The 144,179-nt window shown below is 39.1% G+C and overlaps 8 protein-coding genes across 26 annotated transcripts; 6 read left to right on the forward strand and 2 right to left on the reverse strand.

The window, feature by feature from the left end:
• The first annotated feature begins 1,169 nt into the window (after window positions 1–1,169).
• LOC131671455 (DNA/RNA-binding protein KIN17) lies at window positions 1,170–2,902 on the forward strand. Of its 2 annotated transcripts, none has more exons than XM_058947877.1 (2): window positions 1,170–1,306; window positions 1,401–2,902. In XM_058947877.1, exon 2 carries the CDS (start codon window positions 1,411–1,413, stop codon window positions 2,620–2,622), a length of 1,212 nt encoding a protein of 403 aa, XP_058803860.1. In that variant the 5' UTR covers window positions 1,170–1,306; window positions 1,401–1,410; the 3' UTR covers window positions 2,623–2,902. The 2 variants fall into 2 exon arrangements, with proteins under 2 accessions (XP_058803860.1, XP_058803861.1); XM_058947878.1 differs by having other exon boundaries at window positions 1,173–1,306; window positions 1,391–2,902.
• A 1,911-nt stretch (window positions 2,903–4,813) lies between these two features.
• On the forward strand, window positions 4,814–7,537 carry LOC131671453 (U3 small nucleolar RNA-associated protein 4 homolog). 2 transcript variants are annotated; one of them, XM_058947874.1, is made up of 5 exons: window positions 4,814–5,048; window positions 5,227–6,213; window positions 6,307–6,772; window positions 6,868–7,170; window positions 7,244–7,537. In XM_058947874.1, exons 1-5 carry the CDS (start codon window positions 4,948–4,950, stop codon window positions 7,358–7,360), a joined length of 1,974 nt encoding a protein of 657 aa, XP_058803857.1. In that variant the 5' UTR covers window positions 4,814–4,947; the 3' UTR covers window positions 7,361–7,537. The 2 variants fall into 2 exon arrangements, with proteins under 2 accessions (XP_058803857.1, XP_058803855.1); XM_058947872.1 differs by having other exon boundaries at window positions 5,227–6,772.
• An 830-nt stretch (window positions 7,538–8,367) lies between these two features.
• LOC131671463 (zinc finger protein 121-like) lies at window positions 8,368–14,748 on the forward strand. Of its 8 annotated transcripts, none has more exons than XM_058947897.1 (5): window positions 8,368–8,424; window positions 9,439–9,650; window positions 10,130–10,393; window positions 11,820–12,344; window positions 12,479–14,745. In XM_058947897.1, the coding sequence occupies exons 2-5, from the start codon at window positions 9,480–9,482 to the stop codon at window positions 13,025–13,027; spliced, it is 1,509 nt and encodes a 502-aa protein (XP_058803880.1). In that variant the 5' UTR covers window positions 8,368–8,424; window positions 9,439–9,479; the 3' UTR covers window positions 13,028–14,745. The 8 variants fall into 8 exon arrangements, with proteins under 8 accessions (XP_058803880.1, XP_058803881.1, XP_058803879.1 ...); XM_058947898.1 differs by lacking the exon at window positions 8,368–8,424 and adding an exon at window positions 8,443–8,655; XM_058947896.1 differs by lacking the exon at window positions 8,368–8,424 and adding an exon at window positions 8,674–8,800.
• Window positions 14,749–14,931: 183 nt separating this feature from the next.
• On the reverse strand, window positions 14,932–19,497 carry LOC131671462 (SCY1-like protein 2). The gene is made up of 7 exons (XM_058947892.1): window positions 18,891–19,497; window positions 17,904–18,590; window positions 17,496–17,825; window positions 17,102–17,404; window positions 16,641–17,025; window positions 16,185–16,572; window positions 14,932–16,111 (listed from the first exon to the last, which is right to left on the reverse strand). The coding sequence occupies exons 2-7, from the start codon at window positions 18,561–18,563 to the stop codon at window positions 15,640–15,642; spliced, it is 2,538 nt and encodes an 845-aa protein (XP_058803875.1). The 5' UTR covers window positions 18,564–18,590; window positions 18,891–19,497; the 3' UTR covers window positions 14,932–15,639.
• Window positions 19,498–20,991: 1,494 nt separating this feature from the next.
• LOC131671446 (uncharacterized) lies at window positions 20,992–23,325 on the forward strand. 8 transcript variants are annotated; one of them, XM_058947856.1, is made up of 9 exons: window positions 21,011–21,244; window positions 21,574–21,638; window positions 21,714–21,814; window positions 21,904–21,987; window positions 22,052–22,132; window positions 22,206–22,346; window positions 22,420–22,506; window positions 22,589–22,747; window positions 22,821–23,318. In XM_058947856.1, the coding sequence occupies exons 1-9, from the start codon at window positions 21,234–21,236 to the stop codon at window positions 22,851–22,853; spliced, it is 762 nt and encodes a 253-aa protein (XP_058803839.1). In that variant the 5' UTR covers window positions 21,011–21,233; the 3' UTR covers window positions 22,854–23,318. The 8 variants fall into 8 exon arrangements, with proteins under 8 accessions (XP_058803837.1, XP_058803842.1, XP_058803836.1 ...); XM_058947854.1 differs by having other exon boundaries at window positions 20,992–21,244; window positions 21,574–21,814; window positions 22,206–22,340; window positions 22,420–22,500; window positions 22,821–23,325; XM_058947853.1 differs by having other exon boundaries at window positions 20,997–21,244; window positions 21,574–21,814; window positions 22,420–22,500; window positions 22,821–23,324.
• Window positions 23,326–23,334: 9 nt separating this feature from the next.
• LOC131671444 (brefeldin A-inhibited guanine nucleotide-exchange protein 3) lies at window positions 23,335–47,965 on the forward strand. The gene is made up of 25 exons (XM_058947850.1): window positions 23,335–23,467; window positions 24,791–24,924; window positions 25,633–25,767; window positions 25,991–26,156; window positions 26,225–26,354; window positions 26,420–26,686; window positions 26,761–26,994; window positions 27,067–27,294; window positions 27,362–27,753; window positions 27,822–27,994; window positions 28,074–28,545; window positions 28,621–28,843; window positions 28,914–29,093; window positions 29,203–29,560; window positions 29,638–29,901; window positions 29,993–30,265; window positions 30,348–30,670; window positions 30,739–31,028; window positions 31,106–31,238; window positions 32,420–32,648; window positions 35,726–35,952; window positions 43,144–43,664; window positions 44,114–44,573; window positions 45,341–45,785; window positions 46,361–47,965. Exons 1-25 carry the CDS (start codon window positions 23,383–23,385, stop codon window positions 46,508–46,510), a joined length of 6,492 nt encoding a protein of 2,163 aa, XP_058803833.1. The 5' UTR covers window positions 23,335–23,382; the 3' UTR covers window positions 46,511–47,965.
• A 2,532-nt stretch (window positions 47,966–50,497) lies between these two features.
• Window positions 50,498–100,096, reverse strand: LOC131671442 (protein lozenge-like). 3 transcript variants are annotated; one of them, XM_058947846.1, is made up of 8 exons: window positions 99,130–100,096; window positions 94,737–94,967; window positions 83,536–83,649; window positions 78,796–79,122; window positions 53,516–53,596; window positions 52,939–53,157; window positions 51,099–51,626; window positions 50,498–50,857 (listed from the first exon to the last, which is right to left on the reverse strand). In XM_058947846.1, exons 1-7 carry the CDS (start codon window positions 99,464–99,466, stop codon window positions 51,130–51,132), a joined length of 1,806 nt encoding a protein of 601 aa, XP_058803829.1. In that variant the 5' UTR covers window positions 99,467–100,096; the 3' UTR covers window positions 50,498–50,857; window positions 51,099–51,129. The 3 variants fall into 3 exon arrangements, with proteins under 3 accessions (XP_058803829.1, XP_058803831.1, XP_058803830.1); XM_058947848.1 differs by lacking the exon at window positions 78,796–79,122; XM_058947847.1 differs by lacking the exon at window positions 53,516–53,596.
• Window positions 57,290–58,879, forward strand: LOC131671443 (uncharacterized). The gene is made up of 2 exons (XM_058947849.1): window positions 57,290–58,141; window positions 58,211–58,879. The coding sequence occupies exons 1-2, from the start codon at window positions 57,400–57,402 to the stop codon at window positions 58,708–58,710; spliced, it is 1,242 nt and encodes a 413-aa protein (XP_058803832.1). The 5' UTR covers window positions 57,290–57,399; the 3' UTR covers window positions 58,711–58,879.
• Window positions 100,097–144,179: the final 44,083 nt, after the last annotated feature.

A 144,179-nucleotide genomic window follows, 5' to 3' on the forward strand; every position in this document is an offset into this window, starting at 1 on the left:
AAAGAATATCTCGTAAGATTATATCGTACAGTCTCGCAAGGGATGTCAAGAGTTACATATAAATAGAATCGCGCAGCAAAATCATGTCGCTTGTTCATTTATGCAAACACAAGCATGTGTGTAGGTACATGTATCTCCACTGTCGAAAATACACATAGCAAGCATCACGGGTTTTTTTTCGCTCTGTACCGGCTATAACAAAACCTGGGCTGACCTCGAACTGCCAATGCGCGGCCTGAAGCAACTGCTTGGCTTGTTCCCTGGCGCAACCGGCAGCCAGCACGAACTGATTAATCATCACTTGTTCTCGCAATGTATCCATTTTGTCTTTTCTTTATAGTTTTGTATTAGGCGAGAAGAGCTTATAGAACAGAGAGAGAGAGAGAGCACTCACTCGCAGCACAATTACATATCGCGAGCCGGCCAGACAAGCATAAATATACCGCGCCACGACGAGACACACAACACTACTGAACACTGAACTGCGAGTGCCTCACATGAGAGTATGTAGCGCGACGGAAGAAAGAGAGAGAAAGAGAGAAACAGGCAGACACGCGGAGAAAGAGAAAGATAGCAGCTGCTGTGGAGCGTGCGCATTCCACCTTGTTTGGGACCCTTACCAGCTGCGGACAGCTGCCCCCGCCTTTACTTCCTCAAGCCTGCGTTTGTTGTTTGTTTATCACTAGCCAAGTCTTCTCCTCTACCACACATATACACTTGCTTGTGATACACGAGTCGCGACGCGACGTAATCAAACGATCGATAAGGAAGAACTTTTTTTCTCCATTGTCAATGGAGACTAATGATCAATTTCTTAATATATTACGTTCACATGATTTCCATATATGTTTTTAAGTCTTGAATTGAGTTGGGTGTTTTGTCAAACTTTATTCTGATTTTTAGTTTTGAATTCAGTAGTAGTTGGTTTGGATATTAGTACGTTATGAGTTTTATTCAATGGCCAAGTTTTTGACAATTGATGCTTTGGTTTTCAAATGAGACTTTACAGAGATATAACGCTTGCTAGCTTGGTCTGATGAGATCTTGCCGCTCAAAATAAAGTCTGTTTACCAAATTTAAATACCAGCATTGTGCGATTTATCTGTCAGAGGGCAGCACTTCTATGTCAACAATTACGGGGTTATGTTCAGTCAGTTCAGTGTTTACTTCATATTGCCTCAATGAATGCTGACATAAGCAATTAACATTTTATTTTTTCTTGGTTTATTGATTGATGGTTTTTCTTGCAAATTACTAAAACTGGAGGAAGGAATTTCCATATTTTAAAATAATAATTTTTAGAAAGGTAAGAGATACACAAGAAACACCTTAAATAAGAAAAAGTAGATTTAATTGAATTATAATAGAACTGTAAATAAAGTCAAGCAAGTTTGTTCTAGGTTATTGAAAATGGGCAAGCACGAAGTCGGAACACCAAAATACATAGCAAATAAGATCAAATCGAAGGGTTTACAAAAATTGAGATGGTATTGCCAGATGTGTCAGAAACAATGCAGGGATGAAAATGGTTTCAAGTGTCACACCATGTCTGAATCACATCACAGACAATTATTGCTATTTGCAGACAATGCACATAAATATATGGACCAATTTTCTAGAGACTTTGCTGATGGATATTTGAGTATTTTGAAGAGACAATTTGGTACCAAAAGAGTTCCTGCCAATCGAGTTTATCAAGAGTATATTACTGACCGCAACCATATTCACATGAATGCAACAATTTGGTTGACTCTTACTGCTTTTGTTAAATGGTTAGGTAAAGGTGGTAAATGTATTGTTGATGAGACAGAGAAAGGTTGGTTTGTTACATACATAGATAGAGATCCAGAAACACTTGCTGCACAAGAGAAAAAAGAGAAGAAAGAAAAGATGGATAAGGATGATCAAGAACGAATGATGCATTTTATTAAAAAGCAAGTCAAGAAAGGAAAATCTAATAATGAGCCTGCAGAAGAATTCAAACAACCTCTAGAAAGAACAGATGGTGCACCTTTAGTACTGGATATAAAATTGAAACCTAAAAAGATATTACCAATCCAACCAATTCTACCTGTTAAAAAAGCTCCAGAAACAAGTAAAATAAAAATCAAAGAAGAACCTTTAAGTGAAGATGAAGAGACGGTTAGTAACTCTACAGAAAGTAAAATTAACTTAAAACGTAAAGAATCAGAAGATGATCCAGAATCATGCAAGAAAGCCAAAAAAGAGTATAATAGTAAAGAAGAATATGACAAGAGGAAAGGTTGGTTGAGGATAGGTTTATCAGTTAAAATTGTGACTAAATCATTGGGAGAAAAATATTACAAAGCCAAAGGTACTGTAGTAGAATTGGTTGATAAGGATCATTTTGTTGGAAAAGTGAAACTAAAATCACCAGAAAATGTTGAAAATCATATTATAAAAATAGATCAAGAGCATCTTGAAACTGTTATTCCTTCAATTGGAAGAGATATAATGATTTTATGGGGAAAATATGATGGTGAAATTGGTGTGATAGAAAAGGTGAGAATAGATGATTTTTGTGTTGATGTTGAGTTGAAAGACAAAAAGAAACTTTTAAAAAGAATTCCTTATGAACAAATTTCTAAATATGTTGGATGAAAAAAATGATAAATAATGCAATGGTTTATTATATTATATCAACTGTAAATATTTTTAGATTATTTATAAAATATTATGTCATATAGAAATAATTCCGTAATTCATTTCTGATACATAATTCTACAATGGTGAAAAATGTTGGAAAACAAGCATTTAATTTTACCAGCATTGCTTAGCAGGCTTTCCTTTTGTTATTGTGATATTCATTGCATTAATTAAACCTTTATTTTACATACCAATGTTAAGATTCTATTAAAATGGATGTATAAATAAATAATGAAATTTATAAGGTACTACTACTATTAACATTCATTGGTAAATAAAACTTTCACTGGCATCCCACAAGCACTATTTGACAAAAATCAATGAAAAAAATCATTCCAATATGTATTGGAAAATATTCCCAAAATTTCAGTAAGTGTATGTTTATAAAATATCTTAACCTTAATCAGAATTAAAAGTTTTAGGTAGCCCCATGTTAGAATATTATTAGTAATTAATTTGAAACTTATCTGTGTTAATTTATAATATGTTTAAAAATGCTTTTTTGACAGATTCGATATCCTGATGAGATTTCCTAAGCATACATCTCTTAAGATCAAATATACAAAAATAAGATATATATTTTTTCATACGTTTTATTTTATCTTATTTTCAATAAAAATTGCAAGGCAATAATATTCATTTAAATTTTATAGATAATTGTGAAACGATTTACTCACTGTATATTTCTATTATTAACAGTCATAGAAACTATTAAATACAAAAAATGGTTTATAAATTAAATTTACTACTAGCTACAATATAAAGCGTGAAAGATTCAAAGTAGAATAAAATTCAAATTTTCACTACTGTGCTATCTGTGTCGTCTAGCAGTGTGGCTGTAGTAGTTTTGAGGACTGTGAAGATGGCCCTCGGGTTTTTATGGGAAATTGCTAGCGAAAATGGGAAAACGGCATTAATTCCGCTAATTGTCCCTGATACTCGTAGTAATTTCCCATTTTCGATTAGTCAACGGGAAATGGGTGAAAATTGGCATTTTCTCCTGGCACCGGAAGTGGCCTCTTTCTCTAATAATTGTTGTTGAATAATTACGATTGATGGCTTAAAATTAAGATTTCAATATCCCCCATCATCCCCCGTATTCGCATTTATGCTAAATGCTACTCATTTTAAATAAAAATTGTTCATAACTTCGACGCTTTGAATGGCGGGAAGTCGGTGTCAGTCCGTATTTCTGCGTTCCGTGGTCCAGATAACACAGCTGGGGGCCTATTCTGAAAAAAAATTTTAGCACGGGGCCTATTCTGAAAAAAAATTTTAGCACATGTCATAAGCATTTATCACATCTAAAGTGATTAATTCTGTGGTAAACTGAAGTGACAAACTGATTTACCACAAAATTTTTTTTCAGAATAGGCCCCCTGGTGGCGCATACATACTTGTGAATCCAAAAAAATTTTTTTTGGGCGTCAGATTCACAAGTCTAAATTAAACACAGATGTAGTAAAGCGCGCGAATATTAAAATTATTAAAAATGTACTGTACACTAAATCAACTGCGTATAGTTTTTTTACTTCTCACATTCAAATAAGTATTTTAATGATCCGACAGCCTGCAACTTTCCTTTCTCTAAACTTCAATTATACAACTTTTTCCAACAAACTTTTTTAGGGTCTGTCTCCATAGGGCCTGCCTGAGTCCGTCCGAGCCGGCCGAGATTTTTTATGGGCACGCCATCTCTATAATTTCGTGTTCATGCGTTTCTCGTATTGGCTGCGTCCGATCAGGCTCGTTTATGTAAACGCAGCCATTCACTATGAAACTCGCCATTGGATACGAAATTATAGAGATGGCGTGCCCATAAAAAATCTCGGCCGGCTCGGACGGACTCAGGCAGGCCCTATGGAGACAGACCCTTACAGGGACTTATACGGACTATCTGAGTTCCCTTTTAAACTGAAATTAGTAGAGTTTTTCTTTACATTTGTTGTTCTTCAAGTTTGACGACTAAAATGTTGTAAAATAGTAACAATAAACATCAAAATTAAAAACAGCTTGAATATCCCGGCTTTCCTCCATTTGTTTAAAAATCTCGAAAGTCAAAAATCGAAACTTAGAAAAGCAAACTTACAAAAGAAATAAAGCTATAGCAAATGCAATTCTGTTATATGTACTGTTATTGCTGCTATCAGGCAGCTACAACTATACTATAGTATACTATATGCCGCTGCGTTCTTCGAATCCACGTGCGTTGAACATGCGAATGTATGTTTTAAAACTCGTGAATCAAAAATTAATTTTTAAATAAAATCATTGGCAAAAATGTCTTGTAAAATACACAACGTACGCTTTTACAATTTAGAACCAAAATCTATAACGTGCTTTTCTTACGAACCTAGAAGTAAAAAATTGGCTGTTACAAGGTTAGTTCTGTGCAGTTTAAAGATTCAATTAACAATATTGTTTTCTATTTATTATTATTTGTTTTCGTTTTGATATTCATTATTAATTTTTCATTTTATTGTTTTAAAAAATTAAACTAGTAGTAAATTCTTTTTTTATAATATCTAAGTCACATATTTTTGTTTGCCCTTTGTTTAGAAATGACAATTCATTAGAAATTTGGAACATTGGTAATGCTCCTTTTATTGAGTCTACGATTACTGGTCAAAGTGATACTTCAATAGAAGCTGTTTTATGGATTGACTCAAGATTATTTACTTGTGGTTTACGTGGTATGATAACAGAATATGATTTGACAACTTTAAGCATAAAATATGAAGTGGCAGTCACAGGAGGAGCAGCTTGGTGTATGGATATAGATAATAATCAAACTCATTTAGCTGTTGGCACAGAAGATGGTTACATTAACACTTTTCTCGTGACTGAAGAATCTCTTATTTATGAAAAAATCTTTGACAAACAAAAAGGAAGAATATTGTGCTTAAAATGGGATAATGCTGGAGAAATGATCTTCAGTGGTTCTACTGATACAGTAAGGGTTTGGAATGCAACATCTGGTCATGCAATACATAAGATGCAAGTAGCTAGAAAAGAGGTCAAAAAGGAAACTATTGTGTGGTGTTTGGCAGTAACTATGGACAATATGATTGTATCTGGAGATTCTAGAGGTGTATTATCAATTTGGGATTCAAATATGGGTACACTGATTGAAGCTCACGAAAGTCATGCTGCTGATATACTTTCCATTACCATGTCACATGATAAAAATGTAATTTACTGTGCTGGTGTTGACCCTGTAATTAGAACATTTTCAAAAGTAGTTGCTAAATCTACAGGAAGAATACAATGGGTTAGAGGAATTGAAAGAAGACTACATGTTCACGATGTTCGAGCTCTTGTTGAAGCAGGTGGTAAATTATACTCTGCTGGAGTAGACGGTTACTTGGCTCAGTCTAGTTATCCACCTAGGGTTCTAGTCAAATATCCACCACTACTTCAACCACCTTGCATTTATGTATGCTCAAAATCACGATGTATATTGTTGAGATATCATAATTTTCTTGAATTATGGAGACTAGGTGATATTGCTAAAAGTAATACCACTTTTGAGCGACCTGGACATTTGTATCCTTTGGAAGATGAGCCTGTAAAACTTTTACAATTGAAATCTAAATTGGATGAAAATATTATTTCTTGTGCCATAACTAGAGATTCTAGTATTATTGTGTACTCCACAGAAAGTCATATTAGAGTGTTTAACTTTAATGTGATACAAGGTCATGCTCAGCTTAATAAACAAGATAGTGATATACCTCTCAAGAAAAAAGTATACAAAATGCTTTTCAGTGCAAATAGTAAAATTCTTGCAACAGTAAGCAACGAAGAAGGCAAAACTGTTATAACTTTATATACTTTAAATAAAGAGCATTATTTAAGTTTTCATGGATGCTTTACTACAGATAAAGAAGATATTAAAACAGTTGGACTACTTTGTTTTTCACCTGATAATAAGTATTTGATTTGTTCTGATTATCAAAGTCATATAATAGCCTATAATATAGAAGGTGACCTCAGTCCAGAATCATTACAAGCTTGGCTTCTACCAAAGTATACTTGTCCACCAACTGCTATGGCAATACAGAAGGACACCAATAATTTAGTTATTGTATATTCTGACCATAAGGTAATTAAATTAAATTGTTACTATATATTTATGAAATTTTTAAAATTGCCAAAGAAATAATTTATCTGATGAAAAAACCGTTAACTCTGTTACAGATTGTGGAATATAGTATTCCAAAGAGGAAATATACAGAATTTTCAAACAATTTGCAAGGTCGACTGCCAAATCAATGGTTGGCAAGACCTTTTCCTATAACTAATATTGCCTTTGATCAAAACAATGAAAACATTATAATTATGCATGATGATACAACAGTTTTTGTCATTAACAAGTCTAGTGATCTTCCATGTTCAACAACAAAAATAGCAAAACTCGAAAATGGCTATTGTAAAGAAGAAAGTAGTACAAGCTCCAGCACAAGTTCTCAACACACCATACAAGTTGTAAAAAAGTATAAGGTATGTTACATTATAGTTGTAATAATTTTTGTTCATAAATAGTTGAAGATTTACTACTAACATTTTTGTTCAGCATCTGGTACATTTAGGATGGATGAGCAGTTCTGAACTGATAGCTGTCGAAGTCAATCCAACATCACTATGCGAAAAATTACCTCCAACATTAAAGCAAAAGTGGTTTGGCATGTAAATGTTATAATAGAATTTTTTTTTAGCAAATTGTTGACTGTAAAAAACTAAGACAAAATTGGCAGTTAAATATTTTCATTGTAGTCAGTTTTATATGACAAATTGTAATTTATAAACAGTTTTAAGTGACTACAATCATTGTTATAAAAAATTGATGTATCAAAGAATTATTAAAACTGATTCATTATTTTATAAATAGTATTATATTAATACTACTAATTAAATATAAAACTACATCAGATTTAACATATTACATTTTGTAAAAATAAGAAATGTATATGGATAATAGCTCAAAAGATTTTTGATAAAAAATGCATTTTTGTGAAAGTTATAAAACATTGTATGTATGTAAAAAAAGTTATATTAAATTTTTAACGATTACTCATAAATAAATAATGTTTATCAAATTTCATTATAAAAATATTGATTGTCATTTGTTTAATTCTTTTCTAATTTTTACACCGATGATTTTAACGTCGAACTATGCAATAATGTTGATATCTGCATTCGAGCGTAGCATTTTGAACATACCTATCCCTTGAACATGGACTTGGATCCTTGAAATCTTTAAAATGAGCGCGACTACTTGCGGCTTTTAGCGCTCGCATTGCGGGGACAAGATGAAAATCAGCGCTGGGCTGAGCTAAGGGTCTGTCTCCATAGGGCCTGCCTGAGTCCGTCCGAGCCGGCCGAGATTTTTTATGGGCACGCCATCTCTATAATTTCGTGTTCATGCGTTTCTCGTATTGGCTGCGTCCGATCGGGCTCGTTTATGTAAACGCAGCCATTCACTATGAAACTCGCCATTGGATACGAAATTATAGAGATGGCGTGCCCATAAAAAATCTCGGCCGGCTCGGACGGACTCAGGCAGGCCCTATGGAGACAGACCCTTAGACAAAATGGCCAGTAGCGTACTTCAGTCAATACCTTCGTGGCCAATTTATAATCGTCGTGGAAGTCAGCCATGAATGTATAGATTGAAGTTGGTCACTTTTCCGTAGCTCGACGCAGCAGTAGATAACTACGTCCGGGGTTCTTTTTAGGGTGTATTTACAATCTAAGGTCCCTTGTGCTTTGCGCCTTGTGCCAATCGTATTTACTTTTCGATATTATTAATTGCTTTTAACCGTTATATTAATAGGTTTTTGAATCCAATAATAAATTGTATAGGTTGATAATTTTTGTTATGAATTTTTAACTATAAAGCTTTGTAGATAACAATAGCAATGTGTTGACGAAACAAGTACGAAAGGCATAATGCGCAAAAAACATTTTACATAGATATACCCTAAGGTTTGTGTGCTTTAGTCTCCATGGTGCTCTGTATGGCGTGTATTCTCCTTCTCCTTCTCCATGTTTCCTGTACATATATACACGCCGAATGCCCTGGCGGACGCCTATAAACAACCCGCGCGGTGTGTGTTAGATCAGAGACCGCGTATGTATTTATTCGAGTCGTTCATATATGTGGCTTTCTTATTTTCGGTCTCACCTCTTCGTCCGGTTCGCTACTATAATTTAAATACAATAGTTTATTGCTGGCTTTCAACATTCGTGTGAGTTGAAAACTCGGTGCTCGCCACGCTGGAGCCGGCGTCCAGGAGATAACATTTGGCCCTTTGGACGGCGGCTAACGGCGACTCAATGGCGTTATTTACACGGTGACAACATTTGTTTAAGGTTACTTTTTCTCACTGTATAGCTATTTTTGTATGAGTATTCGTGATTTTTGAAAAGGTACCGAAAATTTTACACGTTATATTAATTATTTAGTCAGTATATTTGTGGAAAATGTGACGTTTAAAATACTTTTTGTGTGGTGTTGAATTCTGCAAATGAGAGTTTTCATTTTTTACTTAGAATCACGTGTATAATAAACCTTTAAGATTTATTGTTTTTGAGTTATTTTTGTAAATATTGTTTGCTAAAGTTGCACTTGGGTTATTAAAATCATTAATTGTTGGATGTAGGTTTTGATTTATTGCAGATTTAACTTAATTTTTTCATAATTAAATGAACATCATTTCCTCTGTGTCGTATGATATTAATTTTCTTGAACTTTTTCCATCCTTACAGATTAGGTTAATATAGAAGCCTCCATTTGGTCATTTAATAAAATGAATTATTCAGAACATAATACACCAAACACTTTACCACAATTTTCCGAGTTAACAACTCGAACAAATGTAACCACTGTAAGTTATGCATCAAACGAGAGTGATGAACTACAAAATTCACAAAACATCATTTATACTACAGCTGCTGATTCTACTAATTGCAAACAAGTTGTAAGTGTTTGTTATTGTTACATCTCATTAAAATGTTCTAGGTGTTCATACATACATGTTTTTCGTTTTTTTGTTACGAAAATTTCACTTTCACTAACAATTTCCATTGCTTAATGTTTGCACACAAGCACTTTAAATTTTAGTTGGCTTCTTATTGTCAAGCTCATTGCGATTATTGTATATAATTTGCACTGTAACTAATGCTTGTACATATAAAATATTTGTAAAAGTTAACAAATAGTTTATATTACATAAGATTCAATTTTTATATGAATAAAAAAGTCAAATTTCAGCAAAAACTAAAAATCTAATCAAAACTGTATATTTTATGCCCTTATCTGATAAATGTGAAAGAAAAATATTAATGAAAAGAGAATAACTTTAAAACGTATGTTTCTTACAGTTTTTTAAAAAATTGTTATGTTAAAAAATATAAACTTTGATTTAACTCTAAAATTGTCATACAAACAATTTTTCAGATCAACTCTCCTAACAAATATTCTAACACAATTTTAAATTGGCCTGAAACAAATATATTGATGCAGTTTTGTGAAAAACAGAGCTTGCAAGCAATTAACATTCCGGCTTACAATCAAAACAATGCATCTGTGAATGTTTCATCTCATAATACATCGATGAGAATCATTCAAAATTCTGATATTCCACAAACTGATGAAAATACTGATAATAAAAATGATGCTAGCCATATAAAATTTGAAATTGAGGATATAAATTTTGGCACAGTAAGTTTATATTTATTCACCCTATTTAGTTTACACAGTAAATCATGTGGATTAAGGGGACCAGCCAAGGTTACACAGTGAAAATTGCAAGTTTTCTTTGTTGGCTTGTAAAAATCATTCTAATAAAGGTTTCATTAAAAATATTTTCATTTTAAAATACTTGAAATAAACTTTGATGTTCTTAATTGCAACAACAAAAATCTTAAATTTGCATCCCCGGAAGTTATTATCAACATAATACTATTTATTGAAAAAATTTATCATTGTGCATCCTGAACACTAGATTGAATATGAAGTGAATGAACATTGAACAAAATCATTTTTAGGAGGCTCATTTCATTTGCTATAATCTGTACTTTGAGATTAGTGTAACACTTTTAATAATATCATTTTTCCATGTCTAATTTTTTTATAATTTCATTGAAAAATATTTTATTTTATTTATCGAAAAATTACTCTTTGAACATGAAAAAAGATTTTATTAAAGATGTGCTTTACATATTTTAAAATCTAGATCTCAAAAAAATAAGTCCTCTAAAAAAGATTTTTGTTTACTCTGACACTTGGGACCATACATGATACTAATCATTTTAATATATAAGCTATTATGTTAACAGTAACTTTTTTAAATATATATTTGAGATTTGCAATCAAGAAAATTAATCTTTATTCCAAGAGCTTGAAAAATAAAAATGTTTCATACCAACTAAGAAAACTTTCAATATTCTGTTTAATATTGGCTGATATCCTTAAATGATTAATTTATACATGGATTAATTGCATGTATACATGATTCATTTAAGTTATATGTAATAATTTATAGAATGAATTTTCAAATTTACATTCATACTTTTCATGATTAACATTCTATCATTAATTTAGTCATTTATTGTTTACTGTTTTCCATAATTGATTCTAAATATTTGTATATGTAACACAGTGACTGTAAATTTGAAAATGATGAGCTTTTTCATGCATCATACACCTCAAAATTATTTCATAAGTTATAAATATTTCTGACAGATAAAAGTTATTGACTGTTTATAATTAATTATTAGCTTACACATAAATATGATTTATTTGCATATCTTACTTGAACATGAAAATGGTTTATAACACACTTTATATAAAAATATATTTTGTTGATTTATCCCTTATATGCCCACTAGGGATAATTTCAGCTCTATCACTGTCAATAAGCATTAGTACATCTTAATGGTTCCTACTTTTACAAAATCATTAATAACTTTTTTAATTATGAATCCTTTGAGTTCACATTTTTTTTCTAATATATTTCAAAATTCCAATAATCTAAACTGATAGTTATTATGAATAAATATTTATTGTACATATCGAAAAACTAATTATTTTTAAGATGTGGCCTTTAACAGATAATGTTAGTCACAATTTAATATAAATGTTTCAGTTGAATTCTCAAAGTCTTCAGCCGCAAAGTATAAGTATGACAGAATATATACAAAAATTGCAATCTACGACCCTTCCTTTGACGTTGCACCAATTGATTAAAATGCAAGCAGAGCAATCAAAGAAGGATAAAGATAGTGAACAAAGAAATGATCAAGCTCAAAATAATATTCTAAACATTCCTAATGTGCCAATAATTTATAAGACTTCACAAATGCAGTCTGATAGTCAATATGTGAACAACGATCATTCCATGATCTTAAATCCTAGTGATGTAAATGTTCACATGGAAGAACAACCTGAAAATCACAATAATACTCAAAATCCAATTCAACCTCAAAAAATAGAGCAATCAGTACAACCAGACACAGTAAAGCCAGAAAAAAGAATAAAATTTAGAGCCAAGACTGGTGAAATAAAAATCACAGTGGCACTTGATGGATCGCATTTGTACTGTTGCCCAGAATGTAACCTTGCATTTCCTCATATGACTGAAATAGATCGTCATTTGCAAGTTCATGTACAGGTAAATCTGCTATTTACTAATTTATTTAATATTTTTTAAGCTATTGAACTGCGTTAAAATTTTACAAATCGTTTTCTTTAAAATTTTGCAGTAAAATTGTTTTAATATTTATTGAATTTGCATTATCTTTTCAGGAACGAAAATATCAATGCAAAGAATGTGGAGCAATGCTAAAGCGTAAAGAGCATCTGGATCAGCATATGCGAGGTCATTCAGACGAGCGTCCGTTCAAGTGTCCAATGTGCCAAAAAGCTTTCAAACGTAATGAACATTTGACCAGACACTTTGTTATTCACTCAGGCGACAAAAACTTCACTTGTCAGGTCTGTCAGAAAGCCTTTTCGCGCAAAGATCATCTAAATAAGCATACTCAGACGCATTTGGGTATTAAAAAAGTTAAGCCAAAAAAGGAAATCGTCGAGCTGCCGTCATGCAACGATTCAACGGCTACCTCGATGTTACTCAGATCTGATATCAACAATCTGCTAAAAGAAAGTAGTTTAAAGCAAGATACTACGCAATTTCTGCAGCATATACAAAACTTGCAAAGAGATTCGAGTCTTATGCAAACCTTTTCAGCGTTCAAGGAACACGTGCTCAAGGATGGTTCTGTATTACAACAACAAGCTGTTAATATGAATGAGATTTTGCCGCAGAATACTAGATATTTGATGCCATCCTAAGGTTTTTTGTTTATATTTATTTTAGATTTTTTTTACTATTATTAGATGTAAGAACATTTGGTCCGTGGCCGCAATCGTGCGGTCAGTAACAGCAATAAATTCGTCAAGAGACACGAAAGTGATCTGGCTGGATAATGTTTATTGGAATGAATAAGAGAATTGATTGTTTTTTGTGAGAATGTATTGATACTTTTGATTGTCATGTTAGCTTGAATTGCAAGGAAATGATTTTGGAGCAGTTTTTTTATGAATGCAAAAAATGAATGAAATACGACAGCAATAGAACATTATACAATGAGATTGTTTTATTTAAACTTTATTGGCTACGTTGAATACGAACTTTTGTTAGTCAATGTTTTTGTAATTTAAACTTAAGTTTTATTGTTATAGTTATTTTTTCTATTTTTATATACAGATAATATTTGTATATTAAAAATGCACAGTGTGTGATTGAAATTCTTTTTGTGCATTTGAAATACTGTGATTAAGCTTTTTATTCATCTAGAATTAATCATTTGTATTTCGATTTGATGTTTTAACCGACAAAAATTACATTATTATACGTTATGTTTAAGTAAATACATTTTTCGATCAATTCTTTGTATTACTTATCATATCATAATGAGTAGTGAGATATTTCATTCCAATCTATATTTCTAGCCAGGAATAGTGATAATAAAAAATGTAAATTCATTAAGCAGCGCGAAATGCTAGTTTAGATAAATTGATAAATAAAACAAACGAAGCATTTCATTACACATGTACACGCGCGTGCGCGCGCATATGCACACATTTAAAAAGATGGTTGTATATTTTGCAATCTTAACGATACATGAAATAAGTAGTTTCTGAGTAAAGAGAGAACGAGAGAGAGAGAGAGAGAGAGAGAGAGAGAGAGAGAGAGAGAGAGAGAGAGACAGAGAGAGAGAGACGGAGAAAACGAAAAAGTTTATAGAATAATGTTGCAATCAAAAGCATCTAAGAAAACGTAAGTTCAAAAGCTAGAGATATTTAAGAAAATGAATTATTTTCATTCGAAATTTTAAGACCATACCTATATACAGATATGAAGATCCATAAATTCAAAACCAGGTTTTGAATTCATAAATCTTCTCAATTAATAAAACAAAGTGCAAGCAAAGATAATATATTTTAAATAATAGTAATATCAAAAATTTCACAAAACTTTTTTTAAGTGTTTGATATTAATATGATGTTTTTCAAAGTGAGCAAATTGACAGAAGAGCTATTTTTGAACTATTGTTAGTTTCGATTGTTGTAACGAAAACTGAATAAACAGTAAATTTAAATATTATATTTGAATATGTAAGTTTTTGAAGATGATGATTTTGTTCAACGTAACATGTTTCTCTTAAAAGAAACAAAATAAAGGTGACCATATTGAAATCCAGCCATGACCGTTTATAACTGTACATATATAGTTTTTAAATTATTTTGCGTCTGTGTGATGTAACGTGTAATTATCCTTCCTAAAATGAATTGTAATAATGATAGGATTTATGGAAAGTCGAATTAGAATAATTAGAAGAGGAATATAATGGCAAATGATCCGTGTATCAAATAGAATATTTTTACATTTTTATGCCTCGATCATGTGCATAATGTTGCATTTTATTTTTGTTATAAGTCATTTATCTATACTTAATCTTTTATTTTGATCTCGTTTAGAACACCACTAGCTTCATTCATCATATTGTATTTGATTTTGCTAGTGTATACTAGATTTATCATGATGTGAAACTGTATTTTGATTTAAATTTCTTATTAAAATTGTATTTTTAATTCGAAATAACCTGCTTACTTTTTATTTCTTCAATACTAATAAGTGGCCAAATTTGAAGAATTACAAAAAAATTTTGCGTTACTACTTTATTATTTTTATTTATCAACAATAAAAATTTGTCTTGACATAAAAGTTTATGAATAATCCAAATAAATATAACATCATGTACAGTACAGTTACATTAATTAATATGTAATTTATAAATCAATTTACAAATCAGCAAATTTTGTCAAAATTTGATTGCAATATTAAAACTAATTTGAAAAAAACGGACTAGAAATTTCATTAATAGTTCATAATGATACAAGTGCGGGAAAGTAGATTCTTGTTTTGTGTGGCGTTTACGCCTGAGCGAAGCGAGGGTGGAAAGGTACGCGAGACGAGAAACTTTCCCGAACATGTGCCGCATCGTATTTTTTTATACAACGTGTGGAAAGTGCGACTTTCAACGCACGTTTTCTGCCGTGCATGCGGGAAAAACGCACCTTGCGCACGGAGTGTGGCAAAAATATTTATATAAATAAAAAGAAAATAAATATTGCAATATTTTTCTTTCATTTCGTTTTCTGGTAAAAAAATTGATCTATAACTTACAAATTAATATATATTCAAAATAATCTAGAATAAATTTCATTATTAATACACTTTTAATGATAACTTATCGATAACGAGATCTCACAAGATTCAATTAATAATTTTTAACTCGCGTTTTTAAGAACGATCAACTAAACAAAATGTTATTCAGAATATTTTTCGCCAGGATTATATGTTTACAACAAACAAATGAATAGATTGAATACGAGTATAATCATTTTAAAAAGTCCATAATTTCTTCCGTCGATAACTTCGGCGCATTCTGATTTTGTGAAGAATTGGAATTCAACATTGGAGTACTGGGTAACATCATAGCAGGAGTCGTCCATCCTGCATTTGAATTGCCTAATTGCATCATATTCACACTTGTATTAAAGTTCTGAGGCACTGCTTGGTTCCAGCTCATCGTGGACGGTTGCTGTATGCGGTTCCCAAACGATTGCTGTGTGTTGTTACTTGGTGAAAAGTTGTTCGCAGACATAGAATTCGTTGAAGTCATGTAATTTAAAGATTGTGTGCTTGACAAATTTGTTTTGTTGGTCGACCAGTTAAGTTGATTCAAATTATTAGCTAATAAAGTATCTGTAAGATCCTTTGGTTTGGCTTTCACAGCAGTTGGGTTTACATTAAGCTTCACCGGGGTTTGATTTTTTATTTGCTGACTCATTTCTTCTTGCTTAGCTAATCTATAATTCGTATAAAGTAAATTAAGTTTCCACAAATTTATACGTAATTATAAAGGATATAAATCAAAATTACCTATGCTTCTCGTCTAAACTAAGAGGACGAGACTGAGGATTTTGCGGTTTACTTTGTAGAGGTGACGAGAAAGCGCTTGATTCAAACATTTCAAGAGGATTTATAGGCGACGAAAGGTCTCCCAAGGGATTCGAAGAGGTCGTTAAATTTAAGGCATCAGACATATTTTCTTGAAATTGCCTATTCTTTTGAAGCTGTTGTAATACCTCGCGATGTTCCATAGTAACTTGAGTAATCATATCATTTACTAGAGAAACAAGTAGTTCGTATTGTTTAGGACTAAAACTCTGATCAACACAAAGTGGTAACAGAAACGGTAAGACTTTTGTTGCTAATATATCTTTACTTATCCCTAATTTGCTATTTGTCAAAATTAATTTAAAAATACCTGCAAATAGATTTAATAAAATAACGCACTTTATAAAATTAACAAAAAATAGTAGACTACAGGCATACCTATAATTGCCATTAAAATTGCTGGTTCTCCAGAACAAGGTATTTGTTGGAGAAATGGTAAAATTTCTTCCCTCACAATCCAGGAGTCAAGATTTTCAACTATTTTCGAGAAACATAGTAAGCAATTAACACGTATGCCCAAACTATAGTTCCCAGTTCTGCCAGCCAAACATATTTTTTTCATTCTTGGTATGACAGAATTTTTCATACACGCACTATCTACGATAGATACAATTGATGGTAGTGTCACTAAACAGTGTTCTTGAAGTAGCTCTAATTTCGAATCTAGAGCTCTTGTCATCATTGGAACTATAAAATTTTTTACAGTATCTGGAGAACACCATTTTAATAATAGTTCAATTTTTTGTAATAAAAGTAAGCTTATCTGGAAAAAATACACAACGTAGCAAAATGACTTGTACAGAAATAATTTAGGAATGATAATCTGTAATAAACAGTACCTGTGGGGGTTCTTCAATAACAAATACTTGCTTCAACATAGGAAGAATTCGTTCATTGAATTCTTGATTTGTACAGTCTTCCATGACTTGAAGGATGCTTGGGAGAAGAAATGGAATCATAGGTGCATTTACGAATTCTTTTTGAAGAGCTGGCAGTACTTTCTGCAAAACAGCTCGTCGTGGAAATTGCTTTAAAATTTGCGGTAATCCTTTATAAAATTTAGACTTTTGAAAATTATCCCATTGAAAAAGTTTATCTAAGTATATCAATGTTTTCACTTCTATATCATTGAAATATTCAATCTGAAAAAGTTGGAAAAATGTAATATTTGTTTTATTGCTATGTGAATTATTGTGCATAAACTACAATAAATATTTTAAATAAGACATTTACCTTTATAAATTGATATGCATCAGGTCGCAATTCTGGATCATTATGTAGCATTAGTTTGACAGTATCTTTCAATATGTTTGGCAAATTAAAACTGGAAGAAGAAACTGCACTTTTTAACTCTTCTAAATATAGCTTGTAATTTGCTAAATCATTTTGAGAATTCCATAGACCATGATTATGAGCATGAAGATAACAAATTAGTACACCAAGAGAAAATATATCACTAGGTGGGCCTATGGTAGATGCTTTAATACATTCTGGAGCTTGATAGTAAATAGGAGTTCTAACAGTACTAGGGATTGAATTGTTATCTATGCAAGCCCAGCTTGGCTGAAATCAGATCATGAATAATAAGATTACAATATTTATAAGATCTCTTAGTTAGTTAAAGTTTTTAAGCTTATTTACCTTATCTTCAGGAGTTTGATTGATGCTACAATAGTCAAAGCCAAAAATTTTCCAATCTCCATGATCATTAACTACAATAGATTCAGGGCAGAGGTTCCGATGTAACATTTTAACATCATTATGTAGAAAGGCTAAACTTTCACCCAATTGATATAGTCCAAATTTTATTTCAAGATCTAATATTTTGTAATCTCTAAAAGTAGCTTGAGCTGATTGCGGTAAATTATCTACAAATCCTAAAATGTTTGCTAAACTTGCAAAAACTGGTTCAGTAGCAAAAGCTAAACTGTCTCTTGATTCTTCCAGAGGATGTTGCACTGTTAATATTTGTGGATGTCTGAGTTTTGTCAACTGAACAACACCTTTTCTCAATGTATCTAAAATAATATCCCTTGTTGTTTTGTCAGTCCACTGATCTAATAAACGTTTTTCAAATACAAATATCGCAGCTTTCTGTTTTGTTGATTTTTTAAAGCCACTGTATACTTTCCATAGTAATCCAGGGCCAGCACTACATATATGGGCGGTAGCTTCAAATTCTCTTGTCACTGGATTTCCAGGTAAAACACTAGATAACTGTGACAAACTATGAGCGGTACTACTAACAGTATTACTCAAGGTATTGGTGACAGTATTACGTAGTTTATTTAGTACTTCCATGTCTGATACTTTCTTTTAGTATAATTTCTATAAACAAATAAATTGAGTTTAAGGAATTTTTGATAATACTATGCCAAAAATAAATTCACATCAATTGTTTACAATCTTAAGATCACTAAAACAATGATGAAAAATTTTAGGTTAGACGCTGAGACATTTTTATAAAGATTTGTAATAATAAAACAACGATAAAAAGCGAATATTTAAGGCTCAACCAAATTGTTTATTTGAAAAATGATGAAAAATGAACTTATATAGAGACTGGAATGGAGATATAGGAAAGTCGTGTTGTTATCACACTCAAACTTTATTTAATGTTTCACTTACCTATTAACAAATCCTCGTAAAAAATATTTTAATAATATTCATCTTTCTATACAGTCATTTTATACAGGTTTGATCATCGTATTATACAAAAAAGCAATTTTTTTTGCACAAGAGTTTAAAAGTGACATACGAAATGTCTCACACTCGGCAAGCAACCACCTTGCTTAAGCTATCTGCGTCTACACCTCGAATTGCCGTGCTGCGTGCATCGTCTTGCGGAATACACTCGTTTTCTGTTCAAATGAATGGTCGAATAATGACGATCTTATGTTAATGTAATATAGATATAAGCGTTTGGCTTTGAAACTTTGTAAACATCGATGCTATGATAGATGGTTGTAAGCGCTCATATAAATCAAAAGATCAACGTTGTTTATTTCATTAACGATCTGCCAATATATATTTTGATGATTCGTCGATGCGGTTTTTTTACAGATTTTTACGCATTTTATCTTATTTTACTAAATAATTCAAATTTCGATCAGCGATCAATTATTTATGTTAAATAATTGGTTTTACTGTTCTTGGGCTTTCCGAAAAAAAGATAAAAATTCACTGGTAAAAGATATTCTGAAATATTTCTACAAACATCTGTAACGGTCCTATTTATGAGCTGTTTATTAAATGACTGCTACTAGTCTAACGTATTTATCTGTTAGTCAAAACAATACATTAAGCGGCGCTACCTCACTGTTTACGCGACTGTATACAAATAAGAGTTTAGTCAAAACAAATAGCGTGACGTCACAAATAATAGACATAGATATACTGAACCATAATATTGAGAAAAATATGTTAATCATAGATAATTTGAATATAACAAAGTATCAATTATATAGATTTTAACATACAGATTCACAATATCTCATTTAATTATAAATTTATAATGAATATCGATATGTAAAGTTAATTTATTTATTAACATATGAAATATTAGAAAAATATAAATAATTTATATGTAAAATGAATAAGCATAGAACATGAGTAAGAATTGGTTTCATTAATAACAGCTAAATAACAACTGTTATTAATAAATAAACAAATAATAATTTATTTAAACAATAAGCTATATATAGAACGAAAATATTAAGTTAATACTTGATAATGACAATTTTATGATTTAGAAATCTTAGATAATTAATCTAATAATCGCATATTAAGATTAGAAGAAAACCGTTACAAATATGAAAAATTAGTCATAATTCAAATGTTATTAATTAATTTAAATAATTAATTTTGGAAAATACTTCCAAAATTAATCAACTTTAAGGTTATATGAAATTTTAACAATTTTCTATTGTAAATAATGTAATATCACGTTAATTAACTTTATTAGTTAATAACTTTTGACAACACTATTGGCGATAATTGTATATTGTATAAAATCAACAAATAACTAATTCTGTAAAATTTACACGTGTTAAAAACTTAATATTAATGGCTATTTACTTGTAAATTAAGAAAAACCATTTCTCAAAATTCGCGAATGTATCTCGAATTTTCGATGAAATCTCTCTTGCAATAATAAGCGGGAAAATCTGTGTATAAATAGGCCCACCTTTGCACAGGCTAAGGGATTCACTTCTAGCCTTGCAAAGTGAGCGCATGAGTTTGAATAAACTTGGATTAACACCTAAGTTCTTTCTCTCATTGTGATTTACTAAGCAAGACTAACCTTTCCTTATAATTTGAGCTCGACTTATAGAACATCTCGCACTATAAGAAACTTGGGCCGAATTATATCCTATCCAAGAAAGACTTTAGCTCTGCTTATGGGACAACTCGCACCATAAGAAACTAGGGCATTGTCTGACTTTCCTCAATATTTTGCAATTACTTATATATATTTGATTTACTTAATGATTATATTTGTTTCATTTATTTATTATCTTGAAATTAGAGTAAAATCATCGGAAACAAATTCTTACTCATTAGCTACATTACAAGAGTTCGAATTATTTTTATTTATAAGTGATACGAACATCACACATCCCTGAAATAGATTTATTTGCATCGGCCTATCGTCGATTGAAAAGCACCATTTTATGCGTAACTGACAAAAGTTTACGTAATTGGCAATTCCTAACTTGAATTTAAATCAAGGTTGCCTATTTTTTATGCAACACATACGCAATAGGTGTCGCTCCATTTCGATCAAATCAATTATAAATCACTTCAAATCGGATCAGACCGTCTGCCCAGACACAAACGGCACTGTAAACAGTGTGTCAACGATTTTGAAAGCAATTCCGTTGCGGCTAACAGTCTTTCAGATACGCTTTCTTTTGCAATTATTTCAATTTCCAGTACATTTCAATTTCATTTTCAATTTGTAATTTCAGAATGGAAAATATGTAAGTGTACTTTTGCGTAAAGTTTAATAGTGCTTATACAGTCAATCGTATTCCTGACGCTTATTGTTCAAAGATAAGAAAGTAGCGTAAACGATCGATTGGCGTACAATCAGTAGCGGTTTTAATTACATTTATTTATTTATTTTTGATTGTTTTATTGGTTTTTTATCTTCTCTTTGATTTTCGCAAAAATAAAAAAAATAAATAAATAAACGAGCAGAGCACAATTTCAATAATTATAAAGGAATATATTTATAGCGAATGTTCTGGCGTACCGCGAAAAGTTGTATTTACGTTATTGTATATTCTTTGTTTTACATGTACTGAAGAATCCAACGCCTTGCGGTACCTCCTCTTACCAAGGCCCAACAATTCCTCATCAACCTGTTGTGCGGTATAATTTTTTCTGTAAAAATATTGATAATGTTGGTCTTGAGTGATAAAAACAACGTGATAATTACTGTTAAAGAATATTACGAACGGAGATCGGACAAAAATTGCAAAGCTGTTGAAAAATTGAAAAATGAAAATATAACTTTGCTGGAAGAAACAATAGCACTTCGAGCACAAGTAATTTTTTTAAAAAATCGCTATTGATATGACACTTTATTTTTTATTAATTTTTTCATACAACAATAACGAGACTAAAAACTTTCAAGGTCTCACAGTTGGTCCAAGAAAAGAGTCTTTTACTTGAAAAACTAAGAGCAACGACAAACATGCTCAGAATTTTGACCAAATCGGTAAGTAGCCGTTTATCATATAGATTGGAATTTTACGAATTTAATCAAAATCTTGTATTGCTAGAAAGAAGAGGCGACAAGCTACAAAACTCCAACCAAAATCAACATATATGATGTAGATTATTTACTCCAAAAAAAGTTAAATGTAATTTGCTTTTTTTTTATTTTGTAAAAAATATTGACACTGATTTTTCATTGATTTTTATCGATTATCCTAGAAATCTACTTGTGGTGCTGATTATAAGAAGAAGGTCCAAATCAAATCTCGGCCAGCACAAGTTGTGCACAAAAAGGAGGCAAAAAAATGTGTAGGGCGCAATGGCAATGAGACTGTGCCTTACGTAAAAAACACAGTAAGGGTAACGATCGAAATATTCTTCACGTTTAAATTAATTGAAAAAAACTTGTTTTTATATATTTACAATTTCGTAGGACACAGATAAGAAAATCATAGCGTCTTTGCCATTGAGAACGCAATCAAAAATGTTACAAAGTCCATTATCAAAGAAATCTGTAACCGTCAGTTAAAAGAAAAGTTAATCTATTTATCTTCAAAAGTGTAATGATTGAATCATGTGACATTTTGAAAAAATATTTACAGTTTCAAGGTAAAGGCAGAGAAAATCACGCGATAGAAACCGGTAGCTTGAGAATCTCCAGAACCAAAGTTACAGGGATATTCGAACCGAAAACCGTAGGTAACACTCGAGCAGCGAAAAAGCGTACGGAACTAAAGACTGGTGAATTAAAAATACATAAGGTTGGTAACTGCAAATCATTGATGCCAGAGTCGTAATTGAATTCCATTTCCAACGATTGTTTTTATTTTGCAGAAGCTCGGTCAAACATTTATTGTTCATTACTAAGCAGGCTTGTAACTTCGATCGTTTGTTCTTGTTTTTATACTTAGTTCGTCATACATCTGTTTTTAATTCATCGTAACTGATGTAGAGTAACTCGATGATTTTATTTTTAAATTGTCCAATGTTTCGTTTTGATCATTTTGTAGAATAAAGTTTATGTGATTTGATAATTACGGTACCTCATTCGTTTCGCTAAAAAAGAAAAAATATCGTTCGTCCTGCTTGCATAGTGTTTGTCGAAGGTAAGATATATCGCTGCCTTTTTTGTATTCTCCGACACTCCGAGTGCGCAGTCGGGAAAAATTGCAAAGTACGCAGTAAGGTAGGACTCGTCGAAGGTGCTGAAAAGCCCAACAGAGCACGGAAAAGAGCGAGCGGTTGCGAAGCTGTGAAACGCGGGGGCGGCCACATGCTTGGTCGTAGCTGCGCGTGCCCGTGGCTATTGATTAGCGCGCTCGATGAGTGTTCGCGAGCGACGTCGTCGACGTTTCAACGACTGTGACTACGGCCGCCGCTGCGCGCCAGTCGTGTCATGGAGGATCTCCTGCTGCAGCTCGTTAAGGAAGCGCACAATGCCAAACTACACGGCCTCAGAAAGGCTGCCCAGGATGCCTCCGGTAAGACTTGTATTCCTCGTTATATTCGCTAGTCCATGCGTGCTTTCAATGGTGACTGATAAATTAGGTGTGTCGGATTAAACGTGGGATTTGTTGGTTCGGTCGCGTGGTTTCATTCAATTCAGATGGCAAATGATTTTTCTTCATTTATTTATTTATTTATTTTTTACGACACATTCAGTGTTCGCTAGATATCGTCAATAAACTGTGGATGAGCTTGTTTCATGATAATATAATTTTGTTTTTCACCATTAATTCAGTTGATAATTATGCTGCACGATAACACACGTTTGAACAATCAGATATACAAGCTCGCACCATTTGTTCGTTGAAAAAGAAAAGGAAATACGCGTGAATTATTCAGCGGATTCGAGGCAAAACGCTGTAGATACGATAACAGCACAGTTCCCGTCGTAACGAGCCGAACTCGCCGATAACATATGGATCTTGGCGATTTTGCTTCCGTTGCCAATGCGAACCAACTTTGTGCTATTTACCAAAAATATAGAATGAAATGTCAACGCAGTCCATCAACTCCGTTTCAGCGTGTTTTTTTTCTCTTCGGCATTTATTGATCGGTATTTGTTATCATTGCGCGCGCCGGCTCGCAAGGCGATAGAAAAAAAAAGAAAAAAAGCCCACGAGCACACCTGCGTACGTGCTAGGCGTAATAAAACGTCGCAAATCGTATGAAAGTAAAAGATGCTCCTTGTTTTATTGACGATCGATTGCCTTTATTACTTGTGACGTCGGTAATTCATTACGTCTATTTTTACATTGTTTATTGTATATGTATTTTTTTAGGTGCTCGTGTAGCTTAAGTTATATTTGAAAACGCAGTCACGGTGCAGCGAATTGTTTATTTTCAATAGAAGCTACTATAAATTATTGAAATGTTTTTGTACATTTTCTCATCCTACGTATTGTTGTTTGTTGAGAATCTTGTTATTTATGGAAAAGCTTTACATCGTAACTGCGTCAGAGCCGATAATTGAAAATTTCATCCAATTTTAGAAGTTCTCTTAGCAGTCGACTTAGCCTCTCTTTAAAGTTGCCCGCTTCACAACGGGGCTTCGTCTACTGATATAAAATCATTTGAACTTTGATCTCGTTTAGCTTTTGTGAAGGAATTCGGTGTGATTGGCTTTTTCATCGACTAAAACGTACAGAAAAAAACGCACAAAAAAAAAGAAAATAAAGCCGAGATCATTCACCTGTCAAAAATCTCGCACGAGTTCGCCGCCCTGTATGCGAGATCAGCTGTTTTTCTTTTCTCGCGTTCACTTTAACTCGCAGCTGTTCACGTTTCGCACGTACTTGCAGACTTCCTGGAGAAGCAGCAGGGCCTGCTGCGCGATCCACCACACGAGCTACGCGCCAAGTGCCTCCGAGCGATTCAGCTCGCCCTCGAGACCAAACGCAGCAAGTTCGTTGCCTTTGGCTTATCCGGCCTACACGTGAGTATCGCCAGCCCCTTTTCTCGGTCGCTCGCACGACTTTTCCTATCACGCGTCAACGCAGTCTTTTGTTGGCGCTCGTCAGTTTGCAGCTCTTGCGCGACAAAGTTGTTACAATGTACACCACGGCGAACGAGGAGGATAGGCGAGGTAGCGTGCATTTTATAGTCGGAGTTGTTTTTCGCAATGAAGCTCGTACGAACGTTAGTTGGTAATAAATGCACGACACTGTACGCAGGATTGCCTTTGCGGTAAATTATCTCAAAGCCTTTGCGAGCTATAAAGGCGAACGTCCGTAATAAACTCGAGCTTTTTATAGTTCAAAGGTTGGCAATGTCAGTGTACCTCCGTTGGACATTTCAGTGTCACCGTCGTAAAAATCCAAACTGTTGTCGTCGGCATTGAGAAAAAAAAAAAGAATAAGAGACGGCGCGAGCGGCAGTGTCGAGCTCATTCCAAGTTCAACGCTGGTCGACAAACTGTTCGCGAGCGAGCTCCGAGGGCAAAATTCCTGAAAAGGCCGACGCGCTCATCTGCCGATCGCGGGGGAATCGAACGACCGATAGCCTCGATGAAGGGAGAGAAAACGCTTATTAGTATAACGAAGCGGCGAGAGGAAGGGCAGAAAGAAGCGTGCTGAGCAAGCTGCAAAATGGTTATTTGCGGCTTCGAGTTTAATGGGGGCGCGTGTGCGCTGTGTATGTGCAGAGAATGCTGCGGGACGACAGATTTCAGTCGCCGTACGAGCCGGAAGACGATTCCCTGTGGCTTCCGGCTCAGATGCTGCACGCAATGGGTTCCATTCTGTCGCAGTCCGACGACACCCAGACCGACATGCTCAAAGTGAGTGTTGGACGCACGCCATCCTTTTCTTTTTTTTTTATTGTCATTCGATTTTTTCGATAACTACTCGCCCTAATCTCGTGGCCACTTACGCTTGTTCACGTCGATTTTGAATTGATCGACGATCGATGCGTCTATCCGTCGCCACGGCCGCGAAAATATATTTCCTGCTTTTTTTCGACGTCGACCTATGATTTGAGCTATGATTACGTCGGTCGTACAGGTACTGCTGCAAGTGGCGTGCTGTCCCTACTGGACAATGAACGGCCGCTTAATAATCGCAATCCTAACGACTTGCTGCGAAGCCTTTGAGCACGGCAACCAAGCGGTCAGAACTGCGGCTCAGGCGGCCACTAGTCAAACCTTGCGGTCGTTCTGCTTATTTTTGGGTGAATATCAGCTATAGACGGCGCATAGCCTTCGCGCGCCTCATTGCTTTGGTGTGTTTTTGGCGCAGACGAGGAGTGCCAGGAGATGGACGAAAGTGCCAAGCGCAACAAGAGCATTCGCGAGCGCGGGGTGTGCTGCTTCAACGAAGCGCTGCCCATACTGCAGTACATCTGCTGCAAGCTCGACGAGGCGCAGAAGTGAGTTTGACGCGCGGACGCGCACTCGGACGCACGTTCGAGTCTATTCTCTGTCTCGATCTCAGCGCAAGGAACGGCAGCACGGTCGTCTTCCTCCTGGAATCGCTGCACACGCTGATCTCGTCGCTGCCGCAGAAGATCCACACCAACGCTCACTTCACCACTTTTCTCTGGCAAAAGTTCTGCCCGGCTTTGATCGGGTTCCTGGGCACGCCGCGCGTCGACAAGGCCTTCAGCTCGCGCGAGGGCAAAGACTCGGAAATCGGACGTGGCTCTGGCTACCTCGTCAGCCCCCTCGGCTTCGACAGCCACCAAGCGAAGACCGTTTATTGGTGAGTGCCAATCCGACCGGCAATCGCGACGTTGAGTCTCGAACGTCGTCAATGATCCACTGGGCCGCTCGCAGCATCGGAACGGAACTAGTGCGACTAGTAGGCTGCGCTGGGCCGCTTCGTCCAGTACTCGAGTCGGTCTTCCATCGGATGCTGCTGTATCCACCCCCTCAGCAACGTCTGGAGCCTCTGAAAGCTCTCAAGGAATTGCTGCGCAGTCCAAGTCGTATCGTTGATTTCTCCGGGCCGCTGCTCGTCGAGGAGGAGAAATCCTGCCAGTTGCAGAGCGACATGGCGCTCATGAGGCTGTAAGCGCGAATCGATAGCCTCGTGCGACCACTACGCGCGAAGCCCTACGTTTGTCTTTTGCTGTCCAACAGGGCGATGGACTCGATAGAGGAGTCGACGAGCGCCAATCTGTCGGTACTGCACGCCTCGGTCTCCTGCGTCGTTGCCATGCTGTCGGCGCTCCAGGAGCTCTGCGACGGCAAGGCCATCAGTCACGATTACACTTGCACCATCAACAGCCTTTACGACGACCTCGAGTCGTGCGACTATCGCGGACCGCTCACTTATCAGAGCATGGCCCGTCTTCCCAAGACCTATAGGTACGTTGTTCGGCTGTCCGTGGGTACTTTCGACGAGCTCTTGTCGTGCGTATTTTTCAATTGACAGAGAACAGCTGGAATTGATGAAGAAGAACAACGTCTCCGACTCGGACTCTTCGGGGCACGGACCGTCGGAAGACGGGGACTCGACCGACACGGAAGGTCCAGCCAACAACGAGTCCGCCGACGATGTCGTTGAAGACGGCAATAACAGTTGCCTCGAAGACAGCGACTACGTGCTGGCGAACGAGCGCGAAAGACTGAGATTGGAGAAGCTTCCCAAGTGCTTGCACGTGGGCAGGCAGTTCGCCGAGGAGTGTAACGTCGACGTCGAGAGGCACAACGCGAGGAAATTCGTCAAGACCCTAAAGCTGGATCTCATACCGACGGTTTTGGGACTGAGGACTAACATCGAGGTCGACGAGGCCTTGCAGACTTTCGCCTCGGGCTATTGCCAAGGTGAGTCGAAGCCGAAAATCGAAGCGAAGGTGGTGGTGGATCGAGCGTTGCTGCTTCTTTTCTCGCAGCGCAACAAAAGCTACGAGAGCAGAAAGACCCGGCCAGCGATAACTGCACGCTGGTGACAATTATGAACGCCGACGGGATATATTTGGCCACGTACGCGGCACTCTTGCTGAATTTGAAACTGATCCGGATGAATTATTACGAGGACGATAGCCGGCAGATTCCAGCTACCGAGGTACGACGTTACCGCGCACATCTTATCCGACTGGGCGCGCCGTGTGATGCCCGATGAAAGATCTGACGTCCATTTCCAGGAACAGTTCGTCGAGGAAGTGCACGGTTCGGGCGTACTGGTCTACCTGTCGGCGACCTGGCTGTCCGAGCTCTACCAGCAGGTTCTCGCGTGCAACCTTCTCCAAAAATGCGGCTACGACCGGTCGTCCAACGAAAACAACGCTCTCGTGAACGTTCTCATTGACGTCGACGGCATCACGGGCAGTCATCCCGGGGGACAATTGCTGTCGGATTATCTGCGCCTGGAGAAAGCCCAGCCGTCGCGCAGTGAGCGAACACCCGAGGCCGAAGCCGGTGCCAAGCTGTCGAGACGCGTGCTCACTTGCTGCTGGGATAGTATGGTGGCTGTCCTGGCGACTGGATTGAATCCTTGCAAAGACGAGAACGGAAAGGGCATTTTGGGTAAAGACGACGGTAGAAGTGCGGTCAAGGATACGATTGTTCTTTCACTGGAGGGACTGCACAAGGCGGCTATGCTCAGTAATATTCTGGGTAAGTGAATCGCACTGTTATCTCAGCCATTGCCTTCATTGGCAGTTTTATAAGATCATTATTCCCCGTGAACAGGCTTACAAAGTCGTTGCGGTGCGATCTTTGCATTACTGGCCAAAGCTGCGTGCTCCGAACAGTCGATTTCCAAGCTGAGACGCACAAAGGACGTGCTCAGATTGAAGTTACAGAATAAAGCCACCAATTTGCACACCTCGCACGCGCTGAGTATGGAGGTTCTCTTGGCCAAAGGATTGGAACTCGGAAGCCATGGAAGCGATTGTTGGCCTCACGTTTTCACGTAAGAAAAGTGGTCTTTAAATGAAAAATCTTCAAAGTAGTGGAAAGTTTACGTCGCTTTATTTCTTCAGGTGCTGTTTGTACGTTAGTAAGTTAGAACACGATTTCTTTGGAAAGAATCAAAACCTAGCTTTCCCGAAGGTCGCAAAGAAAGAGAAGAAAGAACCGAAGGAGCCAGCTAATGATTGTAAATCGAATCAAGATAGATTGCGTCTTAGTTTTAATATCGTTGACGATGACGATGATACTTGGTGAGTATCTTTCAAATAATTCTCAAAGTGAATTCATTTTTAATTTATCAGTAGTAATATGCTCGAATAGTCAGGCATAGTCAGGTTAAAAAAATGCAATTTGTTTCAGTGTGGACGTCTACAGCTTCCTGTCAACGCCCTACACGCAAAGCACAGCCTTAGAAACGATTCCCGAGATCATTCACGAATCTAATGCGGACAATCAGTTCAATGGAATTCTACCGGCCGATTATGCCGCAAAAATCGTTTGCGTTCTCTCGCAGCAAGTCGACAGATTATTCGAGGATGCGGCGCTCAAGTTGAATTTACGAGCTTTGTGCTCATTTCTGCAAGCGCTGTGCAGTGCAAGCAAGGACCAGCTGTTCAAGAGCGTCGATGATAGTCAAGAGAATAGGAAAATCTGGTGGCGCAGAAGTAAGCCACGCGAGGAAGAGCTCAATGTTTTGCTACTGTCGAGGCTCGGCGAAGTAGGCTCCCGTTGCAATTTCGTTTTATACCACTTCGTTCTCGGTTTTAGCCTCTTAATCTTTGCCCGACTGTCCAGGTAATGCTCAAATGCGTAAAAAGTGGACGTCCATTGATCCACATAATGAGGGTATGGAGTATCTTGGGTCCGCACTTCATGGAGGCTGCTTGTCATAAAGACCGTGGCATCTCGAAGAAAGCGGTCGAGTGCATCCACGACTCGATGGCTGCGTTACTGAACGATCAACTCGAGCTACCCCATTTCCACTTCAACGAGGCGCTTTTCAAGCCCTTTGAAAACCTCTTGTGTCTTGAACTCTGCGACAGCGACGTGCAAGATCAAGTGAGCAATGAAATACAATAGCTTTACAAATCTCCCGGATAATACCTTTTGAGTGATAGGTTAAACAAACGAAAATCAATTGCAATTCCAGATTGTCAGCTGCATCTGCGAGTTCGTAGAGACGAATCGCACGGAGATCCGTTCGGGTTGGCGACCGTTGTTCGGCGCTCTGAAGGTCGCTTCGGTGGGTAATGCCGAATGCGTCGAGTCCGCGCCTCTCCTCGAGGTCTTCCGCATCTTTCTCAGCACCGACAATCCTCTTGTTTTCGCCAACGCTGCTCTCGATTGCATACTCTGCTTGCTGAGGCATGTGCGCGGAATCGGCGAGCCCGATGCGCCGCTGGCTGAAGCTGGTGCTCGTAACGTGCGTTATTTTTACGAAGTTACAATTTTTTACTCGGTAACGTTGAAGTTTGTTGAAATTTTATGCACGGTTCGCTGCACAGGACTCTTCCACTGAGACGGACGGTCGAAAAACCGGGCTATGCTTGGAGAGTCTCAAATATCTGCTAAACTGTAGTGAAATTTTGGCCTCCATGTACCGAATGCCTGCCTGTCCGATCTTCCACGCCGCTCAAAAAATCCAGATGTCTAGTATACCGCAGTATGTCGATCCTATTATACCGAATCTAGAAATAGCACGTTTCGACAGGAAAAGCGATTCATTGCACGATGTCATACCAGAAGTGTCTTACGAATTGCTATCGACTTCTTCGGACACCAAGACGGTCAATCTGCAGGCTATGGATAAACCGAGCGGTATACTTAGGTGAGCATGTGACCTTTAGTTCGACGATACTTTCAGTCTATAAGAGAAATGTCATAATTTCTTTTCAGAGTTTGGTACTTACTCATCGAAGGTTTAGCGAGCGCAACAATGATCAGTCCAAAAAAGTATCAACCCCATACACTGGAGACGTTGTTCCATTTATTGAGAAACACGTTGAACACGCCTGGACCGCTGTTCGGCTTGTACTGCGTCAATCATTTGCTACTGCCGATGGTACAGAACTGGCTTCGCAAGACTTCGAAAATCTATCGTGGATGGGACAATTTCGCTCCGAACTTCAAGCAGTGCTGCGGGCTCACCACAGACCTGATCGTCGATTTCATAGCTCATTTACAAGGTTCGCGTTTATACTCTCCACTGGGATCTCGCAACGCGATGCACCGAGAAAATATATGAACGTTGTCGATTCGACAGGGCCCGACGCGAAAAGGGAAGAAGCCTTCTTAGCCGCAACGACGTTGATGCTGAAGCAGCTGTTCTTAGTCATGGCAGAGTGCGTCGTTCAACCGACCGAGAGCATCGCTAGGCTTGGCTGTGCCTGCATAAGGTATAATCTACGGTAGTGCGCCAATCGTCACACGTCAGACTCGGATCGAGCCCTTATCGGTGTCTCCACCAAAGCCACGCGAGAAAGTCAATACGCGTGCCCAACGAGCGAGAAAGCTTCTCGCGAGCAACGTGCCTACTCGCTAGTTGTCTCCCATTCAGAGCGAGCAATACAGTCGCGAGCTCTCGCTACAGAGACACCCTATATCTCATTCGGTGTATGAATTACACGGCGGATTCTTTCGCGTCGGCGTCTCGTAGGTATATATCGATGACTAATACCGCTACGAGGATCGAGGGAACACATAGCTTCTTTCGCGAGCCTTTACTGGCTCGCAAGATTGCGCAAGCGGTGGAATGCGTGCGCGTATATACTTGTTGGTAGGCAGAACCAACAAAGAGACATAATGAAGCTTGACAGGTCTGCGTGCTCATGCCACCGACACTCGACACCCTATATCGGCACTTATATAGCCCTCCATACGTTGACTCCACTTCATTCACTGTGCGCTTCTTTCTTCTCCTTTCGAGCCGCCTCGCTCTGCTTCTTTATTTTCCTTTGTCATTCTCGCGCTTTTCGTTGGCTTTGCCTTTTGGCTTCGGATGCGCCTTCACCAAGTCAATTGACGGAAAGTTCGGCGCAATTGTCAGCAAAGTTTTTCGCAGGTAGCCAAAATTCTTTTGGTCAGAGCGACGAGTCAGCTTCGCGTCCAACTGGTCCGCAGCCAACGTAGACTCGCTCCGTTTAATCGCTCTTAGCTACGCAGATTTTCCGATCGTCTCGGTTGCCTCGGTCGCCTCTCTCGTCGGCGTCGCATACTTTCTCATACTCGCACAAGTATGGCGTCTTGACTGGTACGTAATTCTAGCCGCGCGGGATATCAGTGCACGGCGATGCAGTTATTATTTCTTCTCGATGATCCTTAAAAACTGTAGCGACGGTACCGCGAGCCGGAGCCCCCCCCCCTCTCTCTCTATCGCGGATCGCGTTATAGCCGGTCGTCGACGGGAAAAGCGCCGATGATACGCACCGAGAGAAAGGTATCACTGAAATTCTATATCGGGACACGCGTGCGCTCGAGGACGTCCTGCACGGCGCTGCCTATTGCCGCTGGCAGAATGCGAAAAAAACGCGAATCGTAGAGGCGACGATCGCTTGACCCCCGTGAAAATTGCCGACAGGCACGTACTCGTGAGCAGCGGCCCGAACCTGACTGCCGACCAATGGCAAGTGTGCGGGGTGGCGTGTCACCGCGCCTGCTCCAACTCGCTGCAGGAGCTGCACCAGCTGACGATGGCCTTCTCGCCGCGGTCCGAGTCGTTTTACGGTGACGCCGCGCAGGTGAAGGTCGCCGCGAGACGCGACAGCACGCCCGAGGAAGCCGAGAGACTCCGTCAACTTGCCGCCCAGGTAAGCACACGCTGCGTCGCTCCCTCGTCTGTGTGGGCTCATCCCTCGAAGCTATACGAACGACGTAGCACCGAGGCTTGTAGCTGCTCGTAGTAACGTTCGAACATTGACAGTAGGCATTCATGCGACTCGCGCGCTGTTTATTTCTCCGCTTTGACTTTGTATGAGCTCTTTCTGGTCGTACACGATCAGATACGAGTACCTTGATTTCACAAATGTACGGCAGTTAACTTTGTAAATTATCCGACTGTACACGCTAATGTCAGTTTGAAAATAAACAAGTTTTTCCAATTTTTTCATTGTAACAAAGTGACAGTTTCATTTAGATTGATACTAGTGTCCGAAAGAAAATGAAGCCGACGCAAGACAACGAATAAAAGCAATAAAATTCTTTCGAAAAGACACGGCTGATTTCATGGCTGGTGTCGATTTGCATATATGCGTGTAGAGAGCTAAAGGTGAGAGCGTGTGCGTCCGACGCACGGCACACGCAGAGAAAAAAGAAATCATCGCCGGCAAATCGATTGTAGCGAGTGCAGCCGAGGCAAGCACGAGGCGAGCCGACAAAAAGCGCGCTCACTCGAAATGGCCAATATCGCGTGTGTGTGGGTGTGTGTGTATGATAAATCCGCCAGGTGAGCCAGCTTCGCGAGGTATTGACGGCTATCAAGAGGCAGTCGGTCACGGCTCTGCGTACGATGCCTCACCAGGACACTCTGAGCATCGAGACGACAATGATGCGCTCCGCTGCCGCCAAGGCAACAACCGCTACGACAACAACTGCCGCTACTTCGTGTTCTAGGCAGCACACGACTACAACACCCCCCGTTTACACTAACACTACGCCTAACAAGGCCAAGCCCCATTGGCTCTAGTCCACGGTAACTCTCGTCATGGATTTTACACACATGCCAATATTATTATTCTATATATTTCAACCAGTTGGCGCCCCTTATTCGACAATTTTCTTTTATCTTTCTTTCCTTTCTGTCGACATTACTGTGCTGTTATTCACTTTTTTCTCTTTCTCTCCTTTCGTGCTCTTTTCAATATTCACTTTTTTTATTTCGTATTGATTGCTCGGCAGAGTTTGGTTGAGGGCCTCGTTACATCACATTTATCAAGCTTTCGTTTTGGTTTTTTATTTACTTCTTTATTTTTTGAGAGAGCTGTGAGCTTCGCGAATGGTCATGAAGCGCTTTCGATATCCAAGACACAGTAACTTCAATTTGTTCATTGCCAGGCTGTTGCCTAAGTGCTTGAAATGGGACATTACCTGAACTAAAGTTTCATTGATTGTTATAATGACCGAAAATTTTTGTTTACGTAATGTTCGAGCTTACTGGCATAGCTTGATTAATTATGAGTAAGATGACGTGTCAGTATGACTTTTATAAATATTCGCTTTTGCTGCCTAATAGCGAGAGTGACGGCAATTGGAGCAGCGTGTTTTTACAAAATGTTACCGTTTATAAATCATGTTTAACCATGTTTAAATAATTCAATGTAATTGGCAAAGTTTAAAGCATTTTAGCTCTATGACTGAACTGAATTGAAGCTTTGTTTCTCATGCAGCTAAATATTGGGGAAAAATCCGAAGAAAGCATAATATGACATTTTTTTTCTCATTTTCTTTCATTGCTTTGTTTTATTTTTGTCGTTTGAAATCAATTGAAATCAATTGAAATCAATCACTAATGCACCCGCTATACTAGTCAGCTCACTAGTCAATCAAAGTCCTTTTCATTTGATTCTTTTATTATGGCTACTAATAATATCAGTTAGTAATAAAAAATTATCGAAAGTATTTGTCAATACAGCAGTCACGCTTAAGACCTTCTGTACTCATTGTAAATAGTCAATATGTTATTTTTAATTCTTTCTGAAAACCATCTGACTTGTATGTCGAAGTAGTCAATTGAATGTTATAAAGGCATCATTTTTTTACGTTATCGGTAATAAAAATGTAAATTATCTATCGAGTGTACCCATCACACTACTACATAGTTTGTTACATGAAGTAGCTAACGATGGAACCTTGTCAATAAATAAAAATACAGAATATAACTAATAATTTTTCGCGAACGCTCGTCAAAGAAAATCCATGGCTTGGGTCCATGGCTACAGAGTATATTATGTTTTCCTCCTCTCACTTTCAAAACACGATGCTGTAACACACGCGCGTACTTGATTGTGCGCGTTCAACACCTACGATACCCGTATATAGCTGAATAATTATTATATGGAAGAACTGTATACGAGACGCAGCTTCAGTAGAATGCACACATTAAATCCGACATACTCAAAGCTATATGCGACACATTTTTATATATTTACATATATTAATTACACGCCAGAATCACATTTATCCTCATATTTTCTAGCTTGCGTATACAACATTTTTATGGCCACCGACTTAGTCAATATAGTCGTTATTTATAATCACATTTGTGACACGTTTGATGTTATAGATTAGAACATATCCAAAAACCGATTGTGAATTATTAACAAATACCATATTGCCGACCTAATTCATAGAAAACAAAGACAGATTTACTATAGGATTATGATTATTCATTTGTGCGAAAACGACAATCTATTGTACTGTAACTTTTATGTAGTGGTCTGTCCTTGTAACCAATAGTCTAGTAAATTTTTCATTAGTGAGCTTTCAATCATGTAACGCCATAGTATAGAAGCTAATTAACCTTTGTTAAGCACTAAACAAGCCTTTTGTAACCAATTCACTAACGTGTAATTATGATTGAAATAGTGTGTTTTGTATAAAAAGATAATCACGTGTGCTCGGCGAATTAACCAAAAATTTATTTGAGCTGTAAGTTTGAGCTTTCGTTTGAGAAAAACAGTTAATTTTTTTATTTGAGTGAACGTTTTTCAATCGAAGCACATTCGATCAATAAAATTATTTTCTTCAAAGATTTTCGAAAGATGACACATTTTTCAATGAAGCAATACGCATCATGCGTATTTCGAAAATTATGTCGTCTTCTCTCGAAAAACAACGAGAGATAAGCCTACGGTTAGAATAATCTGAATAATGAAATTCATGTTCTCAGGTATTTCTAATGGAAGAGCAACGGCTAGAAGAGTTACTCGATTCTCCCGACGATAAATCCTACGTCTTCCTTCTCTACCCACCTTCGATCGCTTCGACTCTTAATCCTGAGCTCTATATCGTACGAGTACAAATGAGAGCTCTTGTAGTGGGTCTATTAGTGCATCAGATGCTATTGCATTCTATCGCAAGTGTTTTGCTGGAGGGCACAGACATTTCTGTTCCAAGGTTTGTTGGAAAATTGTTTATTTTTATCTTATAAAGAGGATTCTGGAGTTACTTATACAAGTACGCAAAGTGTGCAACTAAGATGATGTTAATCTTTTGACGTCTTGGCATGCAATTTCTCTTGGCGCCTCATTAAACTGATTACTTTGTCGTACAGCAGAGTCTTGACGTTTTTACCCCACAAAAAGTCGAGGTGATTGAATTGGTCATGTGGAACACGGATTCTGCCAAGAGCGTTCGGCAGTTTCTCGTATAATTTTTGTACATCCTTTTTTTTTAAAAAAAGTTAAACTTTCAGTAGTACTTGAAATCATGGATATTCTATTTTCGCCTACCTTAGGATTTGAAAGCCAGTCGTTGGAACTGTAGTGCAAAAATATCGGAACTTTGATGTTATCAAAGTTGTATTCTGGTGGCTTCGTAGTATTATATTTATCAAAATTCGTCCACCAACCGTAATCGTATTGTCGAAATTGACCTACACTCGGTAAAAATATGCTTAGGGCATTGTCGATAAGATAAACAATGATAAATAATACGAAAGTTGATTGAAGTGATTATTTATCTTACCACTTTTAAATAATTGAGAATAATGAATAAATTGTTTGGTACTCGATCCAGCAGGAAGATGAGCCAAGATTGCTGGTAGTAAATCCTATAAAAAACCAAAAAATCACATTTAGAAAAAAGTCGTTAATTAAAAAGTTAGGATAAGGAAGTTTTCTCATTAACCTTATCCATCAACTCATTGCTGTATCCACAAATCATAAAAATGATGTTTGTGCATATGGGTTGGGCTAGGCTAGTTTTGTTGCAGAAATGCGACGTAAATTTTTGGAAAAATTCTCCAGTTGGTTGGAACTCGTATTTACCGAAGTATCGTCTGAACACCTACATGATCATTAAAATGAACAAATGGAATTAAATGCTATCTCGTAATATAAATTTGATGTCTTACGTCGAGTAAGGGGTTGGCAGCCGCGAGTATTCGGAATATTGGACTTTTTGTGTTCGAACAATAGGCGATAGGTGCAAGCGAAAACATCGTCATGATTTTATCATTGTACTCTGGACGTTCGCTTAACATCGCGAAAAATGACGTACTACCCTGGTTGTGACCTATGTAAATAAGTTTCTCGTATTCGGTCTTTTTCAAAATATAGTCGATCATTGTTGGCAAATCGTACAGTCCCATCTCATGGAAGCTATATCAAGTCAAATACTATTTAAAGATAGCCTTCAACAAATATTTTTATTTTCATTGAAACATAAATACCTGAAGTCCCATAAGTCAGATTCCGAAATTGAATCATTCAAATGACGGCGAGAGTATTTATTACCTCTAACGTTTCCCATCCAGACGTCGTAACCACGATCCGCAAGTATGAAAGCTAATCGATAAAGTAATTAATAAACAATTATAAAGTTTATAAATTTTATTCACCGGATCTCTAAACGATACCTAATCCCCTCTTTGGGCCAGCAATGACCCAATCCATCGAGCTACTCAAAATGCCATGAACAAGGAGAATGGGTTGCTTTCCTTTTGGACTTAAATTCTTTTGGTTTTCGGTAAATCTGTGCATTTCTAAAATATGTCCATCTTTTGTATATATGGTGTGAGCTTCAGATCCATAGCTGTATAATTCGCCCAACTGTACCTACAATCGATCAAGTAGAGTAAAATTACGTACGTATACAGTTGGCTAATCTAATGTTAATAACAAATGAACGATTAGGAGGAAGGAAATATATTTATGACAAAAACATTATCTTGGGTTACTTACGACATTGAGATGAGCATGTGGATGATCATTACGTAGTAATTGAAAATTCGTTACATTAAAAAAATTCGAGAAATCTTGGTCTAATATTTCTAAACTTTCATCGGCTAGTTCTAATTCTAACTCGGCGATGACACTAGATACTAATACAATTAATAAACCCACGAAAAGTTTCATTTTGAACGTTGCACTGTATGCAACGATTCAAGAATTAAATCGCTGGAAATTATGGTAAAGCTTATTTATACTAAATGAAACATCTAATGTGACGTAGAATGTTGATTGAAAATATTATCTTCTGATACCAAATCGTGCAAATCTGTCGCGAGTAGCTAAACTCTTTTCATAAAAAATTTATCATTTTATTTTACACGATCTCTATCAATTTTATTGAACTTTGGTCATATCTTTTATTCATGTTTTCTGCTTTCTTACGTAACCGTTACATGATAACTTCCAAGTTTTGTCCTTTTGTTCTTATTATACAAATAAAGTCGTCAAGACCAAGCGATAGAAATGCAAGATAAGCAGCACATCTGTCGCTCGAAGGTCTACTTTGGCACTTGGAGGAAGTAGAAAATAAAACATATTTTTCATACTCCATGCGCAAAGTGCAACTTTTCAATACCCTCGACGAAAAAAAAAATCGAACTTTGCATACGTATAGAAAACACGAATGTTCAAGAAAGAAATCACTGTCTCGTGGGACTTTTCACCCTCGCTTCGCTCGTATTGCGTAAACGCCACACGAGACAAGAATCTACTTTCCCGTACTTTGAAATGGAGTAAGCAAAAAACCAAGTTTTCAAGGATAGATTTACACAACTGGCTCCCATTTCCCCTTCATTTCGTTAGAGTTTAATCAAATCCATTGTTGTATTACGATGTACCTTCACGGTATAAGCTGATTCAGTATATAAAATCCTAAAAAATTTTAAATGCAATAAGCTTAGAAAACATATTCTATACTATTTTAATTAAGTCTGTACCGTGACATCGTCGATTTTTATCGTACATAGTACATTTGTTGGGTATACGCTAATTTTTTTCAAAAGTTCTTAACATTAAAAAATGCCTTTTCTTAAACGTCTATATCTCAGTAACCATTGAACCTATCGGGATGAATATATTTTCAAAATACTCATAATAACATTTACTTCAGGAGTATAATTAGTAAATATAATATTAATGAATTAATATTGACGCTTTTTATTAATATTCATTAAAGTCATAGAAGTGATTTATTTAGTAAATACATGAAAAATGTCAATTTAAAGCAAACAAATAAGAAGCTTTTAAAAGTGACATCTTTCTCCGACAGATATGCTCAGCTACATCTGATTCGTGCATTAAAAAGTTGCCAGTATACACGTTTATAACAATGAAGCGGCTGCGGTATACACATAAATATTTTTTAAATCTCTAATATGAATTTGATGAATATTAATTAAAATCGGCAATATTAATTCATAAGATTAAATACAGATTGACGCCGACGAGCCGCTACGTCTTGACTTCATTTGTTATTTACGACGTGTCCCCTCCAGTGAATCACACGTTTTTTATTGTTGTTTTCAATAGGAAAATTGTCAATGAATATATTGGAACAAAATTTTTTTAGATAAAATTTGATGTTTTTGAGTTATAAGCCCATGTTTTATATAAATATCGGTAAAATTAATCTCAACAACAAAATTGGTTTTCACTAATTAAATTCTTGGTATCTGGCGCAAAAACGTATATTTATCAATTTTCATTGAAAGAGTTTGAGTGGAGATATTATAAAGTATCGTGACAGTTGATATTTCATATCTGATAAATAATATGACTGATAATCTTTACATCTTACTAAAAGTAAGAGGAAAAATGTGTTGGAACTTATACTTTTATGAATGTATAAAAAATTTCGGAATTTCAAATTTTATGTTTGACTAATCAAGACTTATATATTTATTTTCTTTTGTTAAGAAATTCAAATTCATCGGTGTAAAGATTTATTTGCTGCTTCATGATATCAATTACTTTGTCGTAAAGCAAAGTTTTTACGTTTAAGCCCCATACAAAGTCAAGATGATTGAATTTTTTATGAGGAACAAGGAATTTCCCAACAACATTAGGTAGCTTGGAGTATAATTTGTTGACGTCCTTAAAAATAATATTATTTTGTTTCATACACTGGAAAGTTCGAAATTAAAAAAATTATTCAACTTGGTTACTTACTATTGGAGTTACAAGCCAATCGTTAGTGCTGTAATACAAAGATACCGGTACTTTAATATTGTTTAGTTTGTATTCTGGAGGTGAAAAGCTCTTGTACTTTTTATAATTTGCCAACCAGCCGTAATCAAATTGTCTAAAGTATCCTGAAGTAGTAACAAAATTTTGACTCGTTAAAATCGATTGAAGAAATTAACAATATTAATAACTATGCGGATATAAAGTGTCTTTTTTACCGGATTTAACCAATTGTGACAAATGGATAAATTGTTTGGTACTCGATCCAGCAGGAACATGGGCCAAAATTGCTGGTAATAATTTCTAAAGTTAAAGTGACGCAAAAATTAAAAAATAAACTCATTAGGATGTATCTTAAGAATAAGAGAATCAAGGTCTCACTTCGTCAAGCAGCTCTTCGCTGTAGCCGCAAATCAAAAATATAATGTTGGTACATATGGGTTGCGTAATATGGGTTTCATCGCATAAAAATTTCGCAAATTTGTTGAAAAACTTTCCAGTTGGCTTGAACTCATATTTACCGAACAACCGAAAAATAACCTGAAAATAAACATAATTAAATAAATGACTATAAATTAATTATGAAACAGCACTGGCACAAAATATAGTTACAAAGGTCTTACGTCAATCGTGGGATGCAGTATTGATAGAGCACGAAAGACTGGGCTAGTTAGATGCGATAAAAAGGCAACAGGTGCAAGAGCAGTCATCCCAATGATTTTATCATTGTATTCCGGACGTTCACTCAGCATTGCCCAAAAATGTGCAGTTCCTTGACTGTGTCCTATGTAGTAGATTTTCTTATATTTTGTCAATTTTAGAATGTGATCGATCATCGCTGGTAAGTCGTATTTCCCAATTTCGTGAAAACTGAAGAGTAATAATTGATTTTATTATTTGGAAAAGAAGAGTAATGTGGTTACGTGTAAAATGTAGATCAAGAACCTAACGTCATAGTATTCAAATTTTGAAATAGCGGTGTTGTTGTGCATGTGCGAATATTTATTGCCTCTGACATTTCCCATCCAAACGTCATAACCAAGATCCGCAAGTATGAAAGCTATTTGATAAATTGATTAGCAATGCAGTATCCATTTAACTTCCTTATAATCAACTGATTTTAATTAATTACCTAAGCCCCTTCCTGGTCCAGCAATTACCCAATCCATCGAACTGCACAAAAGTCCATGTACAAGGAGGACTGGCTGTTTTCCTATAGAACTTAAGTTGGTTTGGTTCCCAGTAAATCTGTGCATTTCCAATATGTAACCGTCGTCTGTTATAATCGTGTGAATTTCCGCTCCATAATTGTAATATTCACCCAATTCAGTCTGTGACAAAGTTATAGGTAATTTTTTCATTCACAAAAATTATATACTGCAAATTATATTCTAATAATAGTTTATTTATTTCTGTAACAACAATCAGAATGCAATTGCTCGCGATTTTGTCTTATATGTGTACGTGCATAAGAACTGCAATGTCTTGAAAAGTCTTCAACGTATCTGTGAGATGTTTATACGATTCGCTGTTCAGATTTTTACTTATTTAATAATATTTTTATTGAGATATCGAGCTTGATTAAGATTTTCTCTGATGTTAAGTATTTTATAATAAAATACAACATACAAATTTATCTCTATCAATATGTGTTTTCTCATCGAAGAATCAATCAATAACCGTAACGAGAGAACCTGAGCATTGCTATCTTCGTTGATGTGAGAAGTTGGTATTTTAACAAATTAATGACACGTCCACGTAATAAAGATTAATATTGAAAATGTTAGTGGCGAATTCTATGTGAATACTTGTTCTCATTATTATTTATAATAAATAATATTCCTTTAAAAAAACGAATCTTCAAAATACTTAAAAATATCCATTGCATTCATTGTTACATGGATACGTCCATAGTCTTTTACAACATACGGCAGACTACATGTGTGCATAAATCTTATGAATGCATTTTATTTATTAATTTTTTTCATTTCAAAATCAAGTACTTATATTCTATGAATTTGTCCGTTCAATTGAATGGCCCTAGTCTGGCCGTCGGAGCATGCTCAAGCCAACCTATTCTTTTCTTGAATTTCATGTGAATATAAGATAGAATCTGCTTATATATATTGCAAGTATAGTACGCTCGAGTTTGAGTATTTGAGCGCATTGTGGTTTACACTCGAATCAATTGAATTTTTTTTTAAATAACTCAAAGACGTGCTACCGCGTGCTTCGACGGCCATACCGGAAGCAATTTAAGATAGCTTTCATAAATACGCATTGCTTTATAAAATACATGCGCGAATTAAAAATACTCACAACTTTCATATGAGCATGAGGATGATCAGCACTCATTACTGTAAACTTGGTCATATTCCGAAGGTGGTATAATTCAATTTTTCCCAATTCCAAATCCAATGCATTTTCTAGTTCTGGAGTAAAATCAGCGGCAACGCTACCTGTTATTACAACTAATAAACTCACGATGTGCTTCATCTTGAACATCCTGACGCAGGAAGTAGTTCAAGAATCAATCCGTTGGTCAACCTTTCATTGATTCTATTTATACCAGCTCAATATCCCGAGATGAGGAGCAAGGTCGGTTTCAAAATTGTTATCTACTTAATGATACCCAATCTTGTTACTAAACGGCTTCAGTCGTGTATTTCTGTATCAAATAAATATTCTTATGTCCCGACGAGCAGGTGTGCTGTTATCGTACTTCGTCTTTATCTTGTCGATTAGCTTTGATTCTTCATATGTGCGTAGAATTCTTTCAGTATCTGTATAAACATTATGCAGATGTTTGGTATAAAATTAGCATTTCATTAATTCACTTCAATGCAAATATTATTATCGCCATCAGAATATCCATTTAATTACGCTGTTATTCATGTGAAGAAGCAAATTCTATGGAAATTATTTTTTCCGATAGTAGGGGCTCTCACTGATTTTTAATCAAAAGCAAATGGTATATGCATTTCACTAAAATTTCACTCAAATGTATAGGAAGAATTATAATATCTATCAAATGTAAAAGAATGAGGTTTTGAAATCGTTGTGCGTGTAGGTGTTTCGATAAACCGTTGGCAACGTGATGCAACCCAAAATGTCAATAGCACACGACACTACAAGTTCATCAATAAAAAAATCCATTTTTCGTTTATTTCAGTTTGTCCAACGTGTTAATGAGTCCATCATTGTCATCGCCAAAACCTCGTTCATCAGTAGCTTTTCTGACGCATCTTGAGCCACGACACGTGGATACTTTGCTCTCGGCACTGGACCTGTCTTACGCAGCAGCGTTGAAGTTGGACTCTCGACCCGGATTAAAATTCCTTCTACAAAAAGTCGCTAATCTCCAACGACCAGCTAATCTCTATCATCAAGCTTGCACAGCTTGGACAATCAAGATTTTCACATTGTTCGAATTGTGCTTGCGGGAAGTAGCCAAGAATGGAGTTGACTTTGAAAGCGTTGGATTGATTTTGAATGACGAAGTTCGTCCAGAGTCCAAGTATCGCCAATTGTTGAAATATCTGAGCTTATTACAAACGACATTTGACGAGCTCTGCGGCACATACGTGGATATCGCGCTTGACAGAGATGGCAGATATACGAAAGTGGACTCTTTTGCTGAGAAAAAATTCTTTCTGTTGGTTTCTCAACCCGACGAATATACTGAGATTGTAGGTAAGGTGAAGCCCTGATTAATATTATTGTCTAATATGTCGATCATTTCGACGGTTCATTTATTTGCTGCTATAGCTCAAAACAATACGTAATACCGAAGAAAGATATTTTTGTGAGGCGAAGAATGTGCAATTGTTAAATACACGAGTGCCATTAAGACTCAATTGTACACTTCTTGGTCTCACAATCGCAACGAAACTTTATTTTAAACGTTGTAACATTGAATTAAAACCATCTTACATAAATTAATTTTATATAAATGCTTATTAATTATGCTGCAAAACATTTAGTTTTTATCAAGCCAAAATTGTGCGAAAGATATAATGTATAACTAAAAACAACAGTATTTCATAAAAAAAGTAACATTCAACAAATGCTATGAGAATGAATATTGAAATTTTCAATTCATTAAACAATAACCTAACGCATATATTCATATATATATAAAGATCCAAATGAGGATGGCGCAAACGAGAATAATCGGCTAGTCTACAGCGTTACGCCAAACTCTGAGGACGATTACGCAGATGACGATAGTGCCCTCAAGGATCTTGGTGTTAACGTACCTGTCGAGGAAGACGCTCGACCATTCCGTTTATCCGATTTAGCTGCTGAGTATTCTACCGACTCTGGTCCACAATCGGAGCCGGAGACTGACGATTCAAGACCTTGTTCGAGATTAGGGTCGAGTAACTCAAGGACCGTATATTTGGATCGATCGGGTGGCGCGACCAGCGAAGATCTAGTCGAGTCTTCGCATACACCTGATATGGACAAAGTATTTATGCCAAAAAGTATATTCAAGGAGGTCAAAAATGATACGCCTGATAGTGAAAGAGAGGAGGCTAGCGGTGATGCTTACCCCAAGGAAAGGATGCGGAAGAGCGAGGATTGTCTATTGTCCAGAAGGTGAGGGATTATCCATTTATTACTTAATTCATTTAAATATTTAATTGATAGTTCTGTGAAATATGGTTTACGTAAATTATTCAAGAATAGTTTGAGAAACCGATTTGAAATTTAGTAGATGAATTATAAAATTATTCGAAAAGTTTATTTAATATCTTTGTTTTTCGCGATAATTGAAGGTGTATGCTTATGCATAGTATAATATTTTGTTGTTCAGGTACGAATTGAAACCGTCCTTCATCAATGCATTTCAAAGAAAAATATAGTTAGATTTAAAGAAGTTTATTACAAGTAAAATTGTAAAGTAACTTTCATTTGCACTTATAACATCTTTATTCATTATCTATATTTTGCTATATTGTAAATTTTCTCAAGTCTAAATACTGCAAAAAATAACAATACTCTTACTTGACAATTTCCACTTGACAGATGTAAACAAGTCACAGATATATTTTTGACAGGTATTGTTTGAGAGCCTAGCGTTGGTCATGCGTTTACTGGTGTTTGCTTTGCTGTATAAACATACGTATTTACCTCACGCAACCGTAATTGTTTGGGATCTTTCGATAAATTCTAACATTTACATTTACAATTATTTTTAATTACATTTTAATAAATTGCATTACCGAACATATCCTTGAAAAAAATAAAAAAACATCAGATAAGAAAACGTCATAGTACGCAATAATGACTAAAATTGATGAATCGATTAGACGACAATCGTAATTCGATGTATGATTACCCTTGGGCGTGAAAATATTTTACAGGTATAACTTGAAATTCATCCAGAAAGGCGAACTCGATGCGAAAAAGGAGAGTACGTACTTCCGGTCTAAATCCATGATGGAACTGAGTCAGCCGAAAGAGCACCAATCGCGGATTGTTCATCAATCATCCGCGGTGACTTCCACTAATACCGAATTACCCGAAAGCGACGACGAGGATCTAACACCTGCAGCTGAATGTCCACAGACAGCACCGATCGATGCCGTGAAAGCTCTACTCGAAGAACACGAACGTAGCAAACGGGGCCTCCGTACAAATCCATTTTTGCAAGACGAGCACGAGAAAATGCTGATTGCTAACAGAGCGATGAGCAGCATTGACGACGACGGACAGGCAGCCAGAGATGCTAATAAGGACAGTGAGATTCGCAGGAAGGCTTGGGCCGAAACTATTGCCGCTAGTATCGAGTACGCGCTTGCACTTTCGGTGAGATATTTCGTTTTCTTAGCAATTTTTATTGCTGCGTGGTCAGTAACGATAATTAGAATTACGTAAAAGTTGCGTTTCAAAAATTCAATTAAAAAAGCTTTCAAATATTTGAAAAGATGTTTCGCATTTTTATTACATAGCCATCTACAATCGTCATTCATAACCAATGCAATCGACAATGCCATATGAAAATACACGATTGTATCAGCATGCCTCGTAATGATCTCATCGCAGTGACGCGGCTGATTTGCAATAAACGAACGATTGTCAATTTGAGATTAAATCCCGAGGCCGAAAGGCAAAAACTTTCTATATGACTGCAGCAACCTTGCCCGAGGTATACGATTGTGATAATAACGGTGTGTATTCTCGAAAAACCGGTCGACCTTGGCGCGCGGCAGCGCCGAACTTCCGAAAAGTCATAAAAAGGGTGACAAACCGGAGCGATTAGCGTTATCTTGCCTGTCTCCGTTCCACGAGATCGATTATAAAAGGCCGAACGGCTTCTTTGAAACGAAATCGTTCCCGAAAATAAATACGAGTGTGTAGCGCGTATATCTGGTGTGTTGCAGGACGAGCGATTGGCGCCGTTGCTTCCGGTTCTGCTGGGCGGAGTTCGAATACTGACGCGACACGCGCACGAGTCGGCGCTCAAGCATCGGCTGTCGGATCTCTTCCAACGCATCGCTCATATCTATAAGACCAGACTCGCCGCCAAGTGAACTGCTAGCGGCTACATTCAATTTTTTCTTTTTCTTTTTCTTTTTCTTATTCTTTTTTGGTCTCACGTTCACGGAAAGCTACAACGTTGTTATACGTCTACTTTCTTTTCTTGTTCCTTTTTTCGTCGTCTATGGATATTGTCTATATAAAAAACATAGTAAGAGGTTGTATTATCGATGTACAAATACGGATGGTCAAACTATATTTTTGAAAGTCTTGTTGTTACATGTTGCTAAAAAAAATTCGACTGATAGGTGTTTCAAAGATTTTATGTCGTGTGTGGAGATGCCGTTATATTTTTGTATTAAGTTCTTAGGCATTTAGTAAAGGATGTGTAATGAACCAAAAATCGAGCTTTCCGTGAACTTTGGAGTTATAGAAAATTGAATAAATTGTTTGCTAAGGGGCACAAGTATCATGATAACATTGACTCAGTGGAAGTGTTAATTATTCTTCGTGTTCTGATTCGGATGAATACTGAGTTGTCACAACCGTTAGGCGATAAATTTTTTCGAGTACAACTTCTCTGTGCTCTGTTTGTACGGTATACAAGTGCATTATAAAGTTGACTGATTCTAGAACAATTTATAAAATAAAGATGTTAATTAATGATTCTTGTACTAAAAGTATCTATATACGATAAGTAAGTTGATCTTACAACAATGGGTATTATTGCGCGGTCAAATGACATTTTCAATTACACTATGAACGATGAGTCGATTGATTACTATGGTCATATATTTAACTGACTGCACTGTTTGATCCAGAAGTATAATCTTGTAACATTGATTCAAAGCCATGCTTATTTCGAAATAATATTATTTAAGTTTTGGATCTTAGTTTCTTTCGATCGTGCCGTAATATTATCTCATGAACGGTTATATTCGAAGATTTTATTAAAAGTTAGTGGCGTGTAAGAAATCTCTCTTACGTTCAAATGCACGATATACGGCTGTGGTACAGAATGGCAGGAAATGAACAGTATATTCGCTTTGCCGCTCTCAAGATTATATATATATATCGAAATCTGGTGCTAATGCACGCGTATTTTACCGATGAATATGATTAAAAACATGTTTGCTGTTTTGATCTTTTTATTGGCCCATCGTCATAATTTAAAATATTTATATTGCTTTGTTTCTATCGAGGAGTTGGGCATTTTGCGCAACTTGTTAGGAAAAATTGTATACAATACTCGCACGCACGTAGGTGTCTCCCGTCTTGTATCGTAATATACTATTTTAATTGCTATATACAACAAACTCGATATTAGTCCTAACAATATCAAATGTTTCGTTCAGTGTTCATTTGCATTGGAATACTCCTTCGCTTTCCCAAATTAGAACAAATTGAGTACATTCAGTTACACGTTTGATTATTGTGTGTGAAAAATATGAAAAAAACCATTAGAAAGGTTGAAAAGCGACTGAATATATCATTAAAGAAAATATATAAACAGCTAAAAAAAATATATATATATATATATATATATATATATATATATATATATATATGTATGACTGTAAAATAATTAATATTGTACACGTATATTATGATGCATATATTTATGTCGAGCTAAACATTATTCGGCAATGAACTGGATTTTGTATCTGAAGTGTTGGTATTATGTGATTGTTGCTTCAGTATTTTTGTGAATGGCCAGTCAAATAATAAATGACAATATAAAACAAGAAAAAGATGACACGTGTTTTATTTGATATTATGTTAATTGTATGAAGACTTCTGAATCTTGAACATCCTTGTAAAAAGTGAGGATGACGCACATAATTATAACATCCTGATTCGAAGAAAGTGAACTAAATCTACGTGGCAGGTGATCCATTTGCCGCGCGCTCTGTCCATCAACGAACATCATCACTTATTCTCGACCGTGCTAAAATTTCCAATCCATTGCCGCCGACTTGCAATTCAGTCGCAGAATCGAGTAAAAAATAAAACTCGGCGAAAGATCTCTCGCGTATCAACATAACTGCAGGCGCGTCTGTCGCGAAGCGAGAAAGAAGTTTCGCGGTTTTGCGCGCCTCGTAAAGAGAGAAACTTACGAGGCTTGTCTCGCTCAGTCATTGGTCCTCGCGAGCGCGCGGGCAAACCTCAACGCGCTGGCAGAAGAAAAATCTGACTCTCGCTCCCTCGGCGAGCTAGAATTCGCTCGCTGAGAGACAGCGGAATAGCGGAACGCCTATATCTCAACTAATTCGTCATGCCCGTCTTCTTCCTGGATGCAAATGATTATGGGCGCTTAACCTTAGAAAGTTTACGTACGGTGGTTAGATATTTGAATATTTTCGTTTTGCCGGTGACTCTGCTAGAGCCTCGTGGGCAATGTTTCATCGCGTAAGATCGAGAGATGGCTTGATATCTCCCAAGAACAACCACACGTTAAACTTTGCATGCTCCGTAAAATATCAGCAATACTTCTCGTGCTCTGTTACTCACGTGGACTGTGCAATTGTTTTACAAGAATGGTTACTCCTGAATTATAGCATTCTACAAATGAATCATGTCTTTTTTCAAACTAGTTCATAGACGTCTGTATCGCCAAAATGAGGGAACGGAAACAAATATTTCGGAAAACCCAAAGAGCTCAATTGCGCGTTGAATAATTGAAAATCGAGCGCATCGATATCGCGCCTTCGAGAGCCAAAAAAGAAAAAAATGAACGATAAAAAAAATGAGAGGGAGAACGAACGCGCCAAAGTACGAAACCGCACATATTCGCGTGTGGTGACCGAGAGAGAGAGAGAGAGAGAGAGACAAAGAATGGGGAGAAAGTAAAAGCTCTCGTCGAAGGAGTATAGAAAAGAGAGAGCCGATAAATCGTCACTCGCGTTCTTTTTTTTACGATCGCCGCGCGCATCCCCCGTATACACGTATACGGCCGCGCCGAATGAGATAGAGCTCGGCGCGCGTTTAATATTTGAGCGGACAGTTGCGGTTCTTTTTACCACCCGCGCGCGCCCGCGACACTATTGCCTCCTTGCGAGACATTTTTATGTATCGGGGGGATATTCCCTCCCCCCTACCCCTGTCTATGTGTGAACGTTTTGTTGTGGCAGTTCAAACGTTTTGTTGTGCGTGCGCGTTCATGAGAAGCAATTTGGTGCGAGGATTTAATATTTACGATAATGAAAAAAAAAAAATTTTTTTTTCGAATCGATACTCAACTCGACTGAATTTAGAATACTAATATTTTTTCAGAAAAGTTATTTCAAATGTGCTATTTTCGTGTACATGAATTTATTGAGTTTTCAATAATTAAATTTCACTTCATGTAATAGTACAATTTTAAAAACGAGCGTCATACAATATGATTATCAAGTACTTACCGACGACGTTGGAAATGCAAATGTATCCTATATTGCAGCAAAATAAATTCGTGAGGTGCTAATTGTTTAGATAAATTAAAAAAAACTATTCTATAAAATTCGTTTTGCGCGGTACGCGTATCCGAATGGAAAAGAAAAAAACATACGTTCTCGTAATAAATAGCGATCGAAAAGAAAATTACTCTACGGATAAGGAGATGGCAACGTTAAACCACCTTTGGATACCGTTGTAACAATGTATACGTTTGCGCACCAGATGCCGTTCGGTCAATTCAAATAAGCAACGAGATCCAGGTAAATATCGAATTTTATACTTTTCGAATATTATTTATTCTACAGTTGTGAATACGCTTATAATTAATATAATTGTAATATCGTTCCAATTACGCTAAATACATAGGAAACTTACCTTACGTTAAGTAGGGGCCCACGTCAAAGTCAGAAGTAGTTCTTTCTGAAGCATGAATACTCCGGCTCAAAGTCCTTTTTTTGAATTTTCACAATTTTATTGTGAATTATCGAAAATTATTGCGAATGTCATCCATTGAGAGTAAGTTAATAACTGAATAAATCGATAAGGATAGGTAACAAAATAAAGAGTACAACGTATGTAAATAGGAACGAATTCGGCAAGATAGTTTTTTCAAGTTTTATTTAATGGAAAATATCTGCGTATGTACAATATATCAAAGTCTTCCGTTCGCGCGGTTTCTCTCTCCTTTGCTCCCGAAGGGAAAGCCAAGGAAAACGGCTATAGTTTCTTTTATCATTATTCTCTTGTATCTTGGTTGCGCTGCGTCACGCGCTATTGGCCTCGAAACAAAAATTAAAAAAAATAGGCGGCGGCCGTCTTTAATATTGAGATCCTATCGGCGAGTTCCGGTGCGTAAAGTTGTACTCCCTTCATCTTGTGCGGCGATCGCCTCGTGGTGTGTGACCATCACCTGCCGGTCACTGTGCCAGCTACGGGGTGATGATACGATTATCAGTGCTTTAACTCTGAAATCAAATAAATAACGATTGTTTACGAGAATTGAAAAGAATTTTCGTTTTTCACGTCGTTTGATTATCTCGCCCGTTTATGCTGCGAGTAAAGTCGTTAATTTTAATAAACTTCGCAAACGACGAATGAATCGACCCATTAATTTAACTGGCAGTATTATATACGAATAAAAAAATGAGGAATCATAAACATGTGAATTTGCTAGAGTGTAAACTACGAGTTTAAAAAAAAAGTTACCTGAACCGTCCAAAGTTCAGAAGGTGTCCTTTCAATACGGTCGCCAGACATCATTGCGCTGCTCATTCTCCTCACCCAATACACCAATCTCCAGTCTATTACTGTTGATCGTGAGATTGTTGGCGAGCGAATCGTCGCTGATGTGCAGATGAATTTGATTCTGATTGATCGTGCTGGTGAACACTTGAGGATAGAGCACCATCGGCGCCGGACTAATATAATTCTGCGCCGTTGGATTCTGGTGATAGTAGCCTTGATAATTAGGATTGTAGCCGGCCGCGGCTACAGGAACGGGTGTCGCGGGCGCCGGTGCCGTTGGCCAGCCGCCGTAATGATAGCCGGCACCACCGCTTGGACTGCTACTCGCGCCGTACATGTCATCGGTACTTTTCGTCGCTACCAATGCCGTCGTTGTCGGCGGCGGGGCTGACGGCGCTGCTACCGGTGCTGCCGTCGTGCCGGCGTGACTTGGATACATCGACACGCAATTCGGCGTGTACGCGTCTTGTTGACTGTCTGACGGAAGCACTGCGCAACAAAAGCAAATTTTCAACGTGCAGGCATCTCAGCGACTCTCTTACTCTTCATCGTTCTCAAGTGAGCGGCGAACATTTCTGTTCTAATCGTCTGCAGTGCAGCTTACGTTTCCAAAGCGCTACAAACCGGCCGCACCCTTGAGCAAGATAGACTTGTCGTCCGATCGATGCGCGCGAAATGAACGATACTAAGTCGAGATAGCGAAAAAAGTCTTTACGAAACTTGGACGCGAGCGGAGTGGCTCTGATGAAAACGGGGGAACTTGGTCGCTCGAGCCCGCGCGTAGTACGCACACAAAGTTGGCCGTGGAATAATCTAAGCCTTTTACGCTTGTATATACAGTTAAAAACCAACGCTAGGGCAATTTGCGGTAAACTAACCGTCCGTTAGGTGGAGGCGAACAAAGAAGAAGATGAAGAAGGAAAAAAGAAAGAAGCTCCGCGCGACGCGTCATGCAATCAATTTTCAATTCCTGTGTGCAAGAAGCCTAAGCCTGCGCACGCGCGAGAAAAAGAACAACGCCTATTGCGCGCTCTGCTCTTTCTATTCATTTCGCGTTTCTCAGGGCTACGGGCAATAAAGGTGTTTATTTGCGGTCGAGCGACTACGGTCATCGATAAATGCGCGCTCGCGGACTTGTATGCGCGAGAGAGGAACGAAGTTTTAACGGAAGGGTTGAAAGTTCTCTCCGTCGTTTTTCTTTTTGATGACTGCGATCAAGGCTCGCCTGCGAGAGTTTAATGATCGATTATTAAAGACAGGACAGTTTGCTGATTTTGTATGCGCGGACACAATTTTGAATTATCGCGGAGCGAGGGCTGAAGTTATATCCAGGCTCATGGAACTTTGCAAGTGCAAAGTTAATGATTAAAGAAAATGGTTTCTGTGGTATTACAGCCAAGAGCGAGTGCTCTGGTAGTTTCTAGACGAAGGAATCCGAGACCTCGCGCTTTCAAAATGGAAAAAAGTCTAAAAGCTCACGTAGATTTTTCTATTTCTCTTTTTGCTGCGCGCTATACAATCAATTTGCGTGTTTCGATGTATGTTGCGAGCAAGAGAGAAGCCTGAACGAGGACTACAATTTTGAATAAGCCGTGCTTATCAAAGAGAGTACGTTGATGCATTAATGTCTCGTAATTATCCCCCTCCCCGCCGTTCGTGCGCGAGTATTCTATTAGCGTGTGCCGGTAAGTAAAGGCCTGCGGCAATTTAGCGCAGTTTATACATAAAAAAGCGCGTGCAAAAGAAGCAAGCAAGCAGAAGAGAGAGAGAGAGAGAGAGAGAGAGGACTATAGAGTTGTACCGGTTGGAAGGGGCACGGGCTCAGTGGTTGGGTGATGGGCGAGCGCCTCGCCTGGATAAGAGAACGCGCCACCTGGTATGGGCGAGTAGGAGCCTGCCCCGCCACCACCGCCGGCGCTTCCAGCAGGTCCCGCCGGATAAGACGGCGCCGCCGACGGATACGCCCATTCTGTCGCCCCGCTGCCACCGCCACCGCCGCCACTGCTGGCCCCACTCGTATCTGCAACAATACATAACCGATGCCGGATATACTCGTGTGTATATGCATCTTTCTGAAATAATCGACGCTGATTTTCTTTCTTTTTTCTATTTCTCACTTGTCTCGATTTGCCGAGATAACGTGCAGATTCTTGGACGCAAAGGCGCAAGTAGACAAGTGTCGAGAGTCCGAGTGGCTTGCTGCTTGGAAAATTTGGCGTTTACTACACCTCGACCGGTTCGAGCTCTGACTGTTAATTTGTCATCATTTTTAAAAAGGAACGGATGCTAAAATTTCTTGAATTACTGCACGTTGCAGGTAAATTACAGCATAAATAACGATTCGTTAGCATTCTCAATAAAAAAAAGTGTAATATTACCTACAAATAAATCGATGTCTATGTGTGTGAATTCAGTATCAAGTAGATTAGAATAACAGTGTTGAAAATTTGGTATTGTATCTGGAAATAGAAAGGAGAATGTTGTTAATCCTGTATTAATATTACTGAATTGTTAATCGGTTATTTATCTGCCTCTTGACTTCTTTATCTTGAACTTTCTAGTCAAATACTTTAATTTTCAATAATTCTTGAAACATTTATTTTATCACGAATGAACGCAATATTGTATGATCGACGATATAGAAAATTACTTTACACAAATAAAAATATCGTTTAAGTTCAACTGATATAAGTACAGTTTATCTGTTTCCTATGCAGATCACGAATGAGTGATTTACGCAGTTACAAAGAAGTGAAGAGTAATTCAGTAAGCAATAAATTTATTCCTGTGGTGGCTGATAGATTTTGATGGAAACTCACACAGAAATAAAAAGAGAAGCGCATCCGGTACAATGTATATCCGGTTATTATCGATACAGCATTGTTGGCAGCAGCTACACAGACTTCGAAAGCTTATGCGAAATTACTTGTTGCCCGTTGCCCGATAGACGAAGGGATTCAATTTTCCATTACCAATAATATTAAATGCAGTTTATTACTTGCACCAAATTAGTTGGCAAACGTTTAGCAACATAAAAATGACGGATATCAATTCGAAAACTCATTAAGACACTGCGCCAATGGTTTTCAATATCTTTTTCATATAAATAAAAATAGTATCACTCTTTAAACAATAATTTACGATAAAATGAGAAGACCGTGAATGCGATTTCGACTAAAGTTGGAAAAATCTAACTGGACATTCCTGTCTCCTTGGTTTCACCCCAACTAAGTATAATTATTTAGTAACTAGCTCGATCAAACGAACGAAAAGTGAATTAGTGCAATTGTAGGAAAGTAATCAATTGAACCATGTTTTTTTTAAATTTGATTGTACTTACTATATTTCGACGTCATGCTAACGTATATTTATAAAGAATTGTCAAAAAATATCTGTTATGATAATTTACCAAATTAAAATAAGAGAGATCCTTTTTGAAAACAGAGAACCTGATAAAGTGAAGTCAGTTTGTTCGTGATCTGATTGATTGAAAGATAGTCACGTAATCAGATACTATGCTGTAGTATAGATATATATGTTGTGTTTAATCATGAAAATTTACTGCAGATTTTCGTAGATGATTGAATGTTGGGAAAGTGAATCAATGTAGTTTGCATGAATTTCATATGAATTGATTGATTTAATCATACTAACTATGAAGTAAAAATTGACTGATACCCCAATAGAAAAATTAATTAAACTCTATACGAAAGTTTTGCTTAGAATAAACAAAATAGGCTATAAAAGATGTCAACTGATAAATTATTATGACAAAATATTAAACAGTAATTTCGGCTTAATTCAGTTGTATAAAATATCAGAAAATATTTTTGAAAATGCATTAATTGCAGCCCTGAACATCTACCGAAGTATATTATTTACATCGTGAAGAATATGATTATAGAAAACTATAATGTTTTTACAACATTACATTACATTTTTTTATCATGTTTTTGAAACTTTTGACTTTTGATGATTTTGCAACACAGAATTTTGGACGATAAAAACTTAAAACTTAAATGATAATATTTTAAAGTCATAAGTTTATAATTGCATATTTATTTCATAATAAATAACATCGTCTGCTATATCTTGTATAAAATTAGGGGAATATTTAATACATTATCGAATTTAATAAATTGGCGAATTTTCAATTTGCCAATAAAAGTTTTGATTTATATTCGTGCATTAAAATCAATGCAATGAAAAGGAGGAAGATAAACGCGCGAAGCGCGCTAGTCATCATTAGTAAGTAAGAGCAAATTGTTAACTCGCTGGGAATCCACAGAATTAATGCGTAAGCCGGAATGACCTAACGGGAAGAGTGGCAAAGCGCATGAATCAGTAAGAGCGTAACGAGATCGAGAGTCGGATTATTAATTGGATATGGCGCTCCGCCATGAGTCAATGTGCGAAAGAACGTACATCGTAATGCATTGCTTACGTGATCCGCAAGCTTCGATTTGAAGAACTTGCAAGGGGTCAAAGCACTTTGCAGATTCGCCATGCGAAAGGTTGTTGGCAAGCAAGTGTTGACTTGCTGGACTGTGCGTCATTGTAAAATTTTAATCAAGGCAAGGGACAATGCAACGTGACTGATGACAGGTGTTTGTTATTTTATATTCATGCATTGCTACTGAGATCGCGTTTGTACGCTTACTTTGAATATTAATACGACTAAAGTTAGTCATACACGTATAGGTTATAAGGCAAACAATCAGGCAAGTGTCTCAACAAAGCAAATTGTAATTAATTACACCTTGCCGGAGGCAGAATTTGGATGTATTATATGACAGCGATTTGTCAAGACAACAAATTGGTATGAAAGAATACGTCAGAGACCGGCTGTGACTTGATTCGGAATTAGCATACGCGCGATGACCAACCGTTGAAAGTCACGTGAATGTGGAAAGCCCATTGACGATCGTACACGCGTTTACGTCGGTTTTATTCATTCTACATTTGAAGGCCAAGTAAGTAATTACTCCGCGGGATTCACTGGAATTTGTGAATGAATGTGCGTACGACTGTGATGTTTGTGATAAAATTTTTTGACAAGGTTAAATAAAAGGATGCTTTGTCATAATGACGAGCTATAAAGGAAATCCCCGTATCTTTTTTTTATTAACTTTGTATCCGGATTTTTTTGTATCATAAGTTATGATGCATTTTATAAATAATAAAAGCTAGGGGCTTTCAATATATTAGTTAATTATAGTTCCGGTGGTTTTGATGTGCATTCAATTGAAGACTAATATTCTGATTCTTTAAAGATCAAAATAGTTAAGATATAGCTACTGATTAGAAAACTACCAAACTGTATACTTGTCCTATTGATACTTCTATATTCGAGCTTAAAAAAGCTGAAATTAGTTGGAAGCATCGCGAATAGGAATCTTTTTCGTTATTTATAAGTACCTATTTTACTGTCAAATGATTATTTGACTTAATAGCGAATTTGCACGATTAATTCAGTTGATTTCCTTGCAGTTCTAACCATATAAAAAAAATATGTTTGGTCTTATAATATAAATGAATGTAAATCAAAACAAAAATATATCCAAAATTTCAGTATAGGTATCTGATCGATAATAAACATTGTCAATATATACTCGATATACCGACTTACCAAAGTCGAAAAATTAAGAGTCATACAGTCCAGATAATAAAAATATCTTATGTTTTGCTAGGAAATAACTTTTTCGTTCGCAAATAATATTATGATCGTTCTAATGCTAGTTTAATTGACCGTACACCGTAACCATGTAAAGGTTACTTTTTTATCAAGATTAAAGTTAATCTTTTTCAATTGGCTTACATTACCTATTGAGTGTAATTCAGATGATTTCAATAATTATAGTTGAAGAAACAAAATCTTTGTGATCGTAGTTTATGATTTAACAGGAGTTTCATAATTTTTGCGATATACTGTTAAAAAAAAGATAAGTTAAGCTTTTTGAAGGTGATCTTAGCACGAGCCAGAATACTTTCAAATGGTATGCTGCTGCAATTCAAACCGAACGTTCAATATAGTATGCGAGCTCACAGTTATTATAGTATTAAATCTCATTCACTGAGCTGCCACTTATCTTTTTAATACAATTTATCCGCAAGAATGACAATCTTTAGTCAGATTCAACAGCTAAGCGAGATCAGTTGGCGCGTGATCCAACATCAATGTAAAACTGGCGCGTTCTCGTTTTTAGGCTAACATCATAAAAACGTGATATAAATAATATTAAAGCTTAGCTAACAGTCCGAAATGCAAAGAGTATTTTGGACTTTTGCGGTCATCTATTTCACTTCGCAATCTGCAATTGGAGTGGAACTACGAACTTTCTCGAAAACGTTTACATTACCTGACGGCAAAGGTCAAAAATGGTTTTACTTCTACCATACTCACTACTTTTTATCGCGCGCTTGTGAACAAAACGAAAAGAAAACCGAGCGAACCTGTGTGCTAAAGTTGGAGAAGAATTTCTTCAACGACACTAGTGATCCTCTAGGCACATGTAAAATCACTCTTAAAGCGGGTGATGACACTCAATTTGATTATCTGTATCACTTTAATATTTACGATCAAGACAAAGTTTTGGGAGTTTGGTACGAAAGAAACAAGAATTACAAAACAGAGCGAACGTATCCAGAAGGTTATGGGAAATTTGTGATCATTCACTTTCCCAGCTGCAACACAACTGAGATCGGTGTACCATTTTCTCACGAAGAATACAATTGGTATAAATATGAGTTTCTCCTGCAGCCGGCAGTGCTTCGTAAAGATGGTTTCGAGATCGTTTATAGAAATTCAACGATTTGCGATGATAAGTATTGTAAAATAAGCTATGATTCCAAGGGAAATAAAATTTCCGGCCCTGATCCGTGGTACAGTCCCATACACAATCCTACTTACAATCGTGAGCACGTGACACTACCCGATGACAAGGGAGTTGTTACCAGCGAAGTTTATAGGACGCACATTCATTATTATATCGTCAGACCGGATGGTGAGCCTTTTCCAGAACTTGATGAATTTTGCTTGACATAACTCGCTGAACATTTGAATTCCATTTCAGGAACAAAGATTATGTTGAAAGATATAGAAGGCAACTCTGGTCTTCACAAAACACCATCAAAATCATTAACAGGTATTCTCGTTTGTAATCTAGAAATAGACAATACAACATTAACTTGCGCTCAGTTTGACTTCGACGGTAAACCGATGATGGAAGTATCTTTACATCTCGGATTTAGCAATCGTCACTCAAAATTTATGACCTTGCCAAACGGTGGATTTATATTGACAACTCCAAATTGCTGGCTGCCTCCGAATTGTGACAACGATTATAAACCAGGTCAGCATGTGGTGAAAATCAATGAATTTGGGAAGCGGGTGGGAAGTATAAAAATTCCAGAACAAAATTTCGGAGCCAATTGTTCCATTAAGGCTGATGGCTTGTATAAAGTTGGTATCGAAGAGTATTGTTCGCTTTGGTTGTATAGATGCGATGGCGAAAGTTTTGACAAGGAAATTCATGCTTTTGCTAAGTGCTTCAACGATGCAGATTTTTCTTAATACAGTTCTACTCGATTTGCACACGGAGAAAAAGTCGCTACATCTTTTATAATAATTATTAACCATTGTGTCCAAAATTTTTAGTCAATTGAAATATATACTCTGGCTTATTTTGCAGTATTTCCAGTATAAATTGTAAACTTGAATGAATAAATAAATGTTACGAATATAATAAAACAAAATTACTTTGTTGTACTGAAAACCAAGGTGATCATTCAAATGGAAGAGTATTATAACGGTTTTCAAAATCGTAAAATTTTCCCTATAAGCACAGAAAAAAATTTGAACAGAAATAGTAGCTACATTCAATTTGCAAAATTCAATACTAAACGTTCTTGAAATTACGGGATTCATATAATAATTTACTTAAATTGTCGTAAGATGGAGGGCTTCCATGTATTTCTACTAGAGTAGTAAATACATTTTTTCTCAAAATGTTTCTAACAAATCTTTGACCAATCAAAACAATATTTTCGCTCAGCATGGGTTAGTATGTTCAAGCAATCTCATTCTTAATACTGCGAGATATTTAAAGCTGTCGAATGAAAATCTATTACAACTTTTGAATGAATCATAAAAATTCATTAGTCTTCAATGTAAGTGTAATAAATTGACAATCATTGTTTTTGTCACGCTGTAAAAAATGATTTTCAAATATTTATTGTGCTTCGTATGCTTCGTAGCGGACTGCAAGAACTGAATGAAAGTGGAATTATTTTTAATGCAAAGACGGTTCCATAACGTTTCCGAATCACGCTTCGTAGTGTATTTGTCAGCGAGTTGAGTATATAAACCGAGGTCAATAGCAACATTAATTCAAGTGTATTGATAAAGAGATTACTAGTCTCTAAATATACGGTGGTTGTATGGGAAAGTCACATACTTATTCCGACCAGAATGAATAGTTTAGAAAAATTCATGCAATAAACTGATAATATTGAATAGACGAGTTTAAAGTTGAAAGGTAGTAGATAGCGAATGTTATGAATGTTTAAACAGTTTAATTTCCAGGATACATCGTTCATTTATAAAAAATAATTGAACTTGGTCGACGCTCTGTCAATTAGTGCCACTCGTTGAAGTAACGGATTGGCATTACACGCGTATACACAGAGAGGAAGCGATTTGGTCGAGAAACGGAGCAGAAATCGAGCGTAAAGCCGCGGCTGTGAGAAAGGACAGCAAGTTTTGGAAAGTCGCAGTGTGAATGGAGTCTCGTACGCTGTTTTTATTGTCGTTCGTGGTTCCATTCACAGATCGCTGCGCTGAAGCCTCGAGTCGTCGCAAGAAATTGATCGGCGCGCTTCATTTAACCGGAGCTCTTGCGTTACCGCCGCACCTATAGTTATATGTAAAAACTTTATCGACTCGATTGCTTTCGATGAATTTTCTTAATCTGGCTGTAGAACTATGACTTTCATACTTTTTCAACGACAAAAAGCACAGTGCATCGCGTATCTTTTTGCTGACGATCGCGATGAACCCGAAACGTCCACCTTTGATCTTTTCACTTCGCAAGAATGATTTTCCACCGAGGAGATGAGAAAATCAGGCATAAAATTAAAAGAGAGAACGACAAAGTGCGTCGGGGCTACGACAGATGAAGAACGCAGTTCTCCCTGGTGCGCCTGCGCTGCAGGCAAAGGTTTTTACGGCGCAAGAGAGTGCGTTAACTGCTGATTGCGGTGAGTCGACTTGGAAATTAAACGCAAGACAAGCCCCCAAGTGTGCACCGTTGCACTTCTTCAGCTCCGCTCATTATTGTCATTTCTCGCCTCTGCCGTGCGCCTAGACTCGTCTCGGCTACGTTGTTGCGCTCGAAAACGCAATTATAATGCGTCGACGTGTGATTTCGCGCTCGCGACCGCTCTGGTGAAATCGCCTCTGCCGAGTCTGTCGCGGCGTTTGCTGAAAACACGACTTCTTTTCGAAACACACTCACGTCGGCTACCGGCTGATAAATCGGCTTTCCAGCTTGCTTCGAAATCATCAGTGGCCACATTGAGCTTGCGTTAACCTCATTGTATGTTGTTGGCCGAGAATTTTTAAACGAATATCCAAATTTTCATTATTCGAGTAACAGTATCACGTTACGTTCGTATATAATGTGTATACAGGGTGGGGGAAAAATGGAAACACCTAAAGATTTTTTTCTAGTATAATATTTTTTCAAGTACTCAGTTTTTAGACCCAAATTGAAAATTTCTAATAGATAATCTTACTTTTTATTGCAGATTTTAATTAAACGTTAAATTTTACATCCGAATATGATGAAATTAATTTTTCAGACTTGAAAAATATACTCACTATTAAAAGGTTACAGATATGTTAAACATGCTCATGAGAAAGCCAAGCATTTTTTACAAAATTGAGTAAAATATTTTATAAAATTCTAAGAAAAACTACTAAATGTTATGCTAGTATTTGTAGAAAATTCACATGAGAGTAGTCTTTCAATAAGTAAATATCACAAAATTGATTGTAAATCTGTGCTCAAAGTATTTAAGATGTACAAATCTCCTCTCTATAAAGTTATTCCTATCCAGACGTTCAATGAAGATGATTCTGATCGTCATCTTGAGTTTTGCGAATCCGCAATGTAAAGAATAGAATATAAATCTCTATTTTTAAGTAATGCAGATAAACTAATCCCCATTGGATGACAAAAAGTCATACATAGTATCCTCATAAGCTAAATGTTTGTGTAAGTATTGTTGATATAATTTATTGGTTGGTCCGTTTTTCATAGAAGGAAACTTATCATCAGAAAAATATGAAATAATGTTAAGAACGTAAATAGTTCCAGCAATACGTCAAATAAAAGAGGATGATTTCATAGATACCTGCTTTCAGCAAAATGATGTACTACGGCCACAATGTTTAATAGTATCTTGATACCAAATTTTCCGATAGATAAGTAGGTCGAAGAGAGATAATTGAATGATCTTCAACATCCACCGATTCAATACCGTTAGACTATTTTCTACGGAGGTACTTAAAACATCGTATTTACACAACAAATTCTCAATATTCCAATGAATTAAGAAAACAAATCCTTCAAGAATCTAAAATTATTCCACTAGATCTTATTCGAACAGAATAGGATATTACCAGTTGTTGGACATTTCCAACAGCTGTTATGAATAATCAATATTTAAAAACATGTAAACAAACATTCTAAAACACGAGACAAGGGGACTCATATTAAAAAAATATCTCGAAGTACAACAATATTCTTCCATGATCACGTTGTTGTTCCTCGATAGCGCTAAAGGAAGGATGTCTAATATACTGAATCAAAAAAGAAGTTTCATTAGAATAATCAGAAAAAAATAATTTGATTTTAAAATATTCATTTAATATAACGAAATATTATATGTCAATGTGAAATTTCATCAATTGAAAATCATTAGTATAAACTGACAGTTTTCTGAACATTTGTCTAGATGGATTAGACTTGAACCTGCTTACACTATTAGATCCAAAGATGGTCTATTAAAAAAATGGGGAAATTACAAAAGAAATCGTAAGAAAATTTATAAAACTCGAATCACTTCAAATTGTTTGTAATTGCAGTGTTTCGAACCCATTTTTAGGTCCGAAAAATCAAGTATTTCAATATTATATAACATTATATTCGGATGTAAAATACAATATAAAGTTCTATTGAAATTTTCAAGTTGGGTCCGATTTAGGACCATATTAACATTGGGCACAAAAATTGAGTACTCTATTCAAAAGAACATTATTTAAGTTTATAAAACTTTACTTTCCACAAAAAATATGTTTTTTTTTCACAAAAAAAGTGTTTCCATCTTTTTTCCCCACCCTGTAGGTACTGACGCATTCATGCGACAAGGACAGTCGACTTGCCCCCCCCCCCGTCTTTCTCTATCTCACCTGCAATGTTGTGCACCAAAGAGTACGAAAACGAAAGTAAAGAAGAGTCGGTCGATCGTTGACTATTGGGTTTTTCTCACGCCGTCGCCAATGAATCGTACACACCAAGGAAGCTACCAAGGTAGTCGAAATTTCAATGGGCCTTTTATGCGGTTTGACGTGTTTTATTTTTTCTCGTGATGGCGCAATCATCGATATAGACGTGTGTATGTGCGTGCACATGCGCGGCTACTAAATTGTTTCTTTTTTTCGGCTTTTGTTGATGACATGCCGAAAGCTGTTTGTATATATATACCGGAAGCTGCGAATCGTTGCTCTCTCGCCCTCTTTTTTTTTGGTGAACTTTAACTGTGAGAAAATCATCGCGAATTACACTTGGTGAATTGAAACGAGCAGACGGACAGTTTCGTGAGATGATTAATAATTTTAATGGTTTAATTTGCGACGTTGCTTAAGCGAAGCGAGGTTATTATGCATCAAACTGTTTCCTACTTCGAAAGGTGCGCGTGGAGCTGATTTAGAAACAACATTTAAAAAGATTTGAAACGACGGCGGACACTTGAAAAATTACAAGGTGGCGCATAAAAAATGCCAACATCGAAGTGTACTCGTGATCACGCTGAGCAATATAAAGCTATCCGACAAAAGAGCATCTCAATTAATAACCCTTGAACCCGTTGTCGAACAAGCTCCTCGTCAGTATATCAATAAGCGAGCGGAACAGAGGATGCGAGCACTTAGTGGGTGCGTTGGTACACCTGTATATATACCTTGAGCGATGTACCGCGCATCGGAAGCAGCAGCTCGTACACATTTAATGTACGTACATCCTGTTTGTGAAAATTCGTTTAAACTATATAATTTTCTCGGTGCGCAGGGATGCAGTTTCGTGCATTTGTGTATTTTAAAATTACTTTTAACGAGGCGTTATCGGTTTCGAGTAGTTTTTGCTAGCAGATCTGATACCGTGAATTGACGAATCCATTCAAATTTTCAATGTCTAAGCCGCGTATCTAACTGAAATTCGAAATTGTTCGAAATCTAAATTTCTTTTCATTTGAATTTTAATGACTTCTGATTTCGATTAATGGAACAAAAATTACCGTTTCGATCTTAAACGTTAGATGCTTGGAGTGGGTCGAGGTTAACATGGTCCTCGATGTAAAGCCACACTCCTACAGGCATCCCCGTGAGGATTCGATGTCAGACAGAAAGAGCAAGAGCAACGTCAAAGGGGCCGCTGCCGAGTTGTAGTAGCCGCGTACGTGTTACGAGAGTCAGCAAAATGAGAAGAAGAAGACAATAAGAGGACGAGAGAGAAAGAGAGAGAGAAAGGGAAGACGTCCGAGTGATTACCAAAATCGGTCCGTGTATCTATATGTCCGCAGAGCGCAATTACCGAGAGAGAGAGAGAGAGAGAGAGAGAGAGAGAGAGAGAAAGAGAGCAGCAACAATAACCAAAACAAAAGCCTTGTATAGTCGAGGGGAAAGAGCAAGAGAGGGGACCATCTGTTAAGCTATAATGGGAGTCGATTCGCGCGCGCGCGCGAGAGAGAGAGAGAGAGAGAGAGAGAGACTGCCAAGAAGAGAAGAGGATGGATCCTTCTTTTTTCGAAACTATAGTCTTGAACGGAAGAAAGAGAGAGAGAGAGAGAGAGAAAGATGCAATTCCTTTTGATGCTTTGTCCTTCTGGCAATGATGATTTTTGCCTCTGGCGACGACTTTGGACGAGTCGCGTGCGCTCTTTGTAGATAATGCAAACTCAACTTCGAATCTTTCTAGGGCAGTACAATTTATTCGTACAACTGCCAGTGTCACTATTGTACAAAGACACGGATTTTTCTTTTGAAAGATGCTAATATTCGGAATGTATTGTAGACTATAATGACATTGAGAACTCATTGTAAGTGCACCTCTTCGGGATAAGATTTTTGAGTTAGCACCAAATCGCAAACTCCCCAAAGTATCAAGTGGATTAGACAATCGACAACGCGATGTAAGTATCGAAAGAAGTCCGTAGTATCACTTCAAAAACAACTTCAAACGCTGTCGTTGAACTATTTTTTTGTTTGTTTCGTTTTTTTTTTTTTTTCTTTTCGATGTCAAGATCGCGTAATACAATACGCGGTACGGTGAGGTGATACTTTACAATATAAGAAGAAGAAGAAGAAATCGTGGCGCGCGGTAAGTGATACGAGAAATCTTCGCGCGCGTGGACACTGTAACGTTCAATATTATACTCATAAGACTTCGAGAGCAGTGCATGGCTTGCAACGGGTTGCACTCGCGCGCGCACACACACACACAGACACACACACACACTACAAGCAAAAGAGACAAGCAATATCGACTTACTATATCTGACGGTGGGAACGGAGAAGCCCTGCACACGCGCCCCGCGCGCTTCTTATTCTTTTGCTATCCGTGCACTCTCTTCTGCCCCCTTTTTTAGCTTTATTTCGCCGCTCTCTGCGCACCGACTTCTTCTTCCTCCGCTCGACTTTCTTCCGTTTCTCTCCTCTGCTTTTTCATTTTCAGCCGGATCCTGGCTTTTCATTCACTTTGCACGCGCCTTTCGTTTTGCTCTCTCTCTCTCTCTCTCTTTCTCTTCATCGGAGCTTTTACTCGCGGACGTTTGTTTTCTGGTTTCGCGCGCGCGGAGATCGCTGAAACAGTAGCTGACTGAAACGCCATCGATTGTTTGTTTTATGGTATGAAATTTTATATCTACGATGGAGTAGATCGTTTAATAATACCCGGGAAAAGAGCAGCACCTCAATCATCGACGACAGTGAAACAACAACGCACGGAAATTTACGAACACTTAATTCAGATCGAAAACCACCAACGTTACGAAGCAGTTTAAAAAAGCCACTGGTCCGAAAATACAAGCCGAAAGAAACAGAATAGCTGCACTCCGAGATATGAATCAAGAGTCGAAGGTCGATCATCGCTGCCGTTGCGTAGTAAGCGGAAAAGCACAACAGCTCGAGAGGATGATCGACAGAGCGCATCCTCTTTGGCGTTAAGTAGAGGCGCGCGCGAGATAGAGTGGACGAGAGAGAGACCCCCAGGGCACTAAGCACCGAAACCACCTTGCTGTGGTTTCACACCCGCAGAGAGAGAGAGAGAGAGAGAGAGAGAGAAAGCCCGACTAAGGAGAGAGAGAGAGAGAGAGAGAGAGATGAAGAGCGAATAATGACTCGCAAGCCGCTAGTAAACACTGTGACATATAGCAAAATCGATCAAGGAAATTATTCACCAAAATTGACAATTTTTTTGACATCAGGTTGACCTATTCTGTTTTCTTACAGTTGCGCAAGCGATAATTCAGTATTACTTGAAATAATTTTGAGTTGGATTGAAGTAAGCTGCGTGTTGTTTGCATATTGTTCGTGCTAAAGATACAAATAGCAAGCTCACGTTGATAAATATAAAAATGTATAGTTGGGGATATTTATCTGGTGGTTTATCAAGGAAAAAAATAGTGATACTACTGTCTGTCTTAGCTGCGGTAAACCGACAAATATAATGCTTTTTTTTTTAATCTTGACCACCATTGCATAAAAACTAGGCATACTAATGAAGCTGAACAATAATATTCAAATTTTTAAGTTCCGAGATGAACGTGTCCTTCGCATTTACTCGAAAGCTCTGCGATCCGCCGAGCGGATGGCAGATTACAGTTCTGCAGAACAGTACTAACCAAAACAGTCGCAATGACGATGGTCGATGAAATGGCGAATAAACTCGAACTAAGGAGAGCAAAACGAAAGAAAAAAAAACGCGTCTAATATTCCGAAAGCTTTGTATTCCTGAGAAATAAAAGAAAAAAACGGCCAACAAGTGACGCATCCTGCATAAGCCATGGGAGCGCGTCGCGTCTCTTCCTCCCTCGGCTGCGCCGGTTTGCGCGTGCAAGATACGCTCGTACTTGAAAAGGCGAAAAATCTGCTTAGCGCTGCAAATATGCGCCGCGATCGACACGCAAAAATTAGCATCGTCAATGGCTCATTTCCGAAAAAGAACAAAACAACTGCCGAAATAGGAGGCGCGAGAGGCAGCAGCAGGTTTGAATGGAAAGGAACGAAGCCGAGTGTTTGAATGGGATGCAGCGAGCGAGAGGCGTTTTGTGTGACGAAAAAAAATCGCGTGCCCGGAAATCGCGAAAGTGAGACTGTGAGAGACAGAATCTCTTCTTTTTTTTCTCGTTACTCGCCTTTTTCTTCTCTTTTTTTTTCTTATTGTAGGGATCGGCAGTTCTCAGCTTCGGCCGTTGAATGCTCTAAATTGTCGTGCTTTTGTCATGATTTTTCGTTAATTTCTGCTTTACGGCGCGTTTCCTGTCAGCAGGCGCGCTTACTTAATTATCGTCGTACAGCTCAAAAGCCGAAACACTTTTATTTGTAATGTAAAAATTTGAAGCTGTCCTTTTGAATTACTCGCTGTCGTTCTCGAAAATAGTTCAGGCGCAGAACGACAAAATACGATTGCCAAGCGCAATAGGCGCTCGAATCGGAATTGTAAGAAAGAAATTAGTCGCGACGGCGATAGGAAAACCGCAGTGAAAGCGACAGCACGCGCTAATCAATTAAGCACGCTTGAGGCTCGCTGCCAACGCTTATTGGCAATCAATTAACAATCCCTCTCCTCCAAGAGTAGTCGCGCATCAGGTAAAAACGCCGTTACAAACGTCTATACCTAGAGTCGAAATAGCGCAGATTTTCACCGTTCGATGTAGTTTTTTACCGCAAAAAAAAAAAAAAAAGAAAAAAAAACATCAATCGTAATTATTTTTGACTTACTGCTCTTTTTCATTTTTTTTCGCTCGCGCTAGCTTTGTTTTGTAGAAATTGTTTGTTGGTGTGCAAATTTTCAGGCTACTAGTGATCGACGCGGTGCTTCGAACGATTGCGAGCATGTACGGAGTCAAGAGTTCTCATTGGTAACCGATCCATTGTCACACTTCAATGGAATCGAAGGCGTCCCGTTTTGATTTAATTCAAAAATAAATATGGATGATTATGGTATGAAATCAAGCCTACTTTAATAATGTATTAAAGAATTAGCTGTTACATGCTGTAAGACGCGCGCGCGCCTTTTTCCATGTGTCTATCAAAACCCTATTTCTTCCGTATTGATGTCGTAATCACAAATTAATTGCTAGAAGCGAACTAGAAACGAAACCTTTGCTGTGATTTAGATAAAATTTTCAATAAAATCAACAGTATCTTAATAATTAACCTGTTTAGAATCGATTTTCACATTTGAGTTCCAATGCCATCTCTTGTGATTTGTTTCACAACGATGTCTGGCTCATGTTGATAATTTACGAATAAAAAACACGACTCATTGCATTCGCTACGTTTATATTTTGAATCTTCTTCTCGCCAAATTGATGTAAAAAATTTCTCATTTCGCAAATGATGTGTCGAAACACAAAGTTTCGTACAAAAAGTACAATGAATTAGCGTAACGATGTAAAAGCACGACAGGTAATAAGCAAAAGACTGTAGCGTAATTAGCATAATGACTGCAAAAAAGTTGTTGCCCAGGTATCAATAACGTAGACTTGAAAGTGCCGAAGTCGAGCAAGAAAAGAGATAATCGATCGGAGCACCAGCCTCCTCCTTAATCCTAATTCACTGTCCAAAAAAAACAGGAGAAACAAAAAGAAGAGGAAGCAAGAAACAACAAAGAGAAGATTGAAAGAGCGTCCCGCACTTCCGGTGCTCCATCGACGAGAGAGAGATAGAGAGAGAGAGAGAGAGAGAGAGTTCGTCGACTTCTCGTCTCAGCGAGTACACAGAGTCAACGTCTGTTACGACGGACCGAGCTTGGTCCTTTTTTTCGGACCCTTGGCCGATGTGTCTTGCACCGCAAGTCGTTGCGTATGTGTGTACTCGTATACACACGAAAAATATTCGTGGCGCGCACAGGTTAGCGGCCTTCTCTGGCTGACGCTTGTTGGGGCTTCCCCCGTCGAGAAGAGTGAAAGGTTGCCAGCCAGTTAGTCGCTTGTGTATACGGAATCCAATCGCGCCTATACTCACTTTCGCCTTTTTTGGGCGATCCGTTCAATCGCTGATTTTTTTTCGAAATTGATATCGTGGGTAAAGTACACGTTTATTTCGCGATGAAGCTACTTTTGAAACCATAAACAAAATTACGTTCGTGGACCACTTGGCACTTTTCTGCATTCGTATGAAGAAGAAAAGGAAGCCCATTGCGTAGCTTTCCACGCAACTGACATAACGGTACGCGCAGAGGAGTCCCCGTGACCCGCAGTCGTAAAAAATCGGCCCCGAAGAAAACGCGTATTCGGTGAATCATCCGTATCACATACGTTGGACGTGTATTCCAAGGCAAGGCAAGGTCGCTGCGCAACATGGAAATGTGTGTCCGCGATCGTACTGGCTCGGATCAGGAGAGCGGGTCCGTCCACACCTGACGTCAGGCACACCGCGATCTTTGGAATGTCCGGCTCACGTATACGCCAAACTCGCTCGCTCGCTCGCGCACATGCAAATTCTTGCCGACTTCGGCTGCGCCTTTCCTCTCGGCCGCGGGAAATAACGCGCGGGACAGCCGAGCTTCTTGATTATTTCGGTGCAGCGCTGACGACGGGATTATCACTGGAAGTGCCACGCGAAATTAACGCGCAGATGGAGATTATAATGGCGGATGCTCGATGACGATGGCGGATGTAAAAAAGAAAAGAAAAGAAAAATAAGCGAAACAAAAAAAAGTCTTGGAGAAACGCACTGCGTTATTTCTTACTGAGGGAATTGCGAAACTCGGCGATCGCTGCGAAATCCCATATACACGGCAGCGCTTAGCTTCGAGTCTACGAAACATCAATTCCGAAAAGAAATGACGAGCCGCGAGATGAGGTGCGAATCATAGCCGCAAACCTCGGGCGCGATGTCTTTAACGGAGGCGAGAGAGCGCATATCTCGCGGCTCGAAACGGACAGCATTTTCTCGGCGGGCTGCAGGGATTGCCTCGATTAGCAGTCAGGGACGCGGCGCTCTATTCCCCCAGCACCCGCCCCGCGCGAGCAAGCTGCCCATACGAGCTACTCGTTATTAAAATTGCCTATTGCGCGGCACGTACCCGCGCCTGGTAATCCCTTTCCCAATGCAAATGCCAACGCCGCCATTACGCCTTGTCTTTAGCCCATTTGCTTGATCATATATTCTTTGCGTTCGTTTTCATTTGCAGGGGGATGGCTCTGGGGTACAGTGGAGATCGTAGGCTTTGCGACAATCGAGAAGGATACCTTTGAAAAGTGCTCCGAACATTCGACTGCTGCCGACCCGAGTACCGTTCTTGATATACATTTTTCATGTGCGATCCTTCCGAACGGTCTAGTTTTCAGAAAATATCATACAACTAACGGGTCAAGAAACCACAACGTGATGAATGTAAAGTGTGTACAGAAAACTGCTATGCACTAGAGCGTCGTTTCGCTTAACTAGAAATCATTGCAAGTCGTATATTTCTTCGTCGCTCTTTTTCTATTTCGAATAGTAAAATTCTACGTAAATGTTAATTTCGTTGATTGCGTTACCTGCAAATACGCATTTTTCTTTCAATCACTAGCCAAATATTCTTTGCTAATTATAAACACCTGTTTGCAAAGGAAAAAAGGAATAAAAGCCATTCATAGTTAAGCTATCCAACAGTCCAATGTTAATCCGTATGGCTTTCGATATCCAGCGTTCCTTACCCAAACGTCGGATAAAAATGCAGGAATCACAAAAGTGAAAAAAACAAATCCGTTATATTAAAATCTGAGAATAAAACCGAGATACATAAAAGTGCGCGGACGCATTGGCTTGGAACTTTCTTTTTCGCTCCTGACGTGTCACCGTGGGAAGAGCAACACCGAAATCACCCGATAGGTCGATCGAGAAACAGAGAGATCACTCTCAAGTGCTTTTTCCTTCGGAGAGGTTGACTTGTTTTCTTTTCTTTTTCCTGCGTCCCGCGTGACAACGGACTTTTTCACATGCGTCGATGAAGCGTGCTTCCTTTCTACTTCGCGCAGTGCGATCCCGTCTAAGCAGATCTCGGCAACTCAATTAACAAACTAATGCTTTCTCCAAGTGATTTTTTATCAGGATTTACTGATTCCTAAATTACTCCATCATTATCCCAGAGAAAGATGAGAATTCGCCGTAAAAGCCAGCTGAATGATGAAAATGAATTTAATAAAACTTAATATTTTATTCAATTGTACCTCAAAGTACGATTGTACTCGATTAGCCGTATATAGTGGATTCAATTGCAAACATTTGCTCCACTGATTTGCATTTGAAAAAAAATTGCGTAAAAAGTCCAACTAAAATTTATGTGCCACATTTATTTGTCTACGTGCACGTATTTAACTTGTCACGAGGCTTGTCTATTAAGCAAAAGCCAAATTGACAATCAATATAACAATCAATCAACGCGAAAGAACAGTGTAATAGTCTTTATATGCGATGCACGATGCGCCTTACAAATAGCGACATAAAATATACATGCCCATATAATAACTCTGCGTCGTAAATCAATTTCAATGATATTACGAAGAGTTAACGCTCGAAATTATAGCCTCATCGTGCCCCTCAATTGAATTAGTATCGGCGTAAAAGTACAATTAATCATTTTATTAGCTGAAAACTACCATAACACTCGCAATCTCATAATAACGAAAAAGCAAGTTTTATCAATATCAATTCTCATATATATAAACAAGCAAGATATTTTCGCCGCTTCTCAGGACACTAAAGTTTGTCCAAGTCAACAAGCCATTGCTGTATCATTAATTTTTTGTTGTATTTTTATCGCGGTCACTATCTGCAAGGTTCGATCTGGCCGCGAGCTTCCTTAGAAAGTGGCGCAATAGATCGACCATCCAAGAAGGATGTTGTGCCCATGTTGGCGCAGGATATACGAGCGTATAAACGAACGCGATAGCCGCATCGCGCATACGTACTGCTGATAGCGGCTACCGCCACGCTTTACACATTGCCACACGCGCGCGACTTTTACCGCAGAAAAAAAAAGTAATAATGGCGGGGAGAGATGCATTCCCAAAATGGTTACCGAGCTGTTGTTTATACTTTAGACGATGAAAAGTGAACGCACAATATGATGCTCGAGGAGTATATTACGAATGATATCGTCAGAAAAATGGCAATGTGCCGTTTTATGCAACAGTCCGCATGCAATATATTCTACAAAGCTACTACCATTTTATTTTTTCGTTCCTTTCATATACTTCTCGAGATATTTCTCTCTTTCTCTCTGCCGTATCACAGAAGCCAGTCACTAAAACGAGATTCTCTTTTACAAGGGCAGCATGCTTTACTCGATCCGGCAATCTCTGCACTGAACTGGCGGATAAACGAAGGCTAGAAAAATAATTTTCAGTTAAGATTCGCGTGTTCAAAGTAGATAGCTTGTAGTTGTACACAGAGAGCGATGCGACGGCTCTCGGCGGATTTACGAGTTTAATTAAGTTCTGCGGTTGCGTTTGTCATCTTAGCAGAGAAGAGCCATCGACGACTCGTTTACGAGAGAGAGAGAGAGGGAGAAGATAGTACCGTGCAATTACGCCGACGGACGAGAGAGAACATTACCCGGCAGCAGTCCACTCTCTTTTCTTGAATACTAATGCGCAACGCGACACAATCAGCCGTAAGGCGCCGCTAGTTATCCTCGAGCTCTCTCGATTTTTCAACTGCAATTCAGTACGCGCGACCTCGTGGTTATCGGTTTGAATAGGCGAATTACGCGCGAGATGACAAAGCCTTTTTACTCGACTACGTAATGCTCCTGCATTAGCAAGCTTTGAATATTCAGCGCTGATGCAGCGGCGCAGCGACGGCACGCCGATTATTAATCCTTGCGGAATTTCGCAGCGATTGCACGCCGCGTGCTTTTGTCGCCTTGCAAATGAATGACGCACGCCGAGCTTCTTGAAAAATGGCAAAGCAGCCGCTACAAGGAGGAGCGTAGCAGGCAACCACCCGGGCCCGATCACTTTCAGCGCGTGCGGGAGGCAAAAGTCGCTGCAGTACACGGTGGATTTTTGTACGCACACGTGTGAGCTCGACACTTGGGCTTTCTTAAAGAGGGTAAGCTAGGCAATTAAGCAAGTGTCACGCGCACTCGTAACCCCTATCATGCAGCCAGAGAGAAACGTTCGCCGTGCGCGCGCGTCATTAGCGCCCCGCAAGCTCCATACTCTTCTTATCCTTCGGCGATCGTAAGCTTACGGTCGAGCTTGTCCGATTGCCAAGGCGACTGCGGGCGATTTGTCGGATCGAAATGTCGATAGGCATCGACGAGATGTAACAGTATAATGATAGATCGCGCGACCGGCAAAAAGGCCATTTGCTTCCGGTTATTACAGTATTACAGTAAACGTAATTCAAATCAAGCGATGCGTTAAATCAACGCGCGCGGCACTCGTCGGATTACCATAGCCGACGGGAAATGGCTTCCTCGCAAAAAAGGACCACCTGATTGCAAAATTGAAAAGGGAAAAGCGAATTGGAAAGAGAAGGAAGCGAGCGCGATGCAAGTTAGAGCTGATATCGTTTAAATACGCTTATACCCTCATCTGCGCGCGTCTGAGAAATCTCATTACCTCCCCACCTAATTTCGTCTCTCTCTCTCTCTCTCTCTCTCTCGTTTTCGATTCTCCGTACAGAGGTACGGAGCATGTAGCAGAGCCGAGCGCGGGGTCGGGTCACCTCTCTTGGCGAGTTTATTACAGCGAGCGGGCGAGCTTCTTACAATGCAGTTGGCGTTGAACAAGAAGCGCTCTGCCAGGTAAAAATGACAAGCTAGCATTCCCCGGCAGTGCAGTAGCTGTGCGCACGTGGGAATCCAGCACATCTATTCTCAGGTAAGTAGCCAAGAAAGAGAGGGAGAGAGTTGGCACTGCTCTTGCCCCGCGCAAATAGGTAAACAGCCATCACGACCACTTTTGCTCGACGCAGAGGAGCACAGAGGATAGAGAGGCTGGCGCTCGGAGAAGGCAGAACAAAGATGTGCGCGGGCTGCAACGGGAGGAGAAGAATAGAGTAGGGCGAGTTCGCGAGCACTGCGATCGCGCTTTTGCGACGGCGTGTACGGGCCACGCAGAAATGTCAAATAAAATGGAATCGGGCCGGCAGACGTAAAAAGATGAATGGACGAAGGAACGAAGAAGGAAAGCCCGAGGTTGTTCGATTCTGCATCTTCATTATGCAGCCGCAGATATATAAACCGAAGGTAAAGGCGAGAGCGAGAGAGAAAATGGAGGCACGAGGTGCGAGGAGCGGGCGTGTAGCTGCACGTGCGCCTTCCTGTGCATATATATACATATGTAGTGGCCAAGAAGAACGAGAAATTGAGAGAAAAACGAAAGCTGTGTTTCTCCCTGCGAGGAGCTCCGGAATGGAAATACGAATGGCACGAAGAAGAACGGAGTATAAAGCAGCGTCGGCGGCGGCGGCGAAACGAGAGTCGCTGGCAGACAATCAGCGTAATTGTTTGACACCCCATAATCAGCGCGAAAACTGTTTCTACAATTCTCGTTTCGCCACTGTCCCCTCATTACCCCCCGCTCGATCGCCCAAAAAAAGACCCTCTCTCTCTCTCTCTCTCTCTCCGCGCGCGCGCTTTTATTATTATAAGAGACACGAGAGAGGATATATAATGCTCAGCTTCTCCTCTCTCCTCTCGCTTTTATTCTCCAAGCGCTCTTCGAGGTCGCTTGAGAGAAAGACCGACCCCTTTGCGCGCAGAGACTTCGACGAGCGTTTCGCGAGGTTCTACGTCGTTCGGCCGCTTTAAACGTCCGATGGCCAACTATTCTACGGCTTTTTGCTCTCTGTTTTATGTGATCTTGGCACGTTCTCTCGATTACCAGGTGTTCTTTTTTTTAATACAACGTTGTTATTGATTTTGCTGTAAAGCAAACGGACGATAGTTGCGGTTTGGAACTGTTAGTAGCCATCATTGACAGCTGCTATCTAGTTTTGTAATAAACAAACTGATTCCGCGATACTCGATCGCGAAAAAGAAAAGGCAGCCGAGTGGCAAGACATAGGCTCTTACGCGTCGCGAGATGCACACCATGAGAATCTCAAGCTCCATTGTATTCGCGCCAAGACTTACTGCACAAGCTCCCAATATTTAATCACCTTGATCATCATCGATCTACAAATCGCCGGAAGTCTACGATTGATCCTGCCAACAAGTGCGAAACGTTATTAAAAAGCCCACGCCGCGTAAAACTAAATCATTTCCTACGCGGCCAGACAGCGATCCAATAATATCCTTCAATTTTTCTCGCCGATAATTCGAGTAGAACGTGACGGACCGCTTCATTTGCCTTTCGCGCGCGCGTATACTCGCGAACGCGGAGGAGAGAAAAAAAAGGTACGATCGTAAGAAAGAGCGAAGGAAAGAAAGCAGATCGATCGCATCCGTTGATTCGTGCGAGCGAGGCAGAAGCTGCTGATGTAAAAACGTCAATATGCCCTCTCGCGCGCTAACTCGAGCTGCATCTGGCTACTGAAGAAGCGAAATAGCAGCACCACGAAGAACTGGTTTTGCCGGGGAATCGGATTTATTAATGACGCATCGATATCTAGGTCAAACTTACAGTTGTCGCGCATGAATGCGTCGCATTGCGACCTGGGCTTGAGGATGACTCAACCAAATTTTCGCATGTCGAAATTTCGATTGATGTGACGTCTCGAGGCGTTGAAGGCCGATTGTGGGTTGCCGATGGTATACGTATCTGCGTGAATCGAACGCCTAACTAAAATCGAAGTAACAAAGCGATAGAGAATGAGGGTATTTGGGAGGTGCGAATAATAATAATGTTATGAGTCGATCGATTGGATCTCCGGTATTACGCAGATGTGTTTTTGGTGCGTGCGAAGAAAATGCGATACTTTCTCGTGCATCTCGCCCGTAAGTACGAAAAGAATGAGAGAAAAGAAGAAGGAGAAGGGCTATTTTCTGTGGATCGCTTCCTCTTTTTTTCTTCGAATTCGAGCCTGTACGCATACGAAATCGCGTAATCAATTTCAAGAGAATATTTACTGTCGGCAACTGCCAAAAGAAACATTATGTTGCGGGCATCGAAAGCTGATATACATTTTTTGATTGTTGTTCTCTTTTTGTATCTGTGTGTGTTTTTTTTTGTTTGCATGCCTGGGGCTCCGTAATAGCCAATGTTTACTGTATTTTTTCCAATCGATGGTGTGAATTACAATTTTTTTAAGGGTGGGGGGATTGATTTTCTCATAAGTATATGAGATGATCATAATATGCATTCTTTAGTACGATTTTTAATTCTACGATTGATTGTAACTAAAAACGCAATTATTCAAAAGTACAACTTGTAGAATTTTTCGCTAGTTTTACGCGACGATACATACGTAAATCAAATTAATAAATGTAAGTGAAAAGGTCAATTAAATAAATTTAATAAAAAGACCGCTATGCGTTTAATCTTACAAAGGAAATGACTTTTTTCGCCAAGCTCATTATCTTCGCGACAAGCACTGTAGTTATAAAGACGCAAAAAGCTCATAAAATTAACATGAAAAAGCGTAAAAGCTCTCTGAACAAACACTCGCCGCGAGGAAAAGGCGAACCGATAATTAACGAATAAGAGCAACAGAGAGAGAGCGAGAGAGAGAGAGAGAGAGAACAGAAAACCATCGAGAGAGAGAGAGGAGCTTGCTGGCAGAATAATGGAGCTGAGGAAAAAGCGAAAAGGTACCTCCTTCCGCTATAGTTCCCCAGAAAATGCCCTTTTTTCCGCGACAAGCGCCTCGGCGAAATTCAGAGGGGCAAACGAGGTAATTACGGAAGAGCGAGAGAGGGAGAGAAAGAGAAACCGCAGCGTTTCTGCTGCTGCCTTCAAAGAGCCGTTGCAGCAGCAGCAGCAGCAACAGCTCGAAAGAGCGAGAGAGAGAGAGAGAGAGAGTGCAGGGGCGCGTCTACTTAACTTTGATCAGCTTCGAGGCCGCTGATGCGAGACTAGAGAAGCTGCGTTTCGATAGCCCGCGGAAAGAAGATGTTGGCATGAGGACGTTAGAGCTTTAATTTGGCGGTGTGTTTGTTTGACTTCCTCGGGTGTGCATAATTTTTGTAGGGACATTTTTTTTAAATCACTCGATGCACTTACCTTGGTTCACTTGTTCGAGTTAGATGTAGTATACGTTATGGCTATGAGGAATTGCGTATACTTTAATTAATTGAATAAGCACTATACAGAAGAATTTAAACGAAGGAACGATAAACTGAATCAGAAAGTTGCAACGTTCGTGAATCTGTATGACAACTTTAGTGTCGTAAATGCATTCAGCCATTCGGTATTAAATAATAATAATTGATCTATAGATTTTTGCCATTCCCATAATTTCTATGAATTATACGTTAGCTAAAAATTATGCATCATCCGCTAGGCAAACAACAAGCATGCTCGAATGACGCTGTAACATTATGAAATTATTAACAAATAATAATGATTATCCGCTGCAAAAAAAGTGACAGGATATCGGCAAAAAAAAAATACAAGCAACAGATTCAAAGAATAAATGAGACAAGTACACGAGATGAAGATGGAGGGCAGCTTGTCATGAGTACAAATTTCACTTATAACGTACACTAAACTCGCGGCGCGTCTGAAAAGAAAAGCACATTGTATCTATACAGGGCTACTTAAAAACAGATTCTGTCGATTATCGTTTTTACGGACCGGAGCGCGCACGCCCCCTCCCTCTCACACTACCTTTCGCCTTATTTACCCATTAAACAGTCATAATGATTCTAGCGCGTCCTTTTCTCTACTCCTCCTCTTTCACCATCTTTCGTTTTGCTTTTGCTCCGTTCTGCGTGTTCCTTTATTGCCTCCTCCCTCTATCGCGAATTCTCTGCTTTCTCTGAAGCTACGTCAAAGACATTGTTCTGTCGATAACGTCATAAGTCAGTAGCTTCAAAAAGCTAGCACGAATCATGTATAATTTTATCATTTAATTGTCGATTTCCCTTTGAAACCGTTGAATCCAATTTTACCACGGTAACTATTGCGTTTATGGCGAATTCGAAGACGTCATATAGCGAAAAATTTGGTTGTACGTCAATTGCTAACGCAGGTATATTGATTATGGTGCTTGAATTACTCCTTTAGATTGAATATCTAAGACGCATGTAGTTATGAAAAAAGAAAAAAAAAAATTGATGAACAGTTTTAAAAAAATATTGAATGTCTGAATTGACTTTGGGATGCCATTTGAATTGCATCTACACTTACGAATCTTTGCTGTATACAAATAATGACTCCGAAAACAAAAAATAAGTAAATTTGCATTGTAAGTTTTGCGAGAAAAGTAATAATCGAAATCAAAGCGTAGAGACAACTGGATGCCCGTACCGTCAACATCATTCGCTGCAACAGCAGCAGCAGCAGCAGCAGCAACAGCAGCAGCAGGAGCATCAGCGAAACCATGAGCGGTAGGATCGCAAGAGAGAAAACGAGTGGAAGAGAGAGAGGGAGGGAGAATGCGGCAGGTTGAATGTCGTTATTATGCTGAATTAGAGGGTGCAGAGCCGGAACGAGGTATGAAACTATTACCTCTCGCGAAACGCCGGATTGTCTCTCTCTCCTCTCTCTTTCTCTCTTTTCCCCCCTCAGCTCCGACCTCGCCCATTACCATGCCTCTCTTTTAGCTTGCTGAAATCCCCCCAGCGGGAAATTCGAATCCGTAGAAGCACTTTAGCTCGCGGACGCTGCCCCGCGCGACTGTGAAAAGTAGGCAATATCGATAAAAGGAATAGCGGTTTCCTAGCGGGACAGGTAGATTTTGAATAATTGAGCTCACGTATATTTTTACTTGAACGAGTGACCGAGTGATTTGTTCATGAAGCATTGATAACGCGGCGTGAAATGGATTCGTTAGAGTGCTTCGATCCTCAAGCAAAAAGGCTTCTTTCTTCCGTGCTTTCTAATTTGTTTCTTCTTTGAAATCGCTGTTGGATTTCCGAAGAGAGTTTGTGATGAATGTTATCGTCTGGAGACGCACGTAGTTGGACGTCAAAAGTGAAGAGAAAAAAAAAAGAAAAAAAAAAAGAAAAAAAAAAGAAAAAACGAGCGGCGACAAAAAAAGCTGGAAACTCACCACCATGCTGCGGACTGTGCTTGTAACAGTCCTGATGCGTATTAGTCCCAGCGGCGTTGGGCAGATGGCTGCCGGAAGACGGTGAAGTGGCCGAGGAATTGGCATTGTTGCTGGGGTTCGCCGCCGAGCAGGAACTTACACTTGCTGCGCCATTGCTGGCGGTGCCCTGTTGCGACTGCTGCTGTTGCTGCTGCTGCTGATTGTGATGATGGTGGTGCTTGGACCGCCTGTACTCGAGCTCGCGCAGGTGACTGGAGAACGAGGTGGGAGCACCGAGGTAGGGATGCTGCCCGTGACCCAGCGCACGGAACTGCTGGTGCTGTTGTCCTGGTGCAAGAGCGAAGGGTGCATTGAACAGCGTGCGCGCGCTCCGGTTCTTCGTTCGCGAGGCCAGCGAGGAGCGAGGAACGAGAGCGAGACGCGACCGACGAGAGATTTTTCCAGCTGCCGGTCGGCTCAGCCCGACGATTGCCGTGCGTTCGGAACGGCTTTACGGCGATGATTCGTCCGACGGGCAGCAGGATGTGCCCTTTGGCCCATACAGGTAAAACGGCTGATTGTCGAGCGCGTGCGAATCAATCTTCCGCTGATGAGGCGATGCGCAATGCAATCAATGCATAGTCTAATATCCGACGAGCGCGCGCGGGCAATATCGACGACTACGAGGCGGGGCGCGCGAGCGTAATGCGGCAGAGGGAGGCTCGTCGCGGCTAATAGCTACTGGCACGCTTGGCACGCTTTATATCGAAGCATGCGCGCCCATGTACGAGCCCTCTCTCTCTCTCTCTCTCTCTCGCTGCCATCGACTTTCTTCATCAAGTTCTCCAAATAAGCTTCATTAACGGTCTGCTTCGGCCGCTCACATGCTGCTTTTCCAGCTTGCTAGCGACAGCGCAGTCTGCTTTATGCGTCGGCTCGACTATGCAGACTGACGGCTCTCGTTTGCGAAACTTGCCACAACTCGGTCATGCAAATTAACGTCTGCACCCAACTCCACTCCCACCAATTTCTTCTCTTATTTCAATTTGTTAGTCTTAGCGCGCGATTTCAATTTCACGAATTACTGACGTGGGAAGTGCAATAGAACGCTTCTATCCTCTTTCGGAACAACGATCTAGTTGGTCAACTTGGAAAAGTACAATGCCAAAGCAAACACGTTTCAAATTCGTTTATTCGGTCAATTTTTACTTATACACACATAAGTATACCGTCGAGTAGCGCATCCTTTTCGTCTCCACCAGATATCTCGCCAATCGAAAACAAAGCCGGCAATATGTACTTGATCCCGCGGAATTTATAAAAATGCACACTCACGCGAGAGGATATGCGCGAAAAAAGGTAAACAAGTGAGAATCAGCTGGCCCAATAGAATTTCACTGTCCGCGCGCGAACTCCACATAATAAATTAACGCATCGGCGGCGGCGACGGCTACGGCGGCTCTCGATAGAACGAGTTTGGGCGTTATCTAATCGAACAGCGGCACGGACAAGCGTGCACGAACGACGGAAATGGCACCGAGCTCTGCTGGATTTTCTTCGGGGAACGACAAAAAAAAATATACATATATATATATATATATACGTACATACATATATCCTACGAATGTATTGTTTTCATTGTTCATGCTCGCGTAATTATGCGAGCGAAATTTTCGGCCTTACATCCGTTTTCATGGGAATAGCGAGTACAAAAATATCGCGCGAGCTAATAAATCTGGCTAAAAAACAACTTCCGCTGTGGGCGCGCGTTATAAAAGGCACGGCGAGAAATACGTGGACACGCGAGAGAAAAAAGCGCAACGGCCAACTAGTCCACGGTCTGCCCATATGTCGCTAATTCAACCACTTCTCAGCTCGAATGCATAGGTGTGGGCTCTTTGAAAGGGAGAGATAGAGAGAAAGAGAAAGAGAGAGAGAGAGAGAGAGAGAGAATGGATCGAGTGAAAGGAAAAGACAAACAGCAAACTCGCACGCAAGACATCGTGTACACACACACACACACGCGCGCGCACGCGCGAAGTCCCGGAAACTAAATGCGCTCGCAAGAGAGAAAGAGAGCGAGAGAGAGAGAGAGAGCGAGAGAGAACTACGAAAAAGAGAAGCGATTAGAGGGTCCTACATACGCCAACAGTGGATGTCTATAATAAGGGGGTTGCAGCAGGTGTGCCTTGCAGGCTCGCGCGTAGCCCAGTAGGCCAACTCGCGGTCCGCGAAACGCGCGCAGCACAATAGCACGATCGGCCTATTTTTCCCGCACTTGTCTGTATGCACCTTCGTTCTTTCTCTCCTCATTTTTTTCGGATAATTGGGTGAATTTTCGAGGGCCTTTGACTTCCAAACTGCGCATACTGTTCAAGGAGGGTTTAGCCTTTCTTGTTAGGGGAATATCATCGTGTGGCGCGGGTTTTGTGACGAGGGTTGTCTGCGATTAAATAGCTCGTTTGGGTGATAATAGGAGTTGTAGTTTTGGGGGCTATCAATATTTTTTTAATTAATTGAGTTTAATATAATGTGCTATATAAGTTCGCAATAAACGGAAATTCCTTAGCTTAAGAACATATTAAAATTCAATTTGATTTGTATTATAAAACAAATGTGTAAAGGTAAATGGTCTCCTTATTATCGAATAACATAAAAAATGTATTTTTAAATGTCAAGGAAAAAAGTAATCCACTGAAGAATAAGATTAAAGTTACTTATAATGAAAAGTATCAGTGAAGTCAGTTAAGAGTGATTGGTCGCTTTATCTAGATATGCGCACTAGAAAAAAACTTCAAGGGGATTTTTTCAATTTCATGCAGATGTAATCTAAGCGCCATCTTGAAATTTCTTATATCTTATAGTCATCTTCTGAAAGTGTTCCCAAAAGATCGTTCGACTTTCAAAGAAGAATGTTTCTATCTTATTCTCATCCAATGATATTTTTCATTGACGAATCGCGAACGTTACTATTTCAAGAATTTATACGTGACGGATCCGGACCTGCTAATCGTAAAATTCTCGAATTTCATCGCGATTTCCTCTTTGTCTCCAGAAATCCCACTCAAATAATAACGCACACGATTAACATCGTTAAAGCTCACAAAGACTTGCGTCTAATCATAGTAAACGCAGCCACACAAAAAAGCTAACATTTGTAATTCTCAAAGTAAATAAAAACGTCGTGCCGCAGAGAACGACTGCGGCGACATTGTCTCATTTGCGTTGCCCAAAAGCGTGCCAGAACAATGCCGAAACGGTATACAAATTAAACAAGGAAAATAAAAGGTGCAGTCGTGGTGTGTGCGTGCAATATGTCGTCGGTGGCACGCGACGCGAACGCGAAACACCCCGCGGAGACCGCGGACTTCCTTCCCTTTATCCTTGTTATTTTTTCTTCTTTCTTTTCTTCGTCCTTTTTTTCGACAGTGGCGCGCGCCTCTTTAAAGACCAAAGGGTTGTTGGCATCAGTCGTTGAACTTGGCAGCGAGTTTTCGCTTCCGCGTTCTTACAACGTGCAGCTGACTTGAACGCTCATGTTGTTCATTCCTGCCTTATACGAAAACGCGTGCCAGAGATTTGCTCGCTGATCGGATGCGGTGGTTTCTGTGTGTGAACTTGATGAATGCTTTGATGAAACGTTTGTATGTTCGTCGATAGTCTACTGGCAGAGGAGAAATTTTTTTTAACCGTTCATAGAATGCAATATGCGATCATTTTGCCTGTGGTTAACTTGATAAATTCCTCTCTTTCCCTCTCTCTCTCTCTCTCTCTCTTTCTCTCTCTCTCTCTCTTCTAATAATTGTCCTTAAATTTATTGACGATTTGTAAATTTCGAGGTGAACTAATCCTCATCATTTTAGATCAGGTTTTTTACACGCTAAAATATAAAATTACCGATTCCCTATTTTGAAAATATACTGTGCTATTTGTAAATATTATTTGAACTATATACCATCTATAAATAATATTTGCAATCTTTTAACTGAATTTAATGATCAACATTTTCCATTATCAACTGTTCTCGTTGATGATTTCTACAATGAAGTAAGACAATGTCATAAGTCATTTCAGCCCGAGCTACTCGAAATCTCGACGTAACAAAGCTAAGCACAGCTGCGATAAAGATTGTTTCGAGTACACCGGGCCTCTGCAATAGGAAAATCGCTCGTGACAAAGCTCGTATCCAAGAGAGAGAGAGAGAGAGAGAGAGAGAGAGAGAGGCTTAAACAGATGAGAGAGCATCGAGAGGACGGCGGAAATCGTTGCGTTGTAAGCGCATATGCGCGGTGCATCATAGCGCACCATCTGCTCGATAATGACTCCCATTACCGAGGCTCTACCGGACTTTCCGTGAATTATCGGCGTATTCTCTCTCTCACGCGCGCGCGCGGATGCACGCTGATCGCGCTGCTGATCGCGCGGCGCAACCCCATCCTCCTACGCCCCCGCACCGACGCTGTTCGAACCCCCTTCCCGCGGACTACCGCTGCGCCGAAAAAGCGTTTGCGTGTCACTTTTCCTCGGCCTTTCATAGGTCACGCTCATCTATTATTCGCCAGATATTCGTCTTTTTTCCCGTCATCTCTTTCCGCGTAGAGCTGTTGATAAAATCAATCCAGTCGGGCCGTTCGCCAGCGCGGAAAAATCTCTTTCTCGGTGCGCGCGCCTCAGCGCTTCGCGAGACGATTGCGAGGAGGAGGCAGAATTGCACGAGGCAGGGCACGGGTCAAGACGATGTGTAAGAGGTAATGAACTTACTCGTTTTGGAGCGCGGCTCCCGAGGACCATCGACAGTGACCTTAATTGCTCTAGTGTACGTTGCTACTTGTGGTGGCGTCGTTGAAACCGTTATCGTGATACTGAAGCTCTTTCCTGCCAAACAGAACACAACAATTAGCTTGCATCGTTACATCTTCGGAATTATCATTGATATCGATTGTCGTATGCTAAGCGGCCCCCTTTCTCATACTTCGCGTTGCTTTCTCTCGTGGCTGGGCGGCCAGTCGCAGCAGCACGACTGTCGAAAATTGAATTTGACGCGCTGCAAGCCTTCAGTGGGCCTTTCAGAGCACAGAGTATCGTTAAAGAAGCATAAATCTCCGCGAGCGGAGCAATTTATCCGGATGTAACTAAAGAAGCAATTACGCGAAAGCCGAGCTCGGGGAGAGAAGGGAAAAAGCATCGTTTAATAGCCGCCTGTGACAAAGCGAAAAGGAAAAAAAAAGAAGAGAAGGGCATACGGGAAGAGGGTGGAGCATCGCGCGCGCGCGCGCGCGCTCGGGGAACAGAGAGAGAGAGAGAGAGAGAGAGCGTATATCACCGCGGCGGAGGCTATATTAATTCCCTCTCCATAAACGTCCGTCGGAGAGATTGACTATCCGCTAGCGGCGCGGCCGGCTCTTAAACGGCGGCCGTCTCTAATGCGCGAATATCGCACTGACACACTCGCAAGGCGCTGCCCTTAAGGCGCTTCGCTCGCTCGCGCGTCGCCGTCTTTGTCGTTTGCGCGCGCGCGCGTGCGGTCGATCCGCGAGGGTGTGCGACGTGCCAAATCGTCAAAATGTTCTCCGCAGTCATTCTGACGTTGGACTTTTGCCGTGCGCCCACGCCTCCGCCGCGCCGCGCGAGAGACGGCCGGGCGTCGGCCGGAGCGAGCTTCGCCGGTGAGAGTTCGGCAAAACCTATCGTGAAAGCTATAAAGCTGGAAAGGAACGACGCCCGTTTGGTATACGAGGAGTCAAGAAAAGAAACGAGCCACATCAAACGACGCAGAAATTCAAAAGGTGTGAAAAAGCACGCACACAGCGGTCGCCGAGGCATATGTAGGAGCCAATGGCCGCGCTGCAGCAGTCAAAGGTACGGCGAGGGAGGAGGGGGAGAAAGATCCCTCGGACCGCTAAATTTATTAACTGCCGTAAACGACAGGCGCGCGCGCGTCGGGGCATTTAGGCGAGACGGTTTTATGGTATTCATTATCTCCGGCTATGGGCCGTCTTGCCTTCCACCAAACGATTACTTCTCTCTCGGACTTCGATTTTTTAAAGGCCGGTGATTGCGATTTTAGTGGCGGCGTTAATGCGATTCTTCGAGCGCCTCGATGTTTCTCTCTCGTTTTGTTGGCGCTGCGCGAGCGCTCTTGCACAATGTCGCCGCGGATGACGTTCGATTTGACGCCCGCAGCTCCGCCGTCGCAGGCCCGACGTAAAATAGTTCGGAAGGACGACAAATGGACCGATCCCCCGGCGAAAGGCCGGACGGCGCGGAATGCGAACCGGCAGACGTAAGCGCGACGGAGAGCGAGGCGATCCATTGGCAATCGCGCAAAGGAGGTGGCGGCTCGTTTGTCCCGCGGAAATGCATTCGTCGAGAGAGCCGCTGCGTTTTGCTGGCCGGACGTCCCGCGATTTGTAATTGTCCGCGCAGGGGGCCGCGGCGTGTCTGTCAACATGATAACTGGCATCAAACACCCACCCCAAACTCCCACGCTCTCTCGCTGCAACTGACTGCAGCATGCCCAGCAACGATATGCTGCAGCCAAGTGCAGTTATGCCTCCAGATTCTCCCTCGTGACTCGTCTGTCGCGTTGCTCTCCTGCTCTCTCCCATTGCGCACCTATACCCGGCCAGTTCTATAAACGAGCGGCTTTTGTTACATTCGTCAGCTCCACGCGAATGCTCGGTAACTGCCTGTGAACGTTGTCGATCTTCGTTTTCAAGCTCGTCCTCTTTTTCACATTTCTTTTGCATTTCGTTTGTCAGGAGTGAAGAAGCCAATAGGCTTTTTAACGACCATCAGGCTTCTTTGATCCAACCGAAAACGAACAAGTGCAAAAGGAAAAGCTGATATCAACGCTATCGGTTCGCGTTCGACCAAATGACTCAGATGCGAAGAAAGAAAATCTATTATTTTCAAGGGATGACACCCGCTGGAATTGATATGGTATACGATTACACGAACGTTTGATGTGGATGCGCGCGATGCATAGCTGCTCTTGTCATCACGCGCTGTTTTGCTGATGACAGCGCAATCGAAACAGCGAATTCAATTAAAAGGCTACTCTCCTGGTTTATCTCCTGTTGCTGATGATTTTCTGGCTTTGTGATTCTCCTACATATTCGCTTGACATGTCGCTTTGTTAGGCGAATATGAAAGTATCAAAAAAGCTTGTAAATTTTAAGCCCCGAGAAACGGATCAATCGATTTGTTATCTTTTGATGAACCGTCGACATCAATGATTATTACAAAACAAAATATTGCATCTTTTTCTACAAAATTATTTCGAGCTTGACGACTTATTTCTCATCTCAACTTTTTAACAGGTATCAAATGTTTTGTCGATAGTAACAATCTTAAAATAAAATAAACCAAAAAATAATGTAGTTGAACATCTGATCAAATGTTTCTCTACTGTTGTCAATTAAGTATAAATAATATCTACTCAAAATTGAAATCTAAAATTAGTATAAACGAATGCTAAATATATTTTCAATAGATTTGCTAATGAAATTGAAATCAATAAAATTAATAAACGAAGATCAAAAATGAAAATGTTGATAATATTAGTTTTATTGCAATAAAAGTAATGTTGTTGATATTATTGAATTTTCAATTTTTTTATGTAATAGTTGCATTAGTTGAATAATAGAACTGAAAACAAGATTTTTAACTTATTACCTCACGGATTGAAGATCATAGAAACTGACAACCACTATTATATAAAAAACCGTAAATAAGATCAAAAGTTACATGTTGTAATTTATACGTAAATTATTTAGTTATAAGATTTTAGTAATTGAGATATTAGCTCTTAATTTTGTTTTAAATGGTTTTATACTTTTTTTATATGTATACCAATTTTGCGTACAAAGGCTTTATGCTCTTCTGCATGCGGATATAGCTACCTATGTACTTCGGTATAAAGTAATTAAAATAAGAAGAAGAAGTAAAAGAAACAATAAACACGTCTGGTGCGTATCAGGTAAAAATCATGAGATTTCTTTAAGGTCATTAGACCAGTTAATGAGAAAATAAAGACATTTTGAAAATCCAGACTGGTTATTCTAATTGTAGAACGTCAACTGATTCCGCCATCTAACAACCTCAAAGTTAATCTTAAGAGATATATAGTATAATGAACTCGGACATTGAAAGATGTGAAAATGAAAATATTGGGGTTTTGTAAATAAGTAAATTCCTTATGACAAAGCTCGTATAAGTAGAGAGCGACTTAGACAGATAAGACAAATCAATAAATAATCATGAAATTATAGTAAAGAGCGTTGAAAATGTTAGAAGTATTTATAAACAATAGGTATGTAAATAGTATGCCAATACCTGAATCTACATATCCAGCGAGTCGATTAGTTACAATTACGGAAGATTTCGGATGTTCTTTTGTAAAAGAAAGAACAGCTTCAAAAAAATATATTACTGCAGCTTCCAAAGTGAATAAGTCAGTTAATTATCAGCCGCCTGCTTCAAAGTTTAAACTCCTTCGTCGAACTTGATCCCCGCACATCAGCCGTTTGTAAATAGCTTTCGCGAGCACGGTATACAAGCGCGCAACGTTGCTACATGCGATACAAAACCAAAATCCGGCCGCGACTCTCGTGTGCTATACGTCCATCTCAAGCGCTTTGAACGCTAAACGGCTTAGCGCGCATCCAGAGCCGCTCTCGCTCTCTCGCTAGTTAAGCACCTCGGAATCTCATTTCGGAAAATACACCAATCCTTCTTTGGCAAAGATGGATTTGTGAATAATAATACGAAGCACTGTTGTTTGGGATGCCTAATGATGTTCGTTACATACGGGATTGTGCTGCCGTTTTCTGTGTCCCGACTAATTATGATTTTTCTTTCTCCTGCCGGGATTCGCTTCGTACGAATGGTGATTCTTTGCAATTTCACTGAACACGAGTTTTCCTATTCGATTTATTTAGCGTAATGCTTTTCTTTGAACAAGAAAAATAAAATACTAATTTGTTAAAGGAAAAAGTTTGTCAAACGTTTGATTGGCGCAAAATTTTCCACGCCACATAATCGTACATTTGTTCAATTTTTAATAATGACCAGAATTGTAATCATATAATCACTTCAAATATTTACTTATTATTTCAGAAATATTTTATTTAAATACTTTAGGACAATTAATTCTCAGTTAAATTTTTTGTAGAAATTTTATATATTCAACGGTATCTTCTTGTCTAATAAATACTATTTTATGGTTTCCGTTCAATGAAAAAAATATTATTTTAAATAAACAAAATTTCAAAATTCGTGTCTAATATAAAATCGTGTAAAATTGGTATGCGTACAAATCGAACCTTGCTTCTCTTGTGTGCTTATGTATTATTGGATGATTCAATGTGTCTAAACGAATCTGACGAACTAGATGTCATAAATTTTATTTTTTATAACGAATTTTAAGACGAATAGACAGTAGTACCCGTAGAAAGTGTAAGACAAATTTTTTTCGAATGCCACAAAGATTGTTTCATACTACTTTGTCAAAATGTAAGATTTAGTAAATTTTGTAAAATTAATAAATTAATATGACAATCGTTCAAGAATTACTAAAATATTGACAATATTATCGAGTATTGATTACTCAAATGACAATAAACAACAGCCATCATTACAATTACAGTTCCTAACAGATCCATCGCGCGACTATAATCCTAATAATTTTATCGCAACTTTTTTTTCCTTGAAACGCGATAAAAATTTACTCTTCAAACGAACCCTACCGCAATCCAATAATTTATCACTTGTCTTCTTTCTCCATCTAATTATTTATGCACTCGATGTAAAAACTAAAAAAAGGAGAAGAGAAAAAGCAAAGTATAGAAAAAAGCAAATTAAGCAGGCGTAGGCAGACAGGCAGTATTAGAAGTTGTATTGGTGAAAAGTAAAGCTTTGGTGGTTATATACGCGAAGACATGGAAGCGTGTAGGTGGATATGGGGGTGGTGTATACGAGGAGGGCTAATAATGGGCTCACACACACACACATACACACACAGGTATAGGCATACAAGCGAGGGCAAGAGCGTCGGAGTTGCGGTTAATACTCGATGATGGGAACGGTCATCTGCAGAGACATGGACACGAGAAAATCGGGGCCAACGCAGAGACAGAGAGCATGCACTCGTGATGCCGGCCATCTCTCGACGCTGTACCTATACCGTCGCGCCTACGACTCTGCCGTTGTCGAGCTATCAACGCCTAAAGGAGCAGTACTATCGCTCGTGCTGTCTATTCTCGGCCCCCTCGCTTTACCGCTTGTAATGGACTGGATTAATCCAGTCCTTTACAAATCCGACGCTTTGCCCGCTCGTAAGTGCCATTATCAGTCGTCCTCCGGAATGCACCGAGCTACTGTGTGCTTCTCCGTCCGTAAATCACAACTAGAACTTTTTTTTCACAATGCACATCGAGATTGGAAATCGCACAGTTACCTCTATCGCAACTCTCAAATCGATTATCCATGTTGTCCTAGCGCATTTGCGCTTTCAAAGCATTTGTATAATGGCCCCTGCTGATGCGAAAGGGACATCGAAACTTCATATTTAAAAATTTGGTCGGAAAGGTAAGTCGCGCGACATTCCTCTAATGATTTCCTTGATTTTTGAAAAGAGAAGCTCGGGTTGCAATATGCAGCTTATCCCGAAAAATGATGAAAAGCGCTAATTAACCAAAAAATGCTTGTTACGACTTCCGCTTGTCATCGTGCAACACGTTACGCATGCAGCAACAAGCTCTTTCCGAGTTCATGATGCAACTGGCCGCACCGCGCACTCAATACGCGCACGACAGAACGCCGACCTTAACCCTTCGCATTCGTGTTTATTGTTCGCGCGCCTTCTCTCTTTTCTTCCGCTTCTTTCGATAGTTTCGAGCATAACGAGTCCTTCGACTGCTCGAGCTCGCTCGCGTGCATGTGCGTTGCGCGGTCTCTTTTTTTCTTTCGTTTCGCGTCTCATCGATCGCGGATATCCGGCAATTGGATTGCGCTTCGCACTCGTTGCGGTTCTCAAGGCTCGCAATTGTCGAAATCCCGCGTACTTTGTCGCAGACCGCGCGCGCGCGCCAACGCCGGCCGCGTTGACCCGTCGCTGGGCGACCTTCCTTGGACTGCGCTCCGTCGCCGTTAATGACGTGGATTGCGGTCGCGCGATCGCGAAATGACAGCGGTCATCGCTTAGCTTCGCCTCAAATCCTCGTGTCCGTGCGCTCTTTTGAAGTTCAAAAACAATCAAGCCGATGCGCTGCAGTCATCGGTAAAACCAAATGAACAACGCGAGAGTGCGTGCGCGCGGGGGACGCGGAACGAAATAAACTGGAAGATTGTTTTTTATCGCACGCCAGTTCTAGGTATTATAATCTATACGCACACGCGCGTACGCGCATAAGCCCGAGAAATCGTGAAAGCAATCAAATTAATAAACGATCTGTGTGTGTGTGTGTGTGTGTGTGTGTGTACGTGTCCCTCTCTCTCTCTCTCTCTCTCTCTCTCTCTGATCGCTGACAGTAGCGAGGGCACATCGCGGTCGTATTACGTCTGCGCCACGGGCGATTCGGTCAATCGGCGAAATTGGGAATTACGGATTATTCGGTGCAAGCGAGCGCGCGCGTGCCACCGCGCTTTGCTCCTCTATATACGTGTGTGCACGCGCGCGGCGCGAGAGTGACTGAGCTGCGGCGAAGGAAAAAAAAAAACATATAGCTAACCCACCGCGCGCAGAGTGAGCGAGTGCAACTTACGGAAGAGGAATTGCCACTGCAGCGCTTGCTCGCAGGCTTATATAGTAATGCAGTCGGATTACCGAGCGCCACGGCGTATGTGTAGCTCTTGCACGCCAACTCTTTTCTTTCTGCTCGTTACAGGTGCACGCTGCATTTGACGTGTTTTAGACTCGGTACCACGTTAACGACTGGATTTTTTTTTCGTTCGAGTGTAATATAGTGCATTATTATTGATTGATATCCACATGTTCATGCTATATCTTTATCATACCATATAACCTTGTTTAAATTAAGTTGATCACTTTTGAATGTATATCTAGTGGTATGCCTTATTTATTACTTCGCCTTTCTTCCGAGATCTACGCAATCATTGAAAATGCTTTTGACGGTAAAACATATATGGCTAATTTACAGTTGTAATATAGGTGCTTTGGATCGATAATATTATTCACTAAATGTGGTATAAAACACACTTAAACGTATTCATTTGGTAAATGTACTAGCCAATGACAGTAATTAATTCCTCAACGTGTGTATAAGAATGAACAATGAAATATTGAACGATCCCATGGTCACAATAAATGACGAATCGACCGTGAAAATCACTAAATAACATTTACTTTTTGTAAAAGAAAATCCCAGCACAGTCGTTAGCTTACAAAGTTACAACGATTGTATACGAGGGATGAGATACAACGCTATTCTGCATAACTCGTGTTCAAATCGTCGCACCGTTGCTGCATCAGTGCGCCGTTACGCGCAATCACGCGGCAGCAGCACCAGCAGTGGCTGATTATCATATCGTAAAAAATCGAAAGAGAAAAGTGAAAGGCAGCGTGGACATTGCACAATAGGTGTCCAATCGAAAAATCAATGGTCGCGAAAATTTGCAATATTCAGAAAGAGGGAGAGAGAGAGCGAGAGAGAGAGAGAGAGAGAGACAGTGAAAACGATCGAAAGCGAAATAAGGGCTGCTGGACGCGTACATACATACGGGGTGCGCGCCGGTGGTGGTGCATGTAGCAGCTAACAGAGATAGACGCGAGTGGGAGGAAGCGTGTACATGCATCGGACGGTTCTCGTTTTGCATCTGGAAAAGGGCCCCGGTAATGCAGCGGGAAATGACGGAACCGTGTGAAAGATAGATGATGCTATCTCGCTCGTCGACTCGCGTCAATCCATAACCCATTTCGCGCGCGCAAGTACGTGCGACGAGCCGCGACTACGACGACGACGACGACGGCGACGACGGCGATGACAACGAGCGGCTAAACAATTGTCATGCCGCTCAAATTGAATTTCCATGACGCTCCATTATTTTGCTACGTCACTATGTCCACTGTACCGCGCGCGATCCTGTCGTTTTGTTGACTCCTGACGCGCTGCCCGATACCCGTTTGTTTGCGATCTGATCGAAACGCGACGCCGCAGCAGTGACCGACAACGAGAAAGCTGCTTTGATGACTTCGTCACCGCCGATTCGGTTCACCTAATTGAGCGGTTGTTTCACTGACTTTCTTCGAGAATTGCCGCTACTGCTTCCAGATCATTTTGTTGTTATTGTCTCGACAAGTGATAGCGTACGATAAACACCGATCCGAATCACGAGGCAAGGCATAAAAACCGCTGTAACGTCCACTGTTCGGAAAGCCAGGCGAGCGAGTAACTAGATGAACGACCGAAGATGGAATTTTCAGATAACACGAGCGAGCAAAGCCCGCACAGCCTGATATAATAAACACTGCACGCGCTGCATGCACAGGCGCAGAGTAGCAGCCGGAGGCTAATGGGCGAGCTCCGGGCTGAAAAATTAAAAAGGTCGCGCGCGCAAATTGAATGCCGGTGGCGCGCGAGGGCAGGCTCGGACAATCAAGTGAACAGAGCTGAAGTCTGCTTGGCTGCAGGAGAGCATAGACGAGGCCGTGTGCGAGAGAGAGTAGCCTCCGCGATGATTTCTGATTAACGGCGCAGTTGTTTCGGGCAGCGTGCACGCGCGCGCGTTGTGCCTATATATGTACGTTGCGCGGCCGCTGGACGTCGAGTAATGACTCTGGGGTTGCGCGCCACGCGTGCTGCCCGTGTGCACACACAGCGGTGGCAGCTCTCCTCTCCCTCTCTCTCTCTCTCTCCTCTGCCAAAACCATGAGAATCATCCGCGAGCGAGTAAATGACGCTGTACGCCAGGCAGAGAGACGTCCCGCGTATAGTGCCAGTTTGTTGCCCGTGTGTACGCGCGTCTCCTTTAAAGTGCTTGTTTTCGCTAAATTAAAACTAATTTTGACGACTCTTTTGCATTGAAAATCGAACGAATCGGTTGATCATCGCTTAACTGTCGAAATGTAGGAGTGTATTGATATTCCAAACGACGTTTCGTTTTCAAATGATTTCTACGTATTTGTACTAGGCTGCAATTCCAGACACAGGATCGCTAACTTACTATTATCTATACAGAATTTGACAATTCATTACCGATACTATAGAATAGTTAACAGGCAATAAAAAATATTAATAAAAAGAATAAAAATACATTTTTTTCACGAATGAACTCGTTGAAAAAGTTGTACTCGTGTGTACATAAGTAAATTACGCTAAAATAACAATATGTTTACAGTTTATTTTGAGATAAACAATTACGCCAAACTGTCGTTAACGGAAGTACAGTTCAGAATATAAACTATTTCAGATTTGCATAAAAATATATTGAAATATAGAAAACTGGATATCGGGTTCAATTATACCCGTTTCAATGAATAAAATAACTTCTACTATCTTTAGGAATTAATTTCCAAGCTTAAAAAAATGATAATTTACTAACAATGCATCAAGAAAATTGACTAATCACTCACCAACGGAAAACCAAAAAAAAAAAAAAAACAAACAGAAAAACCGTCGTTCCAATTGACAGAAGCGACAAAACCGAAAAAAAATGAGTGATAGATGCCTCTGAAGAATCATGCAAAATTGCATTTCAATCAATCTCAAAAGGAAATACCGCAGAGCGAGCGCAGCGCAGCAGAGTCGCGTGCGGCCAATTGAAAGCGAAAGGGAACTTCCGATAAAAAGGCAATGGCCCCGCGGGCGGCAAAATGATCTCTCTCCGACTGTTGCAGTGTATATAGCGGATTTGTCGAGAGGCGAAATCTCTCTCTCACTCTCGACTAGACAATCGGCAGATACACGGCAGTAGCAGCCAAGCTCAGCCGCAACCCTCGAAAATCACGGTTATTGTAATCATCGTCATCGTCATCAGCCGATTCCCCCCCGTTCCTCCACGAATATAATGTATATATGTCTTTCCACCTTTGTGTTGTCCGTGCTGTCATTCGCAAATGACGGATTCGTAATAGGCGCGTCCTGCGCCAGCCCTTGCGCGCGCGCTTTTGAGTACATATACTTGTTATATCATTGAAAAATTGTGGATGATGGTTTGCGAGAAACCGTTGATTGGATCGCTACTTCAACTGAACTACTTGGAATGAGCTTTGTGGCTCGTCGCTTAATTTGTACTTTTGAAAAAAAATTTCCTTTTTTTCAATACTGGATTAAGAGGAAAATTGAGGAATTAAAATAAATTAGCCCATCAATAATCATACCAAACGTACGTAGCCGTCAAAAGTAATAAGATCGCATTTACGCTTCAATTATAGTAATGGAATATCGCATATTTTTTCTTATGGCAACTTACGACACATAATAGTCACCGTCTATTATGAAAGCAAGTTGTCACGGCTAATTTTACTTATTTGCTTATTTTTGCAAATAGGAAAACTCAATCAATCATTAAATGCTAAGCAATAATTTTTACGAGAATATTTATTATGTTTGTAAATCATTTCATGCGGAAAAAATTTCAATTTTTAGAAGCCTACACTAATTTCAACTAAACGCATCGCAATTTTTTTGAATATGAAAAATAAAAATAAGTTTTACGAAGTTTTCAAAATAGCGTGCCTTTCATAGTTTAATAATGTTGAGAAATCAACTGAATAGATTAAATCGTAAAATAATCGGATTTTTTGGCAACACATTAATACTTTAATAAAGATTTATGGCCATTTGAAAAAAAGGCAAATGCCCTCTATCCGAAATACTGAAGAGATTATGTGAAATGAAAATGAACGTCGACAACGCAAGGCATACTTATGCTCTTGTTCGCCAACACAAAGAATTACGTAAAATACTTTTTATTCCCAAGTAAAGTAACAAGAAACTCACCCCTTCCGCTTCTACCGACGAACCTGAGGTCATTAAACTTGGCCACCTGATTCTTCATGAGTGCTGTGGAGTTTCGAAGTTCGGCGCAACAATTCTCGTCGTTGCCCGCTCTCACCGTCACTAGAGTGCCGTCGCCAACGTCTCCGAGTGCAACCACTTTGAACGCCACCGGCAGTGTCTTGTTCGAGCGCCAGTGTGTCGGCAGTTGACTGCATAGGAAATATGGGGAACCTGTTCACACAAACATTTCTTTTTAATTGATTTATTACGCGAGGTGTTTGATTTACGTTGCGAGAGAAAACGCATGTGAAAATGGTGATACTATTGCCGGTAGTACTGTTAACGCGATTGCTGTTTTACTTAAGATTTAAGTTACTATTGATGTGGTTGTGAAAATTGCAATAGGTCGACGAATTCAAATGTTGAGCGAGAAGTTGCGAGTGTTGATAAAAGTTTTCGCGAAAGTTGAGTATTCTAATTGAAGGGTTAGAAAGACATTTGTGCAGAACACCAACCGATTGTTTTACTTGTTCTAAACAAAGGCTATCCTTGCAACTTGCAAACACACGTCCGCGAGTATGTATAACCTCGAAACAACGTTTTAGCGCGAGATCAATTATCGCGAGTATTATGTGTCTCTCTGTTCTGTTCGACTCGCAATTTACGTTTAACAACTCGTAGCGAAAATATAAGTGACCTTCAAAAGACTTGTCGCCGCGCCTGAGATACAGTTTTACGAGCTTTAGACTATTGGTCTAGGAAGAAAAAACAGCCCAGAACGTAGCGAGAAAGAGAAGAGAAGATGGTCTTCGACGAAGTCGAGAGAGCAAGAATAAGAGAGAGAGAGAGAGAGAGAGAGAGAGAGAGAGAAAAATTCATCTCGCTTGTCGTCGACGACGGCGGCGGCGGCGCAGGTGGCCCGAACGAACGAACGAACGAACGGAACTCGGCAAGTCATTACAGAGGGCGACTCTCATTATATCCGCAGCGACGACGACGTGTGCGCGGGTGCTTATTAGGCAGGTCCGTTCTCAACTAATTGGCAGGGTCAAAGTGTGGGAGGGCCATTCTGCAGCAGCAGCAGCGCATCCTCCTCATCTATGTATATATTGTGTGCACCCGACAGAGCTTGCGTTTACTATCTCTCTCTCTCTCTCTCTCTCTCTCTCTCTCTCTCTCTCTCTCTCTCTCTCTCGCTTTTTGGGCACTGTCGCGCGCGCACTGCTTGCGCGAATTCGCAGCGCGCGGCTAATCCGTTGTTGGCCCAGTACCGCCCTTTCCGAGATTGCCAACTTCTTTTTGTTTTCGTGCGAATTAACGCGACGCATGGCTTCCATTTTCGTCAGGAAGTTGATTAGATTGTCGGTATTTCGACAATGCACTTTTTTAAATAGTCATTTATGAAGTAAATTACGCAGTTTTATTGCAATGAACATGAATTATGATGTTTTAGAAAATGTTCAGATACCGATAATGTTATCTGAATTTCCCTATATTATTTTTCAACAAGTCATTGCGTATTGGATAGTTTCAGCATGCATAATGGAGGCGGAAAACTTGGAATACAGCTAGAGCGGTCGCTTTATATGGCTAAAGAGCCCGGATACTCATAGCCACTTTGTCAACTCGTTATTGATCCATTCAATGGGTTATACCTATAATTACCATCAACATGGAGTTGTACGTATATAGCAACACGATCATGAATAAACTATTAAAATCATGCGTTTGCACGAGAACTCTATCAATACTCTCGTAGTAGAGTCAGTTTGCGATACTCAAACAGAAATTTACAGTCGTAAATAAATTATCGTCGAGGTATAAAGCATTGCTTCGAACATTCAATAAATCTCGAGAAAAACCCTGGTTGGTTCCTATAGGCTATGATTTGTTCTGTAAACATTTTATAACATTTCATTTTCATCAATAAACATTGTTTTGATACGTGTGATCGATCTAGAAAAACGCACTTTTTTCAATTGTTGAACTGAAGAGGAAGTTAAGTTGGGAATATTTGAATCCCAAGTCGGTGGTTAACCAAACTGCTTGAAAAGAAAACAATTCAATATAACTTCTAATGGAATTACAATGCTTTAACAAATCTGTTCAATAGAATATCTGTACTATCGTGAGCGTTTTTATACTTTCAAAATGTTTCAGTTACGCAATTTTCATGATCATTTGATTGATTTTCCAAATTGGAGGGTCGAGTTTGAAAAAATTCTTTTATTTATCTAATTTTTGGAAAAGTTTCCACATCATAATCGGCATTTAATTGACGCAGATTTCTACATTCAAATTCAAAACTCAATCATAAAAAATAATTTTTGAAAAACAAGAATCGCGTATTAATCACGTATACTGCTAAAGGTAACACTTCCATAGTAATAAATACATCTGACTATAACAAGACAACTAAATACGTTTACAAGAAAATTAACACCAATTAACTAACTTATTTTAGTAAAGAATTCAAAATAAAACAACAACTTCTATCTTGTATGTCCAATCATTTCAAGTATTGGTTCATCCACACACTTCTTCTCAAAGACTCTGTGTACGAGATATTAAGAAAATCCATCGTGGAGCCAAATATAAACGTCAAAAATAGTCAGAATTTCGTTGGAAAATTTAAAGATTCTGTAATGCCCCGTAACTATAAAGCCACCAGTCTTGACGTAAAATCATCATGTACCAACATCAGCAATGATAAGACTAGAAAACCATCCGAAAAGGATACCCAACGATTTGTAAACACGCTAAAGTCACATAAAATAAACTATCAGAAAAACCATAGATTTTCTAATAAAAACGTTCAATACCAATTGAACAATAAATATTGTAAACAAATATTTCGTGTCTCAATGTGCTCTTAAATTTTTAATTTGTTTTTGATCTCTAAACTAAATGTATAAACCGATTTTCTTTCAAACCATTGTATTTCTACCGATATGTTAAATGATAACATCACTTGCGTTTCCATCAACAAAATGAATCAAAGTAGAATGAAATAGTTTCAACTTTCGATAGATATGATTCTAAAAAGGACAATATACTTACGAGAAAGAAATGAACGACCTTATTCACCTAAAAAGCAATAGTATATATAAAATTGAAGACACTGACCATCGAAGCCAAACATACTTGTAGTTACTTCATAAAATTAAATAGGAAGTAAGAATTAGCTGTGCATATAAGTGTAAGCGCTAATGAGAGCTCTCATTTGAACAACAGCGTGGCAGTAAGTTGATATAATAAATAGTCTTTTTCAGTTTTCATAAAATTCCACACTAATCTATTTTTTTATTTATTTAATGCATCACTCTACACACCTATGATAATGCATATCTACATAAACAGACGTAAGATGAATCATTTATATAAATCGCGCTCCCTTTGTATTTTATAAACTCTTGTACTTACAAAGAGGATTGCTTTGTCATTGAATTGTTTGTTTTTTTTTTTTTTTTTTTTCATTATAAACACCTTTTTGGCTCGTGAAGATCGATTAACCAACAAATACTATCATATGGACCGAGTGTCAAATGATACCATTACTAATTCTACATAATGGTTGTGCAATCAGCAATAGCTCCAAGTATTTGTGAAGTTTTCAAATGATAATTCAAAACGTAACATAACGGTCTTGGTTAACTTGAAATACGCGAATGTTACTGGAAATCACGTTATGTGTATTTTATTGGTACAAAGCTTGGTGAGCCGCTGTCAGTTTGCCGTCGATAAATTTTAATTATTCATTATACTACTCCGTAGGTGAAAGAGTGTAGGGTTTTAAGCTCAATTTATATTGCAAGACTGCGCCCGATTACCGATACTTTTAATTTAATTGCTAGTTTCATGGGTAAAAGGGGAGCGAGCAATTACATACTGTATATCGGAGTCGCAAAGTATGTTTAACGTGACAGAATATGGACAAAAGAAAGTTTATCTTTTTATTTGTCGATACATAGTTTATTTGATTTATATTCAATGAGTCCCGATCTTTAAATATTATTGCAACATTAAGAGTTCACATCTGTGCACTAACTCACTTACTAATCTTTAAAGAGTATGGAAAACTCAAATGACTAAGTCGAACGACAGTTCTAAATGATTACTGTGAAAAGCAACATATATTTTCATCTAAGCTCCATTTCGAATAGAATATGGTTTTATGAAAGCCCTATGAAGACGTAACCAACTCTAAAGGGAGTTTTATTTCGAACGCGCTCGGCTCCTACTTACAAGTTCGAGTTAACGGATATGACGCTCTAAAGCGATATGGCGATCGACAGCCCCGATATATAGAAATGAATTTCCAAAACAAACTGCAATGCACCATTCGCCTGAGAAAGCTCGTAACTTGTGAGCAAAGATAAAGGAGAGGGCAAACCTGTTCTAACGAGTTCGCCCGGATGTTCAGCTTGCGCCTCGCCGACTAGTCTCTCGGTCCACCAGAGTTCGCCGACGGCGGCGGCCTCGCTCATGTCTCCGGCACCTGCCTCGTTGGCGTCCTCCTGCTGTTGCTGCTGCTGCTGCTGCTGTTGATGTTGCTGCTGCTGCTGCTGCTGCTGCTGATTATAATGCTGCTGCTGTGGCTGATGCTCGAGAGGCGTAAGATTGTCGTGGTGATGATGATGGTGATGGTGATGATTAGGCGGTGGGCCTTGGTGCTGCTGCAGGCCGAAGCTGTCGCCGCCGCAGCTCACCGAACCCACCGGTAGATGCATCCCATCGGCCGCCAACTCTACGTCCGTTTTCTTGTTGTTGTTGTGTTCTCCTTCCGCTTAGCCCCCCCGCACTCGCGCATGCACGGCTATTATCCGTCAGTTCCAGTGCGGCAGCGACACGCTTCTCGCATCGCAACTACCTTTTCGAAGCTTTCTCGAAGCTCCCCTGCATCCTTCGCTGCACTTCTCTACGATTATTTTCCGCGGCCAGCCGCTCGCACTCGTGTTCCCGCGCGCCCCTCTCGCGCCTTATTCGCACTTGCCGCCTCGTGGAACCAAGTCAAAGCGATGCGTGTACCGCGCAACTAGGCCCGATCACGCCGCGCGCCCATCTATCTTTCTCCAGGAGTGCGTTCACTCAACAGCTGACCGGTACCACGGAGACGTTGACGCGCGACTGTCGGCGAATGAGTCACTCGACGCACGCTCTGTCTTGGCCTGTCCTGGTAGCTGGTTCGCGCGGCTGAGCCATCATCATCGTCGTCGTCGCCGTCGTCGCCGTCGTTGCCGCTTCTCCTGCCGATCGACGCGCACATGCACGTAGACGCCCAGCGCACAAATGGAGCACAACAAAAATAAACCACACGCGCGCGCGCGTCTGCGCGTATTGCGATGACGCGTCAGTCGCGTTTGGCGGCTCGCGACGTAATGCCGCAGCTCGCTCGACGTTTGTTCGCTCGCGCGCGCGCTCCGCGAACACGTCCACTCCCCGCCAAGCCTTCGCGCTTCCCTCTCTTTTCTCCTCGCTCCTCAACGCGACTGCCGCCGCCGCCACCGCTGCTGTTGCTGCCGCTGCCGCTGCCGCTGCCGCTGGCCACGAGCGCGTGCAACTCCGCGCTCCACTCCATTGCCCAAATCCTCGTGCCCACGATACCTATGCATATGTGCAAGCCGATTGTGCGGGCTTCCCGCTACTTATCTTACCTGCACTGCCAACTAGCCATTTCAGTTTGGAAATAAGTTTTCGCCGCGGAACGAGTTGCGTCATTGCGCTCATTCATTTTGCATGAGCTTTCTTGTATGCAGCTGTTTGTCACGACGGACCTTCGATTCCATTGCGTTATTCGCATGGTCGTTTGCTCGGTTAGCGTTAGATTTGCCGGAACGTCTTATGAGATGCGCGATTTGTCGTGCCTCTTCTACCTACCATAGTTGCAACGTTAGGAATTCATTTGAAGTAGATAAAGCTCGGTATGGTCAGACAACATGTCGCCTTGACCAAACTGAATTGCATACACTATCATCTGACACGCATTGTTTTGTTAAAAGAGTTTCCGCGATGTATCGTGTTTGCTACGACATGCACCAACATTTTCTCAATATCGTCTTCTCTTTCAACGAACAAAACTACGAACGCCAGTTCAATTATAACTATCATACGATATTCAATCGTACGGTTGAATTTGAATAAGCTATTGACTTTTTACGAGATAAATAATAATTTGTTTATTTCCTATCTCAAGCTATTTTTTCCCATTAGCATCGATTATTACGCCCTCGATTAATTTCATTAAAAAATATTGTCAAACAAAAGGAAAAATGATGTGTCAGTTGAACCTATTATACCTCTGTATCGCAGGAATATAAACTAACTAGTTAGGAATAGAACAGGCGATTGCTGCTTTTAATAAAAACTGCATTTTTAATTAACATGCGTCGTTACCAATTGACACTTGTTCATTATATCAGCCGTTATCCATCTAATGATTACACAGTCCTTGTTTTAAAATAAACTGGCGGGAAAACTGAGATTCTAATGTAGTTTGGCCATAGCCTACATATAGTAATTTCTTATTTTATGGAATCATTAGTGCTCCCATTGTACGACGTATGAATAATTTAGTATTTTTTTTAAGAAAGTAGATGGAGCTACCTTGGAATAAAATACTGATGCCAGATTATTCTGAAATTTTAAGAAAATACTCGTTGTTCGCATATGATTTTACACATATCGTTATACATACCATGTGACACGGTATCGGTCGATAAAAACATGTCCGGTAAAATTTTGATTGGGATGATAATGAGATGTAAGTTTATTCATAGTCTGATATTCCGATGACTAAATTTTATGACATTTTCTCCAAATTCAACTCTGTGAATTTGATTGCATTGCTTCGCGACGCGCGCAATGCTACCTAGCAATTGAAACGTTTATCAGACAAGTAGGAAGTATTATTTATTATTAGTATTGGCTTGATGAGACATAAAATAAGGCAGGATAATTGTTTATCGCATGTTATCGCGCAGACGTGCCGAGCCAGGCCAAAAATTTCACACGAGATAAAGTCACAGGTTTGCGCGCTTCGGCGACAAGTGGCAACTGGTCTGATGATTAACACGTATGTACACGCATCTGTAAGTGGGTCAAGGGGCAATTAATTTTAGTTGGAGATTGCCGAGTTGGAGTTTAGTGCGCGAGCGAGCTTATTGTGGTGCATGCGCCTCTCCGAGAGGACAATTTATCGGCTATAACAATATAGGAAATAATAAAGAAAAAAAGAAAAAAAAAACGATGGAGAGCCGTGCGCCAATGTGAACGACAAGCTTTATCGCCCACTTTCCCACGACGGGGGGCCAATCTTTTCGGCTACGATATCACACGTCCGCGTTATATTGTACATAGGTTCTCGCGCTTTTATTAGCTCAGACGCAAGCCTTGTTATACACGCCAATGGAATAGCGGAAAAAACAACAATTTTTACCGCGCTTACATATGTGTGTGGAATTATACTATGGATTACTTTCTCGTGAGACTATTTCTATGCGGTTGATAGCGATAGGTCACCGTACGATAAGGTACCATAGTTTTTTTCCTTTCCTTAATTTCTTCCAGGTACGTTGTTCCACTTAATGTTTTTCATGCAATTATTTATTCAGTCATATTTATGTTTTTCACCAATACAACCTTGCTATTAAAATGAGAAATATTTTTTGGTTATAAAATTCCTGTGCAAATGCAAGATTCTCAAATTCGAGTAAGTTTATTTGATGTCGATCAATCTTGTTACTACGGTGACTTCTATATAAATGATGATAATATATAACCTTCAAATTTAAAATACAATAGAAAATGACATATATTTTCAAATGCAATTGGCAAGCATCCGTTCACTCAAGTGGGTAATATACAAGATTGGTTCACAGTCAACATACAAAAGTGCAGTGTCAACGTTTATTTTACTAAAGGTTTTCGCATGCGCAATTCTAAAAATCATGTGTCAGTTGTCCTATGAACATGTATTAGTAATAAATGATAATGCGGCTTTTTCTATTTTTTGCTGTCTCAATGAAAGGTATGTATTTAGTATACAGTGATCAGAATAGAATGATTCGTATTCACAGTAGTTTTATATAATACTATCCTTGGAATCAACCATAACTTTTCTATCATTATTTCAATTTTGTCTTGAAATTATATAGACGAGTTTGGAAATTCACATTTATCCATCACATATGTTTGCATTATATAGAATTATAGGTCAATATTAATGTCTAATTTTGCAACTAATGAATTTTGCAACATAGAAAGAAATGATATTAAAGAAAAGTCAGCTCGCAAATTCTGAATGAGTCTTCTGTTCTAACAGTTTTCCAAGTTTCAATACGAAATCTGTATGACCAATAACTTTCCCAACTTTTCAACGAGAAGGTGTTGTTCATTTCTCAGAAATTATTCAAGCAATCTCTAACACTTGGGAATGCAATGAAATTCACAATGGTCAGGAAAGTGCCGACTTCCATTCTTATAAGAGCACATCGCGAAAGAGTTTCTTAGTGGTCGACCCCACCACGAAAGACGATAGATGGATATAAGGCCATATAGCGTGTCGCCCCCGCTTTTACCTTGCTCTCTCTCTCTCTCTCTCTCTCTCTCTCTCTCTCTCTCTCTCTCTCTCTCTCTCTCTCTCTCTCTCTCTCTCTCTCTCTCTCTCTCTCACTCTTGCGTTTATATAGCGTCTGAGGCGTAACAAGTGTCCGCGCTGCGGAGGCGGAGCCTCACTAGGTAGCGTAGTAGTAGGGGGCTGGCCGGGTTTTCCGCCGGCTCCCTCCCCCTCGCGGTACTCCTTTCGCGGCTGACTTATCGTCGCGTATACGCGCATATATAGGTGATACGCGACGTTGAGCCCCCCGCGAATAAGTGTGCGACAGCCTTGTCAACTGGGCGGGACTGACACCACACATCATAGGTGGGAGACGTTTAGTCTCGCGTGTCTTGCAGTTAATCAAGGGCAGCTAGACTAACCCAAGTTTATCCTTCAGCTGAATGGAAGCTAGGCAACTTTTTCTATTGTTACAGCACAACAATATGCAAATGGTGCATCGTTGGCAAAGTTAGAGCGGATCACTTGAACGCTGTCCGACTGAACTTGCCAGTTTTTACTGAATTTTCAACAAAATCGAGCACACCTCGTACTACGATTCCTAATACTATAATTTTGAAGATTCCTTTATGTAGGCCAATAAAAGAACAGATATGCGTACTATTCGAGAATCAACGTGCTCTTTTTAACTTTTATAATTTTTTTCAGCTTTATCTGTTTTCAAATTGTATAAAAGGTTACGTTAGCAAAGAAATAATACTTCGAACAATTCGCGATGATAGACAAAAAAAGAAAAAAAGAATGGTATAGCCGCCAGATAGAAAAGGATGGTATACCTTTTGGCCGTGGACTCAACGGCAAGAAAGAAACACTGTAGTTAAAGAATGGAAAATTGAAAGAAAAAGAAGCGTGTAAGCACAGCGTGTACTTGAACTTCATTCAATGATCCCGAAGCGTCCGACCACTAACGACGTGCACAGGCTGAGCCACCGCGGGGCAACGAATTCCAGAGCGCGCGCTCACACCCACTCGATGCCGCAAAACTTCCGAAACGGGTGCAACGACTGCTGGCCTCAAAAGAGAACCTCAAGAAGAAGAAATAACAGAAGGAAGCGGGAGAGCGGCATAGACTGCAGAAGGTGCGTGCAGTGCGCAAGAGATGATATATCCTTGTAGCTTCCGTCGTTCGCATCCGAGTTTGTTATATTTATGCGCGCATGTGGATGTGTGTGTGTGTGTGTGTGTACGCCCATGGGCTCCCCCGCAAAACGCTACCGTTTATTGCACTGTGGTCTACAGAATCGTGGTTTCAAGAATGTAATTAGCCCTTCTCTCTCTCTCTCTCTCTCTCTCTCTCGCACCCCATTTTTTCTTCTTCGTTCTCCTTCTTTCTCACTCCTACGCGAGCAGCCATCACCTATCGGCTCGATGCACCTCGTTAGCTTGTTAACAGGGCACGCTGAAATAGCGATGATGCCTCGTCAGTTATTGGTCGAGCTGCGCAATGACTATGAGGATAGTTTCGCGGTTTTCGAATGCGCCAATGCTTACTTGCCAATTTATTTTCGCCGCGTTCTTTGAGGTTTGCTACAATGCTCTACTTACGTTCTCCGATGGATTGAGTCGTAAAATGGCACTATCGCACGCGTGTATGATAGGAACGAGTCCGCTTTGCCTTTTCGACTGAGCTATAATGCAAGTGGTTGAAAATGGCTTGGCCGGAACGTAAGTATTGTTTTAGCTTATTGAATGAAGATAAGTGTAATGGGCTAAATAAAGCTCTATTATTACAGCGCCACAATTTTTCACGAGATTGTTTCGTATTAGCTTGGTCATCACCTCGCGCGGTTTAGTGCTAAAAGGCTAAGAAATGTTTTCTGGATTGGAAAACTTTTGTTTTGAAACAACCATCAGCTGCAGCTTCAAGAATTTCATATCACGAATTCGCAACTATCACAGTACTGCGATGAGGAAGATGTCAATTTTGTCATTTGTATCGCTCAGATGGCTCCAATATCCGACTTCGTCTGAAAGATACTTTAGCATCTTCCTAAATCGCAGCAGAGTAGGAAAGAATCTACATAATTATCTTGAATGAATTTTCAAAACTACGAATTTAATGATGTGCCAAGGACCGTCAATAAAACGTTTTTCTTTCAATTACATGAAGCAGTGTTTGACAGTAATAATAAATAGTAATATCTTGAAAGCATCAATAAACTTTTTTCACATGGAAAACGTTTCCATCGGTTAAACGGCAATATTCGGTATATCGTAGATGATCACAACTTCTTCCGGTGTCTTAATTACAAAAGCATAGAAGCCCTCCAGAACTATAAGCAGGTATAGAACTCATAATTAGAAATGCTCGTAGATATGCTATATCTGAATTGTATACAAGTTCGAGCATTGTTCGCAAATTCTCCTCTTGAATTTGGGCGCAAGCAGGCGGATTAATCATCCTTTCGTAAAGCAAAGCCGCGCTAATAAGCCATAAATAAAGACCGAGAGTTTCGAGCCACGCGCGAATTCCAGAGCGAACGGCTCAGCGGCGACTGACCCTTGCAATTAATGCATCCCTTCCTAAATCAAGACTAGAGAGCCTTTTGCGAGATTAGATGACCTTCCTTCCTGCCTTCTATTCTCAGATGAAGCTGTATATGACTACTAAATCCTTGGCGTGTACTTATTACCAGCACGTAGATCCATATTACAAAAGTCACTATTCCTGAGGTGGGTGTATATTTGAGACTTTTGTGAAACAGTCAAAACAATCTTTCTATGAGTCTTCGCAATAAATGCTCATCTTAAACAAAGCATTATCTAGCAATTTTTTATACAACAACAAAAAATGATAAATTATTGCGTTATGGTAATAATGTAAAAAGTCATTAATTTTTTATAAATATACTGAAAATAAAACATAGTTTGAATTGCTTATAAATAATACAAACTTTAAATGAATATAATTAAAGCTATTTTTGTATTTTCGTTATTATAGACGTATATACTCATGAATTTTGATGCAAGACAGTTGAAAATTATTTTTGAGAAAATAGCGATAGCATAAATTTGTTTTAATTCCAAACTTTGCTCTCGCTTAATATCCCATGTATGTGGCATAAAATTAAAATATAATCTACGGAAGTTGAAATAAAAAGACCCATGATGTAGGTAGGTCCCCAGGTGAAAACTTTTGTTACGAATTTATAAATACAAGATATGTAGGGAGTCGCAGCCCCGCACACGTTTATATCAAAATAAGCTACTTGGGTTTCTCGTTTTTTCCGCTATTGCCAATCCAAATCCGGCCCCGCGTGCAGTTAATAGAGCCTTTCTGTGGTTTTAGGCCGTGGGCACGCGATAACAGCCACGAAGAAAACTTTTACAGCCGAACCAATAAATGCGTCGCAGCACAATATTCATCAAGGCGTGACGAGAAGCCAAAATATTTAGCAGTAAGTTCACTTTATATAGTCTTTATAACAGTACTATAATTTCATTTTTATTTTGCCATATAGCTATAACTTTTTAATCGACGTTAGAGATGAAAGTTATTAATAACTTTTACTTTCCACCAAAAAACCAACATCACTCCCTTTAGACGAGCATTTTTATGCTTTCGTAATGTCCGAATTTTTTTTGAACTCTCATTTTTCTCAAAATATCCTGACAATTTATCTTTCTTTAACTTAAAATGCTAAAAAAATTTTTGAACCAATTCAAATTTATGCCGAAAGTAAATTTTTCAGTATGTCATTATTAAATCAGTCCGCGAATAGATAAAACTTCTTGCAATTGTAAGTTCCACTTCAAACTCAATGCAACAGCTGTTCTCTTGATGTTATCGTATATTTATTGATAAGTTGGTAAGTCCACGAAATATCATCGATAGCTGGGCAACACAAATTCATATTGATGTTTTTACGTCACTGCCACTTGACTGAAAAGAATAGAAGGTACTTATTGACCATAAGAAATATTATGAGTGCTTCATTTCAGCTCTTCTCATCTACATTACTTAATAAACTATCAAAAACAAAATTATGTAAAGTTACATGCTGAAAAATATTTGCCTTTTCATACATTTTTAAATAAATCACGTCTTTCATAGCCGAGTATTTCGATGGAAAAATGACTAATGCACTCGTGAAAAATTAATAAGTTGAACAAAAAAAAAAAAATTGGATAATGGAAAAATAAACAAAGCCCAGCCAACCTCAAACATTAGCCATCATAATGAAGGGTAGCGTTTCGTATGTACACATATTTCCCCTTGAAATAGAGCAAAGCTCAAACAATATCCCGAACGAAAGGCACTGTGGCCTTTCGCACAAGCGCTTCCTTTAATAAGCTTAATAAAGCGCCCTTTGCCTGCGATGGTATATTGCGTTACGTTGGCGCGCTCGCGTTGCTCGCCGACGGAATTCGGATTTCTGCTGGATGATGCGCCCCGCTTTCCGGCTTTTCGTTTTCCTCGTTACGCTGCCAAAGCGCAAAAGGTGTCGTTGCAATCCTCTTTGCCGCTGTTTGGCCGCGAACACGTTCAACTTTGAATTCATGTTTGTGGTCGCTCACTTTGTTGGCATTTAAACTCAATAATAGACACGGAGTACATTATAATATTTGACAATCTTCGTACACGATACGCGTTACTTTAAAAACTTATTCGGACATTGTATTGCGTGGCTGATCGCAACATATTTCTATAACAAATCTGTCTTCGGGCGTTCTTATGTCATTTTCTCCTCCATTATTTGTTAAGGCTATAGCATATACTTCTATATATCACACACAAATACATACACTAAATAGAGAAATTTTATTGACCCTTCCGATTAATAATTTGTCCAAATTATAGTGGATCGTGTAGTAAATAGTAAGTGCTCAAAAATGTTACTAACAATCAATTTTTCTGCCTAGACAGAGTGATGGATTTCTGAGCTTTCCGAACAGTGGGTATTTATATCAAAAATGAAAAAAAGAATTGATGATGATTCCTATCTGTTATTCATATTTATTATATAGCATTTGTTGAAATCATTCAAACCCTTGTAATCGATATTTCGGGAAAATAGAGTAATTTGCTTTGATTTTCTTTATTTTATTAAAAATTAATGAAATTACTTGATTTTACAAATTTAAAAGTCAGAAAGTTCTCTTAACAAAAGATTTACATTTATCAGTAACGCCATAATGCTAGTGTAAGTATATAGTTAAACTATCTTTTGTTTATAATGAAATCCAGTAATTAATATAAGAATAACAAAATTTTCTTTTTAAGTTTTATGAAATCAGGTATACTAAAACAATCCCTATAGCATAGATTCGAAAACTTAACATTTAATTTATTTTCAATCCTTTCTAATCTGTATTCAGGTTTGTAAAAAGGAAAATTGTAATTACAATGGATTTACATCAAATTTTTTACTTTTCTGAGTTATAGCTAAGCGCTTTGAATTAAAAAATATTACACTTTATGATATTATTATCGATGAAAAAGTAAATAAATAGAAATTTCATATGTCATTCACCAAATTTCATATGGTTATAATCGCGTAATGACTTAATACTATGAGTCTTGAAATTAACAAAAACATCTATGAAATCTAATAGGCATACTCTTACTAAGGGAAAATAGTGTAGTAAATTACAGAATTTACCTCGTAGATTTCGCTGATTTTATCCCATTGCAAAATTTTCTTCAATATTTAAGTCATACGTCCTTGAAAATCACTTAATAAATATATAAATAGAAATTTTCGAAAAGGTCAAAATGAAAAAAATAACAAAATCTAGAAGATTCTCGATAATTGTATGCTATTGCAGAACTCGAAACCACCCCTCAAATTAAAAAAAATGAAAGCAACATATATGTTTATCAATATGTACACAATATACAATACAGAAAGTTGTACTAATTTAACATTTTTATTTAAAATTCTAAATCGGGATTGTATTCACTTTCCGAGAAGAAATAATGTAAAGTTTTATCAAAATCGATCTTATACAAATCTCTATAGAAGTCAAGATTATAAATTCAATTAAAAGCCGACTTTGTTCACTTATAAATAATTGAAAAATTTTTATACATTTCAACATACACAGTAATGTTTAAAATTTGACTTTAAATATATTTATATGAAAAGTAAGATGTAATCTATTAAATATTTTGAATTCGATTCAATGCGAACTGATAATTTACAATCTTACTGGATAAATATTTTATTTTACACTATATAACTTCACTTTTTAAAAATACTTTATATCCAGATTGATTAAATAAATGTGTTGACTAAAAGAAAAAAGAGTATTATTATAGAAAAAAATTTTCTTTAAATCAAGGACGTCAAATAAAAATAGGTATAAATGTGATCAATGCAACGACTCGAATACACTTCAATTTTCATAATCACGGGTTTATTTGCGACATTTTTACATATTGGAATTCTTATATGCAAGCATTTTAACGAATATATTCAAAGCTCATATGTAATTTATAATATAAAAGTTTCGGTATAGAGTTGCAAAAATTAATAATTAAAATTAAATGTTAGCAGTTATTTGTATAAAATTGATCAAGATAATTTTGCAGTACCAGCTGAAGATGCATACTTTGGGCACGTTCAAGTATGTGCAATCGTCTTATTGTAAAACGTAACAATTTTCTGTTTAGAATCCTTTGTTATTTCTTCTCTTAATTGTCATCAAATCATATTAAGTCATTGTTTGAAAAAAGGATATAAATATTGATGAAACATATATACATAATGTCTAAACAATAGAGTAATAAATAGAGTAGTAAATAATATTATATCATCGACCAATATGAATCGATATTTTATTACTAGAAAGTTTCGGCTTCTGATGTCAAAATTGATAGTAAAAACTGTAAGTTGACTTTGGAAATTGTTTACCGCAATTAATTATTAATAATGATCGAATATGCTTGAATGCTATTTGTGACTTAATATTATAATAGAGACTTTTTTAGAAATTAGACGAGATTTGCTTGAGCAACAAGATTTAATTAATTTTATTTCAACTTATAGTTATCAAACGATTGGTGCATAAAATATTTATCCGGCGTAGTAAATTGAAAGTCGAGAGCAACAGATGATATGTTACCGATTGTTACTAGTTTGTTACTACTATGGGTACGCTTTATACCTAATAAGTCGATAACGTAGGAATTCCGGAACTGTGAGTTTTATCGCACCGGTCGGCTTTTAGTCTTGAAGTTTTTGCACCCTCCGCCTGAGGCGCTTTGTAGAATATCCGGTATTTGATTATTCCAACGTAGATTATGTAGAATCGTCAGCAAGTCGATAAGAAATAATACTGTTTCATAATCACTAGTTTAAATTGTCGAGATATTAACAATAACGGTGAGGGTTTAAGATCGGAAGGGGACATATCCCAAAAGTCATTCCTTTAAAGATCTCAGTCGAAGTCAGGTGATGCAGGTACGGAATCAGGATATCTATTCAATAAAGTTCGCTTGCTTGGAACTTTAACAACTAATATCACATGAAAATGCAAAGCCCATTTGTTTTTTTAACAGACGTTAGGAGTTCAGAAACATCAAGATATTTTTTTCCGCATTTGCTTCTGATAAACGTGAATCTCTTATATTATTGTAATTGTAATTTTATTATATCTATAAAGTTTTGTATGCCGTTCAATTACTCGTGTATTGCCTTTTGAGATATATCTAAAAGCGGGACCTCTATAGTGCGTAAACAAGTCGTATAGTCGCCTCCGTTACCATTTGTATTCAATGAGACCACTACTGACAGTGATTGCCGAATGAGTACCAAGTATAATTATACCTTTTTCATTTCAGTTTCAATTTGTCACCATCAGCTATTCCTCCTATTGTAAAATTTTAAGTATTCGCAAGAAACTGATATAGATTTATTGATTTATTTAAAATGCTAGAAGAAATAAAATTATTCCTATTATTGAAGTAAGAGTTACCTCTGTAATGCGCAAACAAGCTGTATAGTGGTGTGAGTTGCAATTTTTAATCAAGTATATTCAAGAAGGTCACTATTAATATTGTAAATAGATTCGCATAATAAACTAGTCTCTAATTTTTCAACTGATACATAATTACCATATAGTATCTTCTAACTATCTAATGCAAGGATAGTCGATTAAACATTTTCATTTCAATCGATATAAATTAAAATCATAAAACATTATATATGACAATTTTTCTACAGTCGTCGGTGACTTCATTCAAATTGAAAATGTACTTATCTCTGAGGTATGTTCTTACATTCTAATAGTTTTACACATTTTTGACTGTAATTTCTTCCAAATATTGACTTCCAATCCAATTTTTCTATTCTATACTTTTTATTTTACATTTTGGACTATGTAATTTATATATAGACGTTACAAGTACAAATATATGGACGCATGCGTGTTAGTATTCATTCTACCATTTTCTGCTTAATATAGCGATTTGATTTATTGTTACTTAAGAAATAAATTTTAAATTTTGCGTCGCACAAATATGACGCAAAAGTATGTATAAAACCGTAATTAAACTTTCTAGATTTTTCTTTTCGATTTCAACTCGAATTCACGTGCACGATTACCAGTGAAAATTCCTCGAGCAACGAAACCGAAAAATTCGATCCACAACAAAGGAAGCACGCGCCCGAAAACTCGCAAAGCGCAAAAAAGGAAATGGCAGCCCCGGAAAAAAAAGAATCGCCAGTGTACGCCGCCCAATCGGTCGAGCGGCTAAACAAAGGAACAAAACAAGGAAAAAAAAATGGCGAAGAAAAAAAGTCGCAACTGCAGCCGACGATTAAATGTTATAAATCAGAAATTACACGCTCAGTTTGCCGTTTCTCCCTCCTGCATCGACACACGCGCGCTTATTCGATAAAATCTTAGCGATGCTATCGCGTCTCCACGGGGAAACGCGATCCTCCGGGGCACCGCGACACAATAACGCGCGGACGACGAGCGAGGGTTAATGCGCGCACGCACTGCATTGTGCCCACGGCCGAGAGATTTTCCGGGGGTTATTGTGTCGCGTGTAGGAGGGATGTGCGCGTAAGTGCGCGACGGTTTTTTTACGGCAGCTTTTTCTTGCTATGAAAGTGTCACTTGAGCTACCGTTTCGAATGAGCCAATGGACAGGAATATTCGGAGGATTTCAGAAAGCTTACGCATTTATAAAAAATCTGTCTTCGTCATACTTTCGGGTAATCATATTTCCTCATTCCAATTTTTATTATATTCACTTTCGAAAGTTTCACAGATGCCGTTAACAAAACTTGAAATTTTTAGAACACGTATCTGCCGAGAATTTTCATTTCTTTTCAGATATTTTGTCATAAGTAAACTGGCAAAAAATAAGTAAAAAAACGAATCTGTGAATAAAGACATTTGTATTGATTTGTTTGCCATTAGAAAAAAAATCTTAAATAATGTTTACCATCTTTAAAAGTTATTTTTGGCAGACAACATTAATAGGAAGAAAGTCAGCGGAGAGTAATCGAGTCAAAAGTCAGTATAGAGATTTGCATCGGACGAAGATGAAAATTACAAAAAAGATTTCAATTGACGGAACATATTGAAACGTGAGCCATTAAGGCGGCAGATATTTCACAAAAACGTCTGGAATTATTATTGTTATCAACGAAATTTCGTGTTTATTTATGAAAAGTTAACGGTACGCGAAAGCCAGATGTGCTGATACTAATTTATTGACTTACGGAGCGTAATATAAACGGTGAAAAGACATCAGCGAAAATACATTATTTTTGCGAATTTGTGAATTTGCAAACTGAGTAGATGATTGATTTTCTCCGATATTATAAATACACATCCATTAACAAGGAGGGATAAGTGACAACATTGTCTTAGATGGTAGCAGTTGATGACGCGGGCTAGTTCCGCACACAAGCCGGCCGAATAGGATTATAACAATCTCCAGTGAAAGAGCCTGAGCTGGGGCGTCCGTCTTCTGACAGCTCGAATGAAAAGGCGATCCGAAGGTGGCGAGCCGACGAGGAGGAAGGAAAGAGAAGAAGCAGCAGCGACCTGGTCGGGCGCTTTTCTTCGGTGCACGTCAAATGGGTGTGTCGCTCGGATGGAAGATATACGGTTACCTTTGCTTATTGCGCCGATATGATACTTCCATTTAGAGCCGGGGATGCTGCATCGGCCGTCATTGTCGTGCCTCTAAGGCGCTCCCACGCGTCGCAACGACGGATGTGCTGCTTGCACCTATACACATATGATGGGAATAAGATCGCGATCGATCGCTCGTACGTTCTTACGTGCGCGCACAATGAGACCACGCACAAGGTGCCGATGAGAAAGAAGCTCGATTGTAGTGGGAATTCATTATGGTCGGAGTGAGGCTTTGTAATGGCGGCTGCCTCATTTTTTTTATGGACCGAGATTTGTTAGACGAGAATCGATTGCGACGCTTATGGCCGATTCTGTCTTATTTGTAAGATTTATAATTTACAGCATGGCTATTTGTACTTGCCCTCGTTTAGCTACTACCAATAAACAGCGCGCAAAGGCATACTGCAAAACCTGTCATTCATTCATCCTCCTACTAAGTGGCTAAGACTATTGACTTTTGCACGTTACTGATCGGTGTTGCGTTGATAATACGAAAGAGTGCTTAACTGATAAAAGCTCAATTTTTCTTTAGCTATAACGCTAAAACACTTTCTTAATTATGAATATCTCGTCTGAGTTAACAAAATTATTAATTACCTTAGAAATTTAAAGTCAAGTGCTGAACCACTATTCAAATAAAGAAAAAATTGCCATGAAAACGACGCCGCAGCTGGATAAACTGTGAAATGGTTTCTTGAACGTGGTCGGAAAAATAAATAACCCACTAGAGTAATTCTTTTCCTCACTTTTTTTCCGGTTTAACAATTTTGAGTCTCCGAAGCCTGGTCATCTTTTGGTTGTTTGCCATCGGCAGATCGTTCGCAGTAAAAAGCAACCCTCGCGAGCGAGGAGCCACGTTGAGGAAAGGCAGGCCCCCCAATAAAGTTTACGAGGCCCGTCATAAAGGAGCGCGCGTCGTCCGGTAGCCAAAACGTCAAATGAGTATGTCTTGAAAAAAGGTGGCCGCCTGCTGTTGCAGCTTCTTGGCTTCTTTCCGAGACCTTTTTAACCCGAAACAACTCCATAAAAAGCAGAAAGCATGCTTCACGATCCTATTGTCCTGGCATTTTTATCTTTTTTTTTTCATAGGCAAAAAAATCAAAACCTCAAACCTGTGGTCTCGAAAAATTCGGTCAAAAAAATCACGATACCTCGAGCCGACTGCGCTACTTTTTTTTCCTCTACTTTTTGTCGCGCGATCGTAAAAAGTTCGTGCACTTTTGACGGCCGTATATCAAGCGGGGGTGGCAAAAATCGGGGCTGCTTAGGTTTCACGCTGATAGCGCTATTTTTTTTCTCCGCGCCATTGGATTTCGTGCTCGGGTTAGACGATGCTTTGGGTTCAAGCTTGGCTGCATTTTTCTTCTTTTTTTTCTTTTTTTTTTTTGGCAATAGAAAAAATTCGACGTTTTAGCTTTGAACACGCTTTACCTCGTTCCTATTGTTTCGAGTTATTTTCCCATACTGATTATTTGTTCGAGTCTACGATTTATGAAAGGAAAAGTATCATAAACCCTTTCGACATTTTTTCGAGAGAAAAAACCGTCGCGCAAACAGGATTTTCCGCGAACTCGGAAACGACGTTCAAAATAATTCTTTTAAAAGACTATTTTTTATGTATAAGAAATGAAATCGTTTATATAGTTATTCCTTTATTTTTGTCATTCTCAAATCTCTTTTATTCATTAAAAGAATTTTAACATCTCTGCATATTGAAAAGCAGCCCACAGTAATAAATTTACGTTACACAAAACAATTATTTTATAATAGTGACGCGATCGACACAGCGATGCGTTTATATGTGAAAAGTCGCTAAAAATAGATTGTATCGATCGGTGCTTTTGTTCTTTCTCTGTACTGAATCCACGTCATGTTTGTACACAAAATATTGTTGGCAATGCTCTTGCTTGATGAGGACGTCAGCCGTAATCACGTGTCACATAACGTCGTCCCGAGTGCCTGCTAAGCAACTCGAACGGTAAAAAAAAAACCGAAACAAGAAAAAGAAAAGCTGTCTTGACAAACTTCGAAATCTCCCCTTGAGAATCGATCAAGAGACGCGTGTGGCAACTGGTAAACTATAACGCCACGGCTTATTTGATCCGTAGAGGTAAAGGATTGCACGTCTCTTTTGAGAAAACGTGCCTGGCGCGTCGACAGCTGCGACGATAGATCAAGTGGGACACAAGCTCGCTTGCGTGCGCTCTCATCGACTCGGTGTATTTTTCATTCGAATGCGATTTGTTTTGCTTTCGTTTAGCCTCTGAGACGCCGACGCGCGCGTCTGCTTGGCGCCCCCCCCCCCCCTCCCCCTAGTGTTGTATTTTCGTCGTTACGGTATTTTTATTGGCCTGTTTGTATTTCAACTCGCGCCCTCGCAGCAATCCGATTCTGATTATTTGATTAATATACCTGCGCCGGATTCGTCGCTTTTTGGGTGGCATTGCGCCTGAAAACGGCGATCGAATAATTTCAATTTACGTGGAAGCCTCGAATGGAGAAAGGAAGATCCAAGACTCGCGGAGTTTTTGTACGGGTGACAGTATGACGCTTCGTCCGCGTGCAAATCTCTGGTCAACCTTAATCTCGGCACTTTGATCGAAAGAAGAGAGGAAACGGAGCGGGAGAACGGCAGCGATGCCACGCTTACCGGATTGAAAGGCCGAGGGAATAAAAAAAAAAAAGCAGCGCGATGCGAAATAAAGATCTCAAACCCCTCTTCTTTTGCTCTTCGAAAAAAGATATATGCGGACGCGGTAGCTCTTTTTCTTCTTTCATTCTCCACGTGCATACACGGTTCCTATTCACACCTTTTATTTATGTCTTTGACTTTGTAAAGGCTAGAACTCTTTATCTTGGTTTTCTTGGGAAATGCACTTTTTGTTTGTTTCACTGGATTTTTCATAGATTAGACAAAAATAAATCGACAATTAAACGTTGCTCAACCGACTGAACATTGAATGATAGCACCAATTGTAGGACGAGTCTAGCGATAAAATAAAATTTAATATACGTATGGCGACGGTTTGTCGTCTCGAAAGTTCAATCAAGCAAAGAGCAACCCGGCGAAACATTAAGCGTGGCTCCAGTGCGACTCAAGTCTAGGATCGCTTCGTCCTCGGGCCTGCACACTTGGTTTTATCAAGAGTGCCGTAGCGGAAGTCGCGATAGACCGCTCACGGCTGAAGCGGCAGATGAATGCTGGCCAACTGTCGGTCGTGTCCTGGCAGTTGCAACAACAACCGCGGCACGCGCGCACGCGACAAAGCGAGAGCCTCAAAGGACCCCCTGCACTTTATTATATCCTCTCAAGAGAGAGAGAGAGAGAGAGGCACACATATACCTAATTGGTCTACAAGGAAAAGCCATTAGGCGTGCCCGCGCCCGCGCTCGTCTCTCTTTCTGACGTCTTCTTCCTTTGAGAAACTTTCGCCGCTAACCGATCTTTTCCCGATTTCGTTTCTTACGGGTTTTTGTATAAAGTACGCGATAGTCCGATAGGAATCGAACATTTCAATTTATGATTTTTAAATTATGGATATGAATTTTTGATGAATGCTAGTGTCATCAAGCGCGCCTCGCGCGCTCACCTCGCGTTCGCATTAACGTTCAATTTCGTGCTTCAATCACATCAAAACTAATGTAAAATACACTGCATACGAAAAATAGTTCTATGCCTTGACATGCTTAACATCTTTCAATATTAATTAGCAAATAAAAATCCAATTACATTGATGTTTGCAGATTTAGATATTATTTCAAACCTAATACCGTAGCAGATCTTAATTAGGTGTTAACTATGCTGTAGATAACGGGCAGTGTACCAAGTTCATTTTTCCTTCTTCTGTATTCAAATGAATCTAATAATATTTTTTTATTAACAAAAATACTGGAACTCAGTTATGGGTTTCGGCCCGTCTGGAGTAGTACTTTTTCTAAACTTTATTTCAAAATTTGCACTTTCAGCGACATAACCGTCATTTTTTATCTAATCATTCATGACAATTTGGAGGTAATTTTTTCACGTCTAAGTTCAATTTCAAACATTTTTTTGATTAAATTCCTGAACTAGATGAGATTGGGTACAGTATTTTATTCTATGAAAAAATCTATCAGTTTATAATTTTCTTAATTTTTAATGATGTTTATTCGAAGCTATACTTTATAACAGAAGTATTTAATAAATTTATATGTCCTCAGAATAAATGTAATTGAAGAGCATTAAAATTATTTATCATATTATTTTAATGTTCGACCACTGAGTATATGTGAACGTTATTCTTTTTTTATTGCTTACAAGGCTTCTTACTTTTTTTTACTTACCTAATTAATGAATATAAAATCAATGTAAAACCACTAGACACATTTATTAGCACAAATTTGCCGGACATGTGAACCGCTATGCTAATAATATTATATACACTAATTCCTATACACGTACATACGCATGCATACTGCCATATGATCGTAACCCACGTGACTACTTTCCGCCAATCAGACCCAAATACTATATTGCCGTCACTTGGCATCCATCACTTTTTTATATAAGTGGATGTTTTCGTCCGTTAAAAAATTTACGTGGTCCAATGAAGACAGAAACATTTAGCATGTTTCGCTCGTGCTAAAATATCTCTTGTTTTTAATGTTTCAAGTCGTCAATGAAACAGTAGATGATATCAAATTCCATTAACGAACAATTAATCGAAGTTATCATCTGTTAATTTGCTAATAACTTGCAATAATTGAATGCTTGACTAAACGCGTGGGTGGACGCTTCGATAAAAATCAATCGAACCGGTTCCTCAGCCTCCCCGAAAATCTGAATGTAACATAAAATTTTCTCACAAAGCTTCGTTAAAACGATGTCGCGCATCCATCAAAGCAGACTGCGCGCATTGATGAGTCCCCGACAAATTTTACGGCTGCCGTCGAAGAATCGCCGAGGAGGAGCTGAATTCTTTCATCGCGATTGGACTCGATGGTTTTTGGCGCGCGATAGAGAGGCAGACCGACAGGTAGCGCTGAGCGTATGGGGACTCCCCAAAACGCTATTGAGAGGATATCGAAGGAAGAAGATATTCCCTTTTTGGCTTTGCCTCTGCCCCCCGACTGTGGCCCCGAAATGCGTACGCGCAGTAGCCGGCTTTCATTCTCGCGCTCATTGTCTACTGTCGACGCGCTCGTCTTGCGTTCAGGCCGGTGACAACATAAATATAATGTCACGCTTCCGCGATCGCCAATGAGGGGACGACTTATACTTCGTATACGTGCTCTTCTTAGAGACGAGGCCCGGGGCTTTGTGATTGCTCGGGATGCGTTGCTGACTTACTTTTGTAGACTAGTTACGCGCTTCTCTCTCTCTCTCTCTATCTCTCTCTCAGTTTTGTTTGGGATTTCGGCCTGCCGCAACCCCATGCCTTGAGTAAGACTTTAAGCTGCTATGAGGATTAAGTGACTCTTATGTCTGTACCATTCGAGGATGCTCCGTTTTGTTTACAGCTTTCTTGTGATATCGAGCTCTTTTCCACAACTTTCCTATACAACGTCTTTCATTTTTTCGACTACAATTTACTTTCTGGATTAGCTAGAATATTATCTGCTAGTTGAAATTAAGAGTAACATTAATTTCCTCTAATGAATTTCGATACTTATCAAATACACGTTTAATAAAATTTAGTTGTGATTATTTACAAAGGCATTAATTACTTTTAGAATGCAAAATAAGATAACAGTTCAACGTGACTTCAAGCTGGATATTTAATACCACAGCTAAAATTAATACGCATACAATTTAATTTAATTAAGGTAAAAATTACAATTTTACAAAATTGCTCTTGCCTAATTATATGACATCTGCAAGTACTTAAATGGAAAAAGTACAAATCAAATTTCAGTAGTATACACATACATCGTAGACTTGAATCAAATATTAACTGAAATGTTATTATATAATTTTTTTCCTGTATTTTGTATTTCGTAAGCTATAGTTCAAACGATCATTGAAATTCCGAAATATAGATATCTAATTAAATAATTGAACAAGAATAAATGACGAAAAGTTGTAAAATGATTATCAAAAATCCTTAACATTGCTTGCGGTGTAATATAGCCGTAGGTACAGAAAAATATGTTGAAAAAACACATACTGATATTTATAATATGTACATCTCAATTGAACGTTTCCAAATGAAAGCAACACGATCAATGACTAGACTCCTGGAAGATCAGATAATAAATACATTAGCATAATTGATACATATGAATTCGGTGTACATCGCGGCTATAAATCGTAGTAACATTTTCAAACACGAGCGTACCAAACAATAAAGAAAGAGAGGAAAATGCTGAGGCAGGAGAATCAGGGGGGCCTCTCAATTCAATACAGCGGGCCTATGAAAAATGAGGTTAGCGCGCGCACGCCGCCGTGAGGCCCAATATTTTGGCACCCGAATGCCTTTTCTATCTCGGTTCCGCCCATTTATATGTGGAGGCTACCGTTTTTCCCCCGTAGAATTTTCACGCCATTGTCCGGTGTGTCCATATAATACACGCGGGCGGAGTCGCGACGCCTCACTTTCCCTCATTGTATTCGTCAGCTGATATCTCTCTCTTCGCGAACAAGCTTTGATTTTTTTTCTGCTTCTGGAAAAAAAAATACTGGAGGATCAAGGTGTCGCCTTTCGAGAAGTTCGTGAAAAGGGATGACGTTGGAATTTCCGTACAATGTTCCTTTTTTTACACCAGTTTTATGGGTTTTCTCGGGCATTTGCATCCATTGTGTCTTGGAGTGTAGGTCCAGTATATTCCGAGACGATTAAGGTCGAGTGAAGAATAGGTGCATTTCTCTTTTATATAGGGTTGTACTTTCATGGTAGAATGTGATATGTAAGTGATATATAGGTAGGTGTGTTATTTTTAATGGCGTCAAATACCCAATAAAAATTATTTTTTATGAACTAATCGTGATTTATTCCATCGTGAATGTTGCGTTTTTTTAGGCATTGTTGATTGATTCTCACGCTGCGGTTCTCATTATTGCGTGTATATAAGTTAATGAGATTTTGAAAGATAATCTAATATAGATTCAGTTAGTATTGCATTTATACTGCATTGTTTTGCCCTTCATAATTGTTAATATAAGTTGTGATCAGGGGAATATTATATGTGAGTAAAACGAGCATCTACTTTGGTTAGATTTGGTTTGACTGGAAGACATCTATATCTCTCCAGCCAAAACATATTTATTCAAAAGCACACCATAATTTGCTGTGCGGTTCTCGACGAATTCATTGTTAGGCCAGAATAGCCGTGAAAACGGTCTTTTCCTAAGCTCAAATAATACCTTCGCGTCATCGTCAGTCGAATTTGCAAATCATCACAACGCAACGGCAAGGCTCGAAACCACATTTTCTCAATAAAGAGCTCAGTGTCCAATGCGATCTCCTATTGTCGACCGTCAAATGTTCGTCACAATGCTAATATTCCACTCGGGCGCATTCGCACAGAGAGCAGCTCTCGGCCACCCCCAGATCTGAAAAAAAATTTTTTTTCTCGAGTCACTGCTTAAAAGCCACACGCGATTTCACTGCATCGATGCCAGAAAGAGTCCCCGAAGGAAATAAGTATAGGGGACCCTCCATTTGATAAATTTTCTCTCTCTCTCTCGTCATCGATTATGTCGTTAAGGGGAATCGAGGTCAAACAGGCGCGATTTCTCCTTTTTTCACTTTTGACGCACATACTCGTGAACGAGGGTTTGGTGTTTGATTGATTCTCGCGATTGCTGGATCGTGAGCGTTCGACGCCGAGCGCGAGCAACGCAAGTGGCTTGATTGACGTTCCGATTTGAAGCGCTTGAGGTGGAATTATACGCTTGTGCGGAGTTTTCATGCCGCGTGATGGATTAATGTTGAAACTGTGCGCTGTGATTTCACCGATTATTGCGAGGAATCGTATTATTCCGTGGTGACCTCTGGCGATGATACCGACGAGAGACATTTCTCCGGAAGGTAATCGATGACTTACGAAATTTGACTGACGACGAAAGTTGCGGAGAATTGTATTCCGATGAAGCTCGATAACTGACGCGTACTACTAACGTGAAGTGATATTTCAGGCGGCGATTGAATTTCCAAGACGACTTGTTCATTCTTCGAAGCTCCACGCTGGTTGATAACGAAACACCGCTCACATTATTTCGGCTCGGCAACACAATTGCTTTTATCAAAATAATTGGAATTCTAGCGGGGCTCTCGGTCATTCCGAAACTCGCAAACAAACCAGCGGTGTATCCGCAAGCCTCGGACAACAACGTAAAAAAAAGCTAATCGGCCCTCTCGGCACAGTTCGTTCCGATTTTCGCTCAAAGCCCAATTTCTCTCTCTCTCTCTCTCTCTTCCTGTCTCGCGTAGCAGTTCTCTCTCTCTCTCTCTCGCTTCGTTTCTTTCATCGTGTGCGCATGTGTATGTGCGGCAGCTGTGCGTGCAAAAGTGCATCTGTTTTTGTTACTCTATTGCGCTCGAGAAGACGTCCGTGTGCCGGCGTGCGCGTGTGTGCCGCGAATCGATCGTTTCCCGATGGTGCGCGCACACGCACACGACACACTACAAAGCGGCCGAATAGAAGAGAGAGGAAGCGAGAATGTGAAAGAAGTCCCCGTAGATCGGACAACTATGTATATATATATATATATATATATATATATATATATATATATATATATATATGCTCCCTTTGCCTGCTGCACGTGCGGCGATTGCGTTCAACGTTACCCACTACACACTTTTTATCAAGTACGATCGCCTCTACTCTTAATGACTGATTGCCAGCTCTAATTGAGATACCTTAATCGAGAGCTTCTGTTTTTTATCAATCCGTATCTCGCCAATCACAATGATTATTTTTTTTAGTTTTGGGTTATTGAGATTAGGACAACAAATGAAAATATTCTCGTGCATTTTCTTTCAATAATAGTGCAGCTTTGTACTTGGAACAGAATCTCACTTTCGCTGCTCTCTGCAAAGATGAAAAATTATGAATCATCTGTAAATACCAAATAGGACAGAGAGTCATCCAAGCACGAAACTGACACCAAAGATTCATTTCCCTAAGAGCAGAATGACCTAATCTCTCGGCTCGTGCAGAAAGAGAGAGTGAGAGAGAGAGAGAGAGAGAGCTAACAAAAGGCCAAGGGACTTGAAAAGATGTGTGTACACGAGGCGAACCAGAAATCTCTTTCTCTCTCTCTCTCTCTCTCTTTCTCTCTTTTGGGTCGACACGTTGTCGACCAACGGGAGTCGAGCTAAAAGAAGAAAACGGACGAAAGAAGAAAAAAAAGAAAAGGCCATGACATCGTTTACGCGTGCCCCCCGCATGCAACGATGCATTGTTGCAGTGAAAAAATAGGAGAGGAACACCCGTGACGAGGACGTCTTCATTACACGATCAATCGATTAGGATCCCTTATGGAAGTCCAAGAATGACAGCAAGGATTGACTCGCCAAAAACTGATCTTTTTTCCGGTGTCGAACTTTTTTTTTCTTCCAAGAGTAGCGCCGAATACGGTTCAATGGGACGCGGAGACTAGCAGTATGTATGGATGCGTAATGGCTTTGCGGCCTCCGCGGGAAACCTGTTCCGGTGTGCGACATTGTGCGGCTATGGGACTTATGGTTCCGCGCGATACACCTACACTCGCACATTCGGCTCACACCAAACTTTGCACTGCTCACTGTGCCGAATGATCTATGGTGTTTGGGCTTAATGAGGTATTTATATGGACAGACAAATCCGAGAAAATCATTTGATTTTTGTATACGAAAAAAAAGTTTTTTGTTACATTTCTATTTTTGATACGTATCCAACAGGCGTATATCTATACTTAAGAACTATTTTATATAGATTTATTACTCGCGAATATTAAGTAATCTGATATCTTGTATACTTATAAAAGTTTATTCACTCGAGATGGAAGATAAAATAAAGTATTTTTTAAAATTCATAGCTGACTGATACCGTATGATAGACATACACCGGTTACCTAAATAATTCCAAGTGTTTCGACGAAAACTAAAAAAGACCTATTTTTATCCAAATGAAATATAAATTTTGAAAGATAACATTGCGAGTGAATCTGAAAGGGGCAAATGGAAAAACAAATGGAACGTATGGAAAAAGCAAAACGAGGTGGAATCTGGAACTACCCCTCTCTATAAATTAGGCAGTCAAGTATGTACCCCCTCACGCACTGGAGCATTCAATAAGCGACTTTGTGTGTCCAGCAGGCAGGCAATAATTTTCCGCTGCTCTGGGGGCTGCGGCGTGCATATACGTGCCGCGGAGTTTAATATGCACGGAAAAGCCTTGGTCAATAGCCATCGAATCGAATTGACGGATCGCCGAGCTCGACTCGCACTCGTGCGCTATTTCAAGTAAAGACCAGAGAGGAAAGCCATGAATAATTGAGATATGCCGTGTGTTGTGCACATACGCATATCGAGTCGCGTGTGCGCATCATTTCAAACGCGACAGATAAGACACTTGTTTTTTGCTTATCGCTTATTGGATCTGAAATGTTGTTTGTTTCTTCTGCATCCAGCCTTTTGGAGTTGGGCGATTTACGTTTACTGGACGAATTATTTTACGATAGTGAAGTGACCTGAAACCCGCCAAGGCGTCTTATCTGCAGTTTGAGTTTTGATAGGCTTTACTTAGAAAATTGATACTAGAGTTATGTTTTTGGATAGAAAAATAAACAGCACTGTTGTTCAACATATTTTTTATATTTCTTGAGTGGGTTAAAAAATGTTTAAATTGAAATGAAAATTCAGGAAAACTAATTTTATTTATTTTAGCTTCTAATTTATTTCTAAGAGTTATTCTGTACGTTTATATGCTAGTAAAAGTTAAATGCAAAAATTTTTAACCCAATAAAAGAAAGCGCTGGCTTATAAATAGATTAAGTAGAAGTAACGAAATAAGTACGAAGTAGAAAAGTTACAGTTATTTGCAAAACTATTAACAGAGCTATACTATCTGTTAGAAACATCACGAAATTTAATACATTTTCAATGCAAAATTATGAAAAAAATTAATAAATTTTAAACATTAATTTTTCTAATGTGCGTTTCCTACAATTTTCATGATTTCAAACATTAAATGCAATGATCTACGTGCATAAACATCATTAATGTTCCGGTGATCAACATTTTTATTTTTTACATGGACAATGGACTTAAAATTTTTATTTTAATGTATACGCCTTGAGATTTATTATTGTCTATTTTGTCCCTAAAGATAAATTTGAGATCTAGTGCATAAATCACCCTTAATGTACCGTTAATCGAAAACTTTATTTTTCATACAAATAGCGGACTTAAAAATTGAAATTTCATGTACATGCCTTGAAATTTTTTTGGATTTTTTTGGAACAAGATGGGTTTAAGGTTCCTCGTACATACATCATGAATTTTCAAAGTACGTATTTTAAATATTGATATCTACCGATATTTTCTAATACTCATATTATTTGATACTCATCCATAAAAGAGAGGTTAATAATAACACCTACAATCTTCAAAATACAATAATTGTTAATGTCAGATAAAACACTTTCGAACAATTTTTTCAGTTTAAAATTGTCAATTCATTCAAACCTTGCTTTTTATGATTTTTATAGCTAAAAATTCCGAGTATATCCGAAGAATTTAATATGCTTCATTAAATAATGGATTAATTTAATTACATTAAAGTCGATGTTAATATACTTGAGTAATCATTCAAAAGACCCGAAATTTTCAACAGTGATATTAATTTATATTCAATTATAGGCTGGAAAAAAACTTCCAGTACGTTTACATTAGATTTAATGTTCATATTTATAACAGTGATGGATTAGATGTTATCTTGCGTAAAAAGAAAATTCAAAGCTTACTAAAAAAACATATTGTCATGCATGTGTAACATAAGCCAGAATCCTTAATCATGTACGTTAACCACATGCCAAGTACTTATATTTATATTTACAATTAATATAAAGTCAGTAACACTTTTCAATGTGAAGTATTTCTTTAGCAGATTGGATAATCTGTCGATAGAATTTCTATATTAATCTGCACAAAGGCTTATTACAAAAATCTCGGTTTATTGTTATAATAAAAAAGAACGGCGCATAAAAAACTACTTAGGAGCTTGTAAGTAGTTTTCTTGAGCAAAATTTTCCATCACATATCTGTCGCGATTCAATTTGACAAGATTAGTGAACGTAAAGTGATGTTTCGGATTTGGTATTTGATTATTGAACTCGTTGATTTTTTCCTGAATCACCTTAAAAGCAATCTCTTCTACAGTGTTAATAATAAAATATTTAGCGTGATTGAGTATTATTGTACCAATAAATGATCTAATCTTGTCTCCAAAAGTGCCTTCGAGCTCTAAACCAAGTTTTCTGCAATATAAAAGAAAATTATGAAATAAAATACTTGATTTTATTTAAATTTGTATTTTATTATATCAACTTACCCAAGTTTTTCCAACTTAAATTTTTCTAGACCAATGGCATAGTTTCTAAAGTCAACGGATAATTGTAAATTGATGTTCATGTTTTCTATAGTACCATGCACTTTTCCGCATCTTGGGATTAACCATAATTTAAAGGCGTAATCATAGTCGTACTGAAAGAAAAAGCAATGCATCAATTATAAATAAAATTAAAATTTTTAATGAGTTAATAAAAATAATTTTCTAATTTTGTTTTAAAACTTGCTTACTTTTAGAATGTCATATCCAATTCTAAGGTCGAAGATTATTATTTTGTCAACATATTTGAGAAAAGAATCTCCAGTTCGTGTAAAGGTTGATATTTTGGATAACCAACCGTTAGTTAGCTGACCTTTGCCCTATAAATGTCAGTGTTGTCACAGTATATACATATAATTATTGAATATTACATATGCAATTTAATATGATACGTTTATCGAACAAGCGAATTAGTGTTTATTTTATAGATATTCAACATCTCGTTTCATATCACATATTTCATCGCGTAGCTATATGTCTTTATTACATTATATAAATAAAGCAGTAATAATAATCTTACCCACAATGAAAGGTCAGGCAATTTTGATGGGTCAAAACTTTTGGTAAAATTACGGATAGTATCAATATTTTCATCAATGAGATCGTTGATATTGATTACTATTTTATCCCTCAATAAATTATAAATTCTGAAATAATTTTCTCAAATGAACAAAGAAATCTCAGAAAACATAAAAACAGAATGTCGATGGGATGTTAATTACGGTAACTTTTGGTCGCTCCAAAAATCTTCAAGCTCATCAGCACATCCTAGTGCTGAAATACCGAAAATAAGACCAAAAATCAGAGTAAAATTTAATCTAGACATTGTGAAGTAGTGACAGAATAGAACGTAAAATAATTAAAACAAGTATCAGCGTCTGCTATTTATTGAAATCATTGAAGCCTTATCAATAATTTCTTTTATCGTGATTATAGAATTATCCGTCAGGAGATTTTAAACTCTTTATCATTGACGTATTAATCATTCTTAAGTCAAATACCATCTTGGACATAAAAATCATGGGTTAATTCTACCATCAATCAATACAAAAGTATTTTCTTCAATTTGATTGCTCAAAATTTGTGACTGATGAAAACACCAATCAAAATACAATTGAAGGTTAATTTTGTTTTCACCCATAAAGTAAATGTTTATCTATTTATCATTCGATCGAATGCTGATAGGCTGATTGGATGACACTTAAGAAAGCATCCGATACAGAATCTTATTATTCCAATAATAAACAAAGCTTAAAACTATACTTTTCAAATCAAGTCACTCTTCCAAATAGTGGTCTTATTTAGAACTGAGATATTCTCCGCATTCAGCCTTTTTTGCTTCAACGTTAACTTAATCATATGTACTTTCAAACAGCGGCTAAGAAAATTACTCACAAGTATATAAACGGGAATCAACTTGAAATGAAATTAATTTCAAGAAAAAACTTTGACAATCTATATGATTTAAAGAACAACAGTATCACGTAATAATAAGTGGCGCCATTATATCGTAAGAAAAATAAAGAACTGCTACTAAAGTGGTAAAAACTCATGAGGCATTCTGCTTACACATTTTTAATTCTAATTCGTTTCTGATGTGCTTGTCTTAAGTGGAAACTTATTGATGGTAATCACTTTGTTCATACATAAAACGGAAAAATTACTTTGAAATTTCTCTACTTGTATGTTATATGTATTCACTAAATCAGATCAAGCCCACAATAACGATCATTATCAAACGAAACAAAAGGAATCAGCAAGCCGTAAAATCCAGCAAATGTAAAGAAAAAAAATATAAATACAGTTGGTTAAGCAAAGTTGAAAAAGCGCAATCACGGGTCGTGGGTTCAGTTTTATCGTTTGGAACTTTTTTCTGGCTCGGGCTTGAGAGTTGGTGTTATAAAGTCCGGGGGCAGGGTAGGTCGAGCATGTAGTGTAGGGTGTGCGGTAGAGGTGTGCGGTGCCTTGGTGGCCACTGCTCGGGTAACGAGGGCCGGCCTTTATGGCCCGTAAAGATACGCGCCGTCCAGTTTACGAACGCGCATATAAAGAGACGCTGCTCTTGCGCGTGTGCGCGCCCATGCGTGGGTGTGTGTGCGCGCGCGTGCGTGCGTGCCAAGCGAGGTGACGTTTATACTCCGGGCTTGAGCTCTAGCAGGGCCAGCCTAGCCACCCTTTGAGATCCCTCCCTTTTCGCGTGTATACGTATCGCGGACCCTCTGTACGCTCTTTAAGCTTCTTGTACACTGCCGCGCCGCGCCACTGCTATACCTTTGATCAGCTCTAAATATTGGATTTTTCAATGAGTTCGCTCGATCGACATTCAAATACTACTGTATTTTTTAGATTTGCGTAAGACTGAGTTGAGTTTTCATCATAATTCAACTTGTCGGTAAAAAAATGCCATTGATCTGAATACCCGCTGATAAAAGTTTCTATTTCGATGGCTAGCCGTTGCAAACGTTATGAATGAGCGCTTGAATGACAATGATTGAAAGCTTTATTTTCTAATTCATGATGATGACCCTTGAAGCGCACGGAGTCAGGAAAAGAAATGAAGAAGACGAGATGGGAAAATAAAGTGAGATAAGCTGCTCTAAAACGCAATTGACCGGGAACAGGGAGAAGGGTGGTTGCGCGGTGACCAGTTTAGTTATCCCACAGGGGCAGTTTTATAAAGCGTCACCGTGATTACGCGCGATTGTCCAGTGTTGGACATCTTGCCATTTTCAAGACCCTCACATTTCGGCAATAGTACACGGTTCGTATAAGTGATACTTATTTAAACATCAGGGGACGAGAAATAATTGTAGAATGGAGTCGGAGCTGTGGCGAACGTTCGCGCAAACCAAGTAAACGTTCAACAGCCAATTGTTGATTTGGAATTTTTTGTAATAAACTTGACAGCGTTTGGTAAAATGATTAACGAAGATATATCGACAGGACAGCAGTGACAAAACGTGTACTTGTTGGCGAATATGCCGCAGGGCACATGCGTTTCAATTTCTCTGGTAAATTTTATGGGGGAAAGCAGTACAGGTAGCTCATAAATTTATTCAGCTACAGCTAAGCCGCATTAGGCTGTTGGCTCCACCCACAGCCAGGCGCGAGTACGCGTAAACCGCGCCCTCCTCTCCCTCATAATTTTTAGCATCACCCTCAGAGCGAATGCTCGCCGCGTCCCTTTGACCCGGTTTACGCGTCGTCGCCCTTACTCGCGAGATTACACGGCAGTGGGGGTGTCGCTGCGAGGGAGTTTGTCGACATTCCCGGCCTCGCGAGGCTAATTAAGAAGCGATGTGTTTTCGCGCTTAATATATCCGATCAACGGCGACACGCTGCTTTTCAGCTCGCGGACGGAAGGCTCCTTTAAATTGACGCGTTAGTTGACTTTATCAGCCGGCTGCTCTGCGATCTCTTGCGCCGACGGCAAGGCGATATTCGGTATTTAATACGTCTCTTCGCGAACGCGTTTAATCTGCCTGGGTGTTGCGCCGGGCTGACATTTTCCAATATTTCTCCGAGTGAAGATCTTGCGTGAATGGTCAGTTGGAGAATTCTAAAAACGGAATCGTAATTTTATACGTGAATCGTTGCGCAGCCGGGTAAACGTGTAATAAAGCGATTCACGTCACTCGTATGTTCCGCGATATTTGTTTGGCATCACATCCATCGAAGAGTTCGCTTTTCCGGTTCTTCCGAGTGAAAAAATTTCAATCGCATCCATAAATCATTCCATCGACATCACGCACGTGACACAGATTCCCAAATGTCCCAAACGCCCTGCTCTATGGACATCGCGTATAATGGCAGCGGAAAACTGCGTAGGGCCGATGCCGGCGGCTTAATCCCGCGGACAAATCGAAACACACAAACAGTTGGCCGCGCTGTCCCAAAATGAACGGCGCGCGTCATTATTTTATGTGTAACGAAGATAATTGAAACTGCCGCCCCCTCGGCCCCTCCGAAGTTACGACCAAACAGCCGTAGCGCGTGGATTTGGCCAACTGGCGAGAACGCAGCTCAAATAAGGATCGGACACGCGGAAGGATATCGAGTTCAATTTGGCCTTGTTGTCTCGTCGCGAAATATAATTAACGAGTCGCATAGGTGCGCGTCGAAACGCGCACACGCGCTCTTCCCGTGCTAACGCCACGCTCGCCGGAGCCTCTCTATGAAAATGTTTTTGTGCTTTCACTTTCGCCAACGAAATTTCGGTGCCTTTACCTTCGACAACGAATGCGGATGTATCGAAAAGTACTCCACTACAGTCAGCCTTGTCCGAAGAGGACCAGCGCAAGGCTAAATTGAACGGGCTTTCCGCGTATATCAAGCATATCGAATCGCTCGCGAGTATCGCGTGAATCCCGGCTTGAAATTCGAACTTTTTCCTTTGTCAAGGCCTCGCTCGAGCTGCAGGTACTCCTCTTTTTTCCGCGCATTATCACTTCGCGGCGACGCGTATCCAGGGCGCTGTGCGCGCCCGCGTGCAAGCGTATTGAAATTAGCCCGTGGTGTTGCGAAATTTCGCGCGTGCACGGCTCCCGCTGTAGCGAGAATTAAGTCACGCACACGACCACGGCTCGCTGCACTCTTTGTGCGGCCTCTCGACTCGACCCCCGGACACCTATAGGCTGGCTAGACTCGGTTTTTCGTCCAGTTTGACGCGTTGTGTACGTGCTCTCTCTTTCCCCCTCGGGGCTTCTGTGCAGTGCAGAGAGATTGCTCTTTTCTCATTTTTTTTTTCGTTCATTGGAAGCTCGAACGTTTTTCTTTTTTTAACTTTTTTCTCGTTCTTCGTGAAAAAAGTTTCATCGGTACTTGCATTCATTTGTAAGACATAAAATCTGCGATTGAGCGCAAGTACAAAAAGACAGCTGTGGTTACTGTAGTACTCAGGTATACAGGGTGTCTAGCAATAAAAGCTTGTACTTTAGGCTTTGCCACTAGCTCTAGGTTTAAATTTATGTCAGCATTTTACTGTCAGCGGCAACAATCCAAGGGATAGTGTACTGTAGCGTCTTGGGGTTTTGAATATTTAGCTGATGATAGGCCTTAGTTTCCATATTTTAACAGGGGTCGGTCAATGTTAATCAGTAATAATGAAAGTTCGCCGAATAACGGTTATTCTTTGGAGTTGATGCAGTGCATCCCGTATGTATGGCGGCTCAAATGTGCAATTTTCAATGGGAAATGGAAAATGCTTTTGTAAAAGTTCACGATGCAACGCTAATTCGTCAGAGTGCACTTCGTCAATGACTTATCTGTCGAACGTAACTGTATAAATAAAATTGACCGGAGTGGCATTGTTGGTAGGACGAAGCGCGCAACAATGAACGCGAGAGGCAGAGAGAGAGAGAGAGCGGAAACTCTGACACGATCAGCAGTGAAAACAACGCCTGCGAAATCTCTCGTGATTATGATCGTGCGCGCGACGATGAACCGCGCACGGGCGCGGCCTGTGCGTTTTTACAATATAAAATCACACAGCCGGGGCCACGCCTCTGTCGCGCGTTCGGTTGTGGCTGCCGCGGCGCGCGCCGCCCGCTGAATCCTAAAGCCTGCATTACAAATGATTTGTCGTCGTCGCGTTCAAGTGCACGTGATCGATGCTCGCACACGCGTTCCCTTTGCTCGGTATTGTTTCATTTTTTTTTTTTTTTTTTTTTTTTCATCGAGCATTTCAAACTTATTGACAGTTAAAGTATATTTCTCTTTTAACATTTACAGTTATAAATTATACGTTTATATATTAAGAAATATTTAAAATTAGAAATATATGAATTATAAGCTTTTGCATTTAGAAATTATATTTTTTTAAGAAAGCCAAAAATATATTGAAAACAAACATTTTTATACATAACAGATGGTACAGTTGCAGCTTATGTAGTATTTAAACAATACCAAGTTCTCTCTGTTATAGAGCTCACATTACCATGATACCTGATTCAAGTTTTTCTATTTTTTACCACGACCGCAAATTTTCGAGAATAGTACATTGATTTTATTGAACGATTCAGCCATATGATAATGATAAGCGCTAGCATGATTGATTGAAACGATAATTCCCTAGATAGATTTTTGCTGTAGAACCAAAACCTTTAACGTTTAAATTTAACGTTTTCGTTATTTAGGTGCACCGGTTGCAAGGTGTGCAAATTTTCGTATATTTTATTGGATAGTTTACCTTCGCTACGTGTGGTATCACAGTGCTTTGACAACAGAATTCGTTGAATATTTCATGGTGCTATGGTTATTTGGTATTGGTCTAACCTTTGCACAGATACTGCGCACATCGACATGCTTGAAAGAATGAAATATTTGATAAAAAGCAGCTGAAATACCATGTGTATGCAACTTTTGGCGTGTTCTGTTAATAATAACATTGACAGTTGTTATCAAGTTGATCAAGTTAGAAAAAAATTTTCAAAATATGTTGCTATAATAGTCGACGTAACGCACAGGACCATATTACTGATATTCACAGGCAATTCTCCTCAGACGTTTATTTACTGCAGTAGAACAATGAGTTAGAAATTTCTTGGAGACAGCTGATCTCATTGTAAGGAAACATTAATCAATTGTAACAATTCTTTGCACAACAGTAAATCAGCATAGCGACTCATAATGTTTTAAGATTGACCTAAAAAGCGTGCATATAGATTAGTCTTGGCATGGGCCTGTCGTATATAAGATGACTCTGCTGCCCTCTCGTAATAATATGCAGTGGAAAAAAATGTTCGAAGCTTTCTCTTGGGCGCATTTTTACGTAAAAATGCGCCCGGTCGTCGTAAAAAGACGCGCGCGGGCCTTGTTTTTATCCCCAAGACTCTGTGACATGCAAAAAACGCGGTCAAAAAGCCGAGCAAATCCTCCACCCATAAATCAGGCAGGCTAAAAAGTGGAGCGCGCTTCGTCTTGCTTTTATTTTTTTTTTACGGTGTCCTCCCCCCGCGGTGAACTGCACATTCAGCGAGGCGCTCCCGAGGGTGGTAAAAAATTGTCCTGTTTTGGTTAGAAATTAGTGCAGCCTCGTCGTTCTCCGGTGTAGACGTGTAGCAGTCATTCGCGGTCCAAAAAACGTCGAGAAATCCATAAAAATATACGACACCGTTATTCAAAATAGTGCGACCGCCGTTAGGTCAGCAAACCACCCGAAGTTTGCGCGTAACGGGATCCCAAAAAGTGGGATCCCGTTTCTCATGATTCTGACCGACATTTACGATACTCGCCCCCGCCGTTGCCAGCACCGCTACGTCAGCCTCGGAAAAGCATAAAAATCACTAGTTTTGTTTGCCGGACTTTCCTCCCGGCGTCGCTAAAAATATGCATAGAAACTAGGCTAAGTGACCATCTCTTCTTCTCCATCCCACTACTCTGTCCTTCGCTTGGAACTGGCCGTCTTCTTTTTTGTCAGTTCAATTCCTTTGTCACATCTTTTTTTCTCCTGCGTGCCTCTTTTTTTCCTAATTAGACCCTCTTTTACCTGCAACACCGCTTAGACTTGGTAATTTTAAATAATGTTATTAAAAAACTATGCTGCGCCTTATTTACTGTTATAAAGCTTATTTTATTTATAAAAAATGTCACATCATATGACAAAGAAAGTTGGCCAATTATAAGGAAAATAAAGACTAATAAATTTTACATTCCATATATAAGTGAAAGTGTCGGCTTTTTTAACCAATTTTACTGTTACTCCGTTACAGTCCCTTAACTCTAAACCGTAGGAAAGAGAAAATTTTTTATGATTCTTTTCTGCTTCTTGTTTGAAAAGTTAAAAATATTGTTCTCGCGGAAACTCTTCCGTATAAAAAGCGGGTTAAAAAACGGTAAAACTGTCCAGGTAAGCCAATATACTCCTCCATATAACAGCATAAACCCCTCCGACTGCTGACCCACATCTGCTGCGACCGAGCTTTTTCTCCTTTAAGGACTAACAGTAAAAAACCCCTTGCCATATAACCTTTTCGTCATTTTTGTCTTTCTCGCTCTCAGGTCTTTTATAGTCTTGTCAGTCTCGTCAACTGAGTTAGAGAAAACAGTGGACATCGTAAAAAAAGGGGCAGAAAAATGGTCCCGGAGTCGAAAGAGCTAAGAAAAGAGAGAGTTGACTTAATACCGCTAAGCCTTTTTCCGCGCGGCTGTAAAGTTAATTTTGAAGGCTGAAAAACACTGCAGATATTGGCTCATAACCGCCGTCATGTCGTGGACAACGGGTTGCGAGAGGGCTATGAGGGGCCATATAAATTCATAAACAACTTGAACGCAGTTTGAAGCTACACTCTGCCTTTTTTTCTGGCTCATGTACATTTTTTGGGACGTGTATCGGTAAAAAAGATATTACCAAAGCAAAAAAATGTCTCTCAAACTGCCTAAAACAGTCGTCGACGCTGCGTGATAGAAGAGAAAAAAACCACTCTAGACGTTTTTTTAGATCATTTCTACTGTGAAAGAATTGGAAATCTAGGGAAAAAATTTAGTTGTAAATTGTTGTAGTAAGTCAAAAAGGAAAGGGTTGTAACTCATATCTCTATGCTATTTCCACAAATAAAAAAAAATTTTTTCAATTACATTAAAAATGGATTAAGATAATTTTATTAGAAAAATGAAATTTCTTTTACTTGCATGGTAAAGAATCAGTATCGTACTAGTAAAATTCCACGTTGTTTTAAGAAGTGACTAATAAAATTGCGTGTTAAGGTACGGGTTAATTTAATTACATTGCAAACTTTGAAAGAGTTGATTGAATAATAATAATAATGACTTTTCGAACTGACGAGTTCTTTGCTAAGTATCACCGATTACAATCTGGGGAACATTTTAAGTTTTTTTTTTTAAAAAGAACATACATGCTTATTACATACATATTCACAATACGTGTGGCATATATTGAATGAGATATAATATTTACCAAAGATCACGTAGGCAATGGAAAAACCATTAAATTTTTAATTCGTTTGAGGCACGTCGGTACAACGTCGATCTGTCGAATGTACTGAGTAGTCAAATGTCGTACAAGAGTCAACGCGAAGATGTCACTAAAATATCCGAAGGAAAGTGTTCGTTTTCTCTTGAAGGATTCTATATTAAAATTGGTTCTCAATCGACAACACAACTAGACAGAAAATCGGGTTAAACTTTCAAATTTCAAGGCTTTTCTTGGATGTCAGTGGTGAAGCGCAGACAGTCAGTTAACCCCAGCGTGCCGTGCACGTCAGTCCACAGCTTTCTAACGGTATATATTCGAAAATCGATGCGTATCAAAGCTTCCTTTAAAACAATTTAGCTTTTACCCCATTCGGCATAAAAGTAAGTCGCAAGGTCGCAACGGTGAAAAATCGTAAATTTTCGCGAAACCCGTTTGTTCCGTTATACAATTCTTGCGCAGCACTTGCGCCCTTGGAATGGTGCGTAACCGGTTCGGAGTATGTCCCAGATGCTGTGGAGAGAGTTATTTACTACACTCTCTTGTCAGTATAATATCGCGTCAGTTTCGACCGCCGCACCGTTGGAGGAAAACTAGGCAAGAGTTTCCAGTTTGGCTGGCCGCACGTCGCCGCTGCCTGCTCCCGCTAGCTACCACTTCCGGCACTCTTTCTTCTATCTTTCCAACATTTCTATGTCTTTTCAACATTGTCTTTCAATAAAAGACCCCAACTCTTTATTGGCATATTATTAGCTAAGATATATTATATACTGCCTGCTGATCGACTACAACCTTGATTGAAAAGTGCAGTTAGACAGTTGACACACAATACTATGAGAGAGTGTGTCAAGCAAAATATTAATGGAAAAGGCTGATTTTTCAATATTTCTCATTTCTGAAATAAAAAATTATATTCTAAAGTCTTAAACAATCTGCATTATCTTTTAATACATACTTGTCAGTAAAAGAATCATTACTATGTACTTATGATCGGATATTAATCGAACTGTAATTATTAATTTATTGAGTCTGTTTTGAGTGATTTGAAAGAAAGGGACAGAGAGTCTTATTTTATTTTAATTTTTTCATCTTTAAAAGTTTTAAAGCAGTACGTAAACGAACGAAGCAAAGTCAACCCTTTCGTCAGTCGAGTCAGTGTTCCAGACGATCAATAGCGATTGTGCCTTTACTCCATTAAACATGATGGTGGTGCAAGGTCGTGCGTCGGCTCGCCACGGGGAAAACTCGTAAATTTTCGCAAGCCCGTTTTCCCGTTATACAATCCTTGCCCACGCGTTCCCCGTTGCCCTTGGAAAATTGGCGCGAGCGCGCGTATAACTGGTTCAAAGCGTGCTCCCGATGTATCATCAAAGCCTGTGGAGAGAGAGTTATTTATTACTTGACGATCATTTGGCGCTGGCCAGCCGCTGAGGAAACTAGGCAAGGGGTTTAGGCTGTCTGTCTAGGCTGGCCGCACGCCGGCTACCACTACCGGTGCCTTTTCTTCTCCTTCGGTAGAAATGCTATGGCTTTTCACAATGAACGGATCAACTCTTTATTGGCGTATCATTAGCCCAAAGTGCTTTCTATAGTTAGATAAATTACAGGCGGAGTCACATTTAGCTTTTAAATATACAGTCAACTTCTATGATTACAATGATAACGCATTGTAGAAAGTTTAACGGTAAAAATTCTATTCTAGTATTTGGAATTGAAATTTCAAAATTTAACGCCTTACAACCAAAGCCACATTTAGCCAAATATGTATTCATTGATGTAAAATCATTATAAACAATTTAAACCCCAACGAATAATACCAAACTCATTATATCCCAAGCCAAATTTAGCCGAGGTAGCTTCAAACTAACTGTTACATCTATGGCGTATTTGTAAATGTTTATAAAAAGTTATTTACTCAATTTACCAAAAATTTCTACATTTCAAAAATGTAATAGCGCTAATCAATGTTCCAGGAACAATTATAAAAGAAGCCACTATAACATTTCATTTATACGTTATAAGGTATCGTAATGTAATCTGAAACGTTTAAATAATTTCTTGTAAACAATTAAAATTATAAATAGAAAAAATTCGGCTTATTTTTTTTAGCTACGCTACAGATGCAATAGTTAGTTTGAAGTTATTTCAGCTAGATTCAGCTTGGGGTATATCAGGTTTGGCATCATTCGTGTGAACTGAAATTGTTTAAAAAAATTAGAATTGTTATATTTAGTGAAATGTAGTCAATTAGTGAATTTAGTTTATTTCTGAATTTACAATGTAGTAAAAATTAGTAAAAATTAATTAATTTAGTGAAACTCAAATTATAAAATTTTTATTTAAAATGACAAATAATAAAGTTTCTGAAGAATCGCTCATGTTAATAAATTATTCAGGGGCCATCATCCCTAATAAATCGTTTACAAAATATTTCTATAAAAAACAAAGATTATTTTCCTACTTCTAAATAATATTGAAAGAGAAAGAGTATCGTTAAAAGTTTGTAGTATTCACATGCCGATCCCTTTAGTCCCAGAAATCAGATTATACTTTTCCGAAGGATTTTTATGCACTGTATACACATCTGAGCTCCAAATTGCTGAATTGGCTCTGAATTACGAGATATTTGAACTTAAAAGTGCAAAACTAGCGGATTTTATCCATTTTTTAGATTATGTTTATCTAGCATCACAACACAATTTTTTACTTAAAAACTATAAAGGAACATCTTAAAGTATAGGTACCTTTCATATCGCATTGAGTTTGCTGAGATATCTTTTTCCCACTGAGACATTGCGTTTTAAAGTTTCTTCATTTGTAGAAAACCTACAAACCTTATTATCATAGATTATAAAAGAAATGATAAATTCGCAAATTCCAAAGTCAAATAACCTTACAATCTCAATGATCCATGCCCCAAACTTAACCAACCGTTCGGAAGCGCATTTTCAATTTCCACGTTTAACTGATCTAGTTAATCCTGGAACCATGTAGATGAATTGTTTATTTCTTTATATCAAAATAAAATTGTATAAAACAAGCTAACTTATCCGTCAAACCAACCCACCTCTTACTCCATCAACTACTAGAAAGCAACTCTATGAAATCACTAATAGGTTTAAAAAATAAATCTAAGTAAACGTAACGCGATTTGGAAGGTTAAAACCTATACTTTAAATTAGTTGTAACGTGGCCAAAAACCACTTTTTTACATTTTTATTTTAGGATATGTAAGTAATCAGAGCCAATTTGATAATTTAATCCTTAGATTCACGTTCAGTCCAGCAAAATCCTTTGGGAAAAAAATATATATATTCTGTTTTCTGGGTTTGGCATACGACAAAATTTTGTCGTTATAGTTGAAAATGAAAGTAAATCATTATATTTAGAAATTAAATAAATTTATCTTAATAATCGGATAAAAAATACAAATAGACATTTACTTATATGACTACCCACAGCACAAAAATTTGTTCAAGTATATTATGGATCAATGCAATTTAATATGATTGATAATTTACATAATATCGATTTTCACAATCTTTCTTTATATAGCTAATTATTAAAACAGTTATTCCTATAAATATAACAATTGCTACATACATTTTTCCATATTATTGGATATCTATGGTTATATTTTTACTTTCACTTGATTTTTAAGCAGACATTTATTTTATTATTGTGCATATATTTTATTAACGCTTTCGAAAATTTTACATTGTATACTCATAATATTTTCAAAAATAAATAATTGTTATAAAGCAACATAAGTTATAATTTCTGTTACGCGATTTTATTTTGAATGAAGTACCATTTACAAAAAAAAACAAAGCTTTTGTAGCTAAGGACTTTTGTAAGTAATGGGTTTGTTTCAGATGCCTAACAATGAATCTTATCTTTAATATAATTGTTAGGTAAAGTCAAACAAACTAGTTTAAGATGCTTCATGACACATTTGACAAAGGTTTAGCACTACAAGCTTGAAATTTCGGCAAGTACAATATGGTATAGTTAAAAAAGCTAAAACGCCACTTGTTTTTCATCTAAATGCTCGCCATATGTCAGTTGATGTTCTCGGGCCAAACCACGGCCTCGGATAAACACCCAATCAATCACGGGTCGATGTATCGTCTGCAACAACTCACTCGATCGCACTTTACAAGCTGCAAGCTGCATATGCGCGTAGAGAAGAAACCGGAGAGATGCGTCGCGACAAGCGCCATCGGCCACTGCCTTCGTTTTATTTGCCGCCGTCGCCACTTTTCCGGTGCGCCTCGTGTCGTCTCTTATTTAGCTTTGGCGTACTTTACGATTTTCTTCTCGGATAGAGCCGACCGGATATAAGAAACAGAGCTCAATGCGCGCCCGTTTCTTTTTTCTCAGGGGCTGTCCCCGAAGGCGTTTGCTAACAAGCGGCTATTTTGTCAGATCCGATTACTTCACTCGAGGGGATGTGTACAGCCGCACAGTTACATGGCTCATCGCAATCTGCTAAGCGTTAAAACGTGTTAAAGTCGGCTTTGCTTTGAATTCTCCGAATTGGGAATATACCTCAATGGTTGAAAAAGGACAATGGATAAATTTGCAGGTAATTCATGTAATGTGTTCCATTAGCCTAGTTGGTAACGCTCTCATTGAAAATTTGAAATTTCTAATTTTAGCTTTTGGGCGAAGAACATATATATATATATTTTTTTAACAAGAACTCAAATTCAGTTTTAAATAAATATAAAATAAACGTATAATTAGGACATCGATGAATTTCATCGCACTTTTTTCTGATTTAACGATGCATTGACCAGTAGATAGGGATATTATCGCGATCTCACAATCAAGAATGATAAAGGCTTACAATAATAGTTTAATTATAATTGATTATTATCAACAGCAATTATGATTCCTTGTCTTATTTAACATTTTCGTCTTCATTTTGTTTGGTTAAATAATGATGAAATAATATAAGTACTACGTTATATTTGTACATTATGCGGTATAATGTGTATTTTTAGTAAGACACGTGCCGAGTATGACATAATTTGCAATACTTGTATAATAAAGTCTTTAATTATCAATTTTTTGTTTTGTCGACACAATGTAAAATGTTTGCAAGATAAAGAAACGAATGTAGCTTTGTTCACACCTCAATCGTACTCTCACGACTGGTACGGTTGGAGCTTGTAAAGTGAGTAAAGTGAAAAAAACAAGAAGTAAAAGCCAGCCACATGATCATAAACAAAGTGAAAGCGCACTGTCCTCGTCCTTTGTTGTTTCGGCGAGTCGTAGCGAGTCAGCGTGCGCGCGACGTGCGCCCCAAACATTGAACTGCTCTCGAGGTCTCGACATTGATTTGCGATCCGTCATCCGCGCTCGTTCCTCTTTTGCGTGTCTCGCCCGACCGGATAAGGCTCCCCGTCGCTGGGCCGGATCTTAGCGTGAAACTGGGCCCATTGTGGTGAACACTGTTGGTCATAAGTAGCCGCGCGCGCCGCTCACGAGACGCGCTTCTCTCCCCCTCTCTCTTACTCCGACGTGTGCGTGCATGCATGTGCCCTTGGAAAAATAATGCTTTTCGGATGCTTGCGCTTCAACGGCTTACGGTTGTAGAGACAATTGGCAAGCGCGTCAAAGATAATAACACGACTGATTGGGCTTTTCTCGTTTGTTTGAACGTGTTCCTGTCGTCGCGAGAAAAACGGAGCACGCACGACATAAATACTCCGATAAAGCAACGAATTTCAGCTCGCGTTTCGGAATCTGATTTCGCGTTGCAATACACATTTTTTTTTTTACGATTGCATCGGCGCATTCCTATTGTTGACGGACAACTACATTGTGCACTTACTCAGCTCCATCTCTAAAGGTCAAAACCAGAAGGAGAAAAGAAAAGAGAACCGCGATTATTACGGTCTATCGAGCTTTTCCGATAGCAAACATCGATGGCGATCAATGCAAACAAGAAAATTGCCTATACATTACATTTAAGACGATTTAGAGGAAAGGAAAAGGGAGATTAAAGCGGCTACGGCGGCGCAATGAAAAGAGAAGGAAGACCGGAAAGGAAAGAAAAAAAAAATAAAGAAAATGGAAAAGAATAGTGAAGCGTGTGCCTTAAGAGGCTTTCGAAGTGATCTCGTTTATTCTGGTTTTCTTTTCTTTTTTTCAAAGTTTCCCCGCGATAGCGAGGACTAGCATTGCGGAACAATCGGTTAGGTTATTGGCAAGCCGATATCTCGCCGCAGGGAGGATGAAGCTCGCGACGAGCTCCTCTACATATCGGGAAACAGAGAGAAAGAGAGAGAGAGAAAGAGAGAAAGAGAAAGAGAGAAAGAGAGAGAGAGAGAGAGAGAGAGAGAGAGAGACGAGCGATAAAAGTGAGAGAGTGAGAGACAGAGAGAACGAGAATAAAATGCCAATGGTTAGTCGATAGAGTTCCCCGGCAAAATCTCGTTGCGTTACGTGTAACGCATATGAATTGCCGTTGGATTTGTTGAATGTGCACGGCTCGAAGCTTGTGGACTCGCACCGCCGTTAAAGGCAATTGGCGCCTGGGATTTCTCTTGTAAAATATCTTCACTTGGAGTTTCATTTCTTTTTTAAAAGTTCAAAAGCCTAAAACAGTTACAATGAAAATACTTGTTATTGAAAATGGGTTTTTATTTTGAATGAATACACAAGCTCAGTCTACCAGATGGCGTAGAAGAAAGAAATCCTGTTTAAATAACATATTTATGCATCTACTTTAATTAGACTTAGTTAGAGAATAGATCGAATTCAATAATTAAAATGTATTATGAAAGAATAAAATCTGTAACAGCACTTGTTATCCGAAAAAAAAGCCTTCACATAAATACCGAAAACGCAGATCGCGCGATCACGTTTTACAAAAGCACGCAACGGCAGTAGAGCATAGATGGCAATATATCCAAGCAGTACGGCAAGAGGGGAAAGAAAATTCTGCCTACCGCTCAAGGATACAGAGGGGAGTGGCGAAACGATCCGCTCTTCGGATATGGGTATTGTATCCGGTGGTGGAGTCTCTCTCCTTCCGATCCATATATTTAAAACAAATGCTTATCTGATGTCCCGGCGCCTTTTGTAGAAGGAAAAAGACGAGAGCTCGAGGAGCTTCTCCTCCTTTCGCGTTTCATTCGATAATACGCGTCTATAGGCAAAACCTGCCTATACGCATCTCGAGTGTCTCTATCGGGTTTGCCGCGCTATTCACCGCGGCCGAACCTGCGAGTTTCCCTCCCTTGCCTCTCGCCGCAATGGCGATGCGGGCCTCCTGCCTGCTTGTAGACGCATGGACTTGGATTTGTTTGTTCAACATCATCGAGATTACTGCAGGTTTCCGAGCTGTGCTCGCGATCGCGAAATGCTCGAACCAATATTAACCGCTGAGACATGCGACGATCGATTTCTCTTCCTTCGCTAACAAGACAAGTAAATAAACTGTATAAAAAAGAAAGAAAAAAAAAAGATGACGGCCAGATTCGCTAGTAAAAATTGAACGATCTTTCGAAGCACTCGCTTCTCGGCTCAGCCTCGTTCGTCTCCGCCTTCTATCTCGCTATCTCCGCCAGTAAATCCGGGCCGTAAGTTAAACTATTGGGGAAGAAGGAGGAAGAAGAAGCGCGTCCGCGCAGATCCCGCCGAATCAACTTGGCGTATATCGCGTCGCCTATCATCTCCATCACCATAGATTGCCCATAAAGAAGCCCCGCGCGAGCGATATCCGCGGTTATACCGCGCACTACGGACGACCTTAAATAACGGATGAGACGGAAGCTGTATCGCCTCGTAAGTGAAGCAAAACTCACCAAAAAAGAAAAAAAAAACGAGAAACGACGCGAGCTTCGATCGGCTTTTCATTTCGAAATCGAAACTTGGGCGTGCGCGCGTTTCGATGCGTGTCTATGCGTAATTAAGAGCCGTAGGGGACGCAAACGTGTTTAGCCCGTTATTTTAAGCGAGGCGCCTAACGCGAGCTTCGGAATGACGCAAGACCAGCGGAGAAGCGATCGAAAGTGCCATCAACTCGGAAAATCCAGTCGATCGCTCACCAAGAGTTTCCGTTAAGCAATGCCCTCGACGCGCCGCCATCCGCTGCATTCAACACTGTTTACGAGCAACTATAAAGAAGAGCGACCATATTATCTTCTTTTATACCAGCCGAGTCAAATCGAAGAGCTTTAAAAATGGAGTAGCACGTGCATCTTTCTTTTATTATCTTTCTAAAAATGAATTTGTGTCGAATTTCAGCTTAGTACTCAACGAGTCTGCTCTAAGCTTGCCTGCAGTTAGTGACAATAAAAAGCCAATTGACGAGAGCTCGCAGTGAGTGAGAAAAGTGCGCTTCCGAACTGGTTACAACCTTCGAGTCAGTCATCTGGGCCGTCAGCTGCAACCAATAAACGTCATAGCTTTGGCCCTCGGTGAATGGAATTCCGCGGGCAGATGTGGCAAAAGGGTTAAAAACAATCGGCATCGGCTCGACCGACGGATTGCCCACGCTTTTCACCTCTGCCGCACAAACAAGCACTCGATCGCCGAGCGGCACGGAGCCGTGAAAAGTTGCAGCGAACGAGGGTGGGAGAAGAGGATCTCGCGCGGGCGCGTGCGAAGCGCGCGAGACCGTCCGCTCGCTGTAAACGCATTAAAGCCGTAACGAATGGCGAAAATTGCGAGGTCGACACCCTGGCGAGCACGGATGTATATATATACATGCACAAGACTGCCGAGGGCCGCCACCCCGTGGGCGAGCTCGGCTCGTGCTCGGGCGCGCGACCGAAGGAACGAAAGGACTTTTTGCCTGCTGCGGTGATCGCACGAGACACCATCGTTAAACACTGCCGAACAGCGTGCTGGTTCTTCTGCAGGTGATCCCTTTCGACGGCAGATGTCGTGTTTCGATGATTCCTCCTACGCAACGATTTTCGAGATACCAGGCTGTTTAAGAATCGCTCACTCCAAACTATTTTTCGAGTCTATTCAAGCGGTCTGTTGTAGAAATCATCGCTCTTTGCGTGTTACGCTCATTCGCAATAATAAACATTGCAGGTGATCGGCGTACTAGAAGTCTTGAAAGTCATCGAAAACTGGTGGAACACGAATAAATAACGTTATTTGCCTTACTGAATATACTTGCCGTAAGATAATCAAAATGAGCGATGAATTTTCTTAAAAAGTTGTTTGTTTTTAGCTTGCATTCGGCGAAATAGTA

This window comes from Phymastichus coffea, unplaced genomic scaffold, assembly GCF_024137745.1.
Source record: "Phymastichus coffea isolate CEN01 unplaced genomic scaffold, Cenicafe_Pcof_1.1 PCOF00126, whole genome shotgun sequence".
NCBI classification, from domain to species: Eukaryota; Metazoa; Arthropoda; class Insecta; order Hymenoptera; family Eulophidae; genus Phymastichus; species Phymastichus coffea.

Excerpts from the sequence above, each read along its gene's own strand:
- LOC131671442 (XM_058947846.1), bottom strand. The coding sequence starts at position 99,466 with ATGCATCTACCGGTGGGTTCGGTGAGCTGCGGCGGCGACAGCTTCGGC. Across the intron at positions 94,968-99,129 it reads GGGCGAACTCGTTAGAACAG|GTTCCCCATATTTCCTATGC; the intron begins GTTTGCCCTCTC and ends TTGTGTGAACAG. Across the intron at positions 53,158-53,515 it reads AGACATCGATTTATTTGTAG|ATACGAGTGGGGCCAGCAGT; the intron begins GTAATATTACAC and ends GTATTGTTGCAG.
- LOC131671444 (XM_058947850.1), top strand. The coding sequence starts at position 23,383 with ATGGAGGATCTCCTGCTGCAGCTCGTTAAGGAAGCGCACAATGCCAAA. Across the intron at positions 23,468-24,790 it reads GGCTGCCCAGGATGCCTCCG|ACTTCCTGGAGAAGCAGCAG; the intron begins GTAAGACTTGTA and ends ACGTACTTGCAG. Across the intron at positions 30,671-30,738 it reads AAACCGAGCGGTATACTTAG|AGTTTGGTACTTACTCATCG; the intron begins GTGAGCATGTGA and ends ATTTCTTTTCAG.
- LOC131671446 (XM_058947851.1), top strand. Across the intron at positions 21,815-21,903 it reads CAATAGCACTTCGAGCACAA|GTCTCACAGTTGGTCCAAGA; the intron begins GTAATTTTTTTA and ends AAAACTTTCAAG. Across the intron at positions 22,347-22,419 it reads ACGTAAAAAACACAGTAAGG|GACACAGATAAGAAAATCAT; the intron begins GTAACGATCGAA and ends ACAATTTCGTAG.
- LOC131671462 (XM_058947892.1), bottom strand. The coding sequence starts at position 18,563 with ATGGAAGTACTAAATAAACTACGTAATACTGTCACCAATACCTTGAGT. Across the intron at positions 17,826-17,903 it reads ATCAAACTCCTGAAGATAAG|CCAAGCTGGGCTTGCATAGA; the intron begins GTAAATAAGCTT and ends ATCTGATTTCAG. Across the intron at positions 17,405-17,495 it reads ATGCATATCAATTTATAAAG|ATTGAATATTTCAATGATAT; the intron begins GTAAATGTCTTA and ends CAACTTTTTCAG.
- LOC131671455 (XM_058947877.1), top strand. The coding sequence starts at position 1,411 with ATGGGCAAGCACGAAGTCGGAACACCAAAATACATAGCAAATAAGATC.
- LOC131671443 (XM_058947849.1), top strand. The coding sequence starts at position 57,400 with ATGCAAAGAGTATTTTGGACTTTTGCGGTCATCTATTTCACTTCGCAA. Across the intron at positions 58,142-58,210 it reads TTATATCGTCAGACCGGATG|GAACAAAGATTATGTTGAAA; the intron begins GTGAGCCTTTTC and ends ATTCCATTTCAG.
- LOC131671453 (XM_058947872.1), top strand. The coding sequence starts at position 4,948 with ATGTCTTGTAAAATACACAACGTACGCTTTTACAATTTAGAACCAAAA. Across the intron at positions 5,049-5,226 it reads AAAAAATTGGCTGTTACAAG|AAATGACAATTCATTAGAAA; the intron begins GTTAGTTCTGTG and ends CCCTTTGTTTAG. Across the intron at positions 6,773-6,867 it reads TTGTATATTCTGACCATAAG|ATTGTGGAATATAGTATTCC; the intron begins GTAATTAAATTA and ends ACTCTGTTACAG.
- LOC131671463 (XM_058947899.1), top strand. The coding sequence starts at position 9,480 with ATGAATTATTCAGAACATAATACACCAAACACTTTACCACAATTTTCC. Across the intron at positions 9,657-10,129 it reads ATTGCAAACAAGTTGTAAGT|ATCAACTCTCCTAACAAATA; the intron begins GTTTGTTATTGT and ends ACAATTTTTCAG. Across the intron at positions 10,394-11,819 it reads AGGATATAAATTTTGGCACA|TTGAATTCTCAAAGTCTTCA; the intron begins GTAAGTTTATAT and ends TAAATGTTTCAG.